General features: G+C 47.1%; 5 protein-coding genes across 9 annotated transcripts in view; 1 reads left to right on the top strand and 4 right to left on the bottom strand.

The window, feature by feature from the left end:
* The first annotated feature begins 1,686 nt into the window (after window positions 1-1,686).
* On the top strand, window positions 1,687-5,734 carry Il17b (interleukin 17B). Its single transcript, XM_070036006.1, has 3 exons — window positions 1,687-1,707; window positions 3,539-3,831; window positions 5,503-5,734. Exons 1-3 carry the CDS (start codon window positions 1,687-1,689, stop codon window positions 5,732-5,734), a joined length of 546 nt encoding a protein of 181 aa, XP_069892107.1.
* A 7,276-nt stretch (window positions 5,735-13,010) lies between these two features.
* Pcyox1l (prenylcysteine oxidase 1 like) lies at window positions 13,011-22,830 on the bottom strand. The gene is made up of 6 exons (XM_070036364.1): window positions 22,743-22,830; window positions 17,985-18,191; window positions 16,964-17,138; window positions 15,714-15,925; window positions 14,403-14,543; window positions 13,011-13,977 (listed from the first exon to the last, which is right to left on the bottom strand). The coding sequence occupies exons 1-6, from the start codon at window positions 22,828-22,830 to the stop codon at window positions 13,316-13,318; spliced, it is 1,485 nt and encodes a 494-aa protein (XP_069892465.1). The 3' UTR covers window positions 13,011-13,315.
* A 6,354-nt stretch (window positions 22,831-29,184) lies between these two features.
* On the bottom strand, window positions 29,185-40,047 carry Grpel2 (GrpE like 2, mitochondrial). Its single transcript, XM_070036363.1, has 4 exons — window positions 39,946-40,047; window positions 35,405-35,558; window positions 34,484-34,565; window positions 29,185-29,626 (listed from the first exon to the last, which is right to left on the bottom strand). The coding sequence occupies exons 1-4, from the start codon at window positions 40,020-40,022 to the stop codon at window positions 29,262-29,264; spliced, it is 678 nt and encodes a 225-aa protein (XP_069892464.1). The 5' UTR covers window positions 40,023-40,047; the 3' UTR covers window positions 29,185-29,261.
* Window positions 40,048-45,032: 4,985 nt separating this feature from the next.
* On the bottom strand, window positions 45,033-115,529 carry Afap1l1 (actin filament associated protein 1 like 1). Its single transcript, XM_070036361.1, has 19 exons — window positions 115,455-115,529; window positions 84,410-84,538; window positions 83,024-83,107; window positions 82,306-82,403; window positions 80,582-80,690; window positions 73,347-73,445; window positions 72,751-72,962; window positions 70,347-70,526; window positions 69,227-69,319; window positions 65,695-65,788; window positions 65,331-65,495; window positions 63,745-63,956; window positions 62,547-62,692; window positions 61,540-61,612; window positions 59,215-59,326; window positions 55,339-55,503; window positions 52,604-52,782; window positions 47,744-47,872; window positions 45,033-46,108 (listed from the first exon to the last, which is right to left on the bottom strand). Exons 1-19 carry the CDS (start codon window positions 115,468-115,470, stop codon window positions 46,085-46,087), a joined length of 2,319 nt encoding a protein of 772 aa, XP_069892462.1. The 5' UTR covers window positions 115,471-115,529; the 3' UTR covers window positions 45,033-46,084.
* Window positions 115,530-130,136: 14,607 nt separating this feature from the next.
* Window positions 130,137-141,371, bottom strand: part of Ablim3 (actin binding LIM protein family member 3) — a 129,842-nt gene continuing 118,607 nt past the window's right edge. For 2 of the 5 annotated variants that reach the window (XM_070036358.1, XM_070036356.1), the window contains 4 exons: window positions 140,449-140,478; window positions 139,802-139,860; window positions 138,030-138,090; window positions 136,430-137,011 (listed from right to left, as the gene is read on the bottom strand). In XM_070036358.1, coding sequence (XP_069892459.1) covers window positions 136,989-137,011; window positions 138,030-138,090; window positions 139,802-139,860; window positions 140,449-140,478 — 173 coding nt within the window. In that variant the 3' untranslated portion in view covers window positions 136,430-136,988. Of the gene's footprint in view, window positions 132,527-136,407; window positions 137,012-138,029; window positions 138,091-139,801; window positions 139,861-140,448; window positions 140,479-141,371 lie in introns of those variants that run through there. The other 3 variants (XM_070036357.1, XM_070036359.1, XM_070036360.1) reach the window with 2 other exon arrangements.

The raw sequence follows: 141,371 nt of genomic DNA, 5'->3' as shown, positions 1-141,371 counted from the left end.
TTGCCCAGCCTTCCTCCCCTAGTCAGTTTCTGTAAATGGCCAAGACTGGCCCTCAGCAAGACAAGGCAGTACAGGGCTGTGTGTGTACAGCCCCCTCCCCCATCCTCATCCCATCCACACTTCTGCTTCCAACTGGGGTGTTCATTCAAGGTGAGAGACCTCAGCCACAGGCTCTGCCCAGTGTTGCTTGGAAATGTAGGTCTGTGGACCCTGAGGTCACCTGAGCTCATGGGGATATGGCTTCCATCTGGGAAGGCCAGGCAGGGCCTTGTCACCTGTTGGAAGAGCCTGAGGAGTATGAGGACAGCTGTAATGCAAATTAGGACAGCTCATGTTAACAATACAAGTTATAAAATAATCTTAGAATAATTGTTTGAGTGTGCTGGTACTGGGACTTGAACTCAGGGGCAAGATATTCTCCTTTAGTTTTTTCGATCAAGGTTGGCATTCTACCACTTGAGCCACACCTCCACATCAGCTTTTGGCTGGTGAATTGGAGACAAGAGTCTCATGGACTTCAAATGGTGGCTTCAAATCTTGATCATCAGATCTCATTCTCCTGAGTAGCTAGGATTACAGGCATACGCTATTGGAGACTAGCTATTTTATCGCCATTTTTATAATCAACAACGAAGTGTTTACTGGACTCAGAGTATGTGCCAGGCACATTTTTAACATGAGTTAGATAATTTCCCCTCCTAGCAGCCCCAGATATGGATGTTGTCATTATTCCCATTCTAGAGACATGAAAACTGAGGCTCAGAAACATTTCAGGGACAAATGGGCCAGACCATGGTATTCCTGGGCACAAGTGCCACTTACAAAGAAGGGAGGAAAAAAATCACAAGCAGTCACACAGGAGCAGGTCCCATGGGTGAGACCTTCCATGTAACGGGACCATACTGCTCCAGGAAGGACAGAGGCCCTCACAGATCTGCAACTTGGCCTGCTTGAGGTACAGGCTTCAGTAACATGCTCACAGCTGCCTGGCACTGTGCAGAAACTATCCCAAGATAAACAGCGTGCAGTAGCGCATAGAGTTCTGGATAGATCCAGGCTCAGCCCTCAGCTCTGTCACCTCCACTTCACTGTGCAACCTCCTCTCTCCACTCAGCCCTCAGTTTCCCTGCCCAGGAGCTACAGGGGTGGGTCAGCTCTCCTGGGGCTGCTCCAGGCTAGAGGGTTGGAGGCAGTTTCCTGGGGATCTGGGGTCTGGGTCCTGTTCTTGGCCAACACACGCTGAGAACATTTTCCCTCCTTGCCAACCGACAGCCCATCCCTCCTCCATCCTCAGCCCCTTGCCATCTCCAAATCAAACGAAGCTGATTGTCTTAGCTGGGCCTGTGGGTGCTGGCCGGATGGCTAGCCGCAGGCCACAGGCGGAGGTGCCACTGGCCAGGGCCCCCGCCAGACACACAAGGCATTGTCCCTTGGTCAACAGCCCCTGGGCACCTCAGCCCAGCTCCTGGCTTGCCCTCACACCCCTCACCGGCGGCCGCTGTGCTAGGCCCAGCCAGCTGGGGGCCCAAGGCTCCCAGCTAATGGTGAGCCCACCCACCCACGCCCCCAGCAGCCCCCTGTCGAGCTATAACTGCTGAGTTCCATCCTGTCACTGCCATTCTCTCCACGGCAGCATCTGGGGTTCCGGGCGGGCAGCAGCTGCAGCCTGACCGCCGGCTTGGTGGGATGGACTGGCCGCACAGCCTGGTACGTGGCTCATTCCCACCCCACCCCCACCCTCTCTAGGCTTCAGCTTTTCTCTCCTCCTGATTAATGGCCATCTCTGTTTGCCTTGGAATCTGCAGAGGCTAGCTTTCTCCTCTGTCCTCCAGGGAGAAGCGGAGACTGGTCTCAGAGCTTCAGCTATGGCTGGGAGCTCAGGCTCAGCCTGATCTAGGTTCAGCCCATCCACACTCAGCTCTTTTAGGCCCAGGCATGTGGGGAATTAAGGCAGATGGAGGCCCAGGGATCTTCCCAGGCCTGGCTCCTTGGATCCACTAGGCTGAATGACCTTGGGCAAATCCTTCGGACTCAGTTTCCCATACAGAAAGGGAGGGAAGGGGCTTCTGAGTTCAAGAATGTCATGTGGGCAGCTTGGATGAGAGAGCCTATTGTTAGATGTTTTTTTGGCACTAGAAACTAAGACCAAAAGGGAAGAATTTAGCAACTTGAATGTCTGTGGTGGATTTTGTGCCAGGATTTTGTGCACAGAGGGACTATGCCAGAACTTGTTTGCTAGGGTCATGACTTGTTGGGTCACCTGGAGACATCAGTCCCCTCACCTCCCCCCTTGCCTCTACGCTCTGAGGTGAGGGCTATGAGGAAGGTATGGAGCCTGGTGAGATTCAGGACCTAGGGGGTGCTCTGTCAGCTCTACCTCTCCCAGATCCCTTCCTCTCTCTCCTGGTTCTTCTACAGGTAGCTCAGGGGCTGATGGGATCCACTGGGTGGGAGGGATGGGTGGACAAGAGTGGGACATGGCAAGCAGAACCTGGTCCAGGCTAAGGAGAAACCACCAGTCTTCAGCCCCTCCCCTCAACACTTGTTGCTAACACTGTTTTTCCTCTGGGACTATGGAGCAGGACTGAGCTTCACAGGGTCTTGATCCACAGTCTCTCTGAGTGTTAAGTGGCTGGCAGAGGCAAGCCCAGGAGATAAGATAGTGGGTCTAGACACACAGTGCTGTCAATGGGGAACAGACAAATAAAAGAATCACAGCTGGGTGCTGGTGGCTCACCTGTCACCCTAGCTACTCAGGAGGCTGAGATCTGAGGATCATGGTTTGAAGCCAGCCCAGGCAGGAAAGTCGATGAGATGCCTATCTCCAATTAACTACCAGAAAAACAGAAGTGGTTCTGTGGCTCAAAGTGTCTGTAGAGCACTGGCCTTGAGCAGAAAAGCTCAGAGATAGCACCCAGACCCTGAATTGAAGCCCTTCTCCCCAACAACGAGGAATCACAGAGATTGAAGTCAGGCAAGCGACCTATGGAAAGAGCTCCAGTGGCATCTCTGGAACAGTGACATTACAAGGGGAAAGGCAGAACTCTGATGATACAGACCTGTGCAAAGATCCCGTGGCAGAAGGGAGTATGGTGAGAGCAAGTAATTGAAAGGCAGAAAGGTGGAGTCCAAGGAGGGAAAGGAGGAAGGGCCCCGGGAGACCAGGGGTACCTTGGGAAAGATGTGAAGCTAGAAGGTGATGTCATCCAATTTACATTTCACATGGCTGCCCTTGGCTTTGGTGGGAACAGAAGAGCTAGAGCTGGTTTGAAAGTTCAGTTAGGAAACTGTAGAGCCCAAGGAAAGCGAGGTAGTGCCGATGGAAGAGTGGGTGGGAGGGGTTTCAAGCTGGGTCAAGAAGGTGTCTCTGTGACTATCATGGAACCTGGTGCCCACCAAGTGTCTCTATACCAGAGACCAGGTCGGGGCCTGGTCGGGTAGGGGAGGCAGCCCACATGGAGGGCTTGCTTCTCCTTTCTCTTTCCTGAACCCTGACCCTGGGCTCAAGGAGACTTGGCCATCCCACCTTTCTCTTCAGGTTATCCTTTTTGCCATCTCCATCTTCTTGGGGCTGGGCCAGCCCAGAAGCCCCAAAGGGGGCAAGAGGAAGGGGCAGGGACGCCCTGGCTCCCAGGACCCTGGGCCTCCCCAAGTGCCGCTGGACCTGGTGTCTCGGGTGAAGCCCTTCACCCGCATGGAGGAATATGAGAGGAATCTTGGTGAGATGGTGGCCCAGCTGAGGAACAGCTCCGAGCCGGCCAAGAGAAAGTGTGAGGTCAACCTGCAGCTGTGGCTGTCCAACAAGAGGAGCCTGTCACCCTGGGGCTACAGGTAGGTGGACTAGGAAGCAATGGCTGCTCTCCCACCATCCCTGTCATTGCAACAGTCAAGATGTTGGCTTCTGTCACCTGAATGCATGGGTTGGAATATTGGCTCTGCCTCTGAATAGCTAGGAGGCTTTGGGTCAGTGGATGATCCTGTTTCCCCACCTGTAAACCGCAGTGGTAGTGATACCTATTTTGTAGTCTTGCTATAAGAAGATATCTGTGCAGGGTGTCTGTGAGGCCTTCCCACAATGCATTGTGTCCAACCCCCTAGCTGCAGCCCTTCCTTGCTGTATTTATTGCTGGCTGTGTTCATTTAGTTGTTCACGCTGGATGGGGAACTCCTAACAGCTGCATCAGATTCATCTAAGGGTTCCATGTCCCATTGCGTTAAAACCAGGACTCTTGCTCAGCTTGCTTGCTCATGGCTGGTGCTCTACCACTTGAGTCACTCTACCAGCCCAGCCCTTTTCTGGTTATTTTGGTGATAGAATCTCTTAGAATTCACATTGTGAACTTCATTAGATCTCAGCCTCCTGAGTAGCCAGAATTACTGGTGTGAGCCACAGGTACCAAGCTCACAGCCACAGAATGACCTAGGAATTTCTTTTTTTTCTTTTTTTTTTTTGGGGGGGGGTCCGGTCGTGGGGCCTGAACTCTGGGCCTGGGCACTGTCCCTCAGCTCTTCAGCTCAAGGCTAGCGCTCTACCACTTGAGACACAGCGCCACTTCCGGCTTTTTTTCTTTTTGCTTACGTGGTGCTGAGGAATCGAACCCAGGGCCTCAGGCCTGCAAGGCAAGCACTCTACCACTGAGCCACCTTCCCAGCCCTGACCTAGGGATTTCTTAATGTCCTAGGTAACCAAAATGCTGATCTTGGTTCTAGCTCCTAGCTCAGCGGCTGGTAACCAGAAAGGACAGGGTCTACAATGTTGATTGATAAAGAAAAATCTGCCCCTGAAGGGTGCTCATTCAACTGCCCAGGCCACAGATTTTGCAGCCTCCTGGATTCCATGCTGCAATCCTAGAATAGCAATGCTGACTTGAATGGTAAGCGGTATAGCGGTATAAAGTCAAACAGAGTAGCCATTTACCCTACGTGGCTACTGAGCAATGGCAAGGCATCTAAGGAGGCTGAAACGCTGAGTTTAGAGGATTTAAATTAAACCTGCTCATGTGGCCAGTAGCTACTGTATTGGGCAGCCCAGGAATGTGACAGTGGCGAAAGTCAAGGCCCCTCCAGATTCTGACTTCCCTGTTTTACAAAGGCCACAAACATCTTAGGGATTTTGTAGCGCCAATACTGGGGCTTGAACGTGGGGCCTCATTGCTTTGCTTGGCTTTTTCACTCAAGGCTGGTGCTCTATCACTTGAGCCACACCTGCATTTCCATCTTTTTGGCAGTGAATTGGAGATCAGAGTCTCCCCCCCAATGTCAATAGAGTGGAGGAGGCGCAGAGGAGAAGCCTCTGGCAGTCCTGGCCGCAGCACTGTCTGTCTAGGCCTGGGGTGAGCTTCTGGGTGGACGACAGGGAAGCTGGTGCGTGAACTCCCTGAAGGCCTGCCCAAGCAAGCCTGTGGGCGTCGGGGAAGGGGAGGTGTGGGGAGGGCTGGGCCGGGCGATCTGCCCGTTCTGCACCCCCTCACCCTGTGCTCTCCCCCCGCCCCGCCCCTGCAGCATCAACCACGACCCCAGCCGCGTGCCCGCGGACCTGCCCGAGGCGCGGTGCCTGTGCCTGGGCTGCGTGAACCCCTTCACCATGCAGGAGGACCGCAGCATGGTGAGCGTGCCGGTGTTCAGCCAGGTGCCCGTGCGCCGCCGCCTCTGCCCGCCGGCCCCGCGCGCCGGCCCGTGCCGCCAGCGCGCCGTCATGGAGACCATCGCGGTGGGCTGCACCTGCATCTTCTGAGCCGGCCCCGCTCGGCGGGGAGGCCCCCCCACCCCAGCCTCCATAAAGCATTGCTTTCCGCTTCCCCGTGTGCGCAGTGGCATTCTTCTGCCGTGTTGGAGCTGTGCGCACAGCCCCGCGAGGGGCTGACCAGGGACAAGCCGGGTGCCCAGGCAGCCCCAGGCCCCTGCAAAGCGCCGCTCAGAAGCCGAGCTCCGGCCTCCTCACAAGCATGGAGCAGGGTCCGTGATCACTCAGCCAGCCACAGCTCCAACCCGATCTGCTGTGCTGCTATCAGGGGCACTCAGACTTCCGGAGGGCTGTTCATCTAGAGGTTTAGATTTAAGTGGGAGTTGATAGTTTCCTTTTCTTTTTCTCCTTCCTTCCTTCCTTCCTTCCTCCCTTCCTTCACTCCCTTTCTTCCTCCCTCCCTTCTCTTTTCTTCCTTCCTCTCTTCTTTCCTCCCTTCCCTCCTTCCCTTCTTTCTCTTCCTCCCTCCCTCGCTTCCTTCCTCTCTTTCCCTCTTCCTTCATTGTGTATGCTAGTACTAGGACTTGAACTCAATGTCTTGAGCTCTTCCTTAACTTCTCTGGTCAAGGCTGGTGCTCTACCACTCCAGCCACACCATATTCTGCAATTTTGTTGGTTAACTGGAGGCAAGAGTCTCTGAAATTTATCTGTCTGGGCTGTCTTCAAGCCTCCATTCTTAGCCTCCTGAATAGCTAGGACTACAGGCGTCAGCCACCAGCATCCAGCAAGTTTTCATTTTTATGGAGTGGTTTTTTTCTTTTCTAGCAGAGTCTCTCTTGGGTGACCAGCTGCAGTTGGCCTGGGACCACCTTTGGGGAAGCCACTGGATAGTGTCAGAACACTTTTCTGGGACCGACTCATCCTACTCATGGAAGGCTCTTGCCCCTCAATTCTAATTCCATTCCCCCCTATGGCCCCCAGTAATTCAATCTTCCTCCCTGGGCCCTCTAACTCCACAGCAAATTCCCAATCAGCTGTCCTAGGGTCTAAAAATACCCTCCTGCCCCCCAGACAGCTGAGGGGCTCAGGCTATTTTCTGAGTTTGCAGTTAACTGCCACAAGGCTCACAGCCTGTTGAAGGAGTACTTACTTGGCTGCTTGGGCTTTAGTCAGCTTACAGCAGCTTCAGCACTGAATAGTTCAAGTGTCTAATTCCTAAAAAACCAGTGGTTAGGTATGTGCTTGTCGGGGGTGGTAAGTAACTTACCTTTTTTGGTATTGTTCTAGAGTGGATCCTGGTTAAAATCATTCTGGAAACTTCGGCCTGGTTCCAGACACATAGAAAATACTTTTATGCCAGCTGGACAGGTCCCTGTAGCATCTGTCTCTCTATCAGGGTGGCTCAGATCTCTAAGGTTTATAAAAACTAAGCAGATGCTCTAACGCCTAGCAACACCCCAGCCCCATGCTCTCCAGGTCTCAGGCCTGATTCAGGCCCCTGTAAAGGCTCAAGTTTCCCAGGTCTGCCATTTGGTGGTGGGGATGTGGGGAGTATTGAGCTGCAGGAAGGCTGTGCTGGTCCTGGATGGCAAGAGTGGCCTGGAGGTGCATGGACAGGGGACTCCTCCTCATGATGTGAGGGACTTTCTTCTTCCCAGAGCATCAGAAACCCACGAATGCTTCAGAAATGCCCGTTAGAACTGGGTGCTGGTGGCTCACGCCTGTAATCCTAGCTACTCAGGAGGCTGAGATCTGAGGATCACGGTTCAAAGCCAGCCCGGGCAGGAAAGTCTGTGAGATTCTTATCTCCAATAAACCACTAGAAAACTGGAAATAGTGCTGTGGCTCAAACGGCAGAGCACTCACCTTGAACTGAAAAGCACCCAGGCCCAGAGTTCAAGCCCACAACTCTCTCTCTCTCTCTCTCTCTCTCTCTCTCTCTCTCACACACACACACACACACACACACATAAGAATTTCTGCACAAATCACAATGGTAAGAAAACTTGGTCCTGGGGCTTGAACACTGGGCCTAGGTGCTGTCCCTCAGCTCTTCAGATCAAGGTGAGCATTCTACCACTTGAGCCATGCACCACTTCTGGTTTCCTGTGGTTAATTGAAGATAAAAGTCTAGGGGCTGGGAAGTTAGCTCAGTGGTAGAGTGCTTGCCTTGTATGCATGAGGCCCTAGGTTCAGTTCCTCAGCACCATATAAGCAGAAAAAGCTGGAAGTGGCACTGTGGCTCAAGTGGTAGAGTGCTAGCCTTGAGCTGAAGAGCTGAGGGACAGCACCCAGGCCCAGAGTTCAAGCCCCATGACCGACCAAGAAAAGAAAAAAAAAGTCTTACAGACTTTCCTTGCCCAGGCTGGCTTTGAACCATGATCCTTGGATATTAGCCTCCTGAGTAGCTAGGATTACAGGCCCGGCCTTTGGTGGAGCTTTATTGAGTAAGCAAGCAGGCAAGCAGACAGACAAGCAGAAAGGCAGGGGCACACTAACAGAGTGTGGGTACTCTCAAAGGGACACACACACACACACACACACACATACACACACACACACACACACACACACACACACACACAGAGCTCCTTGGCTGTTAGGGGTATTTATATGGTAAAGGCAGGGGTTCTGACATTAAAGTTCTGCAAAGATAGGTATTTTATCTTTGCTCTAATTACTCCTGATGTTACACTGTCTGAGTTTCTGGATGTTTGGGGACATTTCTTCCAGGTAAGAATGCATCCTGCCATAAAACAGATGCTTATCCTTGAGATAAGGATGGCATCCTGTTGTTTACATTTTGGGTAGGAGGTTGCTTAGTTTTGGGAGAGCATTTCTGCCAGGTGAATGGTAATTCTTGGGGTGAGACAGGCATCCCTCAGGAAGAAATGCATCTTGGTGTCTCTCTTTGAAGCAAAGATAATGTTTCTGTGTTTCTAAATACCATGTTTCTGAGTTGGCTTCACCAGGCCTCATTTTCCTCAATTTATCCTACCCCATATTCCCTTAAATGACTTTGGTTCCTTAATCTTTTTTGTTGTTGTTGCTGTTGGTCTGGGTTTGGGTGCTGGCCCTGCGCTCTTCAGCTCAAGGCGAGTGCTTTACCACTTGAGCCACAGCACCACTTCCTAGTCCCTTAATCTTTTTTTTTTTTTTTGGGTCCGGTCGTGGGGCCTGAACTCTGGGCCTGGGCACTGTCCCTCAGTTCTTCAGCTCAAGGCTAGCGCTCTACTACTTGAGCCACAGCGCCACTTCCGGCTTTTTTCTTATGTGGTGGTGAGGAATTGAACTCAGGGCTTCGAGCATGCAAGGCAAGTGCTCTACCACTGAGCCACCTTCCCAGCCCCTAGTCCCTTAATCTTAAGGGAAGTAGATGAATAGATATCTCCTGTATTTGCCTTAAGCTTGAGTTTTTGCATATCTGGCAGCTATTTGCCATAACTCATTTTCCATAGTCTATCTTGTCTCATGATGACGACTTTTCTTCTTTCTGGAGTTACAACTCACCTGTGAAAGGAGCAGAAGGCATGTAGGGATGGCCAGGATCTTTTCTAGTTTTACCACTTTTTTTTTTTTTTTTTGTGGTACTGAAGGTTGAATTCAGCCTTATGCTTGCCAGGAAAGTGCTGTGTAGCTTGAGCTACACCCCTAGCCATCTTGGATTTAGTTATTTTAGGGTTAGGGTCTCATGTTTATGTAGGGGACCAGCCTGGATGCTGATCCTCCTATTTAGGCTTCTCCTGTAGTTGGGATGAGAGGTGCATATCACCACAGCTACTGACAAGATGGGATCTGGTTAACTTTTTGCCTAGTCTGGCCTCAAACTGGGATCCTTCCAGTCTTCACTTCCTGAGTAGCAGGCATTACAGATATAAGCTACTATATCTAGCATTTTTACAATTTTTTTTTGTGCTGGTACTCAGGGTTTGGTGCTGTCTTAGCTTTTTTTGCTCAAGGCTAGCACTATACCACTTGAGCCATAGCTCTACTTCAGGCTTTTGAGTGATCAGCTGGAGGTAAAAATCTCATACACATTCCTGCCTTGGCTGCCTCTGAACCAGAATCCTCAGCCTCCTGAGTAGGTAGGATTACAAGTGTGAGTCATTAGTGCCCAGACTAATAATTCTGAAGCAGAAGCTTGGCCTCGTGAGCGTGGGCTGATCACAGGCCCTTTTCAGTCCCCTGGTTTCAGGGCAGCAGGAAGCTCAGAATTTGGAGAACTAGGTCTCCATAGCCCCAAAGATCATCCTTCAGCCTGAGTTGAAACCGTTTCCTGTTTTCCATTTGCTGGTGAGAAACTCCTACTGCATTGGCCAGCAACCTCCTCTGCTTTCTCCAGCATTGTATTTGCAGCACTGAACAAGGGTCTGGAGCAGAAGGGCACAACACTTGTGAATGAACAGGCCTTTGAAGAACCCAAAGGTTTGCTCCTAGTCCACTACACCTTCATGGGTGGGTGGGAGTACTACATTCCTTCCTTCCCTCTTCACCTCCAATCTTTTTTTTTTGGTCAGTCGTGGGGCTTGAACTCTAGGCCTGGGCACTGTCCCTCAGCTCTTCAGCTCAAGGCCAGCGCTCTACCACTTGAGTAACAGCGCCACTTCTGGCTTTTTATATTTATGTGGTGCTGAGGGATCGAACCCAGGGCCTCATGCATGTGAGGCAAGTGCTCTACCACTGAGCCACCTTCCCAGACCCTTCACCTCTAATCTTACCCTCCACAAAGGACTGCCATCTTTCACAGAGATCCTGTGAAGTTTGTCTTATGTTGGGTGGTACTGGGGTTTGAAGTCAGGGCCTATACTTGCTAGGCAGGCCCTCTTCTACTTGTCATGCCTCCAGCTCCACTATCCCGCACCAAGAGCTATGGCTGGTGAGTTTGACCCCTTTCTTGTATGCCTGGCAGATAATAGGACTGCAAATGTTCTCCATTCTCTCAGGGGTCTGTGGGTCCCTGGGAGCTTCTGTCCTAGCCATAGAAAGCCAAGGTGGTCCCTGGGATAAAGGCTTTAAGTTGGCTCTCAACCTCTTTCCTGGAGTCTTTCCTTTCTTTCCTGCCCACAAGAAAGGAACTGGTGAGCCATTTCCAGGCTGGGGCTGGGAAAGCAGGCCATGTGAGCATGTTGGCTGATTGTGACTTGGAGCTCCCTGAGCCTGCTCCATGAATGCTTAGGACAAAGAGCCAAAGCTCCAGCTTAGAACTGAGGACCTAGAATACCCACCCTGGGTCTATGGCATACCTTCCTTAGGGAATCAGGGAGGGGATGGTTATCAGGGGTAAGTTTTCTGCTTTGTCTTCTGGCTCAATATAAGTTGTAATGCTACCATGACAACTCATGCCATCTTCATTGCAAACCAAGATCAGCTAGAAGCCAGTGGCTTACTCCTGTAATGCTAATTCCTTAGGAAGTTGAGATTGACGACAATGGCTCAAAACCAGCCTGAGCAGACAAATCTGAGACTCTTATCTCCAATTAACAAGCAAAAAGCTGGAAGTAAAGGTGTGTGGTTCAATTGGTAGAGTGCCAGCTTTGAACAAAAAAGCCAAGTGAGAGTACAATGCCTTAAGTTCAAGCCTTAGTACTGCCAGACAAAACAAAACAAAACGATGCTAATACTGACTTCACTGGACTTGGGGGCAGGGCATGGCCCACTTTGTAGGAGGCTGACACTGTGGTGCTCTCCAATTCCCTTTCCACCCCTTCCTCTAAGTCCACCAGGATATGTTAACCAATCAGTTTGAGCTTTTCCTATGTGTCAGTGATTGGTCTGGTATTTGAGTGCCAAGCCAATCAGCAGAAGGCATTTCCCTAGCCACAGGAATTGGTTCAGGGTGGTCCCATTGGCTTAAGGCCTGGAATTTGGTTCTGTGGTTTCAGGAAGACTTCTCACCTGGGGAGCTATGACAGCCATCTTCAGCTGTGTGCAACAGCTGGGGACTGCACAGTACTCTGGATTTTTAAGTCATGATAACCAGTAACATCTTTATCATCTAAGGTAATCTGAAGTTCTGGTTTGCTTCTACATGGACTGAGAGCCATCTTTCTGATGTGCCAGTCTGGCGACTTCTGTAATGACCAACAGATACATGCCACACATGCTCTAAAGACTCCATTTCTTGCCAGGCACCTGGAGCTCCTGCCTGTGATTCTAGCTTCTCAGGAGGATGAGATCTGAAGATCACGATTCTAAGCCAGCCAGGGCAGAAAAGTTCATGAGACTCATCTCCAATTAACCAGCAAAAGTCTAGAAATGGAATTATGACTCCAGTGGAGAGCACCAGCCTTGATTGGAAAAACCCATGTGGATGCTTAAAGCCCTGAGTTTGAGCCCTAATACTGACACAAAAACAAAATAAAAAAAGAAATAGATTATTTCTTCACTGCCATTACCATTGCCCTGACATGAAGAAAACAGATTCCCAAACAGTTTGGGGACCCACTGGTTCCTCATTGAACTCAGTTAATTTTAAGGGATGCTACAGATTTCAGCTGTTCTGTGAACTCACCAGATGTTCATTCAGTAAATTAGTTCCTTGTGCTGGCCTTTTCTCTCCACCTTTGCAGAGAGGGAAGTAGCTAAATGACCTCTGAGATGTTTTTGTCAAATGCTGCAACAGTAATTTTCTTCTGTGCTCTAAACCTGACTTAGCAACTCTGGGTGGGCCCCCTCCCGCTATCTGGAGGTAGCGTTTTGCCCATCAGCCATACCTGCTGGGTACCTAGGTTTCATTCCTTCATGAGTTTCCTTCTTCCAATTGTTTTCCTTTTCCCACTGGCTTCCAGGAAGTATACTGATGGCAATGTGGGGTAAATGTCCTTTCTCCAGGTTCTAACAGTCATCTCCCCCAACTGAAGACGACAGGAAATTCTTTTTTTTTGGGGGGGGGTCTGGTCGTGGGGCCTGTACTCTGGGCCTGGGTGCTGTCCCTCAGCTCTTCAGCTCAAGGCTAGCACTCTACCACTTGAGCCACAGCGCCACTTCTGGCTTTTTCTGCTTATGTGGTGCTGAGAAATAGGACCCAGGGCCTCGAGCATGCAAGGCAAGTGATCTACCACTGAGCCACCTTCCCAGACCCGACGACAGGAAATTCTTAACAAGGTACTTCATCTCTAACAAAGCCACAGCCATAGGCTTGTCTCAGGTTTAGGTTTTCTGATCTTCCCCTCTATTCTGTAGCTATCTGGTGGTAAATGTTTCATTGTAGATTGTGCATTTTGAGAGTAAGTACTATAAAACTTCAAAGAAGCTAGTACCAGAGTTCTCTGGCTTACATCCCCCTCCCAGTCATCATGGCTCCAAGTTAGGAAACCAAGTCAGAAGCAACTTGGGAAGATGGATTTATTTCTCTGTTAAAAAATAAATAAATAAAATGAGTAGACTCGCATGAATTCCTTTTCTTTCCTTACTCTCTCCCTTAAAAAGCAACTCAAATGAGAATCCTTAAGCCAGACAGGCAGATAGCAGGTCACCTGGACCTGCCCTGGAAGGAAAGATGCTCAATTCACAAAAGGTCACAAAGAGCAGCTGGTCCTTGTGAGCTAGTGTGGCTTAGGCAGGCCTGGGCTGCCCTAGGGGATGATCCATCTTCATGGTGGGGCAGAAGTTCCCAGGCTCTCTCTGGAGCTCTCACAGTTCAGTCTTGACCTTGTGCATTAAATCCTTCTGGTCAATCTTGTCCAGGTCCTGGTACCAGCGATTGTAAGCCAGCAGGGCCACGTTTTTGGCTGCTACAGCCATCACCTCCACAGAGCTGGCTGCCCACTCCAGGGCATTGAGATAGAAAAGTTGGTCATGGAGCGCAAACTTCGGGAAGCTGCTGCGAGAGCCATAGAGGGGGTGGGCTTGCCACTCGGCTGTCTGGACTGAGTAATAGGAACGAAAGAGGGTCTTTAGCTGGGTCCGAAAGAGGGGCTCAGGGGACTGGACTCGCCAGACGGCGGCCTCTTGTGGCTGCTTCCGCCGGAAGTTGGCTGAGATGTTGACAGGACAGATGTTGTCCAGAGTGCAGAAGAAATTGGGGAAATCTGTGGTAAGGATATTGGCGAAGGGGAAAAGCTTAGGGTCAGGGAAACCGAAGTAGGAAGAGTTGAGATAGCCATGGACCAGGGAGACGACGGAGGACTGGAAAGAACCCTGGGCGTCATCAATGGGCGGGCTGAAGCCTTCAAAGGTGAAGTTGCTGCTGCTGTTGTCCAGGTGCAGGGGCGTGGCGATGACTACAATGTCATAGAAGTTGGAGCCGTTGCCCATCTCACTCTCATACCGCACTTGGTACAGGGCTTTCCCCTCTGGAAAGAGAGAGCAGAAAAGTCAACTTGTCCCTTGGCTTCTACCTGTTGACTTCCTCCCTGGGACCCAACCAGGATGCAGCTAGATGTCCAGATGGCAGTCCCTGTCTCCATATTGGTGTGGCTACAGGGCAAGCACTGGACTAGGTATCAGGAGGTGCAAGCTCTTCTGTTTCTGCTGCTGATTGGTTGGAGGAGCATGGACGAAGCTCTTAATCATTGGTCAAAGGATCTGAATTTATGGAAGACTTAGTTCCGCGTTGACCACTGAATCGGGCCTGCAGTGCCCTCTAGTGTCAACAGGGCTTCACACGGTTGTTTCAAAATACTGTAGCAGAGCATGGATCAGGGTAGAGGCGGGGAAGAGGCTGTAAGGAGGTCTGACTATGAACGACATGGCCACCCTTGTGGCCCTGTCCACTCACCAGTGCTATGCAAGGCCACAGAGGTCACCGTGGCATGAATCACGTTGGCTTTGGTGAGCTTCAGCAAACCGGAACACACCAGCTTGTTGCCCCCTTCTACTGACCACAAGCTGCCTTGGGCCCCAGCTAGTGACATGGCTCCTGGGAAAAGCAAGAAGGTGGCTGGTGGGTTATCAAACCAGCAGGAAGTGTGGCTGGAGAGCCCAGCACTGTTCTCCCCAGGCCCTGGCAGGGAGGGCAAGAGGGACACCGAGCACACAGATAAATACAACTGAGGCCACCATGCTATGAGTGGCCAAGCCCATGCTCCCTTAAAGAGCCGGGTGTATGATTCTGTTTACAGGATGTCCCAGAATGAGCATGTCCACAAGCACAGACATCCAGGACTGGGAGCAGTGGGGAGGTGACCACTAGAGGATAGGGGTTTCTTTTAGGAGTGTTGAAAATGTCCCCCAAGTTACAGTAGTAGCATAAGTGAATATATTAAAAAACACAAAACCTTGGGCTTTATTTTTTTGTGTTGTTCTTAGGACTTGAGCTCAGGGCCTAGGCACTGTTTCTTAGCTTTTTCACTCAGCTTTTTCCACAGCTTCACTTTCATCTTTTTGGTCCTCAATCAAAGATAGGAATCTCACGTGCTTCTTTTGCCTGGGCTGGCTTTCAACTGTGATCCTCAGCTCTAAGCCTCTTGAGTAGCTAGGATTGCAGGAGTGCGCCACCAGTGATCAGTCTGAACTGTGCTCTTTAAATGGGAGAATGCTATGCTGTGTGGATTTTATTTCAGCGCACGCGTGCTATGAAGGATATACATGAGATGCTGGAAAAGCAAGCAGGGTAGCCACAAGGTGGGGATGCCGAGGCAGGCTCTGAAGGCCTGGAAGGAACGAGAGGAGAGTATCTGAAGCACACAGGAGGTGCCGGTCAATGCACACCCTCTCAGTTGTTAAGTAATAATACACCAAATGGTGCGAGCACCTTTTGAGATGTATCAGTGGACTCAAGTGTGAGTCACACCCTTGGGAAGGCTGCGTGCTCTGCTGCTGAGGCTGGTGTGAGCAGAGGTGGGCTCCACACAAGCCCACCCACTCCAGTCACGAGCTAGGAAGACAAGGGGAGACACAGATGAACATCCGGAAATTCAGGCGCTACACACTGCCAACTTGGGCCGATGCCAGAATAAAAAGAATGGGAGTGACTAAGTGCTAAGTAATGTCATAAGCTGGACAGATGTGTTATTATGGCGACCTCAGCTCATTCTGGGAGCTCAGGCAGAGGGAGAGCAGGCAGGCAGGGGGAGGGCTGCATGCTCACCGGCAAAGGCGGGCATTGCTGCTGACTGGCCATAGCTGGCCCGCAGGACTGCCGAGACGACGTCATCGATAAAGCGCTGGGTAACACCCACTTGGAGCAGGGACTCAGCCACGGAGCGCTGGGTCATGTTGATGAAGGCAGACTCTCCTAGTGAATACAGTAGCTCCTCCACCCCTGAGAAGGCATAGCCGTGGGCCTGGTACTTGTAGATCCTAGGAGATACAGGGAGCCGCACTCCTGTGAACAAAAGCTTTTGGGCAGGCCACCAGTCATGGGGTCCTACTGGGACCTCTTGTACATGTAGGGTACGAGAGAGGCTGCTCTGGGGGTGGTGGTGGGCCTGTTCCCACATGGACAGCACTGGAATGGGAGCAGACACTTCAGTACCCCCAAAGACCTAGCTTTCCATCAGGGCTCTGCCAACAGCCAATTGCATCACCTGCGTTGGTAAATGAGTGGCCCTGAGTGGCTTGGGGCCTACAGATGGGTTTTGATTGGCTCGATAAACAGGTGGCAAATTGAGAAGACAGGAGGCCCCAAAATAGACCTGGGTTGCCAGTGTGCAGCCTGAACCGTGGCAGGGGTAGCTACATGTGGGCATCCTCACAAGGTTGCCTCTCTCTTGCTCTTGCTCTTTGGGTCAGCCTACTTCCCCCAGTTCCCTGTTCTTTTGCACTCAGCCATTTCATTTACTCACAGCTTGCTTCTGCCCACAGGTGCCGGAGGGTGTGACTTATGCTTTCCTCTGCTTAGCGAAGGGAAAGACGGAAGGCCCTGCCCCACACAAGGCTGCTCCTCAGGGTGGGGGCTTCTTCTAAGCCTGCACTGAATCATGCACTTTCTTGTTTTCTTTTTCTTTCCTATGCTGGTCTTGGGGCTTGAACTCAGGGCCAGAGTACTGAGCTTTTTTTTTTTTTTCTTTCTCAAGACTAGCACTCTATCACTAGAGCCACAGTTCCATCTCTGGCTTTTTGGTAGTTAACTGGAGATAAGTATGTCATGGACTTTCCTTTCCAGGCTGGATTGAACTGTGATTCTCAGATCTCAGGCACCTGAGCAGCTAGCATTACAGGTGTGAGCCACCAATGCCCAGCTTTAAAACAAAAATATTTATTTCCACTTAGTAGTTGTACAAAGAGGTTTCAATTTCAGATGTCAGGTTATAAAGACTATGCATCTGGCTCTTCTGTTTTAAAGAGAACCAAGTTCCTTCCCAAACTCCTGCTCCCACCCTCCCAGGCAGGTCCTACCTCATGAACTTCTCCATGACCTCCTCCACCCACATCTGCAGCCTCAGGAAGCTGATGCCGTAGTGCCACCAGAGGCGGAAGAGGTTCAGCAGGTACCAGTCCGTCTCCTCCAGCACAAAATGCTCCCCACCAAAGATGGCGCTCCTGCCCACCACTTCCCGCCGCTGCCTCAGCCCTGCGGAGAACAGTACTCCTCAGCTCCCTTCAGAGCCCTCTCAAGAGGACTCACAGCAGCTTCAAATCAGGATCCTCCTGATGAAACTCAGGCTCCAAGATCAGAGGAAAACAATCATAGCCCATTCTAGCTGTCCAGCACGCCACAGTTTACAGAGCACTGGACTTGTAAGCAGGTATTGGCAGTGATCTATTCACCCTCCCCTCTCTGCATGGAATAATTGCACAGTGGACTTGAGATCACTCTACATCTAGCTACAACGGACCTTCCCATTCTGGCAGCTGAACAGACTATAAAGGATGGGTAGAAAAGACATACGGCAATTACCAACAATGCTGGAACAAATAAGGTTGGACGTATTCCCTTTGTGCACCTGCAAAACCATCTGCAGGTTCACTTCTGGGAAGTGGAATCTCTGCAGCTAGCAACAAGTGTGTGGTTTTGACAGATGCTGCTGGGTTTACATCACAGCTCTCTCCGTAGCTGTGTGGTTTTACCTGAGCTTGCTTTCTTAGGGGAGGATCTAGGTGTGATCTCACCTAGGAGGTTACCAGGTACTTTGTAGGCACCAGCATAGGGATATTGGTAATGTTCACAATGATTAAGAGACAGCCAATTGAAAGGGAAAGAAACTAGCCTGGGAGTCAAAACCTGAGTTCTAATCCCGGCTCTGCAACTAACTCACTGTGCAACCTCAGGCAAGTTCCTTCCCCTCTCTGGTCTCAGCTGCTCCATCTGTAAAATGAGATTGATCTATATGACCATAGAGCCTTGAAGATCAGGGCAATGTGGTGGCTGCTGCCAGCACTAGGGCACTGGGCACTGGAGCCCCAGGAACACACTCACCCAGCAGCTTGACGAAGTCCTGCATGTGCAGACTCAGCGAGTGGAAGGAGGCCGCTCCACTCTCGTAGTGCTGCTTGTTGACTGAGATGGTGGCCAGGCGGCCGCCCACAGCCCCCTTCTCATACACATCAATCTGCACCCGGGGTCCAAAATGCTGCTGGAGGAAATGGGCTACGGCAGAGCCCCCGATCCCGGCCCCAACCACAGCTGTGAGCAGGCCCGGGAGGCAGGGGACAGCAGAGGAGTTAGAATCTGCCAGTTGCCTTCACAGGCTTATGACATTTCAAAGAGAATTGAATTTCACAGGAGAACTGTAGCTAATAAGCAAAGACAAACCTGAAAACTGCCACCTACATTCACCCTCAGTTTATAAAAGAAAGGATCCTTTGGTAGCAAGAAGAGCAGGAAAGAATCTCAAAACCCAAGAGATCATTTAAAGAGAATGCATTCAGTTTTACACAGAATTCTATAGCTTGTAGGCCAGATACAAATTGGTGCTTGTTTTGGCAAACCATGTTTTTATTTTTGTTGCATTGGGTCTGAACTCAGGGCTCGAGCTTGTTAGGCAGGTGCTCTATCATTTGAATCAGTCCTCAGCCTCAAGTTTATTTTTTTTGTTGGTTGTGGGGCTTGAACTCAAGGCCTGGGTGCTGTCCCTGAGCTCTTTTGCTCAAGGCTAGGGCTCTACCATTTTGAGCCACAGCTCCACTTCCGGTTTTTGAGTGGTTAATTGGAGGTAACAGTCTCACAGAAACTTTTCTGCATGGGCTGGCTTTGAACCGTGATCCTCAGATTTCAACCTCCTGAGTAGCTAGGATTATAGGCCTGAGCCACCGGTGCCCCGCCAGGCTTAAGTTTTAGAATATTCTTTTTTGTTTTGGTTGTGGGACTTAAACTCTGGGCCTGGGAGCTGTTCCTCAGCTCTTCAGCTCAAGGCTAGCGCTCTACCACTTAAGACACAGCACCATTTCCAAGGCTTAAATTTTATAGGCACTTTTTTTTTTTTTTTTTTTTTTTTGAGACAACCTTGCAATTTTGTCCAGGCGAGTTTGGAACTCCTGAGCTCAAGCAATCCTCTTGTATCAGCTTCCCATAACTACATCTGGCAATAAAGTTTTATTAAAACACAACCAACTTTTCTTTCTTATAGTCTATAGTATCTTTTATGTTAGGCTGAGTTGACTGCAAAAGAGAACAAAATAAACTATTCACTCTCTGACCTTTTACAGAAAAAGTCTGCCAAACTCTAGTCTAAGTCCAACCTACCACCTGACACTTAAGTCATTTTTATGTGTTTGTCAAGACTAAAATGTACCCTGAGATGGGCTGCTTGTGGCCCTATAGGGTGCCTGATTTCAGTTTGGACTCATGTGACAACTTCTGCTTAAGGTCTTCTGTGTTACTTTTCGTGCAACTCTTCCCGCCTTCCTGTTCCTTACACATTTGGTTCATTTGCAGACAGTATTCCATCCAAATCACTGATAAAAACAGCTCCTGACAGAGCTCTGAGAGGCAATGAGATGAACCACTGTCTAGACAAGACAGCTACTAATCACAAAATACTTCTGAGAAGAGTACACCAGCTACAAAGCTACTGGACTGAATTTCACCATGCCCATGATTTTGTCTTCCATGCATAGGAAACACTGCCTTCCTGCCATCTGACAGCCTCACAATCCTACCCATAGAAAATGAGAGAAATTTCATACTGTCTATCTTTCCTGGATCCACACTGGACCTAGAGCACCAGATACTGTTAAGAAGTGGCAGACACACCAGGTGTCAGGGGCTCACACCTGTAATCCTAGCTACTCAGGAGGCTGAGATCTGAGGATGGGTATGAAGCCAGTCCAGCCAGGCAGAAAATTCTGTGACTACTGTCTCTAATTAACCACTAAAAAGCCAGAAGTGAAAAAGCCTTGGGTGAAAAATCTCAGGGATAGAGTCCATATCCTGAGTTCAAGTCTCAGTACCAGAGCGCACGCAAAGTATATTTGCTCGTGTGCATGCGTGCACACATGTAGCAGACTATCTTGTGAGAATCAAGGCTCATCCTAAGTGGCCTCCTTGCTTCCTTCCCATACTCCAGCTCCTCATCTGGCCAGCTGTCTTTCTGTGTGGCACCTGCCTACCTTCTTTCTCATTGAACCTTGGCCTGAACCGCTCCTCTGGTCAGGGACATTCTCTGTGACCCTCTTGGACTTTCACCATCACCTTTAGGGCCAGCAAGGTGTTCCTTGCATATTCATTCAAGCAGCACACTGTGCTTACACCTGGTCTACCCACTGTTAGGTCAAATGATCTGTTTAAGGACTGGGGGAGGAGGGGTTCCCATGTTCTCAGATGCTGGCAGGCAATGGAGTCCAGACTATTTGCTGCATGTTGAAAGAACCACCATCCTTCTTCCTCAGGATTTACAGAGCCACTTGAAGAGTACCTTCTTTCTCAATCACTCTGCTCTTTACTATATTAGCAAAGACAGTCCCATTTTTCTCCAGAGGAATTGGCATCTTAAGGGGCCTAGAAATCACCCCAGGGATACAGGGAAGCCATTGTCATGGTGACCAGCTCATTGAACACTGACACCCACCCTATTTTAGGGTGGATAACAGAGTGTACAAGTTCTCAAAGATGAACCAAACAGGAGCTTCTATCTGCAGGAGCTCAGGCAGTCAAGTGGGCCCATACACAAATCAGATTCATACACAGTCAGCTAGCTATGACAATGTGACAAACTAGGTCAATAGGGTTTCAGGGAATCCTGAGGAGGAAGGAATGGATTCTGCCAGAGGGTGGGTACACAGCTTCCTAGAGGAAATAACATTTGATCAGGACCAAGAGGACAATCAGCTGTGCCAATGAGAGGAGCCACCCACTCAGCAGAGCGCACAGTAGGAACACAGGGTAGATAACTGCACAGGTGGGCTTAAAGTGTTCTTAAGGACACTCTGAGGCATTCAGATTGCAGATGAGGAGTCCAGAGATTTTGTCAGCCTAACAGGAAGCTTCTCATTATGCTCTGGGTAGAGCCCAAATACCAAGAGTGGACAGCATCTCCTGCCAGAGGGCTAAAAACAAAAGAATCAGGGAGGTTTAAGGGCAACTCGGCCTTGCATGATGGACTAGACAAGACAGCAAAGGGGGTGAGGCCAGCTGGAGAAAGGCAGGCACCAAGCACCGCATGTCAATTCAGTTCTGTTGTTGGAGGCCCTGACTCTTCTCCAAAGATCAGTGGGCAATATCCTGCCCATTCCCAGGACAGCTCTCTCTATGCTCCTTGCCACAGCCTGTCTAATTCACCCTCATCCTTTCAAAATCCACCATCTCTTTCCCCTCCAGCTCTCAGGATTCTCCTACGAACTCTCAGTCTCTCAAGATGATTTCCTGCACAGTTCAATCTGCCTTAATCCTCTACAGTCTGGTGTAATTTTCTAACACAATAAATGTTAGCATTGCATTTGCCTTGACAAGTCTGTAGTGCTCCCAAGAGACATCTCAAAGCATTCCTGCTCTCTGAACTGCAAAGGGGATAGGTAGGTAGAGTTGGGACTTTGTCCTCCCACATTAGGAACCCAGCATCTCTGCTTGTGGGAATCTTATGTGCAAGTGACTTGAAAAATTTCAAGTTAAAGCTGGGTGCTGGTGGCTCATGCCTGTAATCCTAGCTACTCAGAAAGCTGAGATACAAAGATCATAGTTCAAAGCCAGCCTGGGCAGAAAAGTCTGTGAGACTCTTCAATTAACCAGGGAAAAGCTGAAAGTGTGTGTGTGTGGGGGGGGGGGGGAGAAGGGGCTTGTAGCTCAAGTGGTAGAGCACCAGACTTGAGTGAGAAAGCTAAGGAACAGAGTCCAGGCTGAGTTCAAGCCCACTCCCCAGCCCTCCCCCCTCCCCCCCAAAAAAGGAAAAAATTCTAAGTTAAAATGATAATTATTAAAAGGAGGAAAAAAATAACTAAGAACAAACATGATTATCGTCAATGACGGGCACAATGATGTCTTGGTGCCTGCAATTTATTTTGAAGTGCATTAGAATGTTAGACGAACTCATGGGTGACTAGCAGGCGGTGGGTGGGTTTGTAACAAAGCAAGTAGAATAGCAGTGAATGGCAGAGTGTAGGTGGCTGGCATATAAATGATCATTGTAAAATTCTTTCAATTTTGCTGTACGTTTGAAAATTTTTCACAAGAAAATATGCGGGAAACAAGGCAAGAAAGAAAAGGGGCGCATGTTGAGAGTTCTCCACTCTTGTCACCCAACAAATCCATATCTCTAGCAGACCTACTGCTCAGCCTCGATGCAACTGTCTATCTACACTGCAAGTGCTGGCCAGGACGTTAGCTCCAAACCCCAAGCGGCGCCCTAGCCCGGGTGCCCGGCACTTCTCAGCGCTCAGAGCAGTCTTCTCTTGTGAGGTCCTTGCACCAGGCAGGAATTACAAGCACTACACAGCAGCAGCCCACAGCGAACGCAGCACCGTCCACCTGTCCTGTCATCGGGCCGCCCAGAAACGGCCCCGTCCGAGCATTGGCTCCGGGACCTTCCGGCAGCCCGTCCCCAGGCCTCGGTGGTCCCAGGGGGCTCTCCGCAGGCCCGTGCCCCCTCCACCAGCACCGGCCCTCGCGGTCCCGCCCCAGCCCCTGGCCTGTCCTGCACCCCGCTGCTCTCCTCACCCTGGTCCTCCCCGGCCCCCCGCCGGGCGCTACGGGCTGCGCGTACCCCCCCCCCGCCCCCCCCCGTCTCCAGCGCCCTTCCCGCACCGATTTTGCCGGGTGGGGCGTCTCCGCCCTCCGCGGCGGCGAAGAGCGTGGCCAGTGCAGCGAGGAGGAGCCGGGCAGCGCGAGCCATGGCGGGCGGCGGCCGGAGCAGCACGCGGCGGGGGGGGAGCGGCGCCCTCGGGTTGGCGCTCCACTCCCTGTCCCGCCCTGGCGCCCCGGCCATCCGGTCTCCCAGCCTCTCATTGGCCGAGCAGCCGTCTCTCTCTACTACAAAGCCCTGATTAGCTACGCCTCTCTCCGAGACGACCCTATCGCCGGCAGCATCCTCATCCCGCCTCCCAGATGCGGGCTTGTCATTGGCTGGCCTATTCTGCTCCCGTGCAGGTGTGCGCTTGGGGCCTCAGCATCAGCACCCCTGCCCGGCTGCGGGGGGGGGGGGGGGGGGGGAGTCCTTATGTCCAAACTCGCCTTACTAGCTGTCCAGTTTATTGTTTCCACTGTCATAAGACCGACAGAATAACCTCGCTCTACTTTTTAAGAGCGTCGTGACAATCTTGTGAAAGACGTGAAACAGAATCTGCCAGTGCTGTAGGTAATAATAGTAATAATAAAAAAGCTTGCAGCTTCTCCATACCTTCTTCTAACCTCCCACACACACACCTTTTCTCTTCAAGAAAAGAGGTAAGCAACCATTTCCATCAGATTTCCTCTAGTAAAGCATAGTTTGGGCTGAGTTTCAGATTAGAGAAGGAAAAATCTGTATTCAGCCAGATTATGCTAAGAAACTGAAGGGGTCCAGAGAATGGTTAGGAGCTTGTAGATGGGGTTATAAATGAGCTGAGTTTTAATAGGCCTGAACTGGATATATTACATACGTAGATGAATAAGCATACACTTCTCAATCTTTTTGAAAAGCTTTGGCAGTGTCAAAATACAAAATTTCTTAAATTAATTTGCAAACTCAAGATAGCCCCTTAAATTTTATTCACAAATTACGTTTATCCTTATTACATTTATCCTTACATTTAACATTTGACCAGTATTACAACCCCCAACACATTCGAGTGTTTCATATTTCTGTAGCCCCTTAATTTTTTTTTTTGTCCACCATGGGGCTTGAACTCTGGGTCTGGGCACTGTCCCTCAGCTCTTCAGCTCAAGGTGAGCGCTCTACCGCTTGAGCCACAGCTCCAGTTATGGTTTTCTAGTGGTTTATTGGAGATAAGAGCCTTACCGACTTTCCTGCCTGGGCTGGCTTTGAACCGCGATCCTCAGATCTCAGCCTCCTGAGTAGCTAGGATTACAGGCGTGAGCCACTGAGGCCTGGCTCTTAAAACATTTTATTATTATTTTTTGGATCCGGTCGTGGGGCCTGAACTCTGGGCCTGGGTGCTGTCCCTCAGCTCTTCAGCTCAAGGCTAGCACTCTATGACTTGAGCCACAGCACCACTTCCAGCTTTTTTCTTATGTGGTGCTGAGGAATCGAACCCAGGGCCTCGAGCATGCAAAGCAAGTGCTCTACCACTGAGCAACCTTCCCAGCCCTCTTAAAACATTTTAAATCGTATTAATTTTGCAATTCATCTTCCTTATGGGCTCTTTATAATACTTGGTATCAGTCCATGACAATGTGTGAACTCACTTAAGTCAAGTTCAAAGAATGGGCATTTAAGTGTGTGAGTGACAAGAGATTGAAAAGGTTGAGATATATATAATATAGTGCCAGTCCTGGGACTTGACCTCAGGGCCTAGGTACTGTTCCTGAGCTTTTTTGCTCAAGGCTGGCACTCTACCTGGCATTATTTAGTTCAAATAAGAGCTCATGCACAACACTCAGGTGTCACAGACCACGTCAGTGTCTTTGTACATGATAGTTAAGTTCCAATGGTGAGCATCTCAATATAGAAAGTGAAGCTTCCAGCTTAGATTTGGCACTTCCACTGTGTCATATTGGTCAGACCACCACAAAGCACCAAGGAGATTCAAGAATGGAGTGGATAAAATCTGAAGCTGGGAAAAACACATGGAAGGTTATATTAAGGCCAAATAGTAGTTATTGGAGAGTGGTCAAGAGTCCAACAGCACAAATGAAGCCAAAACAAAGACAACTAAGAACCAACACAAGAAAACATGGCAATGTAAGAGAGGTAGGCAGTAACAGTTCAGTTTTAAGAAATACATAGGAAATCAAAAAGTACACAAGTCTGAAGCACTGCGGTATGGTATGGAAAGTCTACACCACACCCATATGGCTGTGAGACTGAGAGGTCCACTGCACTCACTCTGTGGGTCAGCAGCCAATGACAGAGACCATAACTTACCACACATGTATGAATTAGGTAAAGACTTAAATTCCTGAACTTAAGCTGGTGGTGAAACTCAGTTGGTATAGTTTACCCAGCATGTGCAAAGCCCTGGGTTCCAGGCCCAGCAAAACAATCCACACCCGAATGGTTATTTCAATACTCGTTTTATTAAAGTTATTTCTGAAAATTACATTTCATCCTTAAGTTTCCCTTTATGATTTTGCTGTAGCATTTAAAAATCCTTTCTTCATTGACCAAATCTATTGTAATGAATGAGCACCAAATACCGTCAGTATCAATCCGACTGAACTCTTGTATGGTATTAAAGGAAATCAGTAAAAGATTTGGCAAATCCAAATAATAAAACACCAAACTCGTCCCGTTAGTGAAACAAAACTTCCTTACAAATTGTCTGCAAACACAGGTACTTGTTTGATGAAGATAATGAAGAGCAGGAACACAAATTTTCTTGTTTCTTCAGTCTAAAAATGTGGGATTCAGCTGGGTGCTGGCGGCTCAGATCTGTAATCCTAGCTACTTAGGAGGCTAGGATCTGAGGACTGCAGTTCAAAGCCAGCCCAGCAAGGCAAGGCCATGAGACTCTTGTCGCCAATTAGCCACACAAAAGCTGGCAGTGGAGCTGTGGTTCAAGAGGCAGAGCACTAGCCTTGAGCAAAAAACCCAGGGACAGAACCCAGGCTCTGAGTTTAAGCCCCAGGACCAGCAAAAGAGAAAAAGAATTAAAAAAAACAAGAGTTCTTATGGCTTAATAAAAACCAAAACTAAAAATGTAGAGAAAACAAGTCAGTATAAATGATTAAAAAAAAAAATCACTTAACCAGACTTCCCTTTTCTCTAGAGTTTAGGCAAGTATAAAAATGCAGAAAAAGGGTCTGAAGTATGGCTCAGTTGGTAGAGGGCCCAAGAGTGAAAGCATCAGGTACCAAGTTCGAGTCCTAGTCTTAGACAAAAAAAAAAAAAAGGAAAAAAAGCAGAAAAATGTACACTAAAAATAAACAGTAAAATAAATACAAGGGCCTACTCTAGTAGGCAATTTACATGTCATTTAATCCTCACATTATCATTAGAGAATTATAATCATCCTATATACAAGCTCCGAAGAGTGAAATCACACCACTTATAGAATTTATGTTCATGCCTACCAAGCCAAAGCTCTATTCTGCTGCTTTGGCTCCCTAGCCCTACAGGTTGAGCCTTTTCTTATATCCTTAATCTTCCAATTTTAAATTTATACTTTACATCTGCAAAACCACAAAAATCAAAAAGAACTTAAATTACTGTAATTTTAACCAGGAGGTGGAGGGTACGGAAAACTTCAGGTAATCAGAATATTCCACGCTTATAATTATGGTTAATTCCAATTCATTGGTAATAATAGCTAGTAACTGCGAAACACACACAGGTAGTTTAATTGGTTCAACATCATAGAAATAAAAGTAAAAAGGACAAGTCTCAGCTGGGCACTGGTGATTCATGCCTATAATCCTAGCTGCTCAGGAGGCTGAGATCTGAGCTGAGAATTGCTGCTCAAAGTCAACCCTGGGCAGGAAAGACTATGAGACTCTTATCTCCAATTAACTACCAGAAAACCAGAAGTGAAGCTGTGGCTCAAAATGGTAGAGTGCTAGCCTTGAATGGAAATAGCTCAGGGATAGCGCTCAGGCCCTAAGTTCCAGTCTCTTGACTAACCAAAAAAAAAAAAAAAAAAAAGTGTCAATTGCAGAATTTGCTAATTAAATTTATACTTAGTGGAATGCCAAAGGATCTTTCAGTTGCATTTTAAAAGTGCATATTTACCTCTGACCCTCCCTACCCACTCAAGTGCTTTCTTACCACTCCCATCCCCTTCTTGTTTTAAGTGTTTAAATCTAATAGAGATGTTAAGGCCCACAGAATTGGTAATTCTAAGATACTACTAAAATACTACATTCTGTGTAGTTTCCAAGAATTATCAATACTAAAGAAAACTTAACACCCCAAAATATGACTATTTTGCCTCACCAAAATATACCTCTTTGGGATATACTGAGCTGGCTAGTTTGAAACTGTAGAAACAGGAGTAGCTTTAATTGGTTGCACTTTTACAAAATATTCACCTAGAAAGGAAACTTACATTAGCACAGGTATAAGAGAAAGAGGGCTGCTTCACTTTTCTTATGTGACTTTATTTGCATAACAAGATGCCTTTAACCATCAATTGCGCCACCACTGCCAGCCAGCCCATCTGTAGCTCAGGATGCTGTGCAGATATCAGTTAACTGGGCTTCTCTGAATCTTTTATTTTGTGGGGGCCCCTTGTATATACACACAAGGAAATATGGCTTTTCTGTTCATACATCATGTATGCAAAGCTCTTAATTAAATTTAGTTGCTAGAGATTGTCCCCCTCTTTTGGTCCAGTTCTATTTTCTTTTTTGCCAGTCCTGGGGCTTGAAGTCAGGGCCTGGGCACTGTCCCAGAGCTTCTTGTTTTTGTTCAAGGCTAGCACTCTACCACTTGAGAGCCACAGCACCATTTTGGCTTCTTCTGTTTATGTGGTACTGAATCCAGGGCTTCATGCAAGCAAGGCAAGCTCTCTACCATTAGGCCACATTCCTAGCCCTGGGTCAAGTTCTAAAAGGACTAGATTTTCATACTTCAGCAGCAGCAGAATGGGTGAAATGAGACAGTGTTTTTCTAGCATTAAAGTATCTGTACTGTTCATTGTTAAGTCATATACTGGACAAATCTTTTTTTTTTCTGTCAGTTGTGGGGCTTGAACTCTGGGCCAGGGTGCTGTCCCTGAGCTCTTCAGCTCAAGGTGAGCGCCCTGTCACTTGAGCCACAGTGCCACTTCCAGTTTTTTGGTGGTTAATTGGAGATAAGAGTCTCATGGACTTTCCTGCCCTGGCTGGCTTTGAACCATGATCCTCAGATCTTAGCCTCCCGAGTTGCTAGGATTACAGGCGTGAGCCACCAGCGCTCGGCTGGACAAATCTTTTACAGGACACTACATGGCTGAAATGTCCATTAACTTTAGGAGATCAATACATAAAAGAGCTAGACACTTATACAAATTTGACTGAAGATGGCTACAAAAATTAGGAAACTTTGCCATTGCTGGGAGTATCATGGCTCTGGTAGAACCGTGAGACCCAGTACCACAAAAAGAAAAATGTAATGTCTGTTAATGTGAGAGAGGTAGTGAGTGATTGGTGAGTACAAACTAAAGGGGGAAAAATCTTAACATACTTAAATGAGATGAGAAATGTAGTAACATTTTTGTCCTTATCACCTCTTTTTATATGCTATCTGTCCTAAGTGACAGAGGCAGGGCTCAGGTCTGGGGGAATAGAAAGATGTAGTAATGGGGGGAGGGGGGAGGCTGGGAAGGGAGGTGAAGGGTAAACAAAGGAGGAGGCTGCAATGCTTGGTAAGAAATGTATGCATTATCCTGCCCATGTAATTGTAACCCCTCTGTACAGTATGTTCTCAAATAAAATAAAATTAAAAAAAAAAAAAAAAAGAAAGATGTAGTAATGATCTACACACACTGATTGGGTCACCAGCTGCTGTTGGTGCTGCTCTCCTTACCTATACCCTAAAATGCTGAAAAGAATTCCCTACCTGAAGCTAAGGAAGTATTCTGCATTTAATACTACCTGCTTTCCATGACTTGCCTGGCCTTTTAGCTCTTTTCTAAAGGGGTTGGGAAGGGGTAGGTATGGCATAGCAGTGTGGGCAGAACCCCTAAAGGGACTACAAGGACAAAAGATGGCTAAATATAAAATAATGAAAGGAAATCCTGAAAAAAAACCATGTACATAGAAAGCAACCCAAAGGATCTAAATTTATGTGAGAGTAATTTATCATCTAAATACCAAATGTAGAACTAATGCCTACTGTTTACTTTTCCCATAAAATGTAACAATACAGACACTGGGCTAATAAACCCAATGATCTGTTGGATATTCAAACTTAAGAAGATTTTGGATTCAAAATAGGAGAGTACCAATTTAAAAATAATTTTCGTAAACATTTTGATAAAAGTCCTACGAGTACTCACCACATTGTTCAAATCCCAATGGCAAGACTTGTGATGAGACCAAACAGGTCATAAACACTAGAAACAAAGCCAATATGACTAAATCCAAAACAAGCCACATGAAGTACCTCATGTACAATACAAACCTAATTTAATAAATAAAGGAAGCAGGTGACTGCACTGTGTGAACATTCAGTTCCTGAAGACCTGTTCAAAGTCTTCTCTGAGACTCAACAGCCACTTCCACCTGGGCCAGTCTAATGGTGCGACCATGAAGTTTGTACCCATCATGCCTTACTAATGCCACAGTGCCAGGCTGCACGCCAATACCAGCTGGAACATGACAGATGAGTTCATGCTCATGAGGGTCATATTTGTCACCAATCGGTGCCATCTTTTCCAGGCCATGCTTGGTAAACACACTTTTCAGCTTAGCTTCTAAAAGTGACAACCCTCGGAAGACTTTCTCCAGAGTGAGCTTCTGGTCCTCAGGGTCTACTTCTTCAGAAATGCACTTAGTAGTGTTCTCCAAGATGTCTGCCACCTCCACCAAATCTTTACAGAAGCTCTGGATTCCTACGGAGAAATTAGACACTTACTTTATGATGATTCCCTCTGCCTTTAAGGGTACAATTGGGACAGGCCCAGAGAGGTCACTGGTGTATTATATACTGTATAACCCAGGAAATAAGAAGGCTACACTGGAATTGGGCTCATTATCTTTTTTTTTTTTTTTTTGGGTCTGGTCGTGGGGCCTGAACTCTGGGGCCTGGGCGCTGCCCCTCAGCTCTTCAGCTCAAGGCTAGTGCTCTACCACTTGAGCCACAGCGCCACTTACAGCTTTTTTTTTCATTTTCCTTATGTGGAATCGAACCCAGGGCCTCAGGCATGCAAGGCAAGAGCTCTACCACTGAGCCATCTTCCCAGCCCAAGGGCTCATTATCTTTGCCACTGAAAACTCAAATGCTAAGTCAGTGGCTGTTGAGAGGATGCATAAGACTAGAAACCCTACCGGGAAATGGAGAAAAGAAGTAGAATCCAAGAACTATAAGTCTGTATTCAATAGGCCCCCAACTGGTTCTAAAACAAAACCCTATTGTTTTACTTCTTGCATTTCAGTTGTTATTGACTTTTGGCATTAAGTTATGGACATTAAAAAAATTCCTGCATGTCTGAGTTGTGCAAAGGCCATTCTCAAAGAACTTAACAATTTCTTTTTGTTGGGGGGTGGGGGGAGAGGACACTATGCTAAGGATGTCAGAGTTGTTTATTCTAAAGAGTGGCTTACTCTTTTTTGGATGTATGTGGTGCTAGGGATAGAACCCAGTACTCAGTTTTACCAGTGTGATGTTCTCAGCCCAAGATTGAAGACTGGCTAATAACAAACAGGAAGGTAAGATACTTCTATAGATGAGATGAATATGCAACTGCTTACTATGAAGTTGCTAGGGATGGGCTACAAAACCTTTTACAGAAACATAAACTGTTATGAAAGGAAATTCAGTAGCATCTGTGAGGCAGAGGTGGGAGGATCCTAGTTACTAGGCCAGGCTGTGCTACATAGTATGACCTTGTCTCAAAAATAGAGTCCACTTGGGCTGGGAAGGTGGCTCAGTGGTAGAGCACTTGCCTTGCATGCCTAAGGCCCTGGGTTCGATTCCTCAGCACCACATAAGCAAAAAGAAAAAAGCCGGAAGCGGTGCAGTGGCTCAAGTGGTAAAGCGCTAGCCTTGAGCTGAAGAGCTGAGGGACAGTAACCAGGCCAAGAGTTCAGGCCCCACGATTGGACCCCCCCCCAAAAAAAATAGCATCTGGAATACAACAAAACCCTAAACAAAAAGTAATTTCAGCTGTTGAGAAACCCCATATCCCATTTATCCTATTTTACCACTTTACTTTTCTTATGGAGATGAGGACAAGGAATGTCTTATGAAACACTACTCAGCCGAGGTGGGGAGGGGCAGGGACTTTGTTCATCCAGAGTCAGGTTTATATCCCTGTGTTAAGACAGGTAGCTGCCTTACTTATACTCAGAGGTAAAAAGGAAGATCAGCCACAGAAAGCAAAAAAGACACAACAGAAGCGTGATCTGAGAAGACCTGTTGTCTACATGGAAAGATTAGAGGAGAGATAGACCTTTTATCTCCTTTCCAGGTGATAAAAGAAACAATAGTTTCTTATGGAAAACAAATGGGAGCCTGATTCAAATGGTTTAATTAGTGCATGCCCATATGCACGCACACACTGAAAGGTCCATTCCTGGATGGCGAGCAGACTCCACCCTCCTCACAGCAAAGTCTCCACCTAGTACCTGCATTACCTAGGCAACTGAGACACCTGGAAGAGGTCACATCTGCATCAGCTGAGGTCACAATTGAATTGATGTGGCCACACCTTTCTCCACCCAAATCGTAGATAAGGCCTAGCCCAGGCCCAGAGGCTCTCTCTCGCTGCTCTTTTCTAGCTCTCTGCTCTTTTCTAGCTCTTATCTCTCTCTTTCCCAGGCCTTTCCCAGCCACGTGGAGTGCCAACCTTGCCTGGTCCCAGCAGGTCTACTGAATAAACCTACCCTTTACCTGAATACCACGTGAGTGCTGCTGTTCTTACTCAGCTACCTCTCTCTCTGCTCTTGTCTAGCTCTTCTCAAGCTCTTTTCTCTCTCTCTTTCCCAGCTCTCTCTCTCCTAGGCCTTTCCCAGCCGCGTGGAGTGCCAACCTTGCCTGGTCCCAGCAGGTCTACTGAATAAACCTACCCCTTACCTGAATACCACGTGTGTGCTGGTGCTGTTCTTACTCGGCTACCTTTTTTTTTTTTTGTCGGTCGTGGGGCTTGAACTCTGGGCCTGGGCGCTGTCCCTCAGCTCTTCAGCTCAAGGCGAGTGCTCTACCACTTGAGCTACAGCGCCACTTCCGGTTTTCTGGTGGTTTATTGGAGATAGGAGTCTCATGGTCTCTCCTGCCCGGGCTGGCTTTGAACCACGATCCTCAGATCTCAGCCTCCTGAGTAGCTAGGATTACAGGTGTGAGCCACCAGCGCCCGGCTTCGGCTACCTCTTTTTAAAAACCTAACACACACCACTGAGGGTGGGTGAGGGGAAAGGTGACATATGGGGTAGGAAGAAATACGAAGCAAAATATTTAAGTAGGATATGGTCTGGTCTGGTGTAGGAGGGGGGCAACAGAAAGAGTGAAACCAGAAGGCAGTGCCAAACAGTGTCTTGGTTGATAAAAGAATTCCAGGTTGTTTTATTAAACCTTCCTTTTGGTGCTGGAGATAAAATCCATGGCTTCTTCACACATACTATACAAATGCTATGCCACTGAGCTAGACTGCTACAGAATTTTAAAAGCTGCAAGCTTCTAGGATAATATGTACATTATCTTTTGCTTCTGGTTATGTGATTTTGGGTAATCAGAAGCCAAAGGTCCTCTTGTTTATATACTGAGGCTCAGTCTCTGACTGTATTTTTTAAATATATTTTGATTGTGAAAATACTGTACAGAGGGGTTACAATTACATGGGTAAGATAATGAGCACATTTCTTATCAAGCATTGTAGGCTCCTGCTTTGTTTCCCCTTCCCATCCCTTTGTATCCTCTCCCTTCACCAAAGTTGTAAAGTTCGTTTTTCGACATAACGACTTGTGCATCTCATTGTTGCAATGGGTCTGACTATTTTAATTATTCTATTACTTTAATAGCGATCATATAATCTTAGAAAAATGGATCTTTGTGAACCAAAAGGTAGACTCCTAAGACAAAACTATCCTTGGAAGTCAGGTGGCCTGCCATAGCCCTCAAGAATACACCACCTTCCTTCTTCATGCTCATCTACTAATCTTTAATTTTCTAAGTATCTCTCATTACTATGAAGAAATAACCTAAACAAACAGCTTAGGTGGTATCTTTTCCTAGACACATCTTATTCTAAGTTAATACTTGATTTACTATCAAAATCTTTTGAATTTAGTTAACATGGGTTTGTTCCTAGATATTTTACTACTTGAGGAAACTGAAAAGCTAGTTCTAACTCAAAGCTTAGCTTCTGAGAAGCCCTTTCATCCTGCTCCACTCAAGCAAGCAGCAGAGTAGAAATCTGACCATTACCATAACCTGTTTGCTATAGAGATTCTCATAGCTCAGAGGCCAGCAATCTTTTCTGTACAAGATCACCTAGTACATGCGGAGCTTTGTGAAACAAGAGACAAAAATCAAGGATTTTGTTATTTAGGCACTTATACAACAAAAGAAAAGACAAGTTTCCATGAATTTTTTGTATGAAATTCAATGAACTGCTTTTTTATTTTTTTGGTGGTAGTACTGGGGTTTGAACTTAGGGACTTGTGCTTGGTAGGCAGGTACTCTACCATTTCATCCATACTCCCTAGCCTTTTAATCATGAAATTAAAAACTGTACTCATGGTAGGCTACGGTTTGCTGAACTCTGCTGTAGATTTGGAAATAAGATGCTAAAACTGAGAGGCAATACTTGGAATAAAATATGGTGGCTAATATTTCATTGACACACATTGAAGCTTTGTGACAGAAGGTATATAGCAGAGTGAAGAGCAGAGTCTATGCCAAAACATGGGAGATGGCACAGGACCAGAATGAAGTGATGTTGAGCACAAGTGCAGAGAAAACCCAGGAAGGAGTGTGCTATAGAGGAGAGAATGATGTAACATCCAAGGGACACCCAGCACTTTCATTGTACATGCAAAGATAGAAAGTTCAATCTCCTTATTAAATTCTAAGTACAGCAAGTAGTCCCTCACCTCTACTACTGAATCCCAATTATTTAGTTAACACTTCACAAACACATTTGGTACCTTTTAAACACACATTTCTGAAAGACTATTCATTATATTCTGTAAAAAAATTATATGGATAATTAAAAATGTAATGCATAAACCCAAATCACATAATGTATTTCTTGAGTTATGTCTGTGCTGGGTAGTATTAACATTAAAGAGGATGGATACTTAAAAAAAAATTTATATGGAATGAAGTCTAGCCTAAGGTATTTGAGCCTTTGTCTTCAAGATGTTTTCTAACTCACCCATGTGTAGAATACTAATAGCAAAGGACTGGATTCTTGTATACAGTAATGAGAACTTTTTGGTGAAATATGGTTGTTTACTGCCCCATAGATATACATCAACTTTACTTCCAATAAGCACATTTCAGCATTCCTGACTGCCTATGTGACTGCTCTTTGGATGCTCCTCTGAGCACCTTCATGATTCACTTATTCATTAATTTTAGCAAATAATTAATGTGACACCACTCCAGTGAGCAGTGAACAAAGCTTTCTGGAAATAGTAGACGGGTGCAGGAGTGATCAGTTATGGCACGATGTACTTTTACCATGCTCAGTCTGTAGATCTGCTAATTAAGTGCCCTTCAACTGAAATGTATTTTAAGTAACTCTCACCAAATATCTTGGCGTCTTCCACACATCTCTGGGTTCGTCTCCTTATGTTTTCGCAATCAGCTACAGCTCTCTGGTACCTCAACTAGACATCAAAAGTGAAATCAAAGGATGAGAAAGTAAATGTGTAGCACTGGGAAAGAATGTCTTTGCTTACTCTAAAAAGTCACCTCTGTGAAAACAATATAAAGCAAAATAGGAATTATAAAAATCTTAGATCAGCTACAACTAGCCCCAGCCAAAGTAGGAATTTACTTTTCTGAAGCACAATCAGTCATGCAGCCTGCTAGTTGTTACACAAGTTTCAAACTCATTATCTAGAGAAAACATTTTCTGTTTCTCATTTACCCAACACTGCTAACGAACAATGCCATTTTCTTTTATTGACTTTCATTTTAGGTTAACTAAGTTTTAAAAGTGGCTCAGCTATTTGAGAGCAGAATTAGTGCCTTTAGTCCTTTTCTCTTCCACTCTGACAATTCCTGGTTCCCTCAATTACTTTCCAGCCTACACAGCTATGAGTAGTTTTGCTTTGGAATTACTGGCTTATCTATCTCTATTTTTTCTCTCTCCATGGACATGGGCCAGCCCAGGGCTGGTTTCAGTATGCCAAATGTAGTCTAATCAACAGAGTACAATAGTCAGTGACCTCACACTGTACTTCCTCTAAATTGCCCCACATCAGATATCTGAGGCTCTAATGTGATAGGGAACGGAAAAGATGTCTGTTCTTAATGAGTGGCAACCCTTCCCCTGCCAACTAGTATACCTAGCAAGAGAACTGTGAAGGGGCGAGTGGTAAAGAGCCAATGAGAAAAAACTTCATTTAAGCTGGCATACAAAACTGTCAGAACATTTAAGCCAGGAGAAAACACCAGGGGACAACACACATAGTATAGCACATACAGTACAGAATCTACTCACAGTCAAATCCTGGACTTCCTTCTCCAGTTTAACAGCTTTTAACCTTAAGGCTTGCTCAGCAAGAGAGGGCCCACGGTCAACAGGAGGGTCCTCAGAACTGCAGTCCTCACCAGCATTTCTCTGGGTGGCAGTGCTGAATGGGGGCAGCCATTCCCTAAGGCAGGAGGGAGGTGATAGATAATGAAGAAATGCTATCATAAAAAGGAAAAATTATAACACGTTTAGAACCCAGAAATTTCCCCATACTCAAATTCTAGAGAAGGTGTTTTCAGTCACAGTAACAAATGAATTCCACAATGTTGGTACTAGGCACAAGACAACTTTACCTGCATAACTGATCTTACAACATATTTAAAGTACTATTTTGGTTTCTTTAAAAAATAGTACTTTAGCTGGGCGCTGGTGGCTCACGCCTGTAATCCTAGCTACTCAGGAGGCTGAGATCTGAGGATCGTGGTTCAAAGCCAGCCCGGGCAGGAAAGACCGTGAGACTCCTATCTCCAATAAACCACCAGAAAACCGGAAGTGGCGCTGTAGCTCAAGTGGTAGAGCGCTCGCCTTGAGCTTAAGAGCTGAGGGACAGCGCCCAGGCCCAGAGTTCAAGCCCCATGACCGACAAAAAAAAAATAAAATAAAAAAATAAAAAAAATAGTACTTTTACTGACATGAGTTCTCATATCATAAATCACCACTTAAAGTACACAATATTCACACCATGCTGTCTACCCTTAACCATAGCAATTTTCTCCATCAGATGGAGTGAGCATCAGCCTTACCTAAGGAAGGGAGGCAGAGCAGCTGCTGCCCTAAGACCTTATCCCCCCCATCCCAACATCCTTACCATCGGGACAGGTCAGGACATCCAAATGAGTCCTGTCTGGCCTTCTACTCACATAGATACCAATTCCCTAACAGCCTAATAGACATACTCCATGTCTGTAGTCATATATCTGAACAACCATTTTCTGTAAGTTTTATATACCATAAGTTACATAGTAAATTGTCTCTGGTTTGGTTTATAGTGTCTGCTTTGGAAATAAAGCAGGGTTCCTTTATGAAATAAAAGAAGAGGTACCACACAGTACCTTTGTATAGTTTATAACACTACCTGAGCAGTGGCTATGATTTTCTTTGCATTCTAATTTTTCTTTTTTGCCCATCTTGGGAGTGAACACTGTCCCTGTCTGTTTTTGCTCAGGACTAGTGCTCTGCCACTTGGGCCAGAGTTCCACTTCTAGTTTTTTTGATAGCTAATTAGAGATAAGGGTTTTTTTTTTGTTTTTTTGTTTGTTTTGGCCTAGACTGGCTTTGAACCATGGTCCTCAGATCTCAGCTTCTTGAGTAGCTAGGATTGTAGTCATGAGCCACTGGTCCCTGGCTTTCTTTTTTATATTTTATTATGAAAATACTGTACAGAGGGGTTACGATTACATGGGGCAAGATAATGAGTACATTTCTTATCAAGCATTGTAGCCTCCTCCTTTGTTTCCCCTTCCCATCCCTTCCCAGCCTCCCCCTCCCAATCCCCCCCCCCTCACCAAAGTTGTAAAGTTCGTTTTCGACATGACAACTTGTACTTCTCATTGTTGCAACGGGTCCACCTGTATCCTTATTTAAACAACTTGTTGGTCCCTGGCTTTCATTCTAATTATTTTAAAATGAGCCAGGTGCTAGTGGCTCATGTCTATAATATTAGCTACTCACTCAGTAGGCTGAGATGTGAGGTTCAAAGCCAGTTTGGGCAAGAGAGTTTACAGACTCTTATCTCCAATTCACCACCAAAACACCAGAAGTGATGCTACGGCTCAAAGTGATAGAGCACTAGACTTGAGCAACAGAGCTCAGGGACAGTACTCAGGCCCTGAATTCACTGGACTAAAAAAAAGAAAAAAAAAAGAAAAGAAAAAGAAAAAGATTCCTTTACCTTTGTTGCACTATTTTTCTTTTTTACTAGCTATGGGAAGGGTCAAATAAAAGATAACCAAACTCCTTCCTACCCAAATAAAGTGTACAATTAAAAGGGGTTGTTTTTTGTGGGGGAAGGTTGTTTTTGTTTTTGCTATACTCGGGCTGGAGCTCAGGGCTTCATGCTTGCTAAGCTGTTGTTTTACCACTGAGCCACACCTGCAGCCTTTTTTGCTGTTATTATTGTCCCTGTGTTACTGATAAGAAACCAAACAAAAACTAAGGCTAACAGGCTTAAGCCTTAAATGACTTGTTCAGGTTCATACAGCTATGCCAGGCAAATTAGTGTGCTACCTGTAGTCTTAGCTACTGGGGAGGCTGGTAACCTAGTGAGATCTCCTCAAAACCAAGCATATAAACAAAGAAGGGAATCACATAGTTAATATTCTGTTGAGAACAAGGCATTCAGTGTCAGGAATAACAAAAAAGCCTTACTAGTTCAACTCTTCTTCTTACAGAAAAGGAAAGTCATGTTTAATAAAGAGAGCTGACTTAGGCTTACCACACATTGTTAAAGAGCTTTTAGAGAAGAGAAACCACTGAGATAGATTCTGAGATAGAAACTCAACTATATTCAGCCAAACCAATAAAATACTTGCTATATGGCTGGACTAAATAATCAGTCACTGAAACAGATTCTTGTGTTTAATCATTTATACAATACAGAATTCTGTACAGATAATGAAATTGGCTGAGGCCTGTATTCAACCAGACAGAAATTTCTTAAATAACAAAGTGCTTAGGTTTTAGGTTTCAGGAAGTACCTCCAGAACCCATTCGAGGTCAATTTGAAACCAGCTTTTCAAGAATGGACACATGCTGGCCAGCTTGCCTTGTCAATGACCTTTTGACTCCAAAAGCAAAAAACTGAAACTACTCCCTGAAAGGAAACATGTGGCCTATGAAGAGGCATGATTACTATCTATGCCTGAACAAAAGAGTCCTTCTCTCCCTTCTATAAAATTCCTTACCCTTTTGCACACTTAACATCTCACGCAGGCCGGAAGTTCGGTTCTCATAATAAACTCTCTTCTGCCTGAAGAATAACTACCAACTGATTGGAAGATTTAAGCTTCCTGCTCCTGACCTTGCCAGTCAGTCTCACAATAAAAAAGCTGGTGTGCCATATAGTATTTGGCTTTTATGTGCATAGGGCAGCAAGTATCACTAAAACCATTGACAAGAAATTCAGAGTAGGGGCCAGTTTATAGCAGATCTTGGATGGAGGCTTTTCCATCTTTAAGGAGTTTTTATTTACATGGTTTTGGAAAATCAGAATGTGATTTCAAGAGTTCTTTTGAACAAATTGTTTCATATATTGGAAAATGGTCACAGAGATTTTTTTTGATGCTGTTACCTAGCTTGGACTCAAGGCCTGTGTGCTGTCTGTCCCTTAGCTCAAGGCTGGTACTCTACCACTTGAGCTACTCCTTCAGTTCCAGCTTTATGGTTTAAATGGGTATAGGAGTTTCAAACTTTACTGCCAGGGTTGGCTTTGAACCTCAGTCCTTAGTCTCAGCCTCCTGAATAGCAAGGATTACAAGCATGTGCCACCAAGTGTCTGGCTGAGGTAACTTTTGAGCAAAGGCTATTTTTAAGAAAAGAGCAGACTGAAAAGCTAGAAATGTATGTAAGAGAATTTTTATCATTCAGATTTTCAGGATGGCTTTGAATTTACTTGTTATAGAAATATGGTTCCAAAATTTTTATCAGAAAATATGGTCATGATAGACCTGGGGCAAATTAAACATAGTAAAATACCCGTTTCATCCTCAAAAAACAAAAATTCAACTCCTCACCAAAGTGCTTAGGATAGGGTGTTCAGTCAGGTGAGTTTTTAAAAAGAAGATAAACTGTTATGAAATTTCCCTGGATTCCCCCAGAATCGAATCAGAGCTCCAACACAATCCCTACTGCAGTCTTTACATTCTTTTCCAGGACACCCCTAGAATCAACACTGGTTCTACTCCTTTACTTATTAATAGTAGGGTTCTGCCATTTCTAAGAGTAATCCAGTTTGACAAAGGTTACTCGATTCTTCTAGGTCTCAAGATGTCAGAATGACTAAATTTAACTTTTAAACATTAATAAAAAGCACTCATAGCTTTGCAGTCGATAAGCGAAGACAGAAAATCTGCTGGTGGCTAAGGCAGTAACTGGATTTTCACACAGAGCTGACGATCTGGAGAAATCTGGTCCAACGCCCTGCTTTCCGGGCAGGTGTAAACGATGCTCGGGTGCAGACTACCCACGACGGGGCGTCAGGCCAAGCCTCCAACCCGCCTCCGGACAGCACCGGCGCCGAAGGCCCAGGAGAGGGCCACGCTTCCGCTTCAGCCGGTGCTCGGGGCGCCGAGGACTTCCCGCCTCCCGGGACGGGGCCCGGGATCCACCCACCTTCCTGGGAGCCTGGGGCCTCAATTTCCCCTTCTGTGAAATGGGACCGCGAAAGCCGGGTCCCAGAGGCCGAGGCTCGGCGGGAGCTGTCGGCCGCGCCTCCCAGCTCACGCCGGCCCCGCCTACTCTCCGGTCCGGCCAGGCCTCCACATCCCCGACCCCCTATCCCCAGCGCTTACCTGCTATCGGGCGGGATGCTGGTGGCCAGGAGGCGCTGCATCCGCCGCCGGACCGCCCACAGCGACCGCGCGGCCATGTTCCGGGCGCGAGAAGACCCGCGCGGCGCGTGCGCACCGGCTCCCGGCGGAAAGGCGCGTGCGCCTTCGGGCCGCCTGGGCCAGCTTTAACGCTCGTGGGACTTCCGGATGGGAACGCTGCACTTCCGGTTGTCAGGTGCGCCGCGCCGTGGTTCCGGGCGGAACGCAAGCTTCCGGCTCGGAGAGTTTGGCTGCTAGCCTGCGAGCTTCTGGTTGTCACAGGGTGGCCTGCGCGCTGCTGCGTCCGGCCGCGGAACGCTGCAGAGTGAGAGGCACTGGCCTCGCAAGCCTCGGAGGCGAAGAGGGCGGACTCTGGGCCTCTTCCCCAAGGGAAGTCACAGCCTCCGGGAGCTGTGGACGCGAGCGGGCCAGCGGTCCCGGCGGCGGAGCAGCGCGGGCGAGGGCGGGAAGTGGTGCGGGGACACTGGGCCCGGGGCGGGAAGGGCCGCGACCCGGAGCGGCGAGGGCGTGGCGGCGGGCCGCTCTGACCGCACTGCTGCTGCCTGGTCTGCAGAGTCTCCTTCCCTTGCTAAAACGTGGTCGTCCCCGGAAGAGGTTTTTTTTTTCTTCTGGCCATTCTCAATGACAGTTGTTAATAAAGGTAACTTCGTGTGTGTGTGTGCGCGTGTGTGCGTGCGCCAGTGCGCCAATCCTGGAGTGCGGACTCCAGGCTTAGGCGCTGTCCTTTAGCTTTTTTTGCTCCAGGCTAGCACGCTGTGAGTTAAGCCACAGCTCCACGTCTGGCTTTTTGGTGGTTAATTGGAGCTGCGTTTCAATGGACTTTTTTTTTGCTTGGGCTGTCTTTAAACCACAGTCCTCTGATCTCAGACTCCTGAGAAGCTAGGATTACAGGAGTGAAATCCTAAATAGCCTTCTGATTGCTGTATGAACGTTGTGCCAGGCCGGGCGCTGGTGGCTCACCCCTGTAATCCTAGCTACTCAGGAGGCTGAGATCTGAGGATCATGGTTGAAGTCCCATGAACACACAAAAAAGAACAGATCCTGTAGGGGTTTTAATACCCTGTGCTGTGCTGTGATTAGCCTTCCCTCTAATTAGGCGCTTTAGAAGATAGCACTATATTGGTTAGATTGGTTTTCTACTGCAGTTCCTATCCCCAAGTTCATGGAAAATACAGGAACTAGAACTAGAAGGAGCACTAGCAAAATATTCCCAAACAGGGTGTCTGCCACTCACCCTCTCCCAGTCTGGTTTGACCTTCTAGGCCAAGATGAAGGGAGAGCATGGAGGAGTGGACCCTGGATCCTTACTCTCACTGTAACACTGGGATTCTGACCAAGTGCTTTGCAGTGTTTGGAATGATGGAATGTCCAGTTCACCTCAGACCTATGGCCTATACTTAGAAAAAACAAAGCAAGAACAAAAATAAACCCGTAAATTTTAACAAGAATTGGGCATGGTGGCACCTGGCTATACAACCTCAGCTGTATAGGAGGCGTAGGTATTAAGTTTATGGTATGCATTTGGCCCTCAGCAAAATGTACAAGACCAGCGGGTGTTCGTGGCTAACATCTATAAACCTTAGCTACTCAGAAGGCTGATATCCAAGGATTAAGGTTTGAAACCACCCAGGCAGGAAAATTCCAATTAACCAGCAAAAATCCAGAAATGGAGGTGTGGTTCCGTGGTAGAGCACCAGCCTTGAGCAAAAAAGATAAGGAACAGTGCCCTGGCTCTGAGTTCAAGCCCATAACCCCAGAAAGTAACTAAAGCAAAGTTGAGTGTAGTGACTCACCAGAGATTGGGTGGATTGAATCTTGAGGCCAGCCCAGGCAGAGTGGGACCTCTCATCCCACCCCCTAATCCCCCTTCCCCCCACCTTCCAAAAAAAGATTCAACAAAAAAGCTGGGCATAGTGACAAGCACCTGTCATCTCAACTACACAGGAGACCAAAAGAGGGGGACTGCAGTCCAGGCTAAATGTAGAGGCCCAATCTGGAAAACAACAAAAGCAAACAGGCTTGGGACTCTAGTGGTAGTTAACAAGTATAAAGCCCTGAGTTCAAACCCCAGTACCACCAGAACAAAAATTGGTATATTGGCTGTAGCCATTTTGGCTACATTTCTCTTAGCTGCCCAGTTTAAGGTGTTGCATACATGTATCCATTCATATTGTTAGTTTGCTTCTGAATGCTGTAGTACAGTGTGGAGATGGCTGAAATAGAGATTTGTAGTTAATGGGGTCAGGTGCTGGTGGATCAGTCATCCTAGCTATTCAGGACGATCATGGTTTAAAGCCAGCTTAGAGGCAGAAAAGTCAACAAAACTCCAGTTAAGAGCCAATAAACTACTCAGAAAAGGCTGGAGGTGGTGGTGTGGCTTGAGTGGTAGAACTCTAGCTTTGAGAAGAAGCTTAGGAACAGTGCTCAAGCCCCAGGACTAGCTAAATAAATATAAAAGCCATGCAAGAAGTATGACTTCAAGTGGTACAGTATCAACCATGAATAAGCAAGCTTTCAGTACCCTAAGTTCAAATCCTGTGCCATTGATCACATGAACTGTAGAAACAATGACTAACAGATCTCACTGAATTTAGTGGCACCTAAAGAAATATTTGGAACAGTGATTAGTTATCTCAAGGACTGGCTGCATTATTTAAAGGACAGGAAAATGCAGAACTTCTTGTTCAAGAATGAAGGGAGGGCTGGGAAGGTGGCTTAGTGGTAGAGCGCTTGCCTTGCATGCATGAGCCCCTGGGTTAGATTCCTCAGCACCACAGAAGCAAAAAGAAAAAAGCTGGAAGTGGCGCTGTGGCTCAAGTGGTAGAGTGTTAGCCTTGAGCTGAAGAGCTGAGGGACAGCGCCCAGGCCCAGAGTTCAGGCCTCACGACCAGAACCGCCCCCCCCCAAAAAAAAAAAGGGAAGCAGATACATTAGTTAACACCTGTAATCCTAGCTACTTGGAAAGCTGAAATCAGGAGGATGGTTGCCAGCCTGAGCAAAAAGTTCACAAGATCTCATTTCTACCAATAAAAAGCTGGATGTGGTAGTCCAGGCCTGCCACCTCGGCTTTATAGGAAGCAAAATAGGAAGATTACAATTCAGGGTGGCAGGGGGAGGAGAACCTATTTGAAAAACAACAAGCAAAAAGGGCTGTGTGTGGCTCAAGTTAAAAATTATTAAAGCAAAACAAAAATACCAGGAAAGCAACGGTAGAATATCAAAAGAACCATCTGCCCATCTGCCCCTAGGCTAACCTGCTGAGTATTATTGATTTACATATTCTCAGATTACAACATCTATTGGTAGAAAGTGACATTTCAGTGCATACTAACTGTAGAAGGTCACTGGAGACATCGTGGTGGGTGCCATTTCAGGATACAGACTTTTAAAAAGAACATTGGAGGGTGGCATTGTCTAAAAAGAAATATACTTATTATCTGATGTATATAACTGGAACCCCTCTGTACATCACCCTTGGAACACCACCACCAACACAAAAAGGACATTGGAAATCTCAAAAGTGACAGTCTGACACTGAAGACACCAAGGTAGAAAAAACCATAAGTTTGGATTGGCTGTCTTTTGGTGTGTCACCATTGCCATGGAGATGCAGAGAACAGACTTTGTTTTTGGTGGCAGGACTGGGGTTTAAGCTCCAGCCTTTCTACTTGCTGGATAGGAAGAAGCTCTAACTACTGAGCTATGCCTGCAGCCCTGTTATTTTGTTTTTTGAAACAAGGTCTCACTTTGTAACCCAGGTTGCCTTGAACTTGATCCTTCAGCCTTCCAACTGATAGGATGACAGGCCTCAATCACTACATTAGTTTTTTTTTTAAGTGGGTGCATACTGCACACACATGCTGGTACTAGGGCTTGAACGCAGGTCCTTAAACCTCTTTTTCTGCTCAAGGCTGGTGCTCTACCACTTGAGCCACACCTCCAATTTTTGCTTTTTTTGCTAACTGGAGATAAGAGTCTCAGGTATTTTTTCTGCCTGGGCTGGCTTTGACCCATGATCCTCAAATCTCAGCTTCTTCCTGAGTAGCTAGGATTACAGGCATGAGCCAAGAGTGGCCAGTTTCCTACTAGTTTTTTTTTTGTCAGTTGTAGGGCTTTAACTCTGGGCCTAGGTGCTGTCCCTGAGCTCTTCAGCTCAAACTAGTGGTCTACCATTTTGAGCCACAACACAACTTCCAGTTTTCTGGTGGTTAATTGGAGATAAGAGTCTCACAGACTTTCCTGCCGGACCAGCTTTGAACCACGATCCTCAGGTCTCAGCCTCCTGAGTAGCTAGGATTACAGGCATGAGCCACTGGTATCTGGCTTCATACTAGGTTTTAAGTCAGGCATTGTGTATCTAGTTCGAGCTATTCTTGTCTTGAGTGTTTCCTATTTCTGACATTATGCAAGGTGCTTTCCATGTATTATTAAATTCTTCCAGTAGTCTTGCAAGGACAATATAATTCTTAACCTTGTTTTTATAGGTATGGAAACTAAGAGCCAGAGAGATGTCCAGTGAGTTGCCATCCCATTGGTTCAAATGCAGCTGTCTGGTTCCAGGATCATAACCTCTAAGTTCTAGACTCTGCCAGTGATCAGTGGGAGATTTTGGACAATTTTTTTTCTCATTACAAGTAAAGTTTCAGTGAGGCTGAGGTATATTAAGCCTTGTTAAAAGAATATACAGTGTCATGTGCTGGTGGGCTTGCTAGGAATCAGTGGCTCAGGCTTATAATCCTACCTGCTCAGGAGGCTGAGATTTAAGGATTACAGTTTGACGACAGCTTGGGCAGGGAAAATCCATGAGACTCTGTTTAACTACCAAAAAGTCAGAAGTGGAGCTGTGACTGAAGTGGTAGATCACTAGCCTTGAGCAAAAAAGCTCAGAGTCAGTGTCCAGGCCCTGAATTCAAGTCCCAGGGTTAGAACACACTTGAACACACACACACACACACACACACACACAGATACACACACAGACTGTAAAGCAATGTTTATGGGTTATTCTGGTATCCCCCCTCCTTTTGCATTGACCTCTGAGCTACTAGTTAAATGATTTTATCTTTATTGTAGAGAAATGTGTTACAGACAGATCTAGAAAGTGCCTGTGGTGTTGAGACAGTAGAAAGGAAGCTGCCTGAGACTTGAAGTCCTTGCTCCTTCCACAGGAGAATTAAGTATTTGTAAAAAGCTTAGCACCCATGTGGCAGAAATGAGCCACCTTCCTCTTGATTGTCCTGGGTAGGTTTACTTCGTAGCAGAGCAGAAGGCTGGTGGGCCTTCAGTGCAAGATGAGGTGGTCTTCACGCCGAAGACATGGCATCTAACCCTAGTCCAACAAACCTTAGTGCCCTATAAAATAGGTCAAGGATAGCACCTGACCCAATGTGCCAATCCAATGTCTGCCACATCCTATGGACTTAGAGCTCCATGCTCCTTTCGTTGTGAGCATAGAAAGTGTCAGTTGACCAACTTCTCTTTTGTTCTTTTGTGTATTCAACCTTCTGATTTAAAAACACTCAGATCTGGAAGATTCCAGTAGCTGCATTCTAAAGCAGAGGAGGAATGACTGTAGAGCTGGCTTTTGTTCACTTTTGTGCAGGCAGGGATGATGTGTTTGATGTTTCAGCATATTGGCTTGGCCCAGAGCTCATCTGTCATGCCAAGCAAAGATGCAGAAGGCACACATATGAATGATTATCAAGGCTCTTCTCTCTTTACTGTGCCTCTAAGGTTTCAGCACTGCCTTCCGTTGTCTAAGGACTAGCATGGGCTGCCAAGATGGGATGGAATGGCTTATTCACATGTGCTTTCATTCCTTCTTCAGAGGGGAGGGCAAAGAAATGGAACGAAACCTTTACAACTATGCAGACTGTCTCCCCCCACCTGCAATTCCATTCTTTGAAATCATAATGATGCCCTCCATTTCCCCTGTCCTGAATTTCCACAGCACCTAAATCAGGCAAACAATAAAAATTGGGCTTTTGGGTGTTCCAGAGAGTAGGGATACTTTCAGTCTTCTCCTGGTGTCTGTGAAAAAAGCTTTTCTGTCTTAGATGGACAAGTTGATTCTTCTTTTGGAATGGAATTCGTGTGTTTTCTAAGTCTTCTTCATTTCCCATTCCTTAAGTGCAGAAAGACAAGAAAAATCAGTTTGTTGAGTATGATCGTTTGAGTTAAGGCTGAAAAACTTTGCACTGCACCTATTTATATAAAGATTACTGCTTGGTATGTGCGTGCGTGCGTGTGCATGTGTGTGTGTGCATGCACACATGCTTGCAAATACTGGGGCTTGAACTCAGGGCGTAGGTGCTATCCCTTAACTTTTTCTGTCAAGCTTTTTGGCTTGTTGGAGATAAGAGCCTCCAAGACTTTACTGCCAAAGCAGGCTTCGAACTGTGATACTCAAATATCAGCATTTTTACTAGCTAAGAGTCACCAGTACCCCAGAAAGTTAGAGAGCTTGGATGTTGGTCCTACTGAGTTATCCTGTGGTCATGAGTAAGTCATTTCTTCATGCTGTTATTGCTTGTCCATTCTTAACAGTAACCAAGAAGATAGTCTTAAAATTCAAGCTGGGCACCAGTGGCTCACACCTGTAATCCCAGCTACTCAGGAGGCTGAAATTGAAATGTGTGAATCATGGCTTGAAACTAGCTTTTGCAGAGACGTCTATAAGACTCTTTATCTCCACCAAAATGTTGAGGGCAGAGCTGTGGCTCAAATGGTCAGCTTTGAGCAGAAAGAGCTAAGTGAGGGCTGAAGGCTCTAAATTTCAAGTCCTAGTACTGGCACTGAAAAAATTGTTTGTTGGATCCTGGTCTGGATAGTCTGGCCCTAGCTGGTTCCTTCTCTGATCCCATCTTCTAAGGCTTACCATTTGGTCTAATCAGTGCAGTTACTCAAATCTGACTGATACTCCTCAGACACATCAAGCTTTGCCCCCACTTTAAGGATTTGGCCTGTGCTCTTCTCCCTTCCTGAGTAACCCTTCACCCAGTTCCCGCATGGCTCCCCTCCCTCACACTCAGGTCTCTGTGCATGTGGTACTACTCTTGAAAGGGCCTTTGCTGTCACTGTGATTAAAACAGCTAACCTAAACTCTGCATTCTGAATGAGATTGGAGACTTACGGCCTCTGATGAAAGTTGAGTTTTACTCATGAAGTATTGGGAATCCCCTGCCTTTCTCACTAGCTGGTTTTTTTTTTTTTTTTTTGGTCTGGTCATGGAGCCTGAACTCTGGTCCTGGGTGCTGTCCCTCAGCTCTTCAGCTCTTCAGCTCGCACTCTACCACTTGAGCCACAGCGCCACTTCCGGCTTTTTTCTTTTTGCTTATGTGGTGCTGAGGAATCGAACCCAGGGCCTCAGGCATGCAAGGCAAGCGCTCTACCACTGAGCCAACTTCCCAGCCCTAGCTGTTTTTTTTTTTTTTTAATGGAAAATATTTCAAAGAAAGGGAGCTACCACAACTGTGACCACTTTAAAAATTCTTTTGGGGGGGTTGGTTCTGGGGCTTGAACTTAGGGCCTCCTGCTATTACTCAGCTTTTTCACTTAGCTGATACTCTACCACTTGAGCCATAGCTCCATTTCCAGGTTTTTGCTATTTAGTTGGTGATGAGTCTTTTGGGTTTGTCTGTTTCGCTTGCTCTAAACCTCAATCCTCAGATCTCAGCTTCCTGGGTAGCTAGGATTGCAGGCACGAGCCACCATCACCTAGCTCTAGCTAGAGTTTTGATTGCCTGAACTGTTGGTATACCTTGGCTTTCTGCAGCACCCGTCCTTGGTTGGTGGTCACAATGGATGGGCTCCTCTTCCTCAGCTCAGAAACACAGTTGACAGGGAGAGATTGTTCAGGGACACTGTTCTGGGGTTTATTTGCAGTTTCCTGTCAATGGTCCAAAAAATAATTAAGTGAGATTTAGTGTTAGTTATTTGCATCTAGTCTGCTCTCAAAAGAATAAGGCACTTTATGAGGCTGGGCCATATCTGAACTCGTTTGTCTAGCAATTACAAGGCCCTTAGTTCAAATCCCTATGCCACCAAAAAACAAACAAAAAAGAAATCAGAAGGCACTTTAAAACAGAAACAGTAGCAAACATATGAGGGCATTGGAAAAAGATACAAAGGGCCTTGAGATAAAGACAATGAAAATCAGTATTTCTGAACCCTCACCATGTTCTAGGCAACTTTTCTACAAGTCCATTAAAGTAGGTACTGAGCGAGGAGAGATCAGGACAAAAAGAAAAACAAAACAAAACAAAAACATGGGAAACAACAGCCAGGAATTCTGAGACAGTACTGTAGTAATTAGTTCCATTAAAAGCACACGGGAAGCTGGGTACTGGTGGCTCATGCCTGTATTTCTAACTACTCAGGAGGCTGAAAGCTGAGGATTGTGGTTCAAAGCCAGCCCAGCAGTAAAGTTGTGAGATTCTTATCTTCAATAAACTACTGAGAAAAAGCTGGAAGTGATGCTGTGGGTCAAAGAAGCTCAGGGACAGCGCACAGGCTCTGAGTTCAAAGCCCAGGACTGTCAAAAAATAAAAAATAAAATAAAAAAACCAACCAACCAAAACAAAACAGAGAAATCCCCATACTAGTGGCTCACACATGTAATCCTAATCCTAGCTACTCAAGATGCTGAAATCTATAGTTCATGGTTTGAAGTCAGCCCAAGCTGGAAAGTCTATGAGATTCTCACCTCTAATTAATCAGCAGAAGCTGGAAGTGGAATTGTGGCTCAACTGAGCATCAGCTTTGACCACAAAAGCTCATGTACAGTGCCTAAGCTTCAAATTCAAGCCCTAGGACCATCACACTTCTGGCTTTTTGCTGGTTAACTGGAGATAAAAATCTCATGGACTTTCTTGCCCAGGCTGACTTCAAACCATGATTCTCAATCTCAGCCTCCTGAATAGCTAGGATTACAGGTGCTAGCCACTAGCACCTGGCTCCCAAAGTTCTTATTTCTGCCACAAATACCTGTGATGTTAGAGAACTCATTACTCTGTTCTCAGATGAGCCTGTTTTCCTATCTGGGTGGTATACCATCTTTGCTTTACTAAAAAACCTCAGTCTCTACCTCACAGTGTCCTCAAATTCATTTTCTGAGATAGAAGTTAAGGATCTGGGACAAAACTCTGAATGGAGGCTTTCCAATTCTAGCCCTTACCAACCAGCAGTGACAGGAGTATGATTAGTTATTTACTTCTGTAGATGAGGAAACAAGGAAGGTTACATGTTGCATAAGGTCATGTGGCTGGTAAATATGAGACTGGGATTCAATCCGCACAATCTCATAGCCCCATGCAGTCCTCAAGCATGCTAATAAGCACATGCTGTACCACTGAGCTATGCAGTTCTATTGTTAACCTTTGTCTGCTTCTCTCTGGCATCGCTTCTCATTTCTACACCACTATTACTCCTTACACTGTCTACAGAATTGCTTAATACCCCAGGATGCAGTTCCTTAAGTATGAACTCTCAACAGGTAAGCCTGAAAGGAATTTAGAACACAACTCTCTTGCTCTCCAAAGAGTGTTACAGGATCAAAAGTGGAAGGACAAGCAGTGTGGACCAGGGACATCAGGGTGAGCTCGTGGGCAAAAGCAGTAGGAGGGATCCAGTTCTAGCTGCTCACCAGCCCTCTGTGACTCTGATTCAAATGTGAATCATGTCTAAAATGAGGTTAGAAATTCCCTGTGGAGAGGAAGTGTGGGGGTGCGAGACATAGCTTTGGCTTCAGTCATTGGCTGTGATCTGCCCAGTCTGTGCCATCTGGAACAACAGCATTACAAATACAGCTTCCAATGACATATCTATCAGACAAGCTAGTTCATCTCTTTGAGATTAAGTTTTGTGGTCTAAAAGTAGGAGACACATTTGCTGATTCAATAGACATTTATTACACTCCTGCTATTATTAAGATTTCAGCAAGGGTTAGGGATATAATGATAAACACATATAGTCTTAATTCTTTCTGTCTCTCATTCTTTCTGTCTCTCTTGCTGTGTGTCTCTCTGTCTCTGTCTCTCTTGGTGCGAGGGTTCACACCTAAAGAATTGCATATGTCAGGGGCTGGGAGGGTGGCTCAGTGGTAGAGCACTTGCCTTGCATGCTCGAGGCCCTGGGTTCGATTCCTCAGCACCACATAAGAAAAAAGCCGGAAGTGGTGCTGTGGCTCAAGTGGTAGAGTGCTAGTCTTGAGCTGAAGAGCTGAGGGACAGGGCCCAGGCCCAGAGTTCAGGCCCCACGACCGGACCCCCAAAAAAAAAAAAAAGAATTGCATATGTCAGCAAGTGTGCTATACCATCAAGTTACACTCCTGGTCCCCAATTCTTGCTGGTCCTGCTGCTTGAACTCAGGGCCTGGGCACTGTCCCTAAGCTTCTTTACTCAAGGCTAGCACTCTACCACTTGAGCCACAGCTCCTCTTCTGGCTTTACTGGTGATTAACTGGAGTTAAGAATCTCACATTTTCCTACCTGGGTTGGCTTTGAACTATGATCCTCAGCCTCCTGAGTAGCTACAATTACAGGTGTGAGCCACCAGTGCCCAGCTATGGTCCCTAATTCTTAACGGTCCCTAACCAGGAGTGATTTTGGTTTCCTAGGAAACATCTGTGAGTTTTCTAAAGAATTTTTTTTGAGATGCCATCATAGCCCAAGATGACTTAGAACTGACTTTATAGCATAGGCTGGCCTTAAACTTGTAATCCTTCTGCCTCAGCCTTCTGAATAGTGGGATTACATAAATATGATTCTGTGCCCATCTTTCGAGACAATTTTGGTGGTTGTAAGTGAAGGTGGGGTGTTATCATTAGGGATGCTGCTAAGCACCCCAGAATGTATACAGCATCTCATATAAAAAAAGAATGATGGTCTCACTACTGAGACTGAAAATCCCGACAGGAAAATGGATGGAACTGGAAGTCATTATGTTAAACGAGATAAGCTCAGACAAGTATCTCATGCTTTCTCTCATATGAAGAAACAGACTGAAAATAACAGCAAAAGACACAAATGCAAAAGGGGAATGGTATGGGAGAGCCAGTGGGAGGGGGCAAAGGGGAAGGGTGGAGAGGGTGATGGGGTATCACCCAAGTATATTATATGTACATATGCAAATAACATAATGAAGCCCATTAAAAACTATAAAATAAAGATGGGAAAAGAAGTGGGGATAAAAAAGAAATAGGGGGGGTTGGGAATGTGGCTTAGTGGTAGAGTGCTCACTTTACATGTATGAAGCCCTGGGTTCAATTCCTTAGCACTACATAAGCAGAAAAAGCTGGGAGTGGTGCTGTGGTTTAAGGGTCATAGAGAGCTAGCCTTGAGCAAAAGAAGCCCAGGTTCAGTGCCCAGGCCCTGAGTTCAAGCCCCAGGACTGGCAAAAAAAAAAGAGGATGAATATGATCAAATCATATAGGAAGTATACATATACATATTTATACAAAGTATATTTATACAAAGTATATTTACGCAAAGTATACATATATATACAAAGTATCATAATAAAAAGCTATTGTTGTACAATAAATATATGCTAATGAAAGAACTTTCAAGAGACTTGAAGTGAGGGAAGTTGCCTCTCAGGATATCCTATTGGGAGCGAGAACATCATCCTTGTATGGTTGCCAGGGGTAACAGAGAGAGTGAATGCTAAGCTTAGAAGAGAGGGTTGTGGACATAGCTGGGAATCTCAGCAGTCACACTTCCTGGGTTTGTAATTCTGTCTTTCACTTGGCTGAGTGATCCTGAGCAAGTCACTCAAAGACTTCTGAACCTCAGTTTCCCTGTCTGGCAAGTGGAATTAATACAAGCTCATAGGACTATGAGATTGTGCAGTTTAAATACTGTACTGGCCCAAGGTAATCCAACAGCACGTTTTCTATTCAACATAGGGTAGCTGTTATTATTAGTAATCTTGAGACCATTTCCAAGATCTTAGATTATTTTGTGGGGAGAAGGGGGAAGGTCAGTACTAGGTTTTGAACTCAGGGCCTGGGGCCATCTGTTAGCTTTTTCATGCAATACTGGCATTCTGCCACTGGAGCCACACCTCCACTTCTGGCATTTTAGTGGTTAGATAAGAGTCTCAGGGGGGTGGGAATGTGGCTTAGTGGTAGATTGCTTGCCTAGTATGCATGAAGCTCTGGGTTCAATGCCTCAGTACCACATAAACAGAAAAAGCTGGTGATGCTGTGGCTCAAGTGGTAGAATGCTAGACTTAAGCCAAAGAAGCTCAGGGACAGTACCCAGGCCCTGTGTTCAAGTCCCAGGACTAGTTTTTTTTTTTTTTTTAAAGGACTTTCCTACCCGGATGGTCTGTACCTTGATCCATAGATATTCACTTCCTAAGTAGTAGGAATTCAGGCATGAACCACTGGTGCCCAGCTCAAGATCTTAGATTTCTAAGACCACAGCAGTGCTGATCTAGAGAGAGCAGGCTAGAGAGCCACTAGGACTTTCTCTAAGATCCCTATCCTGGCTATGCTGCAGGTGGCTCATATCTTCACCTCCCTGGGCCTCAGTTTTCTGAAGTGAGCAGAGCAGTCTTTGTGTGAGAGTGTCTTGCTGTGTGAGACCATTTGCCCACATACAAGCCAGGGAACTCACCTTACTCCTGCCCCTGCTGTTCATGGCCAGCCCCAGAGCTGGGCCCCCTGCCAGGGACTGCTGTAAGCGCTCCTTCACAGCTACGAGCTTCAGCTCCAGGTCAATCCGATGTTCCTCCTTTGCCCGACACTGAGCCTCCAGGCTGGCCACTGCCTCCTCCAGGGCCTTCAGCTTTGGACCTGAGTGCAGAGACAGTGAGAAACAGCTGCGCCTACCCCAAAGCTCAGGGAACTGCTCAAGGGCCTCAGTCCCTGAGTGGAAGCCTTCCTGGACAGCCTTTCTAGCACCTCAGTCCCACTTAGGAGATGGTCTTTGGGCCTGGCTTTCCAGGTCTACAGTGATGTCTTTGGCTGCTTAGTTCCCATCTCTAAGAAGTAGGGAACCACTGTTTCTCCTGATTTCCTACTGGGACATCATTCTTTCCCTTTATTCTCCGTAGTTTGAATGGGGTCGACCTCATTCCTAGTTCAAGGGTTTGGCACATAATTTAAGCCTGGACCATAATTACCTCTTATCTTATGGTCACAGGGACCGGTTTAGAGATCAAGTTGGTGTGGTCACTGAGAAGAGAACAGGCTAAAATGAGGGCTGGAGCTGTGCAGCCACTCTGCCACCACAAGGGGGAGGGAACAAAATCAAAGTAGAGGAAGGCAGCAGCATTAGAGAAATTAGCTTCCCAGTGACATTGCTTATGTTCTTAGACCTCACAGTACCTGTTTTGCCAATTTTCTAGCTATCTTTTTCTTCCGGTATGTCAGTCTGATTTTGGTGTCTGTTGTTTGCAGGCCAGAGTCAACATGAGGCTTTACAGAGATGAGGGTTTTCAGAATTTTGCTGCTTATTCAGTTTAACTTTTTTAGTGGTGTTTCTAAGTGGTAGTATCTTTTCAGGCATTTTTTTTTTTTTTTTTGGTGCCGTACTAGTGCCCATACTGCTGGTACTTGAACTCAGGGCCTCATGCTCTTGCTTAGCTTTTTTGTTCATGGCTGGCTCCATATGACCTGAAACATGCTTCCACTTCTGACTTTTTGCTTCTTAATTGGATAAGCGCCTCTCACATTTGTCTGCCTAGGCTGGGTTTGATCTCAGCCTCCTGAGTAGCAAGAGCCATGGGCACTTGATGGGTCTTCCCAGGTTTTCAGCTAGTTCCACTCTCTGTTCTGCATTGAGAAGTTACCTAGTAATGTTAAATTCACTCATTCTTCCTTTAGTAAGAACTTACTGAGTTCTTTTACTATGTACCGGACACTGTCCTAGATCTTGAGATATGTCAGACAGTACAACTGGCAAAGATTTTTGCCTTTGAAGAATCTGTGTGTGTGATAAACAATAAGATAATAAAACTGTCTACTCTGTTACAAGGTGATAGCAATATAGTTAAAAAAATGGAGGAGAGGGCTGGGAAAGTGGCTCAGTCGTAGACCACTTGCCTTGCATGCATGAGGCCCTGGGTTCAATTCCTCAGCACTACATAAGAAAAAAGAAAAAAGCCGGAAGTGGCGCTGTGGCTCAAGTGGTAGAGTGCTAGCCTTGAGCTAAAGAGCTGAGGGACAGCCCAGAGTTCAGGCCCCCAAGACTGTCTTCCCCCCCACCCCCCAAAAAATGGAGGAGAGCCACTCATGTTTCTGGCTCTTATACAAACTGCCTTTATGTTGAAACCAAGCCTTCCTGTACCTCCCACCGATTCTGCCCCTTGCTACTCAGAATGGGTCTCACCCTAAACCAAAAGCTCTGGGTTTGAGGCTCCAGAGCAGCCCTTGAGGTCCTGAAATAGTTTGTGTTTTTATCCTAGGAATGGACCCAGAGATTCATGGGCTACACAACTGTAGACATGTTTTATGAGGTTCTCTGTTCCCCAGCATGTGAAGAAACCTCAGGCTGAGCATGATAAGCTGCAGCTAGAGAACTAGAAGAAAAGGAGGGGTGTGGAGAAGTGCAGAGCTGGTCAGGGCTGCAGAAGTCCCTATGTTTCAGAAGAAATACTGGGAAGTAACACTGTATATCCTTGCCAGCCTGGGACCAATGCCTCTCACAGACCTGAGAATGAAGGGCTATGGGTTCAAAGTGATGCCAGGGCACACTAAGTAGGGGTTTTCTTTTTCTTTCTCTCTTTTTGTTAGTGCCAGTCCTGAGGCTTGAACATAGGGCCTGTGTGCTGTCTCTGAGCTTCTTTGGCTCAAGGCTAGTACTCTACTGCATTGAGCCACAGTTCCATTTCCTGCTTTTTGGTGGTTAATTGTGGAGAAGAGTCGCTACCACTTGAGCCATAGCTTCACTTTTGGCTTTTTTAGTAGTCTATTGGAGACAAGAGTCTCACAGACTTTCCTGCCTAGGCTGGCTTTGAACATGGATCTTCAGATCGCAGCCTCCTCTGTTGCTAAGATTGCAGGTGTAAGCCACCAGCACCCAGCTTCTTTCTTTCTGACTGTACTGGGGTTTGAACTCACATTTACTAGGTAGGTGCTTTACCGCTCGAGTCACTCTCTGCACTTGTTTTTCACACTTCTTAAACCCAGGCTCTTACTGCCTTGAGATCACCCATGAGTTTGATGCTTTCCTAGCCAAAAGCAGTCACTAACTTGACAGCACGTGCTTTAAAGGAAGTGACCAGAAAGAAGGGGGCGGGGGAGGAAGGGAGGAGCCTCCTATCAGTTGGGTGGAAAGCCAGATGCCCTGTGCAGATGACCCCACACTGTGCCAGGGCAGGTGTACTCGGGGCCATGCCCATGCAGTACCTGAGCTGCTCCGAATGGCTTCCCTCAGCTCCCTCTTCTCCTGCCGGAGGGCCAGCAGCTCTGTCCGAATCATCTCTTTCTCTTTCTCTAGTTTCTCTTTTTCTACCAGGTACCGCCGGGCATCCTCCTCAGCCCGGTTCTTGCCGTACTTATATTGATTGGCACCTGTGAGATATGGGAAGAAAGGAAAGGCTCTCAGTCATGACCTCTGGTGAGGTACGAGGCTGTGTCGGCTTTTCCTCAGTCTCCAATGGCTCTGTCAGTAAAATGGGAAGATTCAACCAATTCCTTTGTGTGTGTGAGTGGTTGTGCATGCACAGTGACCTCTCTCAAATTGTGTCAGAATGTGCAACTCTGTATTTTTTTTAATTGTGAAAATACCGTACAGAGGGATTACAATTACATGGACAAGGTTATGAGTGCATTTCTTATCAAGTATTGTTGCCTCCTCTGTTTCCCCTTCCCATCCTTCCCCCTCCGCCAAAGTTGTAAAGTTCATTTTTGACATAACATCTTGTACATCTCATTGCTGCAATAGGTCCACCTGTATTCCTATTTAAACAATTTGTTTTTTTCTCTTCCCCTCCACAAATCATACCAATCAAATATAGTGAAAACAGGGGTTATACTACGGGGGAGGGAGAAACTGTATTTTTGTCCCTGGTGCTTTTGGTTTCTTTTTTCTGGCTAGAGTATAAACCTAGCCAACACAGTAATGAAGGTGGTCAAGACAGACGGCTGGGGGGGGAGGAGGGAGAGGAGGGAGGGGAGGAGGAGGGGAAGGGAGGGGGAGGGGGGAAGAGTCAGAGTCAGTCAGTCAGTGTCCTGGGGCTTGAACTCAGGGACTGGGTAGACACTGTTCCTGAGCTTTTATGCTCAAGACTAGTGCTCTACCACTTGAGCCATAGCTCCATTGGCTTTTTTGCTTGTTTTTGGAGACCAGAGTCTCATAGACTTTTCTACCCAGGCTGGCTTTGAACCATAATCCTAAGATCTGAGTAGTTAATGATCATAGGTGTGAGCCAGTGGTGTATCAGTCAACCAATTCCTTTTATTTAGATGGAATGCCTTAAGGAGAAGAGAGGAAAAGGGAGCTAGCAGGTCGAGGCACCAAGGTCTTTAGAAACAGGTAAACTACTTGTATTCTCTCATCATCACTTTACGTGTGTGTGTGTGTGTGTGTGTGTGTGTGTGTGTGTGTGTGTGTGTGTGTGTGTGTGTGTGTGTGTGTGTGTGTGTGTGTGTGTGTGTGTGTGTGTGTGTGTGTGTGTGTGTGTGTATGTGATCTATTTACTCTTCCGCATTTATTTCAGTTAGTTTTCCATTTTTCTTTATTAGCTTACCTTAGTTATGGTAGACAGAAATTTCACTGTTGCATTTCCACACATTTACAATAGTCTGCAATCAGTCTCAGCTCTATCACTCTCCTTTCCTCTTTTCTTCCCTTTCCAAAGCTATGTCAACAGGTTTCATTGCTGTTTTCATAGTAGTTTTCCATTTAAAATAGGTTTAAAATAGGGCCCATTGTTTCCAATGCCTAAAAGGGAACTCCTCACCCCAAAAGGGGAGAGATCTTTCCAATGTTACATAGTAGTGTAGTGGTTGAGTGAGGAACAAGGGAAGGCAGATCTACCCCCAGGACAGACAAGCTATATATATATACATATATATATATATTTTTTTTTTCGGGGGGGGGCCTGAACTCTGGGCCTGGGCGCTGTCCCTCAGCTCTTCAGCTCAAGGCTAGCGCTCTACTGCTTGAACCACAGCACCACTTCTGGCTTTTTTCTTTTTGTTTATGTGGTGCTGAGGAATTGAACCCAGGGCCTCAGGCATGCAAGGCAAGCGCTCTACCACTGAGCCACCTTCCCAGCCCCCAGGGACAAGCTATACTAATAAAACTGCTAGATCATTGAAAAATGATGTTTTCAAAATAATACTTCAAAAAACAAAGTGCAGTCAGGTGCCGGTGGCTCACACCAGTAATCCTAGCTACTCAGGAGGCTGAGAACTGAGGATTTCAGTTTGAAGCCAGCCTGGTCAGGGAAGTATGTGAGACTGTTTATCTCTACTAAACTGCAAAAAAAAAAAAAAAAAAAAAAAGTTGGAAGTGGTGCCGTGGCTCAAAGTGATGCCTGAGCAAAGGAAGCTCAGGGACAGCACCCAGACCCTGAGTTCAAGCCCCAGGACCAGCCCCTGCGCCCCCCCCTCCAAAAAAAAAAAGAGTAGAGTATGAGTTTGTCCAGGTGCAGATTAGGGAAGAAATGTAGAGAAGAAAGAAGAACAGAGGCCGACAGGATGCTGGCTTGCTCACGGCGCAAAGGCTGTGCTGGAAACAGAACCCACAGGTGTTGTCTGGCACAGAGAGTCACTGGTGCAGGGCAGCAGTCAGGCACCTCACTGGATCCCGTGCAGAGCTGGGTGGGGCTCAGGCTGGGATACACAGGGGAGCTGTGGCTCTCCAGGCAGCCCATCCAGGGTACATGGAGGGGTCTGGTTTACCCTAGTCACCCCAGATCAGAAAGAAGTTGTTAGCTCAGGAAACCGGTAAAGTAGGGAGATGGTCTCTGAATCTGTATTTTATATCTGTAGCTGTATTTATATCTGTATGTATACTTATGTCTACATTATCAGTGTTCAATCTTTAAAAAACTTAATCCCTCATATTAAAACAGAAGATTGCAATGAGGCTGAATATGGTCAAAGCAGTTGGTTTGTATAGATGAAAATAGAGCAGTGAACCCTGCTGAAATTATTTTAGGAAGAGGCAGGGGTCAGGGAGAGTGATGGAGGAGGCAAGGTCCTAATGCATTATATACATGTGTGGAAATGCCATCGTGGACTTCCCTGGTAATAATGTATGATAATAAAAAAATCTTGTGAGATAAAAACAAAAAGCCCAATTTCTAAGCATTTTTGATGAATAGGTAAATCTGGCTAGTGCTGCTGTTGGGGGCTCCTGGAGGGTTGCATGCTGTCTGATAGCTCCAGTTTCCTATCTGCCCCAACCCTAAAGTACTCTGCTTTGCAGGCTGAGATGAGACACGGGACTTTTACGTGCTAGGCCAATGCTCTCCCACGGGTCTGTTGTTCCTTTTCTTAGGGTAGCATGCTTTCTTTCCCCACATTTTACTCATTTAATTTGCTTACTCTGCAGAGAGAGAGAGAGAGAGAGAGAGAGAGAGAGAGAGAGAGAGAGAGAGAGAGAGAGAGAGAGAGAGAGAGAGAGAGAGAGAGAGAGAGAGAGTGTGTGTGTGTACCTGAAGGACGCTAGGAGGAGGGCACAGAGTCATAGGGAAATGGAAAAATATACAACAGAGGGGCCCATCAGCTGCACTGGACATTGCTCTACCACTGAGCCACCTTCCCAGCCCCCTGTCATACATTCTTAAAAATATAAAATTAACAAATTAGAGTTGTTAAATTCTAAAGTTTTGCTGTGTGTGTGTGTGTGTGTGTGTGTGTGTGTGTGTGTGTGTGTGTGTGTGTGTGTGTGTGTGTGTGTGTGTGTGTGTGTGTGTGTGTGTGTGTGTGTGTGTGTGTGTGTGTGTGTGTGTGTGTGTGTGTGTGTGTGTGTGTGTGTGTATTGCTTACTCAGGGTTTTGAGTTCTTGCTTAGCTTTGTAGCTCAAGGTTGGTGTTCTACTACTGGTGCCACACCTCCACTTCAGGCTTTTTGCTGGCTACCTGAAGGGAAGAGTCTCATAGATTTGCCTGTGCTGACTTAGAAATTTGTTCCTCAGAGCCCAACCTCCTGAATAGCTAGGATTACCAGTATGAGCCACCAGTGCCCAGCTAAGAGTCTGGTTTTGAGACCCATTCATGATGGCTTCCCTCCCCTCCCCCTGCACATCAGGGCAGTCCTCATGGAACTCACTGGAAGCATGACGTTTGACTTTGACCTGGGGGTCCACTCGGTGGGATTTCTCACTGCAGGAGGAGGCATGGCGCTTCACCTGGGCTCCGCTGGGCCTTGGGGGCTCCTCGTCCTGTGAGGAAGAGGAGGAAGGTTAAGTTTGGAAGGCTAGTGTCACCCAGCCCTGTTCCTGCTGGGAACGAGCCTGGCAGGGCCTCTGAGATCTTGGCCTTTTGTCTGCAGATGCAGACAGTTTCTCAACCACTTTCACGAGCAGTGTGCCATCTGAATCTCATGTCTTTCTGTGGCAGGCAGAAGAGGGCAACCCTAAGCTGGGGTGCCTGCTGAGAGGACAACTAAGAAGTCTCATAAGACGGGTGGTCACCATATTAGATTTATGATAGATTATTTTTGTCCTCACATCATTTGGATGAATCCTTCTAATTTCCTGAATTACGACTACAGTCTTTCCTCAAAAAACACAAGAAAAGAAACAAAAATTGCGGGTGAGATCAGTCTATGGTAGTAGTAAGATAGCTTATTAAAGTGGCTACATATTTGTGCATTAGCAGTATTACATGGCCAGGTATGGCAGCTCATGCCTATAATCCCAGCTACTTGGGAAGTAGAAGGACGCAGTCTGAAACTGGTCTGAGAAAAGTTAGTATTGATCATTTATGTCAAAATCAAACCAAATGGGTGAAGCCGATTGGGATCATTGCATACAAGTATGGAAATGTTGCCAAGAAACCACTTCTTTTTTTTTTTTCGGTCGGTCGTGGGGCTTGAACTCTGAGCTTGGGCGCCGTCCTTGTGCTCTTCAGCTCAAGGTGAGCACTCTACTGCTTGAGCCACAGCGCCACTTCCAAGAAACCACTTCTTATAAAACTTGTGTATACTAACAAAAAATTGTCCTGAAAAAGAAAAAAAAAAAAACAATACAAAAGAACAGGAGGGTGGCTCAAATGCTAGAGTGTTGCATGAGGTGTTGAGTCCACTCCTAATAAATAAATAAATAAAACCAATAAAGAAATAAAACAAATACTCAAAATCTACTCAAAGCTCAGGAAACTCTAGTGGAGTATAATACTATTATGTAACTATAATATTGATAACAACAGTACTTTTTTTTTTTTTTTAATTCAGGGCCTGATACTGGTTAGGCCTTGCCTCCAGCCCTAATTTTTGCTGGCTATTTGAGAGGTCAGCTCTCATACTTTCCTGCTCCAGATCTCAGCTTCCTAAGTAACTAGATTTGGGTGTGGGTACTATTGATTCTTCTGTATGAAACTTCCCAATGTCCAGGTACTATACTGTTTTTTGTTTGAGAGGGGAGGGGGGTAGTCATGGGGCATGGAGTCTGGGCCTGGGCACTGTCCTTGAGCTTTTTTGCTCAAGGTTAGCACTCTACCACTTTGAACCCAGCTCTACTTCCAGTTTTTAGGTTGGAGCTAAGTCTCGTGGACTTCCCTGCCCAGGCTGGTTTTAAGTTGTGATCCTCAGATCTCAGCCTCCTGTGTAGTAGCTAGGATTATAGGTTTGAGCCACCAGACCTTGCCTGTGCTGTTCTTTTTTTTTTTGGTTGGTTGTGGGGCTTGAACTCTGGGTCTGGGCGCTGTCCCTGAGATCTTCAGCTCAAAGCGAGCGCTCTACCACTTGAGCCACAGCGCCACTTGCTGATTTTTTTTTACATGCAATATTTCATCACAGTCCTAGGAGATAAGCATTCTCTTGCCTACTAGGTGCCTGGATGTGAGGCCCAGAAAAGCCAACACAGGTCATTTGGCCTCAGCTCCAGGTTTGACTCCAGCATTCATGTCTAAGGCTCTAAGCTGTCCGGCTACACATCTCAAGCTAGTTAGGTCCCTGTGTTCATCTGAGTCTGAAGAAAGACCATGGAAACAGAAAGGGTGGCTAGGGAGATTTCTAGTAAAGTGAGTCACGGAGGTGTGATTCTCAGAGTGCCAGCACCATCCACAGAAGGGCTGTGGCCTGCAGACTTGTCTCTGGTGTCTTTGTCAGCTTGAGCCTCTCTCTGCCTAGATGTGAGGCCGCTCCACCCACCTGTCTAGTCAGAGTGTGCTTCTTCTCCCGGGCAGAAAAGACAGGTTGTAAGGGCACTGGGGAACAGGTTTACCCCCTCCACCCCTGTAAATCCATTGGTACTTCCTGCACCACAGACTCCTCATCCAGAGCTCTGAGGAGGAGCAGAGCCCCACCTTCTAGCTGTTGCTTAAGAAAAGCAGTTTTTCCAAGGCAGAAAGGGACAGGGGACAGTGTGTGTGGATGGGGTGTAGGGACAGAAGCAGCCTCTGCCATGTTCTCGGGCAACCCAAGCCACCATACCTGCACCTGTTCATAGGGAACGTCGTCATAGACACGGGGCTCAGGCCACTGATCCTGGCAGGATCTGGCGTACCTAGGGAAACAGGAGGAATGGGGATGCTGGTGGGGGTGGTGCTTTCCTGGTCACCCCTCCTGAGATTCTGGCAGCAGCTCTCCATAGAATTGGAAGATATTGTGTGCCCCTACAATTTGAGCCACAACCCCCCGCCACACTTCTGGCTTTTTGCTGGCTAACTGGAGATAAGAATCTCAAATCTTATGGACTTTCCTGCCTGAGCTGGCTTTGAACGGCAACCATCCGATCTCAGCTTTCCGAGTAGCTAGGTTATAGGCACAAGCCACCAACACCTTGCAGTCTTTCTTTTGTTGTTGTTGTTGTTGTTGTCAGCTGTGGGGCTTGAACTCAGGGCCTGGGATCTGTCCCTGAGCTTTATTGCTCAAGTCTAGCACTCTACTACTTTGAGCTACAGCAACACTTCCAGTTTTCTGGAGATTAACTGGAGATAAGAGTTTCACAGACTTTCCTGCCTGGGCTGGCTTCGAACCATATTCCATAGATCTCAGCCTTGAGTAGCTAGGATTACAGGTGTGAGCCACTAATGTCCGGCAAGCTTTTCTTTTTTTTGGAGCCAGGGTCTTGCCAGGTAGCCCAGGCTGACTTTTGACTTTGAAATTCTGAGTGCTGTGTTTAAAGGTGAATGATGCCCTGCCTGGCTTGAGCTCTTCTAATGCTGAAATTGGTGGATCATCCACATTGCCCACACGGATGCTCAGGGGTGTGTCTGCGAAAGGTCCTGTGGTGTGAGGGCAGAACACAGATCCTTTTTGAGTCATTCTGTCTACAGGGTGTGTCCACCCTGGGCAGCTCCCTCCGCATTGCTGACTGAAGAAGGCACCACCCTAGCTTCCCACGGCTCCTCCCCTTCCTCCCAGTGCCCAAGGCTGGGCTCAGAGCACAGACCGAGGTGAAAGCCCTGAGCAGGTACGGGTGGTGGGCCACCCCTTACAGGAAGGAGTTGCGTCCAGCACTGACGATGCTGGTTAAGGTCTCCACATCCACATAGTCATAGTGCAGTGCCTCTGGGGTGACTCTGGAGCCCATCTCCACCAGCAGCAACCCAAGCCAGCGACCCATGTCTTCTGAACAGTTTGCCTGGAGTAGAAGGGGCACAGTGGACCTCAGTTCCACATTGTGAAGGTTGATGGCAGCCTGCTTTACTTCAGCCAGACCACAAATACTCAGAAGCACCTATTCTGTACCCCATCCTTAGGGGTCAAAGAGGAATGAGAGTAGAACATCTAGAAATCTGAGATTCCTTCTTTCCCTGGATTCCAATTTCTGTCAAAGCCACCTCCTCTAAGAGCAGAGACCCTACCTGACTACCTTTCTTTTGTGCCAGTCCTGGGGACTGAACTCAGGACCTGGGCTCTGTCCCTGAGCCTCTTTGTGCTCAAGGCTAGCGCTCTACCCCTTGAGCCACAGCACTACGTCTGGCTTTTTCTGTTTATGTGGTACTGAGGAATTGAACCCAGGGCTTCATGCATGCGAGGCAAGCACTCTACCACTGAGCCACATTCCCAGGCCCTGAATACCTTTCTAAGACTGCATACTTTTGGGGTCCTCCTAACCATTTGAGTATAAAAACAATATTTAAGTGTTCCCTGAAATTTAAGATCAGGATGAACAGATGAACCTGGACTCTCAGGCTGCCTGAGAAAATCTAAATACAGAATGTTCTGTTTAATCTAATGTTCCACTCAGTGGTACTCACTAGACATTATGTTGAACATGAACTATAACACTTTGTCCATGGGGATGGGAGGGGAAAACTAAGAGAGAGGGAGGGGAGGGGTGACACTGTCCAAGAAGAAATGTACTCATTACCTGACTTATGTATGTCACTGTAACACCCCTGTACGCCACCTTTATAATAATACTAAATTTAAAAAATATATAATGGTCTATTAAGAATATCAGAAAAATCATTTTTAGTAGTGTAGGCATGCTTCTCCCCTTTTATGGGATGTAACTGTAATGTTCTTAATACTTACTTGAAGTGATTCATGTTTAGCCAGGATTTGAAGGCTGGTGGCCTGTGTTCTATTGTGTCCTCCCCCTCCCTGCCTGCAGCACAGGGCAGTGGTAGCCACCCCACCCCCCAAAAAGACCTTGGGGCCAGGACCCCTGGGCCCCTTGCCCCTCACCTCCAGGATGGCCACCTCCTGCCGATTGCGCAGGATCCTGAAGGCAAACGGGTGCCTAGGCCCAAAGCCTGGGGCCACCTCGCAGCCACGCAGGGCGATGGCGTTCACGTGGGTCTGCAGGTCCGCGCGGTCCTTGTGGAAATACAGAGTGCTGCACCGAAGGCGGCACCAGCGTTCTTTCCAGCCCTGGGCCACCAGCACGTTCAGATAGCCTGGGAGGGGAGAGGGCATGTGACCTCTGACAGCCTGTGTGTGTGTGTGGGAGCTGGGGTGTGCAGGGTGCAGGTGTGCAGCCCTGTACCCCAGGGCTGAGCACTTGCACCACCCCAGTGCCCTTGTGCTTTACTGGGAAAGGCCTTAAGCACCCTCTTTCCTGAGCTGGTTTTCTGGTTCTGAAGGGCGTGCTGATAATCCCTGAACACCCTAAGGAGCACGTCAAAAATAGTGCTGGGAAGTGCAGAAGCTACACCTAAGGCTATAAAGACACAACCCTATCAAGAGCACAACATGCCTCCTGCCTGCCCCCACAACTTGTACTGCAAGATGGAAACCAATGGATGGTGCTGACACCTAGTGGCAGCATGTGGAAACCACCATAGCTGACAGCAGCACATAAATATTATTAGTATTGTCATCATGATCATTATTAACCATAGTGTAATTTGACTCACTGATTACAAAATATCTCCCATAGTCATATGCTCTTGTACTATTTTTTCAGGGTAGAATACTTCTGCATATTGGAAACAGATGATCTTATTTATTTTTTGTAGGAATAGGAATTCAATCCAAGGCCTCACACATGCTGGACAAGTGTTCTACTACAGAGTTACACCTAAACATGCCAATTTGGATGGCTTTCTACTGGCATACAGTATTATATTCAGTATACTGTATTTATTTGAAAAGTAATGCTTCTCTTCCAAATGTGTTTTCACAAATGCTAAATGCATTTATATTAAAAAGATCTTAAGCATTTTTGTTGTTGCTGTTGTGTTTTTGTGTGTGATGGTGCTGGGGCATGAACTCACGGTGTCATATTCTCATTTAGCTTTTTCACTCAAGGTTTTGCATTCTACAACTTGAGCCACATCTCTACCTCTGGCTTTTTGCTGGTTAACTGGAGATAGGAATCTCACGAACTTTCTTGCCAGGACTGGCTTCAAACCATGATCCTCAGATCTCAGTCTCCTGAGTGGTTAGAATTACAGATCACCAAAGGCTGGCCAAATTTCTCTGCAAGACAGAGCTATAACTGAAGTACCTGCCTGTTATAAGCAATGAACTAAGTTACTCTCAGGATAGCAGAGGAAATGGAGAAACTAAGGCCGAGATGGGCAGTGGTTTGCCTAAAGTGACAGGGAGCAGGGATGGGGCAATCTTGTTTTCCTCTGAACTTCAGGGCCTCAGAGGAACAAAGAAATGGAGGGAAGGCGTGTTGCTAAGTGGGTTTAGCCATCCAGAGGATGGATCACCACCCTGTCCTGGGGGCCAGAGGGCTAAGGCATGGAGGGTCTCTTGGCTTCAGCTCCAGGAACCCTGCTCTGTAAAACCTGAGCAACCTTTCTCCCCCATCCCATACCCACCACAGCATGGAACCTCTTCCTCAGTGGAGGACGTGGTGGAGGATGTCTGTAGGTCCTCGGCCAGGGCCTTCTTCTTGGAGAAGCTGATGATGCGGTTGATCTTGCGGCCTGCAGCCCTGCTCATGGAGCCCTTCAGCTCTGCCAGGCTGCTCTTCTTCCCTTTGCCTATTGCCCAAGAAATGGGTTGGGCATGGAGGAGGGGCCCTGGTTCTACCCATCCTTGTTGTTCCCAGCAGCCCTTTGCAGCCTGCACATAGGACTGGCCTGTATGGACTTCAATCACTTGTGCCTAGGGGTAAGCCTCCCCCTCCCCCCACTCCAGCTAGAGCATCCTCCAGCCTGAGACAAGGGAGGAGGGCTCTACCTTGTTCACAAGCTTCCCGGCGACCGAGGGTGGAACCACCGTCGCCCATGCCCAGACTGTCTGAGTCTGAGGTCTGCTTCTCTTGGGACAGCCTCTGGGGAGGGAGAGATAGCCTCAATCAGTTCAGTCTTCCCCCTAAGTACCCAAGCACATGATAAAATAGTTAACAAACATTGTCATCAACTGTTATGGGCCTTATACTAACTACCCCAGGGACTGGGAAGATGGCAACTTAGGTGTGTTTGGCCATATCTGCTGGGGAATGAGGTGATTATAGCACCCTAACAGCAATGTCCTAGGAGTCTACTCTATTCAGTTGACTGGGTGTTGGGAGGGCATGAACGCAGGATACTACTGTAAAGCTGTGGGTAGTGGGGACAGGCAAGAAGGGAGTAAGCCTGAATGCAAAAGAGCCACAAAAGAGTGTCATCCTGGCAAGATGAGACCTAAAAGGGGAAGAATCAACATGACAGTGAGCCTGTGGCTCACACCTGTATAGTTACTTAGGAGGCTGAGATCGCCAGCCTAGGCAGGAAAGTCTGTGAGACTCTTATTTCAAATTAACTAGCAAAAAGCAGAGCTGGAAGTGTGGCTCAAATGGTAGAGTGCTAGTTGGGTGAGTAGAAACACTGAGCAAGTCTAAGGCTCTGGGTAAAAACTCTAATCCTACCAAAGAAAATAAAATAGTCAAGCCAGGACCTGAAGACCAATAGGAATCTAGGAGAGATCCTAGCTTGGAAGAAAATAGGAAAAATAGCAACACAGTTGGGAGCTGGTGACTCATGCTTGTAATCCTAGCTACTCTGGAGGCCAAGATCTGAGGATCATGGTTCAAAGCCAGCTCAAGCAGGAAAAGTCTGTGAGACATTTATCTCCAATTAGTTAACAGAAAACCGGAAGAACACCGTGGCTCAAAGTGGTAGAGTACTAGCCTTGAGCAAAAGAGCTCAGGGACAGTGCCCAGGCCCTGAGTTCAAGCCCCACAAACAAAGAAAAACAAAAGGAACACACACACATACATACACACACACAAATACACACAAAAATGCTCAGGTGTACACAAAATGCTATTAATTTCACTGCCAGCTACATTAGGTTTATACCAGCCCAGTTCTCAACAAGTTGAGTTCACTGATTTACTGATTTAGTCTTCTAAGGTCAAGGCAGGTGATGGAGCATGGAAATTTTTCCCTTGTTTTTCTCGTTTGACTTGCAGTCATCTAGAGAAGGTTACTGTTACTTTTGGAACAGTAGCCAGCCCAAGTGAAATTACAAGACCAACAACACGAATCATCTCCAACACCTGTGTGATGGGCTTTCTTTTTTTGAGGTATGACCTTGACAAATAGTTCAGATTGGCCTTGAACTTGCAACAGTTTCTGCCTCCTAGATGCTAGTATTGTAGGCATGAATTACCATGTTCTGCCCTTCCTCCTGCCCTTGAGATCAGCCCCAAGGATGTTTCATGCTTGAGCATGGAACTGGGGGGAGGGCAGGGTAGATGAGGGGCCAGGGCAATTATAATATGTTTAATAAATATTAAAATCCCAGATTCAGCTGGCCGCTGGTATGGTTCATACCAGTAATCCTAGCCACTCAGAAGGCTGAAATCTGGGATCAAGGTCCAAAGCCAGCCCAGGCAGTACATTTTATGAAACTCTTATCTCCAATTAATTAACAAAAATCCAGAAGTGGAGTTGTGATTCAAGTAGTAGAGCACTAGCCTTGAGCAAAAAAGTTCAGGGACAATGCCCAATGCCCAAGCTCTGGGGAATCAATCTCTAACACACACACACACACACACACACACACACACACACACACACACACACACACACACACACACACACACACACACACACACACACACACACACACACACACACACACACACACACACACACACACACACACACACAATCTCTAAGACACACACACACACACACACACACACACACACACACACACACACTCAACAATTGGAATCAAGGAGTAAAGTAGTTTAGCTCTACTCCCACAATTTCCTTTTAGATGATGAATTATAAGAATAGGGGACATAAAGGGCCTAAGACTCTTCACCTGCCTTCCCCTTTGGCTTAGTGATAGAATGCTTGCTTAGCATGCATGAAGCCCTGGTTTGATTCCTTAGTATGACATAAACAGAAAAAGCTGGCCCAGGTGGTAGAGGGCTAGCTTTGAGCAAAAGAAGCTTAGGGACAGTGTTCAGGCCCTGGGTTCAAGCCCCAGGACTGGCACAAAGAAAAAATGCTGTGAGGCTTCTGGAAGGAGTAAAAAGACAGAAACAGTGCATAGCATGCCTGGCAGAGGGAAGTCCTGAAGGGTACTGTATGGGTTGGGGTGGGCCTCGCCCATCTTAGCCACCGAGAACCATTATCTAAAGAATAGGTGCTGGGTGTCATCAGCATGTATATCTGCTAACTGAAAGGTACAAAGGCTACAGACAGGGACCGCTATTTTGAGTCTTTAACTCTTCATTTCCTTTATGGCCTCCAGGAAATGTATCTTCCTTTTCTTCCCCCATTTCTCTATTCTATCCCGTTATACTAAAATAAGTCCTTGCTAATACTTGTGCTTCATGAGGCTCTCCTTTTTGTGAGATACTCTGAAATGTGTTTCATGAGTAGATGTCAAGGTCCTGTGATTTGGTGTGGAAACCAAGGCTGAGGTAAGCCCTCATCCATCCACTGGTCACAAGGGCAGGGAAGATGACACCCCAGAACGGGAAATACCATCATGACAGGGAGAAAAAGGGTTGGGTAGTCAGACATTTTCAAAACAGTCAAGCCAGGGCTGGGTACCAGCAGCTAACACCTGTAATCCCAGCTATTCAGAGGCTAAAATCTGGAGGATTGTGGTTCAAAGCCAGGCAGCGCAGAAAAGTCCTGATTGGGGTCATTTCTCTTGTGCCATGGTTGCATGGGTGCTGGGTAGACAGATCCTCACTAAGAACCTGGCCCGGGGAAGTTTCACTGTGACAGCACTGTTTCAGGAGTCACCTTGCCTGGACTTTAAACCCTAGCTCTGCCTTATACTTTTGTCATCTGACTATAGGAGCTGTTATGGAAAGCCAATTCACGAATATATATAAGACATTTGGTACAGTGTAGTCACATCATCACAGTTGTAAGTGCTGGCACTGTTATAGCCTATAAAACCTGTGGATGTGTTTAAACTTTCCCCTTGACTATGATTACACACCTCTGTGTCTGAGTCCTTTGTTACCCACAGCAAGTGGCTAAGTGTAGACACTGGTACGAATTAGCCAACTGACCAATGGCTGCTTCACTTCTTTTCCTGATCTCTTCCTGAGGTCACGTGGCTGAGCCACACCCTCCTGCTAGCTCTGGACATGGGCTCTCTCTACTTGTGCAATAGGCGTTTACTGAGCACTGATTGACTGCATTGCCTGCTCTGCTGGGTATATGAGGAACAGCATCCCCAGCCTGTGAGTTCCCACGGGCCAGGGGCTGTGTCCACGTCTAGGTCAGCAGGAGACTGGAGTCAGATGTACCTTGTCCAGATCCAGCTTGCACAGGAGGACTGGGGACCTGGGGATCTCCGCTCCCTCTGCTCCCCCAGTGGTCTTGCTGACTTCTCGGATAGCCTGTGGAGAGGACACATGGCGGGGGACAGGAGTGCATGTAGGGAAGCTCAGAGGGCAAAAGGAGTTGGAGGGGGTGGGATCAGGGTTGTGGTGACAAGGCCCTGGGGTCACTGGGATGCAGAAGGGGCTGACAGCCATGTGCACAAGTGTGGATCAGGCCAGGGTCTGAAGAGGCTTTCTCCTGTGTCTGTCCCATGGATGGGATAGATAAGGGGAGGGAACCAAGAGGATGGGTCTATTGAGGAGAGAGGTCTTAGAAAAGCCACTTGCTTGCTCTGGCTTCCACACATACAGTATGAGAGATGGCCAGCCCTCTGCTGGGTTGTTTCTGAGGACAGGGGGAGGGATGAAAGGAATGGTGGAGTGGAACATCACAGGATGAGGCTCAAGTGTGGGGAGGGGGTGAAGAGGCTGGGAGAGTCAAAGCTACCTGTTAAAGGTGCAGCAGAGCCAGAGACCAGATGCAAGCAATGTGGTGACCTTTGTTTACTCTCTGGGCCCTGTCCTGCAAGAATGTCTTTAAACTCAAGGCCTAGCTAGAGCTGCTTCTGACAGCAGTGGACAGGTCCTCTCTCCTTCCCCTCTGGAGACAAGGTAAGAATCCCAGAGCATCCCACAGGACAGCTTCGTGTCACAGGAAGGGAGAGATGCAGGAAGAGGAAGGGAGGGAAGGATGGAGGGAGGGGCTGTCTTCTTTTGCTCCAGCAGGAAGATCAGAGGGAATAGCGTAAGGGTATAGTGGCTGGTAGCCTGGGTCCGGAGGGATAGAGCCTGTCTAGCAAGTATGAGGCCCCAAGTTCAATCCTTGGTACCACTATAAAAGGCAAAGGCTTCTGAGCGGAGTAGAGGCAGCAAGGGTGGAGATCTGCCTGGGGGTGGGGCACCACCATCTTCTCAATAGAAACCACTGGCTACTGATGCTTGGCAGACACTCAGATGGGGAAACTGAGGCACAGGGAGGTTAAAGTCACTTGCAGAAGATCCCACAGCCAGTGAGTGCTGCATGGGCCTGGGAAACCCCACATACCTTCAGCCACTCCTCTGCCTGCTCCCGGCTCTGCAGCGCCAGCACCAGGACCTCTGTGGCACCCTGGGAGAAGCGAAGCTCGTGCCTCTTGTGCCGGCTGTCCTTTGGCACATAGATGACAGTGCAAGTCTCCAGTGCCAACCTGAGATTCGGCTGCCGGTCTTTGGAACTTTTGTAACACTGGTCAGGGAGAGAGGGCATCTGGGCTGTCTGGAGTGGATGGTGGAGGAAGACTCCCACCCCTCATACCCTCCATCCAGCCCAACGGGGGTGAGGGGTGGGGGGAGGCTTTGAGGAAGAGGAAGACCCTGATACAATGGCAGGAGGATCATCCAGGCCACCAGAACCAGAGCAAATGCACTGGCATGGGAGGAAGCAGGGGGAAGGGCAGATGGCAGGGGGGTGGGGGAGAATTCTTGTGGCTGGAGAGTCAGTTCTTTATCAGAAGTGGTTCTCATTTCTTCATTCTTAGCATGAAGTCCGTGTTACTTTGATACCAGAACCTGACAGTGACTTTACAGAAAAGGAAAATTATAGGCGGACTTCTCTCACAACACACTTGCAACATCCCTAAACAAAACACTAGCAATGGAATCCACACGACTAAAAAGTAAACCACATCAACAACACAATGGTGTTTATTCTAGGAACTCAAAGGCAGTTTAAAAATTTAACTTCTAAAAATCAACCAAAGAGGCTGAGTGCTGCTGGCTCATGCCTGTAATCCTATACCCAGAAGGTTCAGATCTGAGGAATACAGTTCAAAGCCAGGCTGAGCAGGAAAATCTGTGAGACTCTCATCTCCAATTAACCATTAAAAGCTGGAAGTAGAGCTGTGGCTCAAGTGAGTGCCAGCCTTGAGTGAAAAAGCTAAGTAGCACACTTCCCTTCCCTACACCAACTAAGCACATAGCTGGGTACGGTGGCTCACCACTGTAATAATCCTTGCCACTTGGCATTTGGGAGGTTGAAATCAGGAGGATCTTGGTTCCATGCCAGGGCGAGGAGGTGTGAGATTTTACCTCAACAGAAACAGCTGGGTAGTATGTGGGCAAGAGCCTGTCGTTCATCCCAGATAAAATGGTAGAAATAAATAGGGGGATTGGTGTCTAAGATGGTCCGGGCACAAAGTGAGAACCTATCTCAAAAGCAAACACAAGTGGGGCATCAGTGGTTCATGCCTATAATTCTAGCCTCTTAGTAGGCTAAGATCTGAGGATCAAGGTGCAAAGCCCTCCCAAGCAGATAAATCTACGAGACTCTTATCTCCTATTAACTAGCAAAAACCCAGAAGTGGAAGTATGGCTCAAGTGGTAGATCACTGAGCTACATGGGAAAAAGGGCTGGAGGAAGAGCTCAATCCTAGTAAGTTCAAAAGCCCTGAATTCAAATCTTAGTACCGCATAAGTCATGACATGAACAGAAAAACAAAGGGAAGTTTCCCACCTCACTAGAGGTAGAAAAAAGTACCTGATAAAAGTCAGATCCCATTTGTGATGTAACTGCGAAACTAAGAGTGGAGGACAGGGAATTATCTTATGTGGTAAGAAAGAGCATCTATAAACACCCACAGCACATGCAGTCTTATTGCTGAATTACTGAAGCTTTTCCTTTGAGATCTGGACAGAGTCTGGCTATTTGTTTCCATCTGTCTATTCACTAAGCTGGAGGTCTCAGACACTGCCATCGATCAAAGCGAAGGGGCAGAATCAGGTCCCTGGTCACCCTCAGTCTGGTGCTTGCCTGCACTAAGCATTCACTACCCCAGGGTGAGGAAAGGTCTGGTTTCAGACATGTTTTTATTGAGCAAGGCTTGCCAACAGTGATTTTGTGTGTGTGTTTTTGAGTTGTTAATATTATTTTCTGAAGTTATACTCATCTTCCTGCTTTGGAATTCAAGGTGCATGCTCTTTTATGAAGTGGTAAGTGTTGGTGAATTAAAATAAAGTCTTTAATACTAATGTAACTATGACTCTTCTTTACATCACCTTTATCATAACAATAAAAATGTAAAAAAAAATAATGCCTTAAAGACAAGCAGGCTATGCAACAGTAAGAGAGCTTCAGGAGATCAGGTTTTACAACATACCTGTAAATGAGGGTGGAGAAAAGGTGTGTGCAACCTTTAAGTGGATGTCTCTTGATCAAGGGAATATTCTGTGTGTGTGCATACATGCATGTGTGCCTGCTGTGTGGATGAACTCAGGGCCTGGAGTTTGCTCTACCACCAGCCACACCCTCAGTTCTTTTGCTTTAGTTTGTTTTTCAGATGTAGTCATCTGCTTTTTCCCTGGCTTGCATCAGATGGAGATCCTCCCACCTCTGCCTCCTGATTAACAAGCCAGAGGCTCCCAAGGCCATTGCAGGCCTGTAGACAAGGGTGGTTCCACCAGGAGGCACTCACCAGGAGCTGGTCATCCTTGATGAGCATCAGCTGCTTGGCCCACTGCCCAAAGCGCTTTTTCCGCAGCAGGAAGGCGCATATCCTACAGTCCCGCACCAGGTGCATGGAGGCCTCCTCAGAGGGCCACTGGTGCCGGGGCTGTGGCCCCTTCCCTTCCTCCTCTTCCTCATCATAGGACTCGTAGGAACTGCTCATGGCGTCAGAGTCGTTGTCTGCAGCGGCAGGGGAGAGGACCACCACTGTGTCATCCCTGGAGACCCCTTCTCATACCCTGCCTGGCTCTAGGCCTCAGATCATGGAGGGTGGATATGTCTTTGGATGAGCAGAGCAACCTCAACAATCCCCAGCACAGAGAAGGGAACCGGGCTCTCTCTCCTAAGATCAGTCACCAAGACTCAGGGCAAAGACCAGACTTGGGGCTGCTGACTCCTATTCCTGTGGCCCTTCTACTGAACACAGGAGCCACAGAAAACAAGGGCTTTGGGGACCCCTGGAGCCCCAGCCTGGGTGAGGGGTGGCGAGTGTGGGCTGTGGAGGCTGGCTTTACTGGGGACAGACGTGTGTAAACAGTGATTCTCCCCTTCCCCGCTACTTACAGGAGTTCTTCAGCTCCCCATTCATCCTGGTGGTGGGGTAGCTGTTGTCTGCATCTTCATAGTAGCTGTCCATAATTGAGTGGGCTGGGCTGTAGCCATCTGCGGTCAGAAAAAGCCCAGCTTGGAGAAAAGTGGCAGAGACAAGGAGAGTGGGAGAAAGGATACCATGTTCTTCCTCAGTGAAGGCAGCAGAGCTCAGGGCAGCTCCGGTCTGTGGGAGGGGGTGCGGGTGTCCTGTCCAGGCCTTACCTCTGCTCAGCCTCCCTATTCAGCCTATGTGCCCCAAAACTACCCTGCCCTGTCACATTCTAGGCTGGTATACCTTCTTAACTTTTACCAGAGAACTCCTACTCATCCTCCAAGACCTAGCTCAGGGCTGGGAATGTGGCTTAGTGGTAGAGCGCTTGCCTAGCATGGGTTCGATTCCTCAGTACCACATACACAGAAAAAGTCAGGAGTGGTGCTGTGGCTCAGTGGTAGAATGCCAACCTTGAGCAAATGAAGCTCAGGGACAGAGCCCAGGCCCTGAGTTCAAGACCCAGGGCTGGCAAAAAAAAAAAAAAAGTGGAAAAAAAGACCCAGCTCAAAGATCTTTCCTTTGACCTTTCTAGATCAGTGAATGGTCAGTCCCTCCTCCATGACCCCAGGGCACTGGACAGGTGTGAGTATACTGGTTGCAGCTCTGGTCTCTGCACTGTATGGCCAGCTCGGCTCCCACGCTCTTACACCCTTGGATCTTCCACCTCAGTTGGTGCTCTACCACCTGAGCCACACCTCTACTTCCAGTTTTTTGCTAGCTGATTGGCAATTAACACACTGCAGGCTTAAGGGCCTATCAAACTGCATTTGTATCAGTCACCTGGGGTCTAGCTGAAAATGTACTTCATCCTCAGACATCTAAACTCACTGGACTGAGCTTGCCTGAGGAATTTGCACTGAAAAAAACTGATGTGACAGGAAACTCTAGGCAGATATAAAAGTAAAAAAAAATGAAGTATGATGAATTGGAATAAATGTATTCAACACACATTTTGCTTTTTTTTTTTTTTTTGGTGAGGCTTGAACTCAGGGCTTGAATCTGTCCCTGAGCTTTTTTTTTTTTCTCTCAAGGGTAGTGCTCTACTACTTGAGCCACAGCTCCACTTCTGACTTTTTGGTAGCTAACTGGAAACAAGAATCTCATGGCCTCTGAGCATATAAAATAACATTTATGGAAGTCAACCCAAGGAAATGGAAACGGTTCTTCCTTCGTTGTTTTTGTTTTCTTTTTGTCTTGTTTGCTTGTGTATCTGTCTTTAGTAAGGTAAAGGGGGAGGGCACAAAAATGGTAGGGGGAAAGGGTGAACAAATGCAGCAGTGGTACTCACTAGACATTATGTTGAAAATGAACTATACAATGTGTGGGTGGGGATGGGAGACAAAAACTGGGAGAGAGTGAGAGAAGGAATGACATTGCCCCAAAAGAAATATACTCGGGGCTTGGAAGGTGGCTCAGTGGTAGAGTGCTTGCCTTGCATGCATGAGGCCCTGGGTTCCATTCCTCAGCACCACATAAGCAAAAAGAAAAAAGCCGAAGCGGTGCTGTGGCTCAAGTGGTAGAGCACTAGCCTTGAGCTGAAGAGTTGAGAGACAGTGCCCAGGCCCAGAGTTCATGCCCCACGACCGGACCCCCCCCCCCAAAAAAAAAAAGAAATGTACTCTTTACCCAACTTAAGTAACGGTAGACCCTGTGTGTACACTGCCTTCATAATAACAATAAAAATAAATAAATTATGGGGGCTAGAAGGAATAGGTGGGGATTAAGAGACTGCAATTAAGAGGGTAAACTTTAGAATGGCTAGAATCAAGAACTCTAATAACAACAGATGCCCACTTTTGGGCATTTATCCAAAATCATCACAAACAATACCATACTAAAGCTACCAGTACAACTATGTTTACTGCAGCATCATTTACCATAGCTAAGATATGGAACCAACCCAGATGCCCCTCAGTAGATAAATGGATCAAGAAAATGTGGTATATATACACAATGGAATTCTATGCCTCCATCAGAAAGAATGACATTGCCCCATTTGTTAGGAAATGGAAAGACATGGAAAAAATTATATTAAGTAAGCCAGGTCCAAAGAAACATAGATCCCATGGTTTCCCTTATTTGCAATAACTAGTATATGTCTGAGACAAGCAGAAACAATCAGATAACTTGATGTTAAGTGAAATGAACCCCAAGATAAGGACTCAAATGTTTTTTTCTTTCTTGCGATTGTTTCTAACATATTTATAAGATATTTCTTAGTTGCTTTGTATGTCCCTCCCCCACGGTTTAACCCCTGCTTTCACTGTATTTGATATTGGTATAATTTGTGGAGGGGAAGGGGAAAAACAAATGGTTTAAATAGGGATACAGGTGGATCCACTGCAACAATGACATGTACAAGATGTTATGTTGAAAAACGAACTTTACAACTTTGGTGTGTGTGCGTGTGGTGCATGGTGGGGGGAAGATGGGAGGGGATGGGAAGAGGAAACAAAGGAGGAGGCAACAATGCTTGATAGGAAATGCACTCATTACCTTGCCCATGTAATTGTAACCCCTCTGTACGGTATTTTCACAATTAAATAAAAAGATAAACCAGTTAGCAGATCATGTTAAAAAAAAGTACATTGCACACAGAGAAAATTATCACAATGAAATTTCCTTGTACTAATAATGTGTGCTAATAAACTATTACTACTATTAAAACACAACAACAACACTCCCATGGGCTTTCCTGCCTGGGATGGCTTCAAACCCTAATCCTTAGATCCCAGCCTGGTGAATAGCTAGGATTACAGGTGTGAACCACTGGCACCCGGCCAACACTTACTTTTTTTCTTTTCTTTTTTTAAGAACCTTAAGGTTAAGGATGGGTAGGATGGTGCACACCTATAATCCCAGCTACTGAGAAGGTGCAGAGAGGGAAATATCCACAGTGAGAGGCCTTATATGAAAAAAACCTAAAAGCAAAAGAGCTGGAGCATGGATCAATAGGTAGAAGGCTTAGATGGCAAGGGGGAGGCCCTGAGATCAAGCCCTAGTATTCCCCACCCCTACGTGCACAGGAAGTATGAGTTTTGCTGATGGATGTGGGCTCTGAAGCATCCTTGGACGTTCGGTTGGTGAAGGGTATGTGATACCAGCCTGATGTGAACCGGGTTCAAATCCAGTCTCCATCACTGCTGAGCCACCTTGGAAAGAACATTTCCCTGTCTGGGTATCCGTGGCTATGTCTATAAACTTAGCTACTTAGGACACACAGATCTGAGGACTTGGGTTCAAAGCAGCTGGGGCAGGGAAGTCTTTGAAATCTTATCTCCAATTAACCATCAAAAAGCCAGAAGTGGAGCAGTGGCTCAAGTGGTAGAGCACTGGCTGATCTTGAGTGTGCCAAAGGTCTATGCTTAATAAGCCTTGAGTTCAAGCCTTGATCCTGGCACCAAAGGTCAGGGGGAAAGGACACAGCACACATACAAACTGGGTGCAGTGCCTGACATATAGCATGTGCTAGGAAATGACAGCTGTTGTAATTATGGTCTCCTTTGAGTCCCACAAGAGGCAGGGAGGTTCAGCCCCACTGCACAGACAAGGAAACTGCCCTTCACGATTTGCTAGGGACCACTTGGATCAGAGCTGGGGTTGCCAGCTCTGGGGTTGGACATTCATTCCTATTCCGGGAGTCCTTCCTTTACCCAACCCACCCTCCCACCATCAAGTTCTGAGAGTTCTGCTCTGGGCTCCCAGCCCCTCCCACCCATCTGTTTCCTGCAGGCTGAAGCTCCTAGCCATGCATTCTACCCACTCCAATGCAGCTCAGAGGCTGTAAGGCACTCGAGACCTTGAATGCTGCCCCCCCCCTCGTGAGATGGACTGGGGGTGTCAAGGCCGGGAGTGGGAGTGGGAGGGGTGCAATGAGGAAGAGGGCAGGCTCTAACACCAGGTAGGGGCTAGATGTGTGCAGAAGAGACTGACTCCCTGCTGGCGAGGCCCTTCCTGAGCCCAATGCCCTTCAGATCCAGAAGTCCAGCTGCCCCCAGGAGGGGAATCTTCTGTCCTGTCTGAGAAGGCAGACATGTCTCACGTGACCCAAGGGTGTGCCTTGGGATTTGGAGCCCAAGACCACTCTGCCCTCTCCTTCCTCCCTGTCCTTGGATGGAGGAGACAGGCAATGCAGCCTGCTTTCCCTCCACAGAGCTGTCTGCAGGGACTGAAGAGGGCCACAGACCAACCTGGTCCCACCCCACCACAGCCAAAAGAGGAAAACAACCCAGTGGGCCATCAGTTTATGAATGTGTAAACAAAATGTAGCGGTGAGACTCACGCCTGTAAGCCTAGCTATTTAGGAGGCTGAGATCTGAGGACTCAAGTTTGAAGCCAGCCCAGGCTAAAAAGTCTGAGTCTCTTATCTCCAATTAAATAACAAAGAGCCGAAAGTGGAGGTGTGGCTCAATGGTAAAGTGCCAGCCTTGAGTGAAAAAGCTAAGTAATCCCTACTACCTGCACTTGGGTGGGCTCATGCACGCACATATGCACACGCACGTGCATGCATGCACACACATGTACACACACAATATGCAACAGATCTGTGGCATGGAGTATTATTTAGCCATAAAAAAGGAATGAAGTTTGACACAGGCTCCAATGGAGAAAGCATTACACCAAGTGAAAGGAGCCACACAAAGGCCACATGTCATATGACTTCATTTCTCTGAGATGTCCAGAATAGGCAGATCTATGTTGAAAGCAGATGCTGAAAGGCAAGCAGGGAAAGATTCATGGTGCTGTTTGAGATTTCTGCATGGGCCCAATCTATAGAAAGCATTTGGTGGTTGGCGGGCTAGTAAGTGAAGGCACTGAGGAGAGGCTGCTTCATGACATAGAGTTTCTTTTAGTGGTGTTGAAAATATTAAGAATTGGGTAGTAGTGACAGACATTGGCCGGACATTTTCCAGTGGTGGAAAGTGTCAATCTTACTAACATTTTAGCTCAAAAAAAACATTTTTCTACGGTAAAATGTTATGAATAGAGCGCTAGAGACATGGTTCAGCAGTAGAGAATCTGCCCAGAAAGTTCAGAACTCTTAAGTTTAAAACACACACACACAAACACACATGCACACACATAAAAAATTATTATTATTGTTATGACTGTCAGTCATAGGGCTTGAACTCAGGGCCTGGGCACTGTCTGTGAGCTTTTTTGTTCAAGGCTGGCACTCTACCACTTTGAGCCACAGCTCCACTTCCACTTTTCTGGTGGTTAATTGGAGATAAGAGTCTCACAGACTTAACTGCCTGGGCTGACTTTGAACCATTATCCTCAGATCTCAGCCTTCTGAGTAGCTAGGATTACAGGCCCCTGCAGTACAAAAAATTATGAATTGAAGAATGTTTCTCTCATTCATAGTTCTCTTTCCTTCTTCTTTTCTCTTCTCTTCTCTTCTCTTCTCTTCTCTTCCCTCCCACCTCCCTCCCTTCCTTTCTTCTTTCCTTCCTATTAATTTTTTATGCTTGTCCTGGGGCTTGAACTCAGGGCCTAAGCAATGTTCCTGATATTCTTTTGCTAATGACTAGACTCTACCATTTGAGCCAGAGGCCCACTTCTGTCTTTTTTGGGGGTGGTTTATTGGAGATAAGTCTCAGGCACTTTCCTGCCTGGTTGGCTCTGACCCATGATCCTCAGATCTCAGCCTTCTGAGTAGCTAGGATTATAGACAGGAACCACCAGTGTCTAGCTCAATTCATTCTTTTTTAAAACAGATTCTTCCTATGCTGTCCAGACTCCTGGGCTCAAGTGATCCTCCTGCCTGCATAACTACTACAGTGCATGCATGCTGCCACAAAGTGTTTCTCAAGTCACACAGTCCATTAACCTATTGGTTTTGTGTGTGGTGAGGGTGTGAGATATGATATGTATGTATGTACGATGGTGCTGAAGATAGAACCCAGGGCCTCAAGCATGCTAGGTAAGCACTCTGCCACCATGCTTACCCCCACCCCACCATGATTTCCCACAGGAAAATCCTATGAGTTTCTTGCACAGCCCAGAAAAGTTGTTAAAATGAATGCATGGATGTGTGCATGTGTAAATACCTTATTAGAAAAATCAAGTAGATTGCATTATGCAGTATTCTCTGATTTTCTTCAGTGACTATATATAGCCTGGGATTCACTTCTGAGCCACACAGGGCTGTGATGCTCATGTTTTGGTGGATGGGCATTCTAATGCGTTGCTGGAGCTGGAATGATGACATTGGCTTGAGGCTTTACGAAGAGGTGGAGGGAAAGAGTTGGTTACTCTGGTGGATATCAGGCAGGATGGGGACAGAGCTGGGACCAAGGTGCCTAGTAATTCAGGAGAAATGCCCAATGAGCCCACCACTGAGAAATGGTAACTGCTAACAGAAGGGTTAGGACCATTATTAAGTCATAATGAAGACTAGCCAGGCACTAGTGTCTCACACCTGTAAGCCTAGCTACTCAGGAGGCTGAGATCTGAAGATCACAGTTTGAAGCCAACCCAGGCAGCAAAGTCTGTGAGACTCTCACCTCCAATTAACCACCAAAAATCCAGAAGTGGAGCTGTGGCTCAAATGGTAGGGTGTTACTTTTGAGTGCAAAAGGGACAAGGTTTAATTTCTGAATTCAAGCCCCAGGACTGGCACATGCACAGAGCACACACACAGAACTAAATATAGATGCCTTTAATATTTCCATCTATCCTATCTTCTTATTCCCCAGAGTGAGCAACTGAACTCTGAAAACCTTATTGTCTTAGACCTTGCCCCATGTTTCACCAGCAGATTGATAACCCCATCTACCCACACACTATGCCACTGGGGCAGACACCTTCACCTCATTCACAAAGCCTGTTGCCTAGCAACAGTTTTGCCTGACACCTGCTTCCTCACACTGGCACAAATGTTCTCAGCTCCTCTTTTTGTTTAACAGGTAGAGGAAGCTATGTTCCAGGGAGAAGCCAGGGTTGTCCAAGCCCACACAGAATTGACTAGAACCCTAGACCCTGGGCCATGCCCTTCAACCCAGCCAGGCTGTCTCTGAGAAGCTAGGGAGGCTCCTCTCCAGGAAGAGGGGTCAATGGCTGGGCATGCACAGCTTAGCCTCCAGCTCCTGCAGGAGAGAAGGAGAAGTCATTAGGCATCTGTAGCCCCCACCCCCAGAAGAGCAGAACTTACTGTGGGAGCTGATGTACTCGGGCGACTTCCCGGGCCCCAGAGGAAGGGCCTCTTCATAGTAGTCCTCAGGGGGAGGCTTGTTGGGCAGAGGTGGAGGGAGCTCAGTTGTCTGCAGGGGGACAAAGAAGGCCATAAGACAAGATGGCCCACAGAGGGGCAGGTGGAAGTTCCCCAGAGGGAGGCTGTAGTCTTAAGTGTGAAGGTGTAATTTGTGTGTGTGTGTGTGTGTGTGTGTGTGTGTGTGTGTAAGTGTGTGATACTGGGGTTTGCAGCTCAGATAAGCCTCATACTTGCTTGACTGGCACTCTACCACTTATGCTATGCCTCCAGTCCAGCTTTATTCTGGTTATTTTGGGGATGAAGTCCCTCAGACTTTTCTGCCTAGGCTGGCCACTAACCCATGATCCTTTTGATCTTGACCCCCTGAGTAGCTAACATAACAGGCCTGAACCACCAGAGCCTAGCTTTGGAGCCATAACTTTTAATAGTCACAATGCTGACAAAACTTGAGCATATTCATCCTGTTCTTATGCAAAGTACATGAGCAAAAGAGTTTCCCTGTAACATCTGAGTTTCACAGACTGCCAAACAGTGGTAGTCACGCTTCTCAGTGGATCCACACAGAATTCTCAAGTGCAATGAGTTCTGCCATATCTGCCACTTCAGAAGGAAAGATCAGACCACTGAGGTAGAATCTCCCAGCAGCTCTGAGCCTAGGTTTTGGAGCTAGATCCTCCTACCTTCTTCCAGCTTTACAACTTCCTAATCGTGAGACACTGGGCTCATCACTTATCCCCTCAGAGCCTCGGTTTCATTACAGTAAAATGGGGACTGCATTTGTGCCAAGCACATTCAGTAGCTGGAAGTATGTAAAATACCTAGCAAACTGGTCATCACCAGTTGGTTTTGATGAAAATGAATTCCATGAATGATGCTTATCGTTAATTCTTGTGCCCCCAAGATATGGACCAATCCTTGGTCAACAACAACAACAACAACACAAACTCATGCTCTAAGAAAGTGATTTTCACGAGGCCACACAGCCGAGCAGTAACTTTATGTGGACTTGAGGCTGAGGTGGTGATCTTTGTGCCTGAGGAGACAGACCAGTTCACCATATTTTCCTTGCTTAGTAGGACTCAATAAGCATGTCATAAGTTATTGAAGAGCTGGGAAGGTGGCTCAGTGGTAGAGTGCTTGACTCACATGCATGAAGCCCTGGGTTTGATTCCTCAGTACCACATACACAGAATAAAGCCAGAAGTGGTGTTGTGGCTCAAGTGGTAGAGCGCTAGCCCTGAGCAAAAGAAGCTCAGGGACAGTGCCTAGGCCCTGAGTTCAGTCCCAAGCACTGGCAAAAAAAAAGTTATTGAAATGCTCATACAGAATTATTATTATTATTATTATTTTTGGGTCCAGTCGTGGGGCCTGAACTTCTGGGCCTAGGCGCTGTCCCTCAGCTCTTCAGCTCAAGGTTAGTGCTCTACCACTTGAGCCACAGTGCCACTTCTGGCTTTTTTTCTTTTTGCTTATGTGGTGCTGGGGAATCGAACCCAGGGCCTCAGGCATGCAAGGCAAGCGCTCTACCACTGAGCCACCTCCCCAGCCCTCATGCAGAATTATTTCTGGTAGAGAAAAGAGCACCTGTACCACCAGGAGGGCAACAAGGGTGACAGAGAGAGTCCCCTCCCCTTCCCCCCTACTGGGCCCAAGCCATGACTCACACTTCTCAGGGCTGGGCTCTTGGTTGGCTCAGGGCTGGTTCTCTGGCTGGGTTTCCCATCATCCTCTGACAAGTCCCGGAGGTCACCCAGGGCACAGTCTACAGAGGGCCAAGCCATCAGGCAGGGAAAGCCAAGCATGAGTGGGGAAGATGACTGGATATGGGGTCAGGAGGCTGAACCTCCTCCATTTGTCACCTGAGCAAACGGCTTCAGCAATACCCGGGACGCTGGCTGTGCAAGCTGGCTATGCCATTCCCAGCTTCACCTGGCGTAGCAGCTAGATGGAGTCTGGAGTTCTTCCAGGGTTACAAAGGCACAGGGTTTCCCCTATGTGTCAATCCAGAAAGCTGTCCTAGATGATGCTTTCTCTCTGGGGTGAATAGTGCTCTCTTCTCCCACTAGGAAGCTGATGCCAAACTGCCTCCTACGTGCCAGCGTGGCTGCTCCCAGGCCCAGTTCTAACTCCCTACTGACCTGCTAGTCCCCCCAACCCAGGGTTCCAGGCTACAGGTGACGGCTGGCGGTGGCAGGCACATCACCCGGGCTGCCCATTAGTTCCTACTGATCCTCACATCTCAGGGATGACTTCCTGTGATGGCACATAGGAGTACATTTGAAGCTGACAGGGTCCAGAGCAGCTAAGGGGCAGTTGTGAGAGCTAGGCTTCATCTAGCGCAGGAGAGAGGGCGTCACACCGAAGTTGGGAAAGGGCGCTTACCAAATTCTTCAAAGAGAGACTCCACGAAGCTGGGCCCTGAGTGCAGATCTGCAGTGTTCACATACAGGCAGGAGACTTCCTTCGCTGGGAGGGGGAAGGACATGGGACAGTGAGTAGGCTTGGGACCAGTCCTCTAAGACTTTTGTGTCCTTCCTCCCCACCCTCTTCTCTCTCCTTCCCTCCCTCCCTCCCTATTTTCCTCCCTGGGCTTGGTGCATATGAGGTAAGCACACTATCACTGAGCTACATTCCCAGCCTTTTGATTTTAAAGCAGTGTCTTACTATGCAGCCCAGGCTGGCCTTGGACTTGTGACCTTCCCGTCTCAGCCTCCTATGCCTCCAGCTCTGTTTCTCACTAGTTATTTTTATGATGGGGTCTTACTTCCTGACTTGACATGTGCCCTTAGTGGGGCAATCTGCCCACTTCAGCTTTCCTGTAGTTTCTGGGATCACAGATGGGTCCAACTGTGTCCAGCTTCCTTTACACAGAGAGGACATCTAGAGGACTTTTCTGTCAGGGCTGGCCTTGAGCCTGATCCTCTCATTCTCAGCCTCCCAGACAGCTAGTCTTACAGGCACGAAACACCATGCCCAGACTTTCATTTTTAAACTGTGATCGTGCTCTCAGTGTCTAAGTAAGTGCAGTCCCACAAGGCTGCCATGGGGACAATCACGGGCCACGGCTCCAGTGAGGAGCAACTCTGCTGACCTTTCAGTCTTTCAACAGTCCTGTTAGAGCAGCAGGTGACATCAGCTCTGTTTTGGCGACATCCACCACATCCCTTGTGAGGCTTGTGAGAGCTACTGAGACAGACCATGCTGTCTACTGACTTGTGGTGCCAAGAGAAGGCTGGAGTTAGGGCAAGCAGAGAGCTGAGAATACAGGAAGGGGGAGAAATGCAGATTTCCAGGGACACACACATCCTCAGGAGATACAACACCTGAGGGTGAGGTGAGTAAGAATGCACAGTGGTACTGTGTGTTGTTAACATGGTGTGTGGTCTGTCTGGTATTGTCAGAGCATATTTGTGTGGATGTGTGCTCGTGTTCGCGTGTTATGTATGTTGTGTGTGGTGTATACAACTATGTTGTATGCATGTGTGTATTGTGTGTGCATGCGGGGTGCATGTGTGCTGGGTGTGTGTCATGTGTGGTAGGGTCCATGAGTGTGATGTGTGTTCTGCATGGGAGGGGTGGAGGCCGAGAATGGAGGAGGACAGATGGGGAAGGACAAGAACCAAGTAGATGAGGACACTTGGCCAGAGTGTGCCAGGCACATACCTGTGTCCTGGGAGGCTTAGAGCTCTCCCTGCACAGGCCGGGGGAGGTAGTAAAGGTTCAAGAGAGGCAATGCTATTTGTATACATGGAGCTTCTCCAAGCTAACCTGGGAGGGGCTGCAGGCTCTGCAGGATGGAGGCCACAGCCATCTTCTTCTCCAAGGTGCTGTCACTGAGGTACTCCTGGTCAAGGAGGCTGAGCAGCCCGGTGAGCTCTGGGAGCAGCTGCTCCAGTACTGGGGAGAAAGACCAGGATACAGTCAGGCTCTGAGGCCGGGCTTCCCCCGCCCCTGCCTGGGCCAGGCCAGTGCCTGGTGTACCAGGAAGATGCAGGGCTTGCACACAGCTGTCCAGGGCCGGCTCTGCCCACAGCTCTGTGGCATTCCTCCTGCTTTCCATCTCTGCGTCAGACATCAGATGACTGAGCCACCCTAGGTTCACCCCAACTCGATCCTCAGCCCAGGCCAGAGGCACCTTAGGCCTCTCTTTGTTCCAGGCTGCACTTGGTTTTTCAGGGGGCTCAAAGCACGCCTCAGGCCAGAGCCCTGGGCTGTACAGGACACAGGCAGGAAGGGAGTCTTCCTGTCCCATTAGTTCATGTGCTTCAATCTCTGGAACCTTCTGTTTCCGGTGCCTTGGCCAGAGCCAAAGGAATCATTAACCCTTCCTGCTCCGTGCCCAATGCACCAATCACCATTCTTTCTACATGCATATCAGCGCTTCTCAAAACTTGACAGTACTCAGGGATCACCTGTAGGTCTTACCAAAATGCAAATTCAGATTCAGGAGGTCTGTGATGGGAGGGGAGTTTGTGTGTTTCTCACAAGCTCCCAGGTCTGGGGCCATACTGAGTTGCAAGGTCCTACAGCAAAGACAAGCATGCCAAGACCATGAGGTCATTGATGTCTTCCAAACAGTAACTGGGGACTTGGTTTGCCTCACAGCCAAAGGCCAGCTTTATTAGAGTAGTAGCATTGTTCTGCTTTATAACTGTTTGCTTTGGTTTTTATTTTCATGCCAGTCCTAGGACTTGAACTCAGAGCCTGGATGCTGTCCCTGAGCTTTTTTGCTCAAGGCTGGCACTTGAGCCACACAGTCCACTTCTGTTTTTTTTTTTTTTTTTTTTTTTTTTGTCGGTTATGGGATCTGAACTCTGGGCCTGGGCCCTGTCCCTAAGCTCTTCAGCTATAGACTAGCCCTCTACCACTTGAGCCTCAGCCCCACTTCCAGCTTTTTCTGCTTATGTGATGCTGAGGAATCGAACCCAAGGCCTCATGCATGCAAGGCAAGCACTCTACCACTGAGCCACCTTCCCAGCCCGTCCACTTCTGGCTTTATGGTGGCTCACTGGAGATAAGAGTCTCACAGACTTTTCTTCCCCAGCTGGCTTTGAACTGTGATCCTCAAATCTCAGCTTCCTGAGTAGTTACGATTACAGGTATAAACTATTGGTGGTTGGCTGCTTTGTAACTTATCAAGCACTTGTACATGATCATAAAAGCTAACCAGTTTTGCCAAATGCTTTTGATGCTGTGCTCCATCTTTTATAATTATTTTATCACTTAACTCCCATCTCAAATATTTTGTTAGCTTCATAATATGCAGGGTAGAGGAAGGCTCAGCATCAGCATAGTTAAATACCATCTCCAAGATCACATAGCTAAGGGAGTCTCGGCAGGCTGCTTTCCTGATTTTACCTATTCACTTAACCATAGGACTATATTACCTGGACACATTTTATGGGATCTTATCAACAAGTGTTGGGAGAGGGGCAGTGTCTCAGGAATGCCCCTACTTTGTGTGTGTGTGAGTGTGTGTGTGTGTGTGTGAGAGAGAGAGAGGGGGGGGAGAGAGTGTGTCTAGGGGCTTGAACTCAGGGTCTGAACACTGTCCCTGAACTTTTTATGCTCAAGTTTAGGGCCCTACCACTTGAGCCACAGCTCTACCTCTGGCTTTTTGGTATTTAATTGGAGATAAGGGTCTCATGGACTTTCCTGCCCAGGCTGGCTTTGAACCTCAATCCTCAGATCTCAACCTCCTGAGTAGCTAGGTGTAAGCCAACAGGTTCAGAAAGGCATAGGCTACACCGTGAACCTTGGCTTCTTTTAAGAGCCTGGGGTGGGCTCTGCTAAGAAAGGTACAGTACAGGTGTTGGAGGAGATAAGGGGTCCATGGGTGCTATGTACCTACTTCCTTCCTCATAGCAATCGTCTGTGAAGACAGAGGTATGGTTGGGGAAACTGGCTGCTTTCTGTCTGCAATTTTTTTGCCTGCATCACCCCAAATCCCAGAAAAATGAGCTGAAGGCTGATGAGCTGGATGAGGTCAGATGACCAAGCTAGGAGCTGGGCACCAAGCCGATGGCTTCTTTTGGAGTAGTGTCATTTCTTCTGACAGTGGTCTGGGGAGGATACTCATTTTCTAGCATGTTCTGCAGAGGCTGAGTGGAACTGAGGCCCTGGTGAGTTCCCAGGTCAAACTATTCTCAAAATACCTGAGTCACAACTCCAGGGACTTGTTGACCTCATAGCTGCCAGGGGAACCTGATACCTGCACCCCTGGGGCTGGAGCTACAAAGCACACAGGACCCAGGGTTCTGGAAGGACAGAATTCCTTTTTTTTAATGTTTTGATCAAGGCTGGTGCTTTACCTCTTTAGCCACAACTTCACTTCCAGCTTTTCGCTGGTTAACAGGAGGTAAAGAGTCTCCCAGACGTTTCTGTCTCAGCTGGCTTTGAAGTGTGGTCTTCAGATCTCTTGAGCAGCTAGGATGACAGGCATAAGCCACCAGTGCGTGACTGCTAGGAAATTCTAAACCACAAGGACACACATGCTTTTTACTCCACTTTCCTTCAGAGCTACCATGTCATCACCTGTCACCCCAGAAAACTCCACTGTACACTCATGCAGAGTGAATGGAAAGAAAGCAGGTAATGTCTACTACATGGAAGTAGTTTTTAGGACAGGCTATACAGATGGCGCACACCTATAGTTTCAATACTTGGGAGTCTAAGGCAGGATCATTTAAGTCCAGGAGTTTAAACTGAGTTTGGTCAACATAGTGAAAAATCCCTGTCACAAAACAAAATGAAACAAAAATACGACAAAATAATAATTTTGACCTTGTGGTCCCATTGAAAGCGGTTTGGGGATGCCTAGCATCACTATGCCTTGAAAACAACTGTCCTGAGATGAATAGCCCTAGGTTGCTAGCTTTCTATGGTCCTTAACTCTCTCTTTTCTTCCTTTCTCCCTTTCCCTCTCATTTCTTCACTCCCATCTTTCTTTTTGCTGTGAGGGGCCTCCAGTTCCATATGCCTATTAGCAAATGCCTGAGTATGGCAACATTTTGACTTCTGGATGCTATATTATACAGCTTTGAACACAAGGCTGGTCACATTGTTTCTAGGGAAGAACCAGAATTCAAGTGAGTTCTGTGTTTAGCACACTGGCTTTCCTACCTAAGCTTCCTGAGGCCAATTTCTATTTCCTTCCTGGACTTTGATGCAATTCTTCATATGGGACCTTGACTTGTAAGTGCTTCTCCTTTACCAGAATCCTCAGCACCCAAGTGCAAACAGATTGGAGAAGAAAGCAGCTGAGTGAGCTGGTGAGTGCAGGGCTGCCAACCAGGCCTGCTGGTGTGGCTGGGAAGTGGTGCTTGTGGAGGCTACACAAGACCCTTTCCCTGCGGCTGAGTGGTTACATGTGGTGAGCCCAGATTATGTGCCTATCTCAGTTAATGCTCCAAAGCCCTAGGATGGAGGAAGTGCAGGCTCAGACAATAACTGATAAAGCCAGGCCTTGAACCTAGGATTTTCCATCTATAAGCTTGAAACCCGGGGCCTGAATGGGAAGAAATCTCCTGAACCTCCCTCCAGACCTCAGCTCAGTGGCCTGGAGGCCAGGATGGGGAAGCACAGGCAGAGGAGGATGAAGGGCCACTGAGGAATCTTTCACTGGGGATCCAGCACCTTGCTGTCCTCTCCCCACGGAGCCTCCCTGAATGTCAGCAGAGCCCTGAAAAATAGGTCATGCAGAGCAAATGCTGGACCTAAGGGTGAAGGTATTCTAGACCAAAGTAGAACTCACCCTGAGAAGTGAACTCCTAAGTATAATGAGTATAAAACACACTGCTTTCACTGACAGCTTTGTCTTTTTTTTTCTTTTTGGATGAGACCAGGACTTGCACTATCTAACACTTGCTTAGTTGCTTTCACTCACTAGCTGGCACTCTCCTCTGGAACTATGCCTCCAACCCAACACCTTTGTCTTTAATGTTGGAGAATAGTAATCACAGGAACTTAAGCTCTCAGAGAATTTAGTTTAGAAAGATCACCTGGAGCCCAGCACCAGTGGCTCATGCTAGTAATCCTAGCTACTCAGGAAGCTGAGATATGAGGATCATGATTCAAAGCCAGCCTGGGCAGTAGACTCTTATCTCTAATAAACTACTCAGAGAAAACCAGAAGTGGTGCTGTGGCTCAAGTGGTAGAGCACTAGCCTTGACAACAAAGAGGCTCAGGGACAATGCACAGTCTCAGAGTTCAAGCCCCAGAACTGGGGGGGGGGGGGAGAGGTAAGGAGGAGAAGGGAAAGGGGAAGAGGGGGAGAGGGGAAAGAGAGGGAAGAGAGAGAGAGAGAGAGAGAGAGAGAGAGAGAGAGAGAGAGAGAGAGAGAGAGAGAGAGAGAGAGAGAGAGAGAGAGAGAGAGAGAGAGAGAGAGAGAGAGAGAGAGAGAGAGAGAGAGAGAGAGAGAGAGAGAGAATATATCTGGATACAATATGTGCCACCAGGACAGAGGTTCTTGGGTCTCCTAGTTGGAGTGATTCAGAAGGTTTTGCTGGGACCCAAGAGTCCACATTTATTCCAGGAGATTCTGCGGAAGCAGTTCAAATTTCAACCTTTAGATACACAATGGAATTCTATGCCTCCATCAGAAAAAATGACATTGCCCCATTTGTTAGGAAATGGAAAGACTTGGAAAAAATTATATTAAGTGAAGTAAGCCAGGCCCAAAGAAACATAGATCCTATGGTTTCCCTTATTTGCAATAACTAGTATATGTCTAAGACAAGCAGAAAAGGTCAGATAAGTTGATGTTAGGTGAAATGAACTCCAAGATAAGTATTCAAATGTTTTTTCTTTCTTGCGATTGTTTCTAACATATTTATAAGATGATTTCTTTGTTGCTTTGTATGTTCCTCCCCCATGGTATAACCCCTGCTTTCATTGTATTTGATGTTGGTATAATTTGTGGAGGGGAAGGGTAAAAACAAACCATTTAAACAGGGATACAGGTGGACCCATTGCAACAATGAGATGTACAAGTCGAAAATGAACTTTACAACTTTGGTGGTGGGGGGAGGACGGGAAGGGACGAGAAGGGGAAACAAAGGAGGAGGCAACAATGCTTGATAAGAAATGTACTCATTACCTTGCCCATGTAATTGTAACCCCTCTGTACAGTATTTTCACAATAAAAATTAAAAAAAAAAGAGAAAAAGAAAAAATATAAAATACACCAACAAATCCACCATAGGGACATCTATGAACTGAAGGAATGTGGGGAAATCTCTTTCTTTCTTCTTATTTTTTTAATGTGGTAGTGGGGCTTGAACTGAGGACATATGCTCTCATTTATGTTTTTTTGCTCTAGGTGGGTGTTCTGCTATTTGAGATATAGCTCCATTTTTTGGCTTATTTTTGGTAGCTAATTTCTCTTGGGCTAGCTTCAAACCATGATCCTCAGATCTCAGCCTCCTGAGTAGCTAGGATTACATGTGTGAGCCACCAGTACTTGGCTCCTATTTCTTACTGTTCTGCAGTAACTGGGAGACAAGGGAAGAAGAGTCCTGCAGAGGATGGGATGATATACAGCTAGAGGAAGTGGCACTGTGGCTTAAGTGGTAGAGCACTCTCCTTGAGCTGAAGAGCTCAGGGACAGCGCCCAAGCCCAGAGTTCAAGCCTCTCGACCGATCGACACACACACACACACACACACACACACACACACACACACACACACACACACACACACACACACACACACACACACACACACACACATACACACACACACACACAAGCTAGTTAGGAGGATACACAGCTAGAACATGGAGTCTTGCACTGATGAGGCTTTGACTCTAAACTTAAGTGAGCACTGAGCTTCTTGTACTGCAGTTTGGAAATGGGCTGAGCTCTGGTTTTGTTGTGTGCAAAATGAGAGCAATTGAACCCTAACTGTAGGGACTGGGCAGATGAGGTAGGGTGCTTGTGATGCACTTTCGTGATAGAATATTCAATCACAACACAGAACTCTGTGACTATTTCCTAGCACTCCCTAGAACTATGTAGATTCCAAAGAACTGTCCAGAACCAGATAGTAGCATTCAATAACAGACATGCTTAGTGAGGAGAGAGGCAGTGTGTGTGTGTGTGTGTGTGTGTGTGTGTATGGGTGTGTGTGTGTGCGCGTGCTCCCGTAGGGCTTGAATTCTGGACATTTTACTCTCAGCAGCTAGAGCTCTATCACATGAGCCCAATTCCACTTCTGGCTTTTTACTTATTAATTGGAGATAAGAGTCTCTCAAGATTTGTCTACTTTGACTGGCTTCAAACCCAGATCCTCAGATCCCAGCTTCCTGAGTAGCTAGGATTATAATAGGCATAAGTTAGTTATCTATGGTGCCTGGCTAGAAGCTGGGTCTTGATCAGCACCTAGTAAGTGCACAATGAACACAGTATTTTGATGACCTAGTCTAGCCTTCTCATTTGAAAGATGCAGGTAGTGAGGGTCAAATAGGCTATTTGACTGGGGGCAGGGGTGGTAATCCAGTGTTAAATTCACACAACACTTACTCAAAGCATGATACTTTGAATCACGTTCCTAAGAACACTGTAAGTTCCTGACAGAATAGCCGGTGGACAACTGGCCACTTCTCCCAGATCTGTTATTTTCTAGCCGTGGCCTTTGGGGCCATTTCTTACACTTCTAAGCCTCCAACCTATCCTCAAAGAGTGAGGTGATAGCAGGGGTGCTTCACACAGGCAGTGAAGATGCAGCAGTGTGGCAGGTGCTCAGTGCTCCATCCTGGGAAGAAGGAGCTCCAGGTGCACTGGTGTAACATGGGAAGGGTGTGAGCAGGAGGACCCGAGGGCCTCTGCATCCCTCACCAGGGGAACTGCTCAGGTCTCTGGCCCTGGCCTCAGCTTGGCCTCAGCAGGAGATCATGAAGCCTACTTCTCTTCTCTGGGTGCTCACAGCCAAGTGGGGGAACAATTGCTTCGGCTAGAGGGCAAGTCCTATCACCCAGCTCTCTGCCACCCCAAGTGTCAGGAAAAGACCTCATTCATGGATTCCTAACCCACTTCATTTCAGCTTTATTCTGGGGACAGACTGGTGCATCCAAACAGGGAAATATTTATGTCTAATGTTTATTTTGATCATGAGTAAATTTCATCCTAATTACTTGGTTTAGTCTTATGGAGGGATGGAAAATTCCATGTATTAAAAATAAAACAAAACAAAACCAAAAGACAGAAAAATAAAGCTGGGTGTTGGTGACTCATGCCTGTAATCTTGGCTATTCAGGAGGCTGAGATCTGAGGATTGAGATTCAAAGCCAGCATAGGCAGGAAAGTCTGTGAGACTCTTATCTCCAATTAACCACCAAGAAAGCAGGGAGTGGAACTGTGGCTCAAGTGGTAGAGAACTAGCCTTGAGCAAAAAAGCTCAGGGACAGTGCCCAGGCCCTGAGTTCAAGCCCTAGGACCAGTCCCCCAGCTCCCTCCCCCTAAAAAAGACAATCCAGGAAGAAATGGCCTTCAATTGTTTAAGTGGTTCAGAAAGGCATAGAAACTCAACTAGGGGGCAGATAATTACTCTCAGGTTGCAAAAACAAAGTTTCTCAAAAAAAAGTTAGGAAGCTATTTAAAAGATTAGATCCCCGGGTGCTTACTGTCCCTGGAGAGTACTCATCTAAAACTAAGATGAACTTTCTCAGCTCCTCCACTCTCTCCACCAAAATAAAGGGAAAATAAAATGTTATTTAGCAGAAATGAAGCCTCAGGCCCAAAGCACTGTCACTTGGTTCCAAGACATTATCCCTGGTTCATTTCCTAAGTGAATCCTTCCATCAAAAAGCCTTCAGTGAGGCCAGTAAAGAGCTTTGGGCATTGTAGCTCAGATTTATTTAAAGATCTATAAGGAAGTAAGTTCAGTTTCTATGACAAAAGAGAGGGGGGCAATTAAACTTGTGCAAACCTGAGGGATAATGAACCCCAAATTGACTTCTGCAGGCTGGATACTAGGTTAAGACCCACAGTCTCTCTCTTGACTTACTTTTGTGGCTGGCTCTCTACCATTTGAGCCAAGCTCCTGCCCTGTGCTGGGCAGAAGGTCTCAATCCTGTGCATTTTTCAGACTTGGGAATGAACAGAAATGTCTGAAGATGGCTTACAAATTACAACTGTATAATATGCAAAACAGAAAGAGGAGATGAAGTTTTTCTCTTGCCTCACTAATGGACAAGCTCCTTTATAGAGATCACAGAGCCAACTTAATCTTCTTTGTTTTCACAGTCAGAAAATGCAACCAGTGCAATTTTAACCTGGAAAATAGAGTTGTCACAATGTGGTTTTATGAAGGGCCTACATTTTGTCTTTGGTTTACTCAAATTTCTTGTTTTTAATTTCCAAACAACAAAATAACCCAATTTCCAGTCCTTAAAGGCTCCTGTTTGGATGACAGAATCAAGGCATTACTTTAAATATGTCTGATCATCACTGGGTGGCTGGTGGCTCATGCCTGTAATCCTAGTTACTCAGGAGACTAAGATCTGAGGATCTTAGGCAGAAGCCAGCCTGGGGTAGAAAAGCCCATGAGACTCTTATCTCCAGTGAACCACCAAAAAGCCAGAAGTGGAGCTGTGGCTCAAGTGGTAGAACAACACCTTGAGCAAAGAAGCTAAGGCCGAATTCAAGCCCCAGTACAGGCACAAAAATAAAAATGTTTGATCCTGATTTTAGTGATAACTGCCCACATACTAAGTTTTATTTAACAAGTGAGCATATCAACTGCTCTGATCTCTTAGAACAGTGGGGATGTGAGCTCAGATTGCCGAGTTGTCTTCTGATGACCATCTAATCCTTGGGGCTCTTCCAGAGAGGCCTCTGTCCGTGCTGTCCTCATGGCTCTGTTCCTTAGCCTCCTAATCCAGGCACTTTGCCAAAGCCATCAGACTTCCTTCTTCTGGCAACCCCATGTGCCTCTTCTGCGCTCTACTCATCATCAAGCATTTCCTCTTGTCTATGCTGAGTCCCTTGGCTTTATGCTATCTATGGTAGTGCCAAGGATCTCTCCCCATGGCAATCACGCCGTACAATTTTACACTTAAGTATTTTTGGATTACTATTAGCTTCTCTGCCCTAAACCTGAGCTCCTGGTTGGTGCCAACCTGAAAGAGTGTTGAAGGACTGGTGAAATGAGTGTATTTCTTTTTTTTGTTGTTGTTGTTGGTCATGGGGCTTGAACTCTGGCCTGGGTGCTGTCCCTGAGCTCTTCAGCTCAAGGCAAGCGCTCTACCACTTTGGCCACAGAGTCACTTCCAATTTTCTGGTGGTTAACTGGAGATAAGAGTCTCACAGACTTTCCTGCCTGGGCTGGCTTTGAACTGTGATCCTTAGATCTCAGCCTCCTGAGTAGCTAGGATTACAGGCATGAGCAACCAGTGCCCTGCGAATGAGTGTATATCTGTAGTCACCTTTTTTTTCGGGTGTTCATGAAGTGAAACAGCTAGTTTATGTGATTTTAATACCATGTCTCTCCTATGCAGGACTAAGCACTGTCAAAAGATGTATTTAAATGAAGAAAATTTTTTACAACAAAAAGTCTTGGTTAAAAAAAAAAAAAAAAGAGAGAAAAGTACCTGGGCACCAGTGGCTCACTCCTGCAATCCTAGCTACTCAGGAGGCTGAGATCTGAGGATTGCAGTTCGAAGCCAGGCTGGGCAGAGACTCTTATCTCCAATTAACTACTCAAAAACTGGAAATAGAGCTGTGACTCAAAGTGGTAGAGCTCTAGCTTTGAGCAAAAGTGTTCAGGGACAGCACCATGGCTTCACAACTGACAGACAAAAAAAAAAAAAAAGAAGCAGAATCCAGGTACCAGTGGCTCAAGCCTGTAATACTAGAAGGCTTAGATCTGAGGTTCGAAGCCAGCTAGGATGGGGAAATCTGTGAGACTCTTATCTCCAATTAACCACCCGAAGCCAGAAGTGGAGCTCTGGCACTACTCTGGAGTAAAGAAACTCAGGGACAGCGCCTAGGTCCTGAGTTCAAGAAGCTAGGACCAGAAAAAAAAAAAAAAAAAGAAAAAAAAGGAAGTAGAAGTTTCAATTTCTTACTTGGCTAAGGTCCCAAAGGCTGTTTTGGTAAACTTGTAATCTGCATGTGAATGCAGCTGCCAATTCATTCAGGGACATATCTTCTGCCATTTATGGAGGGTTTTTTTTTTTTGTTTGTTTTTTAAAGACAAGAATGTGTTATGCAGGTTTGGCTAGCCTCCAACTCATGATCCTCCGGTCTCCTATGTGCTGGGATTATAGGTATGGTCTACCATGCCCTGTTTATTGGTGGATCTTAAGTCTTACATATAAATTAGGAAATAATGATAACTAGCAGTTATTGAGCAAATTAATCTGAGTTTAAGTCCAGCTCTCTCATTTCCTAACCATCTGGGACATTGACAAATGGCCCTGTGTCTCAAGTATGTCATTCATAACCCATAAGTATACCCATACCATCAGTAGAATTAAGGTCTGATATATGTGAATAAGTTTAAAATGTTTTTTCAGTACACAGTAGGTGCTCAGTAAATGTTTGCTATTGATATTATTCTTCCTTTACTACTAAAGGTATACCTCACCTTAAGAGATGTATGTGCTATTTACATCAACGTACTTATAGAACAAAGTGAACCGCCTCCATTATACAGTTATAGAAACTGAGGATTGCAGAAGAGGGGCAGGTTTTCCTCCACAATGCTGCTTTCCTCGGGGTTAGCTCTGCAGAGATCACCAGCATCACAGGGAAGGTCTGCAGAATCTCCCCTTCATTTTATGGGTACAGAACTCTTTCCTTCCCTGGTCACAGTCTTTCTCAAGTTGATGCAAATCCATCCAGCTGGGGCCATGGGCACCTCACTTCCTTCTTCTGAATTTACAAGGGATCCACTCAGAGACCAAGGGAAGGCCAAACAGTGGGCAGAATTTTGGAGGGGACATCCCCAGTTGGACTTACATTGTTTATCACGAAAACAAACACTTCCTGTAGTCCCTGTGCTAGAGAGAAGATCAGGTCCCATATGCACAGGAGCAATGAATAAAAACGAGCAAGGAATAGTTAAGCAACTCTAGCTGCAAAGCTGGACTGGTGCTCCATGCTATCCTTGAGTTAAATATAGCCTGGTGTGAGGCAGGCTGGTGGTAAGGTAACCTTGGAAGGCTTGTGAATGTTAGAGCTCTTATAGGAATCTCAATATCCTCTCATGGAGAGAATAGAACAAGTTAGGCTCCCAGGAAGGAAACACAGATCTAAATAGGATGAAGAGATGGTGAAGACTAGTGTAAGAATCTTTTAGGTTCGAACTTCTGCTTCCCCTTTACTCAGGTTAACTCTGGGCAAATTATTTACTCCTTCTGAGCATCACTTTCTTCTGTGTATGTGTGCATGCCAGTATAAAGAGCTTAAACTCAGGGCATAGGTGTTATCCCTTAGCTTTTTACTCACATCTGGTGCTCTACCACTTGAGACACACCTTCACTTCTGGCTTTTTTTTGGTGTCGGTCCTGGGGCTTGAACTCTGGAGCTGGGCACTGTTCCTGAGTTCTTCTACTCAAGACTAGTGCTCTACCACTTTGTGCCACAGTGCCACTTTTGGTTTTCTGGGAGTTAATTGGAGACAAGAGTCTCATGGGGACTTTTCCAGCCTCAGCTGGCTTTGAACTATGATCCTCCGATCTCAGCCTCCAGAGTATCTAGGATTACAGTCATGAGCTATCAGCACCTGGCAACTTCTGGCTTTTTCCTGGTTAGTTGGAGACAAGACAGACTTCCCTGCTTGGCTAGCTTAGAATCTTGATTCCTAGATCTCAGTCTCCTGCATAGCCAGCTTGAGCCATCAGCATATGCCCAGTGCCGCTCTGCTACAGGATGTATAAATGATCTAGGGGTTGATATCAAAGGCTGATGAGGAATGGTTGGGAAACAGGTTATTATGAGGAGTGGTAGACTTGCACAGTTCTCTGATGTGCTGTTATTTCAGGAAGACAGGGAGGAAAAATGTGAGTTAGGTGAATGGGGAAACAAATCTTAGGGGTGTTTCTGGTGACTGTGTTCCCAGGAACCAAGCTAGGATGGCAGGTTCCTAGAAGCAGTTCCATTTCTGCTCCTGTCACCATCAAGGGCTCTCATTTTGGTCATCTCACTTCCCAGCTCTGGGCCACCAAGGAAGCTGCATCTTCCTCTCTTCAGGCCATTTCCAGACCACAGTGGAGGAGGCAGAGCCTGGCCACCACTTCCGAGGAAATAACTATTGACTGGACTCTCCCAGAATTGTTCCTTTGTCTATGGATTCTTCCCTGTTTAGCTCATAAAGGAAATGGTTCCAAGAGGAAGTGGAAAACACATGCTCAACACCCCCTACCAACATGGCAGCTGCTTCCGTTCTAGTCAGTCTGCACCACCAACTTCACCCAAGATTGGGGGATAGCACAGTCCAGGGAGAGGCCTGAGATGCCTATAATAAAAGCAGACAGCATGTGCAGGCCCTTAAAGTGATCTTCCAGATGTTGTGCTAAGTATTTGGGTGGATTACCTCACTTAATCCTCATAATGGCCCTGTAAAGTTAGTTCTATTTTTACCTGTTATTTTAGAACACATGGACCCAGTGAGGCTCTGAAAGGCATAGTCATTTGTTTAAAGGCACACAGCTAGCAAATGAGATTCAACCCTAGACCCCAAGTTAGAGCTTCACCTTCCCATTTCTGTATAAAGTCTCGGATCTTCCTCTTGCTATATGCAAGGTACAGTGCCTAGTAGGCACTTCTATTTCTTTTTAAGAATAGGAATAGAGTTGGGAGCTGGTGGCTCACACCTGTAATCCTAGCTACTCAGGAGGCTGAGATATGAAGATCGTGGTTGGGTTCAAAGTCAGCTTGGGAGGAAAGTTTGAGAGTTTCTTATGTCCAATAAGCTATTCAGAACAAGCTGGAAATGAAGCTGTGGCTCAGGTGGTGTGGCTCAGGTGGTAGAGTGCTAGCCTTGAGAAAAAGAAGGTTAGGGACAGTGCCCAGGGCCTGAGTTCATGTTCCATGGCTGGTGCGCATGTTTGCATACACGTGTCCACATGTGTGTGCACACAAGCACATACACACACACAGAGGAATAGGAATAGGGTATCAGGATATCTCTGAGCCTCAATTTTCTCATCATCAAAGTGGATAACCATAATTACTCAGTTTGCCTTCCAGGCCTATTGTGAACTCAAGTCTCACCAGACATGCCACCAGAAAACTGATAACTACAGTGTTATTAGTAATATACCCTCCTCAAGGCCCACCCCTCTTGCCAACCAACCCACAGGGATGAGGCTGTGTCAGACACTCAGAGAGGTTCAGCATAGCTACAGAGTCAGCTCACAGAGCCTCAAAGTGGAAAATGGGCCCAGATAGGCAGGTGCTCTACCATTTGAGCCGTATCTTCCACTTTTATGGCTTTTGTTATTTTTTACATGGGCTTTTGCTTTTTGCCCAGGCCAGCCTGGACTGTGATCCTTCTATTTATATTTCTCACATAATTGGCATGCCAGGCATGTACCACTGTACCAGCTTTTTACTGGTTGCAAAGAGACCTAGCAAATTTCTTGCCCCAGAGGCCTTCAACTGAGATCTTCCAGATCTCAGACCTCTAAGTACTTAGGATTAGAGGTGTGCGCCACCATGCCTGGCTAGTCTTTTAGAAAATGTTATTCTTGTTTTACCATTTCTGATTTCCTTTTAATATTGGAGATCTCATCTCAGCCTGGTGTTGTTTGCTCATGGCATTTGCTCCCTGTTTTCCAGTTGCCATTTCCTAGTGGCTCTGTGACCTCAGGCAAGTCATTTAACTTCTCTGTGTCTGTTTCTTCATCTGCAAATGGGGATGATACTTTCCTCATAAAGATTCAGCTGAGTATTGTGTAATCTGCTTGGAACAGTTCCTGATACAAACCCAGGTAACCATTGCTTTGCATAAAATCTTCCCCACAACCCAGACAGACAGTGCCCACTCATCTCTCATCTTTGAGACTTGGTTGAAATGCCACTTTCCCTAGGTGATGGGGTCCTGTCTTCCTTGTTCTGGGCTTCTGAGTAGATGACTATTCCACATCCTTCTCTACTAAGTGGTTAACCTACAAGGGAAAGGCTAGTGTCTAACTTAGTGAGCACCCTGGTGGCTGGATGCCCAGCCCAGCCATGCAGATGCCTTGGGAAGGGACTCACTGGAAACGCAGAGGAAGGGCCACGAGCAGGGAGGAGCCAGTGAATCTTCCTGTGACATGTCCAAAAGTAGAGGGCTTCTGGCCTTGGGGTGGGGGTGGGGCCAGGGAATGGGGAAGTAGCACCACAACCACAATATTGGGTTCACCATACAGAAGAATCAACAGTCCAGACATACGGCCCAGGAAGAGAAGCAGGTGTTCAAAGAAGGGCTGAGGTGGGTGGGACAGACAACCCTGATAGGAAAGTTGGGGATGCACCAGCCTGGTGTATGGCAGATACTATGAACTGAGGTGAGAACCACCCAGAATCAAACCTGGGATTTGCTTTCCATCACTCAGTGGCTGGGCAGGTAACATCTCTCACTGAGACTCCATTTTGTCACCTGCAAGATAGAGGTCCTAAGAGCATTGATCTCCAAGAATTGTGGCAAGGAGATGTGTGAGTCTGTCTGCATTGTGCCAATCACCTTGGAGAGGTTTGCTGTGATATGACTGGTATTGCCGGATTTAATGATCACCAGTTAGGCCATAGTCCCAGAGGGTGTAAAGGCTGAGCAAGAGCAACTGCCTGACTGTCCACCTGCTTGGACATCTCCTTTCCTATGTCCCTCCCAGAGCTCGCCCTGGATTTGGCTCTGAGCCAAGCCCTTGGGACTGCTCCCACCAGAAGCCCAGCTGTCTACTGAGCAGGGTCTGGAGGATTGAAGGAAAAAAGGGTTACAGAAATGGCATGTCTCTAGAAAGATGTCTCCTTTGCTTAGCCCTTATACTAACAGGTATGTGCCATGAACTCCATGACAATGGAGAGCTTAAGCTTTAAGTAGCTCCACTCTTTTTTTTTTAAATATATTTTTATTGTGATAATACTGTATAGAGGGGTTACAATTACGTGGGTAAGATAATGAGCACATTTCTTATCAAGCATTGTACCCTCCTGCTTTATTTCCCCTTCCCGTCCCTTCGTATCCTCCACCCCCACCTCCACCAAAGTTGTAAAGTTCGTTTTTCGACATAACCACTTGTACATCTCATTGTTGCAATGGGTCCTCCTGTATCCCTGTTTTTACAATTTGTTTTTTCCCTTCCCCTCCACATATACCAACATCATATAAAGTGAAAGCAGGGGTTATACCATGGGGGAGGGACATACAAGGCAACAAAGAAATAATCTTATAAATATGTTAGAAACAATCGCATGAAAGATTTCTCTCTCCCTCTCTCTCTCTCTCTCTCTCTCTCTCTCTCTCTCTCTCTCTCTCTCTCTCTCTCTCTCTCTGTCAGTCGTGGGACTGGAGCCTAGGCCTGGGAGCTGTCCCTGAACAACTCAGCTCAAGGCTCATGCTCTAAGTGGCTCCACTCTTAAACATTAAGCCTGTTCTCATCTGAACTATTTGCTGCAGCTCTGCATTGGCCACTGCTGTCCAACCTCCCCATTTCTACTTTGACTGTGTCCCATATTGCTGTTAGCATTCTGCCCACCTTTGAGCTCCTCCTAGCCTTAGAGTTCCTACCATACAACTGGCCACTCCCTCTCTCTGCCCAGACACACCTGAGCATGCACCTACCTCACTTCTGGCCACCAAGACCCTCCTGCTACCTGAATAGGGATGGATGCCCTGTGCTCCCTCTCCTGGGAAATATGGCTTCTCTAATAAGTCTTGTAATAATCTTTCTCCTGTGCCTGCTTGCTTCTGCGTGGCCCCCTGGAATGGATGTGAAGGATTCTTTCATTGCGACACACCTGAACTCTTCTTGCTCATACTTCCAAACAGCTCTCAGGGACCAGGACACCAGCTTTCCTTTGCCTCTCTAGGGTAACCCCCACTCTCTTGTTTCCATCATGCAATGAGCAAGGAGGAAGGAACTGAGAGTACTGGGCTTCCTCTGGAATTTAGTTAAGTTCAAGATCAAGTACTGGGTCTTTAATGAAAAACTCAGGGCCTTAGGCTTTTGCTTAGCTTTTTTGCTCAAGGCCACTTGAGCCACAGCTCCACTTTGTGGCTTTGTTGGTTAACTGGAGACCTTGTCTCATGGGCTTTTCTGCCTGGGCTGGTTTCAAACTGAGGTCCTCAGATCTCTCAGCCTTCTGAGTAGCTAGCATTATGGATGTGAGCAACTGGCACCCAACTCCTATAAAATGTATTAAGAAGGGCATTGTACAGGCAAGCATAAGTGCCCAGTTTGTTTTGTTTTGATACTGGGCTCGGGGTTTCCTGTTTGCTAGGCAGGGGCTCTACTCCTTGAGTCATGCCTCTATCTCTTTTTTGCTCTTCGTGTTTTTCTGTTGGTCCTGGGGCTTGAAGTTAGGGCCAGGGCACTGTCTCTGAACTTTTTTTTTGGGGGGGGGCTAAAGACTGGAGTTCAAACACTTGAGCCACAGCTCTACTTCCAGCTTTTTGGTAGTTAATTCGAGATAAAAGTCTTACAAGCCTAGCAGGGCGCCGGTGGCTCACGCCTATAATCCTAGCTACTCAGGAGGCTGAGATCTGAGGATTGCAGTTCAAAGCTAGCCCGGGCAGGAAACGTCTGTGAGACTCTTATCTCCAGTAAACCATTAGAAAAGAAGTGGCGCTGTGGCTCAAGCCGTAGAGGGCTCGCCTTAAGCTGAAGAGTGCAAGGACAGTGCCCAAGTCCAGAGTTCAAGCCCCATGACCGACAGGGGAAAAAAAAAAAAAAAGCCTTACAGCCTTTCCTGCCCAGACTGGCTTTGAATTATAATCCTCTGACCTCAGCCTCCTAAGTAGTTAGGATTACAGGAGTGAGCCACTAATGCCTGGTGCTTTGGCTATTTTTGAAATAGGTTTTTGCTTTTTGGCTGGGCCAGCCTGGATCATGATTCTCCTATTTATTCTTCCCACTATAGCTTGGATGAAAGGTATATCATACTGTGCCCAGCTCTTTTTTTTTTTTGGGTCTGGTCGTGGGGCCTGAACTCTGGGCCTGGGTGCTGTCCCTCAGCTCTTCAGCTCAAGGCTAGGGCCCTACCACTTGAGCCACAGTGCCACTTCCGGCTTTTTTCTTTTTGCTTATGTGGTGCTGAGGAATCGGAACCCAGGGCCTCAGGCATGCAAGGCAAGCGCTCTACCACTGAGCCACCTTCCCAGCCCAGTGTGCCCAGCTCTTTACTGAGATGGGATCGGATGAACTTTCTTTTTTGCCTAGCCTGGCCTTGAATCTTCATCCTCCTGATCTCAGTCTCCCACATGGGATGACAGGTGCAAGCCACCAGCGCCTGGCTCCAAGTATTCACTTTCAAAGAAGACTGGAATGCTTCCAGTATGTTAAGTGCCCTCCCTTCTTGTTCACAATCACTGGTAGATAGGGGGTTATCTCAATTTTTAGTTGAAGAAACAGAGAATCAGAGGGTTAAGTGGATGCAGACAGCCTGGACTCAGACCAGGCAATCCGACACTGACAAGCAGCTCTGGCATTTGGCCCTGACCTTATCTCCTCTATTATTAGGAACTGATCACAAGCAAGAGCCTCAAAGGACCTAGACACACCCAGTTAGAGGCCTGTGGGAGGCCCCTCTCCCCATGGAAGGACACATGGGGAGGGGGGAACCTTTTTATTCCTACCAGCCCAGAGGGAAGGGCTGCAGGTTTCCTGAACATCTTCTGGGTCTTTCTTCTTTATCATTGTTCACTTGGGAAGCCATGCTGGTGTGTCTTTGATTCTTGGCTAGAAAGTGTTCTTTATATCCTCTTTGATGGAAAGATCTGATCTTGTGCACTGGTGCCACATGGGGGAAATTCTGGGGTGCGAAGGCGCTGAGTTCATCCCTCACCCCACACCCTTTAGAGTTGCACCTAGCTGCTGGCTAGAGGTGAAGCACAACCACTCATCTCTCTGGCTTCCTGGCACACTCTCCAGAGATCAGTTCAGTTCTTGGTTCAAGTGGAGCTAAAAAAACACACACACACAAAAACCCCCTTGGTTTCCTACCAGCAGGAGTTACTCTCACAAACCCTTCACCCAGAATGGGCAGGAAGGGTAAATATTTATTCTACAAATGAAGGAGTCTGATTTCATCTTCAAAGGAACGCCTGCATATAAATGATCATTTTTAATCCATCCTAAGATGTCACTGGCTTGAAGATGTTTTTATATATTGTATAATTACATTTTAAAAGAGAAAAAATGAATAAATTAATGTCGATGGTAAGAGATGTTCTGAGCTTTCCAAAACTGTGTCTTTGTATCAACGAAAAACTAATGCATTGTCCATTTCTTTCTCTCTTTTTTTTTTTTAACCCTTTTTGGAAGTCAGTCCTGACGTTTGACCTCTAGGTCTTCTGCTTGCCAAGCAGGTGCTCTTACCTTAAGCCTATTTCTAGTCCCCCAGCTTTCCTTTCCTTTTCTTTTTCCAGAAAGTGTCTTGCATTTTTTTGCCCAGGCTGACCTGGACTGAGATCTTCCTATCTATGGCCTCTCATGTCATGGGCTGACAGATGTGAATCACAACACACACCGCTTGTTGGTTATGGTGAAGTCTTACTAACATTTTACCCAGGCTATCCTTGAGCCACAACCCTCCTGATCTGCCTCTGTTCAAGGAGTAGCTGGGATTATAGGCCTGAACTACTGTGCACAGTCCTTCAGTGATAGTTTTCTTCTTTTTGGCTCTACTGCTATCAGAGAAAAGGCTCCCAAACCCTGGCTCAGTCATGGTGACACATGGGCAAGTGCTAGCAACATGTCTAGGTCAATAACTGAACTGTGTAGACTGTGGGCCATCAGGGGTGGGTCACAGTCACTTGAGTTCTGATGGCAGCTCCAGGCTCTGCAAAACCAATGCACAGGCTTCTCCTGTGCAGATACACATCTATGTTGTGCTGAAACTTTGTGACCACATTAGTGGTCCTGTGGAATTCCAATGGGGATCTATCATGTGACCCGAACCTCAATTTCCCAGTTGTAAAATCAAATGCATAGGATTATTTAAGTGTGTGTGTATGTGTGTGTGTGTGTGTTTTGGTGCTGATTCTGGGGCTTGAACTCAGGACCTGGGCACTGTCCCTGAATTTCTTTTTCTTCAGGCTAGTTTTGAGCGAAAGCACCACTTCTGGCTTTTTCTTGAGTTGTTTATTGGAGATGAGGGTCTCATGGACTTTCCTGCCTGATCTGGCTTAGAACCACAGTCCTCAAATCTGTGTCCTGAGTAGTTAAGATTACAGGCGTGAGCCACCAGCAGTGCCACAAATAGCTTCCAGTGCTCTTCTTAAGAGAGGTGTGGAATTGATGTGGTCCACAGGGGCTGTCCTAGGGTACGGCATGAGTTCTGCCCAGTGTCTTCATGCCCCCTATGTCTAGAGGAGCTCCGCTGCTTAAACCTTTGTTTGCAAAAATAATTCTGAGGCTAAAAGTAAGTTGAAAAACATGGGTAAGTGGCATCCTGGCGTCCTGCCCATACTACTCGGGAGGTTTGAGAACAGGCTTCCTATTCTCTGCCTGAAAACACCTCAGAATCCTCTCACCATGTGCCCTAGGCAGGGACACCTTCTCTTAGCCTAAGCCAGGGTTTGGCCAACTTTTCTGTACAGGACCAAACTGTTTATATTTTAGGGTTTTCAACAACTCAACTGTTCTCATAGGGAGAAGGTCACCACACACACAAACAATATATAATGAATGAGTGTGGCTTTGTGCCAATAAAACTTTATTGAGGGCTGGGAAGGTGGCTCAGTAGTAGAGCGCTTGCCTTGCATGCCTGAGGCCTTGAGTTTGATTCCTCAGCACCACATAAGCAAAAAGAAAAAAAGCGGGAAGCGGCACTGTGGCTCAAGTGGTAGAGCACTAGCTTTGAGCCTTAAGCTGAGGAACAGTGCCTAGGCCCAGAGTTCAGGTCCCACGACCGGACCATCCCCCAAAAAAACTTGATTGAACCTGGCTGGGACCCCTGTCTCCCAACAGTGGGCAGATTCTCCATCCCACATTGCTGGTCATGACTCTTCCCCTACATTGAACTCGAGGCATCTGGGGATGGTATGATTGAAGGGATGGTGCCTGCCAAACACATGCTCCACCTTCCGCTCTCTCAGGGGATCAGTTTTGCCCTATGTGCTTAGAGGGCTATAAAAAGCTCTCAGCCTGACTCCTGTGCTCAAGCCGCTGGTGAATTCCCCAGAGCTGGAATGATGGCAATGTGGTATCACATTCTGCCCCGGCTGCAGCCTGACAGCTGTGCCAGGAAGAATTGTGCCTGGCCAGCTCTGCCCTTCTCACCTCCCTTCATGTGTGGTTGGGATTCCCCAAGTGGAATTTTAGGTGGAAGACCAGCCCGCCTACACCCTGCTTGGTTCTGCCTCCTGGCTAATTCCAGGAGGAGGGGAGCTGGCATTCTGAACACTAGAACTCTGGGTCACAGCAGGGGATAAGAGCTATACCCTCTCAGGGGCTGTTCGACTCTATGTATCCCTTCTCTGATGGACGATGAACCTGGAATAGCTTAGATTTCCTTTCCTTCCTCTTCTCTGTACCCTCCTTGTCCCACAGGGCAAGTATTTTCTGTATGCTAGATACTGGGACTATGATACTAAAGATAGTCTTAAGACAACATGATTCTTAGGTACACAGAAGGCATACTTCTCAAAGTCCAGCAGAAGCCGGATACTGGTGGTTCACACCTATAATCCTAGCTACTCAGGAGGCTGAGATCTGAAGATTGAGGTCCCAAACCAATCCAGGCAGGAAAATCCCTAAGACTCTTATGTCCAATTAACCAGCCAAAAGCCAGAAGTAGAAGTGTGGCTCATGTAATACACCATTAGCCTTGAATGAAAAAGCTAAGGGAGAGTATGAGGTCATGAGTTTCAGCTTCAGTACTAGCACAAAAATAAAGTTCTGCCAGGAACCAGTGGCTCATACCTGAAAACCTAGTACTCAGGAGGCTAAGATCTTAGGATCATGGCTCAAAGCCAGCAGTGGCAGGAAAGCCTGCAAGATTCTTATCTTCAATGAACTACCACCCCCCTCAAAAAGAGCCAGAAGTGGAACTCAAGTGTTAGAGTGCTAGATATGAGCAAAAAGGCAAGGGACAGGCCCAGGACAGGCATTAACTAGATAAATAACTAATAAAGCTCTGACTGAGGAGAAGGCTGAGGGAAACTACAAGTGGGGATGTGACAGGAAGTTTCCACAGGAGATGATGTCCAGCTGGTCTCTTACAAGAAGAGGAATAGCATGGTCATTCTTCTGTATCTTGGTATTTGCACCTGTCCCTTGGAGAGAATGTCTCTATGGCCATTGCTGGGTAAGAGAAGCCACAGAAAGAAACATGGCTGACAAAGTCTCCAGATAAAAGACTTTAGTGGTTGATCCTCAGTGTGAGGAATCCTCCCCACCCCCTTTACATGGAGCCCCTCGGTCCTATAGCAACACCTAATGAATGACTGCCAAGCATGAGCATGCGTGATTACCAAGGGCAGACAGAAACGGCCCAGCCTTGGCACTAGCTCTCCACCCGGGAGTAGGAAAATGCTTCTCAGAGTTAAAGGCTGATGTAAATGTAGACGTTCCTATTACAGGTCTGTGGCAATGTGTGTCGACCTCTAGGCCTAATTCCCTTCTAGCACTGTGTGCTGCAATTCTGGAGGCCAGAGTTTACAAAATCTGAGAGTTCACAGCAAAGGTCGTGGTGGGGGGTATGAAGGAGAAGCTTCAGATAAATGAGATGTGTTCATTTCTGGAGCTCTATTTGTACAGATAGTTTTTGTGGGGGGTGTTGAATAGAAGGAATTAAATACATTATGGGTATGGTAAAAAGAATGACTTCTTAAAGTTAAAATGGGATAATTCAAGCCAGATGCCTATGGCTCACACCCATAATCACAGGTACTCAGGAGGCTGAGATCTGAGGATCATGGTTCAAAATGAGCCTGGCAGGAAAAGTCTATGAGACTCCTATCTCTGATACCCCCCCCCCCCCCCCCCCGCACCACACACACACAACATTGGAAGTGAAGCTGTGGCTCAAGTGGTAGAACCCTCACCTTGAGCAAAAGGAGCTCAGGTGTAGCACCAAGGCCCTGAGTTTTAGCCCCAGGCCCCCCCCCCACACACACATACACACACACACACACTTCAAACTTTCAGAAGACTCTTCTGGAAAATAAGATAATGCTAGGCAACAGGGGATCCCGGAAGGTGCCAGAGAAGAGTCAAAGTTCAAGGCAAAGGCAACGTGTCAGGGGAGTGGACGTCACTCCATGAGGTCAGCAGCTACCTGAGGGCTTTGCGGAAGTGTAGGCTGCCAGCCAAGCCCCATTTCAGACCCTCAAATTACATCTCCGGGGGCGTTTTTGGTGGGCTCCACTGGGTATGATCAGATAGAAGATCAGCTGGATTCTAGAACTACTGCTTTAGATAAGTAGGGAGTGGTCCTCCAGGCCGGCTGGAGAAGGCCAGAGTAGAAACAGGAAGCTTCTGGAGGAGGCGACAGGATGTAGGAGAAGAAGCCACCCGAGGTCCACTTCCCAATGGTAGTCAACAGGATTTGGGATTTGATTGTATCAAGGCTGAGACACAGGAAATGATGGATCACCACAGAGGACATTTCTGTCTCTACAATGAGAGACTCTTGACAAGGAGAATCCTGGCACTGAAAGTGGCTGTCTCCAGCCACTTTGTATTGTGTATTCTCACTTTCATTTGTTCAATCATCATTTCAACAGACTTTTACTGAATATCTGCTATGGGGCAGTACTAGGTGCTGGGGAAAGGCCTACAATGTAAGAAAGGGCTGCGGTCACGGGAGGCAGTCACACCATGTGAACTGGAAATTTAAGATGGCAGCTCTGAGCATCTCCAGCAGGAAGGGGGAGCCAGGGAAGTTGGTAAACATTGCCCTGAGGAAACTGTCTGAGCAGACTGCTATGATGAAGGGTGAAGGCACACAGCAATACTGGAGTCTGGAAGATGCAAGGTAGCTTGCCACAGCAAGAGATGGGCCAGGACCCATTGTGAGCAGGTAAGGGAGCAGCCTGGCGGCCACCACAAGAGCCATCGCTTGAATCCTACAAACCATGAGAAACTGCTAAATGGATTGGCTTGATCAAGTTGATAGTTTTAAATAATTGTTCTTGACTAGATTCTCTTCTCTCCAAATTCCATCCTCAAGCCAGATGGACAGATGGTCCACAGATGCCATTAAAAGCTGGCATTAAAAGCTGATACAGCTGGGTGCTTGGTAGCTCCCCTCTGTAATTCTAACTACTCAGGAGGCTGAAATCTGAGGGTTGTGGTTCAAAGTAAGCCCTGGCAGAAAAAGCCCCAATTAATCTTTAGAAAGTTGGAACTGGACATGTGGTTCATATGGCAGCTTTGATGAATAAAGCTCAGCAAGGGTGCAAGGTTCTGAGTTCAAGTCCCAGTATCAGTGCGTGCACACGCACAGAACTGTGATATAGTATGCATCTAACTAACAGGAGAAATACTTCAGATTGAAGTATACATGCCTACAAATCCTGCTCTCTACACATGCAAAAAGGCTATGTCTGTAGAAGCCTCTAGTATATTAGATAACAGCAGACCTTACCTACATATTCATGTGATTCCCAAAAGAGCTGTGTGTGGTTTCTCAGATCCATGGCTGCTAAGCCTCTGCCTCCCACTCTATTGTAACAGTTTGAATTGCTTTCCCCCACTGCAGCCTACACAGCCTCCCATCAACCTCTGGTTAATTGTCTTCTCCAAAGTCTTTTCCCTCTCCTTCAAGCCTGCTGGTTTGAGAGTAAATCTCATGTCCCTCCTTCAGACTGCGTCTTGCTCACCAACACCCTCATTTCCACTAACAGCTGCTCACGTGATTGTGTTGTAAACAGAACGAGAGCAACAGGAAAGCTCATCTGTGGTGAGGAGGAATAAGGTGAGTTCAGAAATGGGTCACTGAGAAGTGGAGGTGAGGGGCTGGGAAGGTGGCTCAGTGGTAGAGTGCTTGCCTTGCATGCCTGAGGCCCTGGGTTCGATTCCTCAGCACCACATTAAGCAAAAAGAAAAAAGCCGGAAGTGGCGCTGTGGCTCAAGTGGTAGAGCGCTAGCCTTGAGCTGAAGAGCTGAGGGACAGGGCCCAGGCCCAGAGTTCAGGCCCCACGACCGGACCCCAAAAAAAAAAAAAAAAAAAAAGAAGTGGAGGTGACCTGTGAATGGAAATGTACCAGGCTGGGGGGTGATGGAGGAATGGAACCCAACTACGGCTGGTGGTGGACTTCTGAGAGTCTGTCCCCCCGTCCACTCCCAGTGAGGCTCTGTTCTCTACAGGAATGAGGACAGAGTGGGGACAAGTGCCATCATCTAAGAGGACAGAAGCAGCAGCAGCAGCATACAGTTAGAAGACAGAGCCAGAAGACAGAATGAGCATAGACAGGAAGACAGAGCAAATGGGAGGAGAGGGAGGTAACAATTAGATAAGCATCTACTATGGGTAAGGATCAGTCAAAGATTGTCACAAACCAGCCTCCCAATTAGCCTCCTTTTTCATGGTTTACAAACCAGTAGGGTGACTTGGGGACCCAGCTTGCCCTAGCAAGAGATGCCAACAGGCTATGAGCAGCTCTGGCTGTAGGCAGGAGTGGGGGAGAGGGGTAAAGCTTCTGAGAGGAGTGGAGAGCTGTGATTTTACCTAGACTTACTCCATTCCAAATCCTTTGTAAACCCGGCATAACTCAGAAGAGAGCTGGGAGCGGGGTCAGCAGAGCTACAGAGAAGAGACGTAAGTCCTGGCAAAAGATGAAATCTTTTGTCTAGTGAAGAGGAGGCCATTCGAGAAGGCTGTCGACAGAGGAAGGGAGGCTGGAAGGGAGGTTCCAGGAGGTGAAAGGAGGGTTTGGGAAAGGGCTGCAGGCTACTCTTGGTGGCAATGTTGGAGAAGTTTTACAGGGAAGGAAGGAGGAAATGCTTAAGGGTAGTCTGTGTGAATGTTTCTTTGAACTCAAAGTCTCCTGCTTGCTAGGCAGGCACTTTAGCCTTAGTCCTTCTTTGATTTAAGTTATTTATTTTTTTACTCAGGTAGGGTCTCATGATTTGTTGAGAATGACTTCAGAGTGAAATCCTCCTATCTACAGCTGTCCGTGTAGCTGGGATCATAGACATGTTCTACCAGGCTCAGCTTGTTTGTTGAAATGAGGTCTAATTTTTTGCCCAGGCTGATCTGGAACCACCAACCTCTGGATTGCCACCTCCTGAGTATCAGGGATTAAAACTGTGAACTACCACTCACCCAGCTGTTTTTGTTTTTGTTTTTCTTCCCCTTTTTAAGAATGGGGTAGAGCTGGGAGCCCCACCTCCTATAATCCTAGGATTATAGGATTATGCCTATAATCCTAGCTACTCCGGAGGCTGAGATGTGAGGATCAGAGTTTGAAGCCAGCCTGGGCAGAAAAGTCCATGAGACTCTTATCTCCAACTAACCATCAGAAAACTGGAAGTGGCTCAAAGTAGCAGAGTGCTAGCCTTGTGTGAAAGAGCACAGGGACAGCGCCCAAGCCCTAAATTCAAGCCCCATGCCCAACAATAACAACAAAAAAGAATGAGATGGGTATGAGAAGTTCATGGTATTCAAACCTAAAATTGTTGTTCTGGACCAAAGACAAAAATGGAGCAATAAGAGGCTCTTAGAAAAGGATGGGTAGGGAGGAACTTACTTGGCAAGTTGCTCACCCATGTGAAAGTGATGGGTTTGGGGGGAGGAAGGGGAAGTTGAAACTGATATTTGAGGGAGTAGCAGAAAAAAAACCTCGATGGAAATGGAGAAGCTGAAAGTCATGGGGTGAGTGGAGACAGGATAGAAGCAGGATCTAATGACCAGCAGAACCTCTACAGGGAGCACTATAAGGATGTGGCCAACATCCAACCTCCAGCCTTCACTGGCTGCCTTCTCCCCTGACAGTCCCGATGAATATCCTGAAGTTCAGAGAAGCAAAGTGACCTGCTGCTCACCAGCATACAGCCAGAAAGTTGTTTTCAACACCCAATTCCTTTCTCTTCTTCCTGAACCACTGAGCTCTGCTGAGTACCCACCTGGTAATGGCCTCCCCAATGTATTAGTATAGCCTAGAGTTATCACAGATCCCTCTGTAGGTATGTGTAATTATACAGGAAAAAAATATTCCAGGCCAGGTACCAGTGGCTCACACCTGTAATCCTAGCTACTCAGGAGGCTGAGATCTGGGGATCACAGTTCAAAGCCAGCCTGGGCAGGAAAGCCTGTGAGCCTCTTATATCTCCAATTAACCACCAGATAAGTGGAAGTGGCACTGTGGCTCAAAGTGGTAGAGCACTAGCCTTGAGCGAAAAAGCTCAGGGACAGTGCCCAGACCCTGAGTTCAAGTCCCATGATGACAAAAACAAAATCCCAAACAACTCAGTGCGAAAAGAAAGATTACTTCCTGGAAAGACTCAGGATGGAAAAGATCATTACAATATGGATAAGTGTTCCTTTGCAAAGAAGTGTAAAGCCTACTTGGGAATCCATAGCCATACAGGTAGGAGTCCATAGGAGCTTGGCACAGGCTGAGTTTGGATCCCAGTGCTCCAACTAAATACGGGAAGACATGGACTTCTTTAGAGACCTCAGCAAGTCCAACAAAAACAGTCTGAGTGAATTCTTCATCATCTCTGGAATAACAGTAACCTCATTCAGTGAAAACCATAACATTTTACTACTCTTCTTAAAGAGATGATGGTTCAAGAAGTCTGAGAAGTTCATAAAAGCAACACAGGAATGATGTAACTGTAGTAGGTATGAGTAGACAGAATAAGAGAAAATGGATGCGCTGGCAAATACACCAATGGTTAATCAGCTACAAATGCCAGTGATCAGAGAGGGATTCTAAGGGCTGAGCAGGAAGGAACTTGGAGACACGGGCTGTCATTTTCCCAGTCATTACACTGTACCAAAGCTGTCTAGCTCAGTACTTGGCACAGAGCAGTGGCTCAAACCATATAAAGGGAGCAAAGACATTGTACAAAGCATGTATGCTGTTTCACACACAAGAAGACTGTAATCACTACAGTGAGCCTTCACAGAGTGGATCAAGTGTGCTAAGCATTGTTTCCATACACTTAAAATTTACAACCTCAAGAATCAGTGTCCTAGTTATTAAGGAGTCTGAGATATTGGGAGGTTTGAGGTACTGCAAGGATTGTACTTTGGGGCTGGCCTGAGCAGCAAAGTTTGCCAGACTCCATCACCAAAATAACTTAAAGCAACAACAATCAGAGTTGGTAGAGTGGCACATTGGTAGTATGTCAACTTTGAAAAAGCAAGGCCCTGAGTTCAACCCCCCAGTACTGCCAACAAACAAAACAAAACACATACAACTATTATAATCTCAAGAAATAAATATTTTTGTTTTCCATGCTTTATGTTCACCTGAGGATAGGCAGGAGAAGGTGGTGTCTGTGTAGTCATTGGTTTACTAGTGTGTTAATCTCACCAATAGCTGATTTTCTCTGAAGGACTGTCATGTGTCAGGAAATCCTGCCGGAAGGAATTTTATTATGAGTGGTTTCTGTTGGTAACTGCATCACTGGAGTTCTGCTTTACTCAGGGGAAGACATTTCCTGTGAGAAAAGAAATCCTGCTTCCCAGGTTTGTTTCCATTCTCTCGTCACTTGACTTTGACGTGAGCTTTTATGCTCTCATTGTGCAGAACATCTGGACAGTGGAGCTGAGGAGCACCCCAGTCTACGGTTGAAAGATGTGGCATCTCAGCCTGTCACGGGGTTTGGGCAGACTACTTGCTGTCACAGAGATGGTCGGTAGCAAGCTTCATTCATATCAGGGCCTAGGTGTGTAGACAGAGTGGGTAGAATTCCCAAGTCTGTCTTAAATCATTGTCAATGACTCAGGTGAGCTGTTTTGAACTGACTTGTACCCTTTCCCCGGTTCATAAGTTGAGGCTCTAACCCCCACGTGACTGTGTTTAGAGGCAAAACCTTTAAGAGGAAATCAGGCAAAATGAGGTCATAACACTAGGGCTTTGCATCAGGTAGGACTGCTCTTGTAAGAAGAGGAAGATAGCTGAGTGCCTGTGGAGCCTGTAATCCTAGCTATTCAAGAGGCCGAGATCTGAGGATGGAGGTTCAAAGCCAGGGCAGACAAATCTGAGAGTCTGTTATCTCCAACTAAACAGCAAAAATGCCAAAAGTGGAGGTGTGGCTCAAGTGGTAGAGTGCCAGCCTTCAGAAAAAAGGTAAGGAAGAGAGGATAAGATCCTGAGTTCAAGCCCCAATCCTCCCCCCCACCCCCACTGTCCCCCCAAGGAGGCAGTATGTAGACACAGCAAGAAGGTGACCTGGGTAGCTCCTTGACCTTAGATTTCCAGCATCCAGAACTGTGAGAACATAATGTGTAGCTTAAGTAACTGGGTCTATGGATGAAAGTCAAGTTCACTAACACACTGGCCAGCCCTGCTTTCCTGTGAGGTGGGGTTGATGACCATGTCCACTCACAACCTGTCCTCTGTCCTCTGCGATGTTTGGAGAGAGACCATGTGAAGAGCTGAGCACTGAGCCTGGTACCCAGTACAGGCTTGATTTCAGTTGCTATTAGCGTTAATATTGAAGTTTGTTTCCTTCCTAGGACTCTGGCAGGATAGCCCATATCTCCAACGTGATAGGAATGAGGTTAAAAACAAGATGTGTACGTCTGCTTTTTCTGATGATAGAAGAATGCACACATATTGGGGAAAGGAGCACAAAAGGAAGATCTGCTCGCATAATATCCAAAGTCTTATGGTTTGTCTTACACACACACACACACACACACACACACACGGATCTTGCATTCTAATTCATCTTGTGGTCACATTTGCTTTCATTCATAGTGAGTGCAATGAGTGGACTGAGTGGGAAACCAAGATCTAGACAAACTGGGCTAGTGTGATCAGCCACACAACACAGCCATTTTACTTGAGGAAGTCCCCCAGATCAGTTCTGAGGTGAGGATTTAGCAGGATTCTTTTTCTAACTGACATTACCAGTAAGCAATTTGGTGTGCACCTTCGCATGTGTTACCTCAGTCTTTAAGCCACTTGAGCAAACTCCTTCCAAGTGTCAGGACAGTTGGAAGGGCCACTCCCTGCCTCTCTGAGGTCACTTTTTTGAGCAGGGGAAGGAGACAATGCCGGAGAGCAAACAGCACAGTGGAACAGTGCTGAGAGGGAGGTGGAAAGTTAGATACCCAGACCTCTCTGCAGGCTGCCTGCCTCTGTGCCCTGTTGGGCATGGAACGTTTAACCCTTACTGAATTATTGCCTCCCTCGTCTATTTCCTGCAAGGGCCTCTGGATAGATTTTTGTACAGTCACCAGAGGCTGGTATTTGACAGCTTGGGGGTGCTCCTGGCTTTAGCTGTAGTGGGAGGCGGGGAAGCTGGGCTGAGGGGCTGAGAGGCCTACCTTCCTCGGCCTGTTTTCCCTCCCAGGTGCGGGCTGTGCTCTGGTCCGGACGCCAGTCCTTAGCTGAGAACTTACCTTACAGACCTCAGTTCTCACAGAACCAAATGGAACAGCCTCCCCCAGCGCCTGTCAGCCCCAATAATGCCCCTAAAGAGAAGGTGGGTGCTGTGTTTTGTGCTGTAAAGGGGTGGGGGACCCCCACTGCGCACTGGCTGTTCCCCGAGCTCCTGCCCAGCTCCTGTTTGGTGCGGACAGATGGGGGGGGCGGGAAGAGAGGGGGAGGAAGTTTCCTCTAATGACGCCAACAACAAGGATCACGGCCCTTCCCAGGATGGCACACCTGCCCCGTTCCCCAGCTGGCTCTCTCTCACCTGGGCTCTCTCAGGATCCCCGAGTCCTGAGCCAGGACCTGGACGTTTCAACCTTGGACGCCGGCCACTTAATTCAGACACTCTCCCCACCCACCCAATCCCGGCTGCGCTGCCACCGCCGCCTTCCGAATCGGACTGATTGATTGGTGGATTGAATGAATGATTTCTGCCAGTCCTGGGGCTTGAACTCAGGGCCTTGTCACCGTCCCTGAGCCTCTGGGTGTTCAAGGCTAGCGCTCTACCACTAGAGCCACAGCGCCACTTCCGGCCTTTTCTGTGTCTGTGGTGCTGAGGAATCGAACCCAGGGCTTCACGCATTCTAGGCGAGCACTCTACCACGGAGCCACCTTCCCAGCCCTCGGTTAATTTCCAGTCCCTTCCACGCTCACCAAGCCCGGCCTGCACTCGCGCGCGTCCCCAGCCCCGCCCCGCCGCGCCCGGGCGGCCGCACACTGGGCTCCGGGCCCCGCTGGGCGCGCGGCGGGGCGCTCTCACCCGGCATCGGGGCGCCCACACGGGACCCGGGGTTCGTGCTTCCCGACGCGCAGGGCCCGGGCGCTCACCGTCCTCGCGAATCCGGCCGTGGATCTTTTCTGAAGTTAGGGTTTGGAGACTGGGAGACTCCCGCGCGGGGGCCGCCGCCACGCCAGACCTCGAGGGGCGACACGCACCGGCCGCTCCCGCCGCGGGCGGCACCTGCGCCCCCGACCCGCGCCCGTGCCCGCGCGCTCCAGCCCCGGCCCCGCCGCCCTACGTCCGTCCCCGGCTTGGATCGCCCGGGTGTTCCTTCCCCGCCCGCCCCGGTAGCAGCAATTAGTGCGGACGCCGCGGCTCCTCTTACCCCGGCCTCGGTCCATGGCGCCGGCCGGTGTCCCGGGCGCGCGGCGGCCGGGCGCAGCGGCTCCGCGTCGGCTGGAGGTGGCGGGCGCGCTGCGCGCTCGGCGGGGCCCCGAGCGCCCGGCGAGTCCCCGCCCCCGGACAGGACGCCCGGCCCGGCCCCTGCGCCGCCCCCGGAACAGGCCCGGGGCACGCCTCGCCCCCCGGGCCGCGGCCGGCCGGACTCGCGGCCCCGCACACGCCCCGGCCCCGCCCAGCTCCCGAGGCCTCCCGCCGCGCCCCGCACCGGGCCGCCGCGCGCGCCCTTCCAGGGGTGGAGGCGCCCACCCCGGCGGCGTTTCCCTGCCCTCGGTGGGAAGGGGGCCGCCTGTCCGCTCGCCCCAGCTCCAATTCTCACCAGTGAGAACCTGTATTTTCTTCAAGGGAATCCAGACTCAAACTCGCTTCCTTTGAAGCTGCCCAACTTTGGGGTCAATCTTCTCCACTCTACAAGGGTTTCCTTAACACGTTCCAGAGCTGCCTTGGGGACCCGGGGCTGGGATGGCTCAGTGTCAATAATGGTCTGGAAGAGGCCCAGGCAGCCATAACAACGAAGATTCTCAGAAAGAAAACCATCTAGGAAAAAGGAAATAGGACAGCTAAAGAGAAACATCACCACCATCATCATCATCATCATCATCATCATCATTATTTTATTAAAAAGTCAGAGATTGGGCCACTTCTGACTTGTTCCTTGTGTAGTCAAATGTTAAGAAAGTAAAAAACGGAGTGACAAAATTGTGGAAATGAACAGTTTTGGCATGCAAATGCAGTGTAATGTCAGCATACCCCTCTCACAATAATTATAGAACATAGACAGCGATCCAGCAATGGGAATTAAGCTTCAAGTTGTATGAAAAGTGTCAACCCTTGTAACTTCCTGTTCTTGCCTAACTGAAAATAAGCTTAACTCATAGAAAACACCAAATGCTTGAATTTAACTTCCTATCACAAGGTGAAATCCAGGCCCACTTGTCCTCCTGGATAGCTAAGGTGAACCAAATGAGGTTTTTCACGTGTGTGTGTGTGTGTATGTGTGTGTGTGTACTAGGGCTTGAACTGGGCCTGGGCGCTGGTGCCTTAGCTTTTTTTGCTCAAGGTTAGCGCTCTACCAATTGAGTTACAACAACTCCTCCTCCTCCTCCTCCTCTTCCTCCTTCTCTTTCTCCTCCTTTGTCTCTGTCCCTCTCTCTGTCTCTGTCTCTTCCCCCCCCTCTTTCTTTTTTTCATGCTTAATTGGGGATAAGGGTTTCATGGACTAGTTTGTGCCCAGGCTCACTTTGAACTGCAACCCTCATATCTCAGCCACCTGAATAGCTGGGATTAGAGGCATGAGCCAGAGCCTAGCAGTTTTTCCGTTTTGAGTGGATGGACCCCTAGTTTACTTAGAAACACTTTGTGCAAAAGCATAGAGTAAAAGAATGGGTGGGGGGAGGATCCTATATTCATTGCTTTAACTAGCAGGTTGAAGTGAACACTGCCTTTGCAAAATCCCAGAGGTTTGTTTATGGTGTTTGTCTCTGAGGCCTCTAGGGGCAGTGACCCAGTTAAAGAAGCAATGAGTAGCTGTAATCTTAGCTACTCAGGAGGTTGAGATCTGAGGTTCCCAGTTCAAAACCAGCCCAGGCATGAAGTCTATGAGACTTATTTCCAGTAAACCACCAGAAAAGTCAAAGTGGCATTGTGGTTCAAAGTGGCAGAGCACTAATCTTGAGCAGAAAAGGCTTAGGGACAGCACCAGGCTCTGAGTGCAAGCCCTAAGACCAACCAACCAAACAAAACAAAACAAGACAAAACAAAACAGCAATAAGTGGGGTTAGAGTCTGAAACATTGTAGATGAGCTCTTAGTGAACTACTCAGGAGGGACCCTTATAACTTTCAGTCTGTCTGCTTGCTCTTCTCTGTTATGAGAAAACTCACACTGCCCTCACAGAACTTTTGGCAGGCCAAATGAAATGATGATACAAACCCACTTTAGAACCATAAATAGCTATAAAAATGGGAGCCATTATTATTTTCCAAGTTCTTCTTTGTTAATGCCCACTTTTTCAAGTTGAAAAGGCCATTTTAAAGTCTAAAATAGCTAACCAGCCATTAATGTACAAATGAATTAAATTCCCAAAGTCCAGTGTTTGAACTCTGAACCACTTGAAAATCATTAAATTCTGAGGCTAGCCTGTTCTTTCAAAAACATTTTATTTAAAATATTCTTCTTTTTCGGTTTTGCAGTTCTGGAGTTCAAACTTAGGGACTCATACATGGCAGGCAAGAGCTCTAATACTGAGTGACATCTCTCTCCCCTGTCCCCGCCTTTTTAAGGCCAGTACTGGGGTTTGAACTCAGGGCCTCACACTCTTGCTTGGCTTTTTGCTCAAGGGTGGTATTCTACCATTTCAGCCACATCTCCACTTCTTGCCTTTTGTTGGGTAATTGGAGATAAGAGTCTCAGGACTTTTTATGCCTAGCCTGACTTTGAGTAGCAATCCTCAGCTCTTAGTCTCCGAAGTACCTCAGGTTACATTCCCTCAAAACCCTCCCTCCCATCACTTTTTTTTTTGAGACAGGTTCTCATTGGGGATCTTCCTGCCTGTACCTCCTTAGTGCTGAGATTACAGGTGTGTACCACAATACTTGGCAGTGGAATACTTTTTAAATCACAGCACAGAAACAGTCTAGTTGCAGAAACAGATGGAGGCTTTTCTAGAGGTTTTTCAGAGAAACTTTCAGGAATTTGGAGGTTTATTTGGAGTCAAAAGACCCAAAAAGGGCTGGGAAGGTGGCTCAGTGGTAGAGTGCTTGCCTTGCATGCATGAGGTCCTGGGTTCGATTCCTCAGCACCAGATAAGCAAAAAGAAAAAAAGCCGGAAGTGGTGCTGTGGCTAAAGTGGTAGAGCGCTAGGCTTGAGCTGAAGAGCTGAGGGACAGCGCCCAGGCCCAGAGTTCAGGCCCCATGACCGGACCCCCCAAAAAAAAACCCCAAAAAGGATTCACATGTATTTGTGGAGTGACTTGTGCAGTAGAATTAACTGAATTATTGTGTAGAAAAAAATATAAAAATGGGATAGAACACAATGTATGTGTATCTCTAAGAATTAAAAAAGTTCTTGGGAAGCTTCAGTGGTTCTGGTTTAGATGATTATTCATAATTGTCCCTAGGTGGCAATGTTGACTAAGTTGGTTACAGCTTGGTTGCTGTCAGGGTAACTGAATGATAACAGTGAAGGGGTATTGTGGGTAAGCATACAGGAACAGCTGTGTGTGTGTGTGTGTGTGTGTGTGTGTGTGTGTGTGTGTGTGTGTGTGTGTGTGTGTGTGTGTACATGTTTTCCTCCTATGCCTTTCCTTTAATGAGGACCTATATAAATCTAACTATCCCCACTCTATCAGTGATAGTGAGTACAGACTGTTCTGTTTGGAGAACAGATGTTAAGTAGGAACAATCTCCATCCTCAAGAGGTTGACAATCTGTTAGAGGACATGGATAACCTGCAGAACAAGTTTTAACACAGATCACCAGGTAGAAAGTGCCAGGGGAGAGATCAAGAGCTCTTTGAGTCTATCAAGAGAAAGCAAGAAGTTCTTACTGATCATGGAGATGATAATAGATGACAGACCTTTGGTGAGGTGTCAGCAGGGCTGCAGAGGATTGGAGCTTGCAGAGGGAGATAGCATTACGGTCATACCAGAGACAGCCAAGACATAGAGATAGAAACCGGCAGGGTGAGTCTACAGAACAGTTTGGGTTGGCTGGACCATGGGCTATCAGGTGCTAAGCACAGATAGGGAAGGGACTTTGTTGATGCCTGGATTTTTTTTCTCTTTCTACTTCTTTAATTGTTTCTCTGGCAAGCACATTCTCAATCTTCCTCATATCTTTCTTTTCCTTTCCTCCTCATCCTCGTCCTTGTCCTCCTCCTGCTCTTCCTCCTCCTCCTCTTCCTCTTCTTCCTCAGTTTTCTAAGTTTTCCTTGTACTTGTCTAAAGAACTATACGGAGAGGCCCAGTTCTGTAAAAAGATATCAAATTCAGTCTCTGTGAACAATACTAGGAAGAAATCTTTCAACTCCCTCCTGCTCCCAGTCTTATAAAAACAAATGATCCTTCCGGTCTCATTCTGAGCTTATCAGGTAGAACTAGAAAAGCCTGGGAAAGAAAAGTTGGGAGGCAAAGGGCTCTTTGTCCCAGAAAAACCTCCACTTTCTAACCTGTCACAGTGTGTCCAGGGTCTGGCTCTGCCGTGACTATGATCATGGTAGAAATGATCATGCCATGATCCCAATCATACAATGGCTCATCCCTTAGAAAACATTGTGTGGCTTGCCTCTGCCCTTGGTGGTGGGGAGCTCAAGTCCCATGGCATTTGAGAGGATCCTCTTTGCAGAACTATTGTCATCTCAGGACGTACTGGGAAGTTCAGCCCTCTCAGGGGGCTCCCATGGGGTGCAGCAATTGACACCATTGTCAGGCAGATCTCAGTTTTTAAACACCAGGGTCTATTTCCTATTTCCTTCCTCCTTCCTGGATCCAGATCCCTGTGTGTGTATGTGGCTACTGTGTCTTATTCACTCTAGATCCACATAGCCCCATCCAGACCTCTGCTCCCAGGACATGGAAATCAGTATTTGTGAAGCAAGTCAGCCAGTAAAAGCTTCAGGACCTGGGGGGCCTGCCATCATTGTCACCTGATGCCTGTATCACTGAGGCTGGTTCACCCTCCCCCATCTTCTTATTTACAGAGCCATATTGTGGCGAGGTGTTCTGTAGAAGTGCCACATGCTGCCAGCCTGGTGTGTGCTGCGGTGGCCAGCAGCCTCTTCTCCATCAGGGCCTCTCTCCCATGTTCCCTTGTGAAGAGAGCCCCACAGCCCTTTTCATGGTGTCTGCCTGATGCTGGCTTCTGGATAAAAACCTCTCTTGTTCCACTCAGCACAATGTCACCATTATAGCCCCAGTCTAGGGAAATGACACATGCTACTGGGCTGCCCTGCTTCCCCCTACCTCCCCCCAAAGCAGATAGAGATCTGTGCAGTGATTACTGGCAGGAGGGATGGATGAGCACTCCTCCCTCCCTAGCCCCTTCAGCCCTCTCCTAGGGCTCCAGCCTGCCCCCTGCCTGTGGGGTCCTGGCCAAGGAAAGAGCACCTGGCTATATCCTGAAGGTTGGATGGGAGATGTGTGTGACACAGACCTGGGCAATGCTGGGCAGTGACAAATCAGAGCCCTGCAGCTGCATCTGGAGGTATGGTAGCCAGTCAGCGAGGGCCTGGAGTAGCGAGAACTTTACATATTTTTCAGGAGAACAAAACACCCTAGAAATCCAGAGATTGATATAAATGATCTTCCTCCTCCTCCTCTTCCTCTTCCTCCTCCTCTTCTTTCTCCTCCTCCTCTTCTTTTTTCTCCTCCTCCTCCTCTTCTTCCTCCTCCTCCTCTTCCTCCTTCTCTTCCTCCTCCTTTTCCTCCTCCTCTTCTTTCTCCTCCTCCTCCTCTTCTTCCTCCTCCTTCTCTTCCTCCTTCTCTTCCTCCTCCTCTTCCTCCTCCTCTTCTTTCTCCTGCTCCTTCTCCTCCTCCTTCTCTTCCTCCTTCTCCTCCTCTTTTTCTTCCTCATCCCCCTCCTTTTCCTTCTTTTTTAAATTTAGAAATGTTGGTAACTACTACTGTTTTTGAACCTCATGAGAAACAAATATATCACTTCTGTTAGCTGCATCTGGCTACAGCACACACCCCATTTCACATAGAACTTTCTGTGCAGAGGGTCTGAGGTGAGTGCCCAGCCCTCACAGTGCCATGTGGCTGACGACTTTGCCCCAGGCCAAAGGCAGATTGCAAGTTCCAAAACCAGAAGGCAGAAAAACCTTCAGCTGAGAGGCACCCAAGACACTAGCCATTCTGGTCTCTTCATTTGTCAGATGAAGAAATTGAGGCAAAAAAGATGGGGAGAGAGCATGCCTGAAATCACACAAGGCAAATACTTGTGTGGAGCATTACTTTGAAGACAAATGCTTTTTTATTTTTCTTTCTTTTTTCTTTTTTTTTTTTGGTTGTGGGGCTTGAACTCTGGGCCTGGGCGCTGTCCCTCAGCTCTTCAGTTCAAGGCAAGCACTCTACCACTTTAGCCACAGCGCCACTTCCGGTTTTCTGGTGGTTTATTGGAGATAGGAGTCTCATGGTCTTTCCTGCCTGGGCTGGCTTTGAACCGCGATCCTCCGATCTCAGCCTCCTGAGTAGCTAGGATTACAGGCATGAGCCACCCGTGTCCGGCTGAAGACAAATGCTTTGGCATGAGGCAGACCTGGTTTTGAAAACCAGAACTGCCTCTGCATAGCCAAGAGCATGACCTTGAACCTCTCATTGAAAGCTTGGGGCTACCAATGTATGAGGGCTATAAGGCTTAACTGTGGTACTGCTTGGTGCTACACCCAAATAGGTAAGCCTCCTCCACAGGCCACTTGGTATTTAGGGAGGTCATTGTGCAGTGGCCAAGTACAGCCCTGAGTTCAAGTTCAGGTTCTTGCCATATGTAGCTGGATCAATTACTCATGAAAGGTTAAACTTCCTCAGGTGTAAAATAAGGATGGGAAAGGATCCCAGGGATGAAGAAGATAAGTCAAGTGCCTGGCCCACTGTCAATGCTATTATGCTATGGATGTAGGTTTCCTCTGAAGAACTGCCAGAAGCTTATGGAAATAGTAAGGTCTTGGCCATAAACCCAGGATGCCCCTGCTGTTTTTTAAAAAAAATATAACTCTAACCACTGGCCTAGAAGACTGATTCTACCAGGTCCTTCTTTCTTGGAGAGAACACTGCTGTCCTGAGAGGACCAGCAGACGTCTACCTACAGTCTGTTAAGGAGTGATATTTGTGTGTGTATGTATATATATATATATATATATATATATATATATATATATCTCCATATATATGTTTATATACATATATATGGATACATATATATATATATATCCATATATATGTATATATATAAACAGATAGTGCTGTTATTTCACCAAAAGGACGAATTGGTTGGGTCTTGGTAGCTCATGCCTGCATTCCTAGCTACTCAGAAGGTTGAGATCTGAGGATCGTGGTTCAAAGCCAGCCTGAGATTCTTATTCCAATCAATCACCAAAAAGTCAGAAGTGGTGTTGTGGCTCAAGTGGTAGAATGCTAGCCTAGAAAGCTCAGAGACAGTGCCCAGGACCTGAGTTCATGCCCCAGGACTGGCACAAAAAAGTAAATTAAAAGGACCCATGACCGGGGTCAGATGGATACTTTGTCCTGATTCAGGAGGATAAGACCGAACACATGAGGTTTTTCCACAGAGAGGGGCTTTAGAAGCTGGAAGCGGTTGGTCCAGGCCCCTAGTGGAACTTTTCAAGGACCAACCCAGACAAACTCTGTCTCCATCAGTGCTGTTAACTCGGCTTCCCGAGTGATTCTCACATGCCATCTCATTCCATGGCGGGCCGTACTATTAGATTGTGAACATAGCAAAAGGACATGAAAGAGAGCCTGCCATCAGTGCTAATTCACTGTGGGAGCCAGTGTATTTGTCACAAGTCCCTTGGTGGCAAATGACAGAATGACAAACCAAAAGTTTAAACCAAAAAGGTGAACTGATCTACTCAGAGGGAAACTTGGACCTAGTGGGTGAAGCTTAGATCTTCACAAGCTATCTTATCCATCTCCCAACTCTTCCCTCCTCTGTTTAACTTTCTTCTAGGTGGTCTCTCCCTGTCTGTGGCAAAAGGCCAGGAAGCTCCAGGCCTGAGCTGCCCTGATAGCTGGAGATTCCAAGGGTTAGAAAGACATGCCTCTCTCCCTGCTGTTCTCAAAATGGCCTGCGGAGGGCACTCCAAGGCCGAGGAAACCACATGATCTGAGCACATGGGAAATGCTGAGCTGCCAAATGCAGCCAGGTACCACACTGGAGCATGCCATTCCATCCTTTCCACTCTGTCAGGTAAGTGCTGCAATTTATTTGTGCTTGCGAGTCTTATTTCGCCTGATGTATTAGTTTGCTAGGGCTGCCATGCAGACTAAATACTATAGGCTGTGGAACTTGAACAACAAGAATATCTTTTCTTGCAGCCCTGGAGGTTGGAAGTCCAGGACCTAGGTGCCAGTGGGATTAGTTCTCTGGGAGGTGCTCCTCAGGTTGTAGATGGTCACCCTTGATGCACTTGCCCCCTCTCTTGTCTCCAGGTGTCTCAGTCTCCTCTCACAAGAACGCCAGTAAAGTGCCTATTCCTCATGCATATTCCTCTAGCTATTCAGAAGGCTGAGATCTGAGAATTTCAGTTCAAAACTAACCTGGGCAGGAAAGTCTGTGAGACTCTTATCTCCAGTTAACCATCAAAACATCCAGAAGTGGAGCTGTGGCTCAAGTGGTAGAGCATTAGCCTTGAGCAAAAAAAGCTCAGGGACAGTTCCCAAGCCCTGAGTTCAATACCCACTCCCCCCCCCCCCCAAAAAAAAGAACACTAGTGAAATTGGATCAAGGCCCACCCTAAGAGTCTCATTTTAATTTAATTACCTCCTTAAAAAGCCCTGTCCCCAAATATAGTTGCTTTCTAAGGCCCCGGGGGCCAGCGCAGTTTGGCTAGTGAATGGTGTAGCTAGCACTCAGGGAGGCTGGGTCCAAGCGTGAGTCCTTCCACGTGGCCCCATCACGTCTCTGCTGCAGTCTGTGAAGCACACACAGAAGCAAAGGCTCTGCAAACCTAGCACCCGGGGAACAGGGGCTGGTTGCCATGAAAACTTAGCAAGGTCTAGACATGCTCTGTGTGTTCTCTGCTCCTGAAACCACTGTGGGAACTGCAGGGGGGAGGCAACTAGTGGTAGTTGAGGGTCTTGGCCTTCTGGCATGGCCTGTGGCTAAGGGAGCTGCATTGTCAGACTCTTGTTTCCTTATTCTCTGCAGCATCTTCAGCTTTCTCTCCTTAGGCTCTCCAATGATAGGACAATGAGGGGCTGAGCTATCATCCGGCTCACTTCCATCCATTCCACCATGTGTCCCAAAGGGGAGGATTCAAAACCTTTGGAGAGTTAGGAAATTTATGTAAATCTGCAGGAAGATGTATAACCAGTCCTACAACCACGAGTTTCACTTATACTGAAATAGTAGCAACACTAGCAACACAGGCTCACACCTGTGATCCTTGTTACTCATGAAGTTGAGATCTGAGGATGGCAGTTTGAAGCCAGCCTGGGCAGGAAAATCTGTGAGATTCTATTCCAATTAACCACCAAAAAGCCAGAAATGAAGGTGTGGCTCATGTGGTAGAGCACCAGCCTTGATCCAAAAACGCTAAGAGACAGAACCTGGGTCCGGAGTTCAAGTCCCAGTACTGGCACACACACACACACACACACACACACACACACACACACGCACACACACGCACACACACATACAGAGACAGAACCTGGGTCTGGAGTTCAAGTCCCAGTACTGGCACACATACACACACACACAATAGCAACACCAGATATGAATCAATTGAAAAAAATTCCATAAACACCATTAAGTATACAAGGTCTTTCTATAGCTCAGGCTAGCCTCAAACCTGTAATCTTCCTGCTTTAGACTCTAGAGGACTTACCTCTATCATTTAAGTTCACTCATGAAGTTGGTGTTTGAATGGGGTAGTTCTCTTGGACAAGGAAGTACTTCAGGTTATGGGCATAGCACACTTTAAAGATTAACCATAAGGCATGGCTGATGGCCTTTGATTTCTCTTGCCAGTGTCCCAGTGCTAAGTATATTGACTAGGCCAGATAAGGAGGGAAGAGGGACTGTTATGGGATGGTTGGAGTCTGGCCTTCATCTTTTTTCAGACTCTGAGGTTTGCTGAGAGCCCCAGGTTAAGTGAGGATGCTGAGTCTAAGTAATCTAAGTAACTTCTCACAGCCATCCTGGTGCCTTGCTGGGTGAAGGGGGTTTCCAACCAGTGCCGAAAAGCCTAGAGGTGAGAGAGGCCATTGACTAAATTACAGATACCATGCTGTTTAGCTTTAGGAAAGCTTTGCATAGAGTATACTCTGATTCTGCCTTGATTACCTCCTTAAATGGCTTGGTTCACTTGCCTCTGAGTAGCCCCTGAGATTCCCCTAGATGGACTATTTGAGGCATATCCCTTATATGGGAGGTTTCAGCTGGCTCCTGAGCTACTTCCCCAAATGGAGAGTTCCGCTTGTACCTGCGACTTGTACGGACCAGTTTTGTTAGAGCTTGGTCTCCACCACAGGCATGTAGTTTTTGTCTTTTTTTTAAATTTAATTTAATTTTATTTGTGAACTAGTTTTTGTCTTTAAAAGCTTCGTGTAAACTCTGTGCTGGGCCACAGGTTTTTGAGACAGGAGTTCACCAGCAGATGCTGGCTCTCCCATGAAGACTCCCAATTTGACCTCTCTAAAGGTGGCTTTTCTGTTTCTTGCTGATGAAAGTGACTTTACAATACTAGAACTTCTTAATGGCCATACTTTATGGAGCATATGTAAGTAGGCCTTGTCACTGCATTGTTAAGATTCTTAGTGATGTTGAGAAATACACTTAAGGTCATCATCCCAGCCACGTGTGGTAGCTTGCACTTGCAATCTTTGCCATTCAGGAGACTGAGAACAAGAGGATCCATGGGCTCTAGGCCAGCACAGACAAAAAGTTTATGAGATTCCTAACTCAACTAGTCACCCAATAAGTCCATACCTGAGTCTGGTAGCACGTGCCAGTTAATCTAACTCTTATGGGAAGCCCCTGCCCCAAGGCATTCCTCATGGGGCACTAATGAAGTTGCCATAATTCTGCAAAGTTCATGGCTATTTAATTTAGCAATGAGTGTTGCTAGCAGTGCTAAACAGCAGCTCTTCTATTCCATGTGTGGCTCTACACAGCGGTCAGCTGTAAAACTCTGATACCGGCCATAGCTTCTGGCTGTGTCTCTGCGTCTGGTGGGTACAGGAAAGTGGGCAAGGGGCTCCTGGAGCAGCAGATCCAGCCTATCTGGTCTGTCTAGGCACTCACTCAGCCTCTCTGTGGCTCCAAAGTGCAGTCATTACAGTAGTGTGAAGTGCTGTGGCCCCCAAGTGGTATTCTGCCTTATGAGTGTAAGGGCGCCCTCCAGTGTGCAAATGGGGTGATAGCATGGAAAAGTCTTCAGGAAGTCTGACACAAAGGGTGGAGTCTGCCCATGGAAGAAAGGTGGTTCATGGTTTCCCTTATTTGCAATAACTAGTATATATCTGAGACGAGTAGAAAAGGTCAGATAAATAACATTAAGTGAAATGAACCCCAAGATAAGGACACAGTGGTTTTTTTCCTTCTTGCTATTGTTTCTAATGTATTTATAAAGTACCAAGTGATTTAAAAAAAATATTATTGTGAAAATACCATACAGAGATTACATAGGCAAGGTAATGAGTACATTTCTTATCAAGCATTGTTGCCTCCTCCTTAGTTTCCCCTTCCCATCCCTTCCCATCTCCCCCCGCCATGCACCTCCCCCCCCCAGCCAAAGTTGTAAAGTTCGTTTTTTGACATAACGTCTTGTACATCTCATTGTTGCAATGGGTCAACCTGTATCTCTATTTAAACAATTTGTTTTTTCCCTTCCCCTCCACAAATTATACCAACATCAAAGACAGTGAAAACAGGGGTTATACCATGGGGGAGGGACATACAAAGCAACTAAGAAATATCTTATAAATATGTTAGAAACAATCGCAAGAAAGAAAAGTGAATCCTTATCTTGGAGCTCATTTCACTTAACATCAACTTATCTGACCTTTTCTGCTTGTCTCAGACATATACTAGTTATTGAAAATAAGGGAAACCATTGGACCTATGTTTCTTTGGACCTGGCTTACTTCACTTAATATAATTTTTTTCCAAGCCTTTCCATTTCCCAACAAATGGGGCAATGTCATTCTTTCTGATGGAGGCATAGAATTCCATTGTGTATATATACCACATTTTCTTGATCCATTCATCTACTGAGGGGCATCTGGGTTGGTTCCATATCTTAGCTATGGTAAATAATGCTGCAGTAAACATAGTCGTGCTGGTAGCTTTAGTATAGTCTTGTTTGTGATCATTTGGGTAAATGCCCAATGTGGTTTTTTGGTTGCTTTGTATATCCCTCCCCCATGGTATAACCCCTGTTTTCACAGTATTTGATGTTGATATAATTTGGGGAGCAGAAGGGAAAAAATAAATTGTTGAAATAGGGATACAGGTCGACCCAATGTAACAATGAGATGTACAAGATGCTATGTCAAAAAACGAACTTTACAATTTAGGTGTGTGTGTGGGAGATGTGGGAAGATGTAGTTGTGGAGATGGGAGGGAAGGGATGGTAGGAGAAAAATAAAGGAGGAGGCAACAATGCTTGATAAGAAATATACTCATTTCCTTGCTCATGTGATTGTAACCCCTCTGCACAGTATTTTCACAATAAAAAAGTTATTAAAGGTGGTTCAGGGTGCAATATCTCAAACCTCACTCCTGTGTGAATATGGCGGAGAGGGTTACTACTGCACGGATGGTGATGGAGCAGGCCAGGGTGGAGCCTTAGATTCTGCATTTCTCATAAACTTGTAGGAGAAGGCAGTGTTCCTGCTGGGGGACAGACACTGGGTGGCAAGTCTTAGAGCAATCTTTCCTGCTGTCAACACACTAATAAGCACAGTGCAAGCCAGGGAATTTCTACAACGCCCGAATGTATGAAAGCGGTCCTTCCAAATCCTCCTATGTGTGGTGGCTGCCTGCCTGCCCCTGACAATCTCAATGTCCCCTTCACTTGCCTCATTCCATTCTCCTGGCATTGTTAGCTTCTCAAACAAGCCAAGTTCTTGCCCACCCAGTGCCTTTGCCCATGTTCTTTGTGCCTAGAATATGCGTGTCACCACTCTCCCCGGTGACATGCTTTTCATCCTGTAGAAGGCATTTCAACTGAATTCCTTTTTGTTCCTTTCCCATGTTTACTTAGGTACAATGTGTTTCTCCTCCAGGCCTGGATGCGCAAGGAAAGCTTTTCATACCGCTGTGTCTTTGGTGCACCCACCTGGCAGCCAGTACTCCATGAGTGAACTATTTGCTGGGTAGACATGTAGACAGAGGACAAAGACACATCCCTGAGAATCCTTCTGTCCACTGGAGTCACCTGCCTACAGGGAGGTGACAGCTGGAACTGGTTCTTAGTGAACATCATAGAATGAGAGGCCAAGGGAAGGTGTTATTTTCAACCCCATGTCATTTTCAGAGATGTTCTAATGTGAAGAAAGCATGCTTCTGAGATGGTGGAAATGCAGTAAGTCTAACATTAAATACTTTATGAGCAATTAGTTGATGAAGTCCTGGATTAAACCAAAGCACTACAGGACTTTTTGGGGCTTTGGCAATGTGCATGATGAATCTACAAGGAAAGGGACATGATTTTTAAAATTTTTTTTCTTGTTGACCAATGGTTTTGTGAGATGGGCATTTGCTTACGGAGGGGTTATTCTTTTCTTGTCTCTTCTTTACCTTGTGGGTATGGGCACACCTCCCACTTTGGAGCTGACAGTGCTCAATACTCAATTTCTCACCTTTTCTGTGGTACAGGCACATAACCAGAGTCCTTGGCTAGTGGGATCTGTGCAAATGTGGGCCAAGAACCTCTGGGAACTTTTCCTTATTAAACCAGACATGCAAAGGAAAATTTCTTTCCTATGTTTTGATGTGGTTGTGGGAGGATATGATGCCTGGAGCCCCAGCAGCCTGTAGAGCAGACATGAGGTGACACACTGACAGCGTGCAAAAGCCAGAATTTTGAGAAGGGTGATGTGAAGAGGTGTCACAGATCTGAACTTTGGATGACACCACAGAGCTACTGACTTTATCAGCATCTCGGGTTTCTGGCTGTACAAGAAAGCCTGTGTTCTCATTGCTTAAGTCATTTTTAATAAAGTAGGTTTTGTTGTGTTTCTCTTGCTTTTTTTTTCTTTTGTACTTGAAGTCAGTGCCTTGAGCTCTCGCTTGGCTTTTTTCCTTAAGGCTGGTATTCTACCATTTGAGCTCTACCTGCACTTCTGGCTATTATGCTGGTTTATTGGAGATGAGTCTCATGAACTTGGCTGCCCAGGCTGGCTTTGAACTGCTTTCTTCAGATCTTTAGACTCTGAGAAGCTAGTATTACAGGTGTGAGCCACCAGTGAATTTTCATCCCAGGGGAAAGGGACTTGCTGAAACCGATCCTGGCACCACTGGTGGTAATTATGTATCTTCTTCAAAGCAGTTTCCTCATCTGTGAAATGGAGATGTGTATAAATTCTGCAGCAGAGAACTTGGTGCTTCATGTTATTTCTTTCTGATCACAGCAAGTGAATACTGAAAAGGGTGGCATTGATCAAGATGCATTGTACTCATAAATGGACATGTTGAATTGAAACCTTTGTACAACTAAAGATAATAAAAATATATAAATTAAAAAGTGAAAGTTGTTTACGGTTGGAACATCTGCTGTCTTGAGACACCCTGCATTTGGCAGAAAACAACCCAGACAATGAAGTCAAAGAAGTGATTGCTTTTGAAAAATAAAATGTGCCTAGTACAACCTCTTCCCATGTCAGTCATTCCCACTCCCACTAGAAACAACAGAAGGACACGGGTTTGGGTTGAAATGATGTGCTTTTATGGGGAACAAAAATATCCAACAACAATAACAAAAGCCCTTCAGTCTCGCAAGTTGTTAACCAGTGACAATGAGGCAGTTTCAATGTGTCTGGTTGGCAACATGACTAACGGGTCAGGAAAGTTGAAAGACATTGGCCAAAAAAGAGAAGTTGCAGGAAGGTTTGACATGTTAAATGAGGACATATTAGACTTCCCTTCTGGTCCCTCCACCCTGCTACGCTTTCAACTTGCAATATCCTTCCAGTTTTGCAAAGATGCATCCTATTTTTGCTCAGCTCAGTCTCCTCTCAAGAGCATTCCTTGCTCTGCATCATTGCACATACTCTTCCAGTAGTTTACACATTCCCTTCCTCATGTCTTTTCCTGCCACACTCTGCTTGGTGTCCACCAGGGCTAAGCCCATGCCTTACAGTGTCTACTCTCACTAGTCATGCTCCAAGCCCAGGGCCTGTGTGGATTTGTCCCAGTGTCCCCTCCCCCACCCCACTCCGTGCACAGCGTTCAGCAGGTGCTCAGTGTCCAGCGGGTGCTCAGTGACCAGCAGGTGCTCAGTGACCAGCAGGTGCTCAGTAGTGAGGGTTTGCTGAATTAATGTCACTTCTATACATGCCACAGCCCATCACCAGTCTCTTGAGAGTCACCTTTGTCATGTCTGCTCCTGATTCAAGGCATCTCCAAGAAGGAGCCGCTACCCCCAAACATTGCCAACTGACAGTTGAAGCTTTGTGGAGGGATGAGAGAAGTTCATGCTCTCATCCTCACTATGGAAAGAAAGAGAGCCACTGGGCAACCAGCAATGACCAGGATCAGTGCTGGCCGACACTCTATTTAAAAAAAAATTGTTTGTGGGGCTTGAACTCTGGGCCTGGGTGCTGTCCCTGAGCTCTTTAGCTCATGGTGAGTGCTCTACTACTTGAGCCACAGCGCCACTTCTGGTATTCTGGTGGTTAATTGGAGATAAGAGTCCCACAGACTTTCTTTGCCTGGGCTGTCTTTGAACCACAATCCTCAGATCTCAACCTCCTGAGTAGCTAGTACAGGCGTGAGCCACCAGCGCCTGGCTCCAACACTCCATTTTGGAATCTACTAAGCAACTATTCTTCTGGAAGCTTCCACCATGAGACCTAGCCAACTTTGCAGGAGGATCCAAGGACTGGTGGGGGCCCACTGTTTGTGGTGCTGAGCCAGGGACCAGTGGTATGGGCCAGGAAGCTTTCTTTTGGGCAGTGGCCTATTCTCTCAGAACAGGGTGGTGTGAAGTATGAATCTGGTTGCTTGGTTGGAACTGTGGTGGGAACACTAGCCCTGTGATGTATAAGATCGTCAGGCACATAGATTGTAATAAGGCTGAAGAGTACCGGCTGCAACAATGGCCTCTCCTAGAAAGGGGGAAGGGTCAAGAGGCACTGGGAGCAGACGGAGTTAGAAAGGAGGACCTCAGCTCCTCTGCTAGCTTCAGGTGCCTGGCTCTGGGCTCTGTCTCCTCGCCTAGCATCCTCTGCTTTCCTGTTTCTCCAAGTCCAGTCTGGGCCAAGGGCCAGGTGGAGGTTGGTCGAGGGGAAGGAAGTGCCGTTTTTTCCTTTTCCTACAATGAGTCCTAGATTTGGACAAGGGAGAGGTCAAGATCAAGGGTGGGAGGAGGGGAAGGATGAGCTGAGAGGCTAGGGCCCTGCCCACGTGGGTCTACTAGTGTAATGAGTGGATTTGAAGCTCACGCCTTGAATCACATTGCCCCGGAGAGCACTTAGATCCAATTTAGGAATATGGAGAAAATTCTTTATGAGCTCCCAGAGGTGCTCACTGGTTTGGGGGAAGGGAGAGGTGGATCATCATGGAGTTCCCATGGGAGGGCCCCTGTGGGGCTGATGGCATGCATGAACTGCATGATCCTCGGGAGCCCTGGAGATAGGGGAGAGAGCCAAGCAGCGGAGCAGAGACGTTTCTCCAGGCACCATTCCAAGGAAAGAGAGTCAGACCTTGGAGGACTCAAGTTGGGACAGATGTTTCAGTATAAAAAGGACCCTCAGTAAAAGGGCAGAGTCCCCTCAAATCCTTTTCCTGATCTTACAGCACTTAGAAAAGAGAAGTAAGGAGCATAAAAATACTTCAATGATGTGGGCTTGCCTGACAGCACAGAAAAGCAAGTCTCATGGCAGGCAGTGTGTCCCGTTACACAAGAGGGTTACGCCGTGTGGCGGTGTAGATTTACATACATCTTTATATAAATGCATCTATAGGTATAGGGTCTCTGCTAGAACAGCCGGGCTTGCTTCTTCAGTTCATTTCTCTTCCAGAGGGCTAGCCGCTCGAACTCCGAGATGGTCATGCCGAAGACTTGGTAGAACTCTTCTTGGGACAGGTGGCGCTGAAGAGGGTGGCAAAGAGGGGAGGGAGAGAGAACAGCATGAGGATGGGAGAGGCAGGCTAGTGTGGTGGTGGGGGCGGGAGGTGGGGGGGGAGTGGCTGGCCGTCCAGCCAAGGCCCTGCATGCTCCCTCTCTAAGGAGTTGTGTGATGAAGGTGAAGGTGGAGAGGGAAGTTTGCTCAGAGGGGGCTCTGCAGCTGCTCTGGCTGGAGAGGCCTTTGTGCCATAGCCCAGCTGGGTACTGGCGGTGCTCAAGTAGACCTTGTGCACTATGGTTGACATCAGCTTTTGGCATCCTGTGCATTTGGTTACAGAAGATGTATGTATTAATGCCATCCTATTCCCCTTTGGGAGATACAAGAGGTATATCCAAGATTTAAGGTATCTATCTATCTATCTATGTATCTATCTATCTATCTATCTATCCATCCATCCATCTTCAATCTATCTATTTTTTTTCTGGTATCAGGCCTTGAGCTCAGGACCTTACCTTCTCAATGACTTGCTTATAGCTGGTACTCTATCACTTGAGCCACTCCCCCAGCTTGACTTTTTACTGGGTAGTTGAAGATGGAGGCTAGTGAACTTTTCTGCCCTGGCTGGCTTTGAACTGCCATTATCTAGATCTCAGCCTCTTGAGTAGCGAGGACTATAGACACTAGCCACCAGTGCCTGGCTTCTTAGACTCTGAAAGGCTGTCATTGAAAAACATTACCACTCTTCTTTGTAGAACCACTTTTTTTAAATATGAAAACAAGTTTGTCAAGTAATATACGACATTGTTCTACATCTCCAGGAAGGCTTGTCTGCTCTCCCTCCCCCTCTTCATCCATCCTCCCCTCTCTGGAAGATATTAAACATTGGCAGAGATTTTAGACTTAGAAGTATATGAATTTTAAAATGTGGTAAAATGTTAACAATTGATGTATTTAGGTCAAAGGTAGATGAATGTTCATTTCACTACCCTTTCCCCTCCATCACCCCCAGTTCTGGGGCATGAACTCAGGGCTTCAAGGGCTTATTTGGCTTTTTTTGCTTAAGCTTGGTACTCTGCTACTTGAACAAATCTTTACTTCCAGGTTTTTGCTGGTGATTGGAGAGAGTAAGAATCTTACAGCCTTTCCTTCTTGGGCTGGTTTCAAACTTCCATTCTCAGATCTCAGCCTCCTGAATAGCTAGGATTACAGGCATAAACCACCAGTACCAGGCTAATTTCACTATTCTTGTGGCTTCTTTGGAAGTTTCAAAATTTTCAAAATGAATTTAAAATCAAGTCTAACAAGAGAAACATGTGCACTTCCTGTCTGCACACTTTCTGGGTCCAATTCAGACTAACTTAATACTTCAGGGCATTCAGTGAAATTTATTATTATTATTATTACAGTAACACAACAGTTCTCTGGCATGTTATCACTGGGAACTAGTATTTCAGCAGGCAGACACAGATGTATGACCTTGGACACATTAAATTTACCCCTTTTGAACCTGTTTCCTCTTCTGGAAAATGAGTACTGTGAGTGAATGGGTGTATACAGCCATTGGACAGCACCTGTCACGTGACTAAAGACCACTCTTGATAACTGTCACAATCGTCTTTTCAAGTGCCATCACCTGGGGTGATCTGGTCCTCATTTCCTTTGCTGTCTCCTGCTCTTCATCCTCTCTGCTCCTATGACGGCAGATTCACTTCCCTCTTGCTGGCTTCAAGCAAATGAGGTTCCCTCTTGCATCAAGCTATCTGTTCCCTATGTCTAGATTGTTGTTCCTTTGTAGGAAAGAGCGGCTAATTCCCTCCCTAACTTCTAATCTTTGCTAAAATGTCACATAGTGGATAAGCCCTGTCCTGATCAGCCAATCGCTCCTCCCTGGAACTCCCAGTCCTTCTTTCTGCTCTTCTTTTATCTTTTCTTTCGTTGGTTGTGGGACTTGAACTCAGGCCTGGGCACTATCTCTGAACTTTTGTTGCTCAAAGCTAGAGCTCTACCACTTTGAGCCACCACACCACTTCCAGTTTTCTGGGGTTTAATAGGAGATAAGAGCCTCATGAACTTTCCTGTTTAGGTTGCCTTTGAACTGTGATTCTCAGATCTCAGCCTCCTGAGTAGCTAGGATTATAGGCACAAGCTACCAGCACCAGCTTCTTTTACCTTTTTGTTAGACCTTATTACTTATGACCTTCAGTACCTACAACATGTGTTCTTTATTTGTGTACTTTATTTGTGTACCTATCTCTTCACCTATGATATATACTCCTGATAGGTCTGATATGTTGCATGAACCTACGTGCTATATAATGAACTCTGCGTGTATGTGTGTGTATGTATGCACATGTGTGTGTGCACGTGTGCACACGTGCGTGCTGGTACTACGGTTTGAACTCAGGGCTTGGGTGCTATCCCTTAGCTTTTTCACTCATGGCTGGTGCTCTGCCATTTGAATACAGCTCTACTTATGGCTTTTTGATGGTTAATTGGAGATAAGAGTCTCATGGACTTGCCTGCCTGGGCAGGCAAGATCTTAATATCTCAGTCTCCTGAGTGGCTAGGATTACAGGCATGAGCCACCAGCATTCAGCCTATAATCGACTTTGGATGAATGAATATTTGTACTTTTGAGGATGCAGTTAGGGTCCTGAACTAGGCAGAGGTTAGGTTCCTAGCCCAGTGCCCTCAACTCTGCATTTCAGACATTCCTAAGAGCTTTTAGAAAATATGGGTGTCTGAGCTCCTTCCCCAGATTGAGGTTCACTTGGATGAAGGTAGGGATTCTGTGCCCAGAGGCTCCCGAGGCTATTCTGATGCTCAGGAAATGTGAGCCTCTTGGGCCCCGAGTGTGTAGGAGGCCTGGAGATGTTTGCCTGTTTACAGGGGCTTCAGGGAGCCGCCCGGGAGCTGTCCCCTTCAGCACCGGCAACTACTCCTGACAGAGAAAGGAGGCCTTTGGAAGAGACATTCTCATGTTGCTAAGTCAGTGTGCCAGTGCTGGAAAGACTCACAGAGCTTTGGGGTCCATGCGCCACCTCCCGCTTCTGCTCTGCCTCAGCATTAGTTCAGGGGGCCCATTGCTCTTCCGAGGGACCAGAGTTTTCTCTAATTTTCCACAAACATTTCCTGACATCTCTCTCAGCTCAGGCCTTGTGTTAGACAAGCCTGAGGAAACTCAGGGCCAGGCAGAGGAAAGAGGTAAGTGGATGATCTGATACTCATGTGAGCCAGAGGTGCTCCAGCTCCACCCTGGGCACAGGCGAGGAAGCAGGCTAGAGGAGCAGGTTAGGGGAGGGCTAAAGGAGGGTTTGGAGCTCGGCACTGGGCCCCGAGGTGGGAGGAAGAGTATTCTAAGAAGAAGGAGAGGCCGGGGCCCAGGAAGTATCACAGGAAGGAGAAAAGCAGAAGCAATCAGGGGCTGGCACTCCGTGCCAAATGACCTGATGACCTGATGCTGATACCCTTCAGGGCTCCACCTCTACACCTTTGGCTGTGCTGTTTCCATCATCATGATGCTCTCTCTGTCTCTCCATCCATCCAAATCCTACCCATCTTCTAGGGATATCCAATTCTTCCTCCTTCTGCAAGCCTGCATCAACCAACCCAAGCCCTCTTGGCATTCTTTGAATAGCAGCAATCTAATGACTATTGAGAACCTCATACTCAGTCCACTGCCAAACCCTTCTGCTGTGTTCCACCGGTGGCAAATGGGTTGGCGGGAGGCAAATCAGAACAGTCTGGGTGTAGGAAATGGGTTCAAGCCTCTGCCTCTTCATTGAGACATGAGACCTTAAAGTCTATTCATTTAGCCCACCCCTTCTGAGCTGGGTTGGGCGAGGCAACTTTAGAATCCTGTCCGACCCAAAGGCTGATCAGGAGCTTGGTTTTCTAGACGTACCTCTAAGCGGGTCCGGTCCACATCCTTGGGCAGTCGGTTTCTTCCTCTTGTGGTCACCAGCAGCAGTTCATAAGGGTAAATCTAAGGAGAAGAGGACACATTTCTAGCTTGGCCAAGGCTGGTGGGCTTGTGTCTTGCAGCCATGTTTTATGTCTGGTTTCTTTTTTATTCCTCAAACGTGAAAGATTAAAATCTGGAGGGAAGACTGGGTTGGCCCATCTTTGGGTTGCTTAGCAACCCAAGATGCTCTAAGGCCCCCTTCTCTCCAAAAGCAAGTTCCACAGACTCTTCTAATACTACTAGGATAAGCATGTGGTGTTTGGCACAAATGTGGGCATCGGGTGTCTTGAATATAGTGATCTAGTATTGGTGATGGGTAAGCCCCTGGGAGTCTTTGGGGACAGAGGAAGGGTCAGATTGAATGGTTTGGAGACCTAGGAAAGGATTCGGGGGAAGAAGTAAGCCAAGGAGGGGCAGGAAAAGCTATTCGTTCCATGTTCTTTTTCTGCATGCATAGTGTTGACATCCTCTTGCTGGTCCCCAAGGCAGTGGTCCCCAGCATCCCGGAGACTCCTCAGGGTCTACATGTCCTTTACCTTGTACTCTGCAGAGAGAAAAGAGACACATGCTAAGTAGCATTACTACCCTACCCTCTGTCTTAGTCTTTACTGTGTCTGACTGCCACACAGCTGCTGTTGACTACACCACAAAGGACAGTCCAGGCTAATATGAGAACCACAGGGGCTAAAGATCAGGGTTGGGATGATACTGAGGTGGTTTGAAGAGAAAAGAAGCTTTTGAGATATTTGGACTAGAAATGAGAAGAATCAGGCACCAGTGGCTCATGTACATAATCCTAGCTACTCGGGAGATGGAGATTTGGGGATTGAGGTTCAAAGCCACCCTGAGTGGGAAAATCTGTGAAACCTTATCTTAACCACAGCAAAAAGCCAGAAGTGGAGCTGTGGCTCAAGTGGTAGGAGTTCCAGCCTGGAGTGAAAAGTTGAAGGCATAATGCCAAGGCCCCTTAGTTTAAGTACTGGGATCAGCGCGCGCGCACACACACACACATACACACACGCACACACAACTGAAGATTGGCATGCACATGATTTCTGCGTACTGTAGGTAAGGGGTTTCATTGTGATGCTTCCATCCATGCTGTGTCCCCTCCTGTCTGTGCCTGTTAATGGGAGCCTGTAGCGGCTGGCGTGACAGCTTCCATGGCATGCAACATGAAGCTCATGGAAATTTTTCTGGGGAACAATGTGCCTTTGGCTCTGAGTGTTTCCCTCCATCGGGGTTGGCCGGGAGCTCTCGCTCAGCAGTACAGGGCGATCAGCACTCTGTGATGATCTGGGAACCCAGATGGGACAGATGGCCTGGACAGCACCCAAAGCCAGGGACTCGAGGGGATGAGGGAAGAGCAGGGGAAATGAGGAAGCAGAAGGCAATGGGAGTGGGTACTCAAGATTTGGACAAAACCCAGGGTGGAGACTGAATTTGTAGTAATGGTTTGCCAGAGGTCAAGCAGCAGTTCACCCGAGTTTGGGGTGGGGTGGGCGGGGAAATCCCAGAAGGGCCCTCTCCCTGAAGCCCTCCCTCCTCCCCTGCCCACTCACCTCGCATGCCCCAGTTGACTGCATTCATGCTGTCATAATGGAAGAGGTCTGCGCTGGGTGTCTGCAGGGAAGGGAGAGAGAGCCAGGATGGTCTGAATCGGGCTCTGAAGCATTCTCCCCTCTCTAAAGTATGGACCAGGGTTGCTGAGGCACACAGCTCTCTCAGCAGCCTGTCTCAAGTTAGGGACATTGAATTCTTTGCCATCAGTCTACATCCATGCTCAGCACATCCTAGGCACTCTGTACACACATTTATGGATGTCACCTCCTGCTTCCTTTCATTGCTTAGGTACCCGCTTCCTAGGACAGCTCTATTCAAAATTACAAGCCGCGTCCTCCACAGACTCTCAATCTTATAGATTTTGTATATTTTTGTAACATTCTATATAATTAGACTAATTTCATATATATATATATATATATATATATATATATATATATATATATATATAGTTTTTCCCTATAAGAATAGAAGCTCCAAGGGGCAGGGGTTCTGTGTTTGTCACTGATCTTTTTTTTTTTTTTTTTGTCACTGATCTTTTGTGGGACGTCTCCTGTGGATGTTCAACCAATGTGCTGCATGAGTTGATGTTTAGTCTACAAGGGGTCAGGTTCCTACCTAGGTCAGGGTTTGCACACCAGCCATTGCTCTCCAGTGGGGCTCTATCTTAAGACGGACTCAGGATGGATCTACAGCTTCTGTGTCTGCCCCCTACCCCTCCGCTCCCAAGGCTGTATTCCACACAAAGGATGGAATCATTCTATTATACATCAGAGTAGAATCAGAGGGTGCAACCACCAAAACCTTCTTTAGTCTTGGCCCAGTGTGCAGCGCCCTGCGGGTCTCCCTGACTGTTTTCATGTCCCCACTCCCCCATCTTGATCTCATGTGTCTTCTCTGTACAGGAACTTAGAGCCCCTGCTTTCCTGCATCCCAATGAGCTTGCAGATTTCAGAGAGGTAAGGCTCTCTCCCTGTACTCAGGCCTTTGTGGAAGTTCACCCCTTTCTGACCTCTCTTCCCCACCCCCTGGGGGGTTTTCCACACTAAGCACTTCCAACTTCCTGACTCCCTATCCCATTTTCTTGTTTATTTTCCCTCTCTCGCTAGAATGTGAGCTCCACCAAAGCAATTTCACCAACTGCAGGATCCTCTGCCCTGGGAAGAGTGCTTGGTACTTAGTAGTTGTGCAGTAAGGCAACACCTAGCTCAATGTCTTGTTAGCCAAAGGTCAGGCTATACCGTCAGACATGCTCCTGCTCCCTTTCAGCCTGTCAACCAGATCCATAGTTTCACAAAAGTTTATACACAAACTCTATGCCAAAGAGCGCAGGAGACTGTATGCCATGTGAAAGGCCATTGGCACATGTCAGGCGGGTGTGGACTGCTGGCCTGGCCTTCAGCCCTGTTTCTAGCATCATTCACTGAGGGGATAAGTCATCTCACTTTGATTACTCTATCCCCCTAATAGGGTTCACATTAGTGACTACCTCTACTGAGCTATGAAGATAGCATGAGTTAATGCAGTAAAGCCAGTACTTGGTGCAGAATTCTTGACCAGTTTGTGCCAGGATTCCCCAGCCCCTCCGCCAGGGTTCCTTTTTACACAGGGGCCACAGGGAGGGGACCATGTCACTGCCATTGGGTCCTTCCAGTTCACCATTTCTAGCCCTCAAGCCTTTTCTCAAGTGTCACCCAAAGCAGTTGTTGGAGCACTAAGCTGACTTGTTAGTATTTTTATGTGTGTGTGTGTTGGGGAGCAAGGTTCTTACCCGGTGCAGCCCGTTTCGCCTGTAGGCAGGCAGGGAGGCAGATTTGGAGATGAGAGGATCTGTAAAGAAGAAGTCGGAGCAGTTACCGGGAGCCCCAAGCCAGGGCTTGCTCTCCCTGGAAGCCATCTTCCTACAAGTGGCCACCATATTTCAAATCTAGTGGGAGAGCGCTGGAGTGAGAGGCCCCAGCTCTTTCTGATGGCTTCCAGGTCTAAAACTGGATTTATCTCAGGGAAGCCTCGTCCTGGCACAATTCTTGCTCCTCAGAGGCACCTGTTCACATGCTTTTCTGGCCTTGGATTATATCCATCCCTGCCCGGACCCCCCTGCCCCCAGGTGGCAGATACCTATGACCACATGGTAGCTGGCCACATGGTAGCTCTGGACAAAGGCTCTGGAATGGGAGTGGAGCTCAGAGCCAGACAGGTATAATTTCAAGTGGTGGAAGGGGCATTATGTTTCTAGAACCCCCAAGGAAGGCCCATAATCTGACAACTACACAATGGGATGGACTATTGGAGAGCAGGACAGTGCTGAGACATCTACACGAAGGTGTCGTAGAGATATGAGAGCTATGAAAATGGCAGGTGATGTGGCCCTGTCCTCACAGGATGTGACAGGCTGGAGGGGAGTCAGGAAGAACATACCACTGTCAGCCAGGTAGTGAGAACGAGGGGCTGCAAGAGAGAAAAGCCGACATCAGTGCCCATAGGGATGAACAAGCATGGTGAAGACAGCTTATGGGGACAAAGAGACTTGGTTTCCACACTCAGTCACTCAGGCTGAAGGGGAGAAGGGGTCTCCTTCAGGATCTCCTTTCCCCCTCTCCATCCTCCCTCTCCTATTCGTGTTCCAGCCCAGCACCTGACGCAGGGCCAGTACTCTGGGATATTTGTCAAACAAAGCTAAAGATAATTTAACAGAGCTGATCTAGCCATCCTCCTTCCCCCAGCAGTTTAGGAATGGAGTGCAAAGCCTTGTACATGCTAGCCACATGTTGTTTCTCCCAGCTACCGTCTTGGTGCACACCGCATAGCCAGATGTGGAAAACAGAGCCCTTCAGTGGTCAGATGGATAATCTGATTCATGAGCTTATCCTGCCTCTGCCACTAGTAGATACCTAAGTTCAGGCCAATTGCTCAATGATGCTTCAATTTTCTCATCTGTCAAACAAGGTCTCCCTTTGGGTGCTAGTGGCTCATACCTGCAATCCTAGTTACTCAGGAGGCTGAGTTCTCAGGATTTCAGTTGAAGTCAGTCCAGGCAGGGACATCTATGAGACTAATCTCCAATTAACCAGCAAAAAGCCAGAAGTGGAGATGTGGCTCAAGTAATAAAGCACCAGCCTTGAGCAACAAAGTTAAGGAAAAGTGCCCTGACCCTAGTTCAAACCTTAGTACTGGCACACAACCCCTTCCCCCTGACCCAGCTCAAAACCAAAAATCAGTGTCTCCTTTATAGAGCTATTGTGGAAAAACACATGACATAATAAAGTCAGACACTTAGCCCAGGGCCTGTTTTATACACACACTCCAAAGACTCCATCACCACCACCACTACTATCGTCTTC

The sequence above is a fragment of the Dipodomys merriami genome, unplaced genomic scaffold (assembly GCF_024711535.1).
Source record: "Dipodomys merriami isolate MVZ:Mamm:240054 unplaced genomic scaffold, mDipMer1.0.p SCAF_27, whole genome shotgun sequence".
Classification (NCBI taxonomy): Eukaryota; Metazoa; Chordata; class Mammalia; order Rodentia; family Heteromyidae; genus Dipodomys; species Dipodomys merriami.
Note: the sequence above shows the minus strand (reverse complement) of the source record. Positions and strands in the feature narration are given on the sequence as shown.

Excerpts from the sequence above, each read along its gene's own strand:
- Il17b (XM_070036006.1), top strand. The coding sequence starts at position 1,687 with ATGGACTGGCCGCACAGCCTG. Across the intron at positions 1,708-3,538 it reads TGGACTGGCCGCACAGCCTG|GTTATCCTTTTTGCCATCTC; the intron begins GTACGTGGCTCA and ends CTTTCTCTTCAG. Across the intron at positions 3,832-5,502 it reads CTGTCACCCTGGGGCTACAG|CATCAACCACGACCCCAGCC; the intron begins GTAGGTGGACTA and ends CCGCCCCTGCAG.
- Pcyox1l (XM_070036364.1), bottom strand. The coding sequence starts at position 22,830 with ATGGCTCGCGCTGCCCGGCTCCTCCTCGCTGCACTGGCCACGCTCTTC. Across the intron at positions 17,139-17,984 it reads GGACTTCGTCAAGCTGCTGG|GGCTGAGGCAGCGGCGGGAA; the intron begins GTGAGTGTGTTC and ends TGTTCTCCGCAG. Across the intron at positions 13,978-14,402 it reads TGTGGCCTTGCATAGCACTG|AGGGGAAAGCCCTGTACCAA; the intron begins GTGAGTGGACAG and ends CTCTCTTTCCAG.
- Grpel2 (XM_070036363.1), bottom strand. The coding sequence starts at position 40,022 with ATGGCCGCGCGGTCGCTGTGGGCGGTCCGGCGGCGGATGCAGCGCCTC. Across the intron at positions 35,559-39,945 it reads AGCATCCCGCCCGATAGCAG|GGAATGGCTGCCCCCATTCA; the intron begins GTAAGCGCTGGG and ends CTCCTGCCTTAG. Across the intron at positions 29,627-34,483 it reads GGAAGACGCCAAGATATTTG|GAATCCAGAGCTTCTGTAAA; the intron begins GTGAGAGTTACT and ends ATTTCTCCGTAG.
- Afap1l1 (XM_070036361.1), bottom strand. Across the intron at positions 61,613-62,546 it reads GCTGGACGCAACTCCTTCCT|GTACGCCAGATCCTGCCAGG; the intron begins GTAAGGGGTGGC and ends CTGTTTCCCTAG. Across the intron at positions 59,327-61,539 it reads TTCCCTATGAACAGGTGCAG|GACGAGGAGCCCCCAAGGCC; the intron begins GTATGGTGGCTT and ends TCTTCCTCACAG.